The following is a 144,179-nucleotide window of genomic DNA, read 5'->3' as shown; positions in this document are numbered from 1 at the left end:
TTTGGCTATTCAGGGTCTTTTGTGTTTCCATATGAATTGTGAAATTTTTTGTTCTAGTTCTGTGAAAAATGCCGTTTCTTAATTTGATAGGGATCATATTGACTCTGTAGATTGCTTTTGGTAGTACAGTCTTTCTCACAATATTAACTCTTCGTACCCAGGAACATGGAATATCTGTTTTTGTCATCTTTGATTTCTTTCATTTAGTGTCTTATAATTTTCTGTGTACAGTTCTTTTGTTGCCTTAGGTAAGTTTATTCCTACATATTTTATTCTTTTTGTTGCAATGGTGAGTGAGATTGAGTCCTTAATTTCTCTTTCTGATTTTTCATTGTTCAGTTCAGTTCAGTTCAGTCACTCAGTCGTGTCTGACTCTTTGCGACCCCATGAATCGCAGCACACCAGGCCCTGTCCATCACCAACTCTCAGAGTTTCATTGTTAGTTTATAGAAATGCAAGTGATTTGTGTGTATTGATTTTGTATCCTGCAACTTTACTAAAGTTACTGATTAGCTCTAATTCTCCCAGCAATCTTGATTCCAGCTTGTGATTCATCCAGGCTGGCATTTCACATGATGTACTCTGCATGATCCAAGAAGGGGACATATACATATATTAACTTTTTTTTTTTTAGATTATTTTCCCATACAGGTCATTACAGAGTACTGAGTAGAGTTCCTTGTGCTGTACAGTAGGTCCTTATTATCCCCCTAGGATTATAACAAGGTTTATCCAGGAGTCATCCAACTGGCTTTCCCAAAATTGTAACCAAGGGTGTGCAGGACCAGCTCATACAGCTCAGAGTGTGTGCCCACAATTCTGCATTCTGTGATGCCATGCTGGTAGCTTGAAATCAGCCATGGTGGAAATACTTACATCACAGAAATTGGCAAGTGCTATAAGTCAAAACCCACCTACCCCCTGGTTGAGCTAGTGGTTAAATATTTACCAGACCACTAGTTGTACATAATTCAAAATATACCTATCATTCAGGCTGCCCTAATGGCAACCCACTCCAGTACTCTTGCCTGGAGAATCCCATGGACAGAGGAGCCTGGTAGGTAAGTCCATGGGGTCACTTAAGAGTCAAACACGACTGAGTGATTTCACTTTCACTTTTCACTTTCATGCATTGGAGAAGGAAATGGCAACCCACTCCAGTGTTCTTGCCTGGAGAATCCCAGGGACAGGGGAGCCTGTTGGGCTGCCATCTATGGGGTCGCAGAGTCGGACACGACTGAAGCGACTTAGCAGCAATAGCAGCAGTATATTCACTTGTTATAGGTAGAAGTTTGAAAACTCACCATCAATGGTCTTATTATTTTATTTCACATATCAAATAACAGACTGAAACTATAAAGATTTTTGTACAAACCTCAGTAACCTTCATCAACAACAAAGAAGACAGCTTGAAGTTGTCTATACGTAATCAGAATGTGCATATTTTAATAGTTAACTTCATTCTAGTACAGTATTGAAAATGCTGCTATGTAGTAGGCATAGAACATACCTATTTTCAGCTAGCATCAACAAGGATTTTATCATTCCAGTAATTACTGTATCTAATAACACTGTCTTAGGTACTGACTCATTCTGGAAGCTTCAGTATCTTTCAGGCTTTAGATATTATAAGACCAAAATATTTTCTTTTAAGTCTTGCTGAAAGAGTTAATTCAGCTTCCTGCTCCAGGTCACTGACTCATTCTCTCCCAGCCTTCACCCTCCACACACATACAAAGAAAAGCCATCAATAAGGTTCAAGCTTCTATTATGGAATATAAAGCAATAACATTTGAAATAGCACCTTGGAGGCCTGAAGGAGTTAACACATCTTTCAATAGTGCCTACTTTACAGCTCTGTAGTATTTTGGACCCTGAAAATCTGGATTATTATTCATTCAAAAAAAAAGAGTCCAGTTGGAGGAAAAACCTCATTCACTAAGCAATAAAGGATATGCTTGCAAATAACATTTGAAAATAAGATGACCAGAAACTTTTTGCTATAAACAGCAGGGATTTGAACTTAATCCACACCTAATTATGTGGCAAAATAAAAGATAAGATGGTTCCAGAATCAAGGACACAAGTCAACTTCAAAATGATGTTTCCTGGGCAGAACCCAGTGAGATCCCCTATGGAAAAATTCGATCTTTGCTAATCAGAACAGGAAGAAAAAGAAAGAAGTCTCACTGTATCTACCAACCAGTGTATTTTTCATCACAATCCTGAGAATTTTCTGGGAACTCTGAAACCTTTCTGAGTTTTAGAGGTTATTCCATGCGTTAATCAAGGTTCTTTTGATTACAGGTATGACTGATTTTGTTTTCTAAAGATGTCCACATTAATATACATTCTGGTCACATGTTATTCTCACAATGTGATGGTAACATTCCTTCATTGAGAGGCAGCAGCCTTCTGAGCCTGGGTGGATCTTTGTATTGATAACTTCCTCCACAAATATGAATATGATAAGGTGGAAATAACACCACATGACTTGGGAAACTAGGTTATAAAAAGTGATACAGCCTCCACCTGGCCCTCTCTCCTTGGGTCTGTGCCTTTGGAGCCCTAAGCCTCTAGGGGAAAGTCCACATACCTTGAAGCTACCATGATAAAGAGACCACAGATGGATAGAGAGATTTCCACATGGCTCCAACTCTTGCAGTCCCCAGCTGCTTGAGTCTTCCTAGGCCAGGGAGTGAAGAGTTCAGACAATTTTAGCCCCTGGCCTTCAAGCTGCGCTCACTGAAACCAAGCTGTAGCGGAAACAAGCTGGCCATGCTAAGCTCTGCTCAGAGTGCAGGTTTTTAGCAGAGTGCAGGTTTTTAGGCAAAATAAGTGTTCTTATTTTAAGCCACTAAATTTGGGAATGATTTTAAATCAGTTATTCATTCATTTGTGGCTGTGTTGGGTCTTCGTTCCTGCGTGGGCTTTCCTCTAGCCGTGGCGAGCGGGGGCTGCTCTTCGTTGCAGTGCATGCCCTTCCTATTGTGGTTTCTCTTGTTGCGGAGCACAGGCTCTAAAGTGCGAGGGCTTTGGCAGTTGCAGCATGTGGGCTCAGCAGTTGTGGCACACGGGCTTTGGTGCTCTGAGGCATGTGGGATCTTCCCAGGTTAGGGATCGAACTTGGCGTCTCCTACATTGACAGGTGGATTCTTTACCACTGAACCACATGGAAGCCCCTGGGGTGCTTTTTGTCATACAGCCATTGTAGCCAGAACAGCAAGTAAGAGAAGCCCCTCGAGTTAGCATTATCAAAATAGTGGAGCTTAGAGTATAAAGGTTCCAGAGCAGCCAATGGCTGCCCAGGAGAGGCATGGCAGGGTCTCTGGATGGGTTGAATAGGAACTCAATTAGAAAAGCAGCAGAAGTCAATCAGCTACTTTGCTCCAGCGTTGTCTCTCTTCTCCTTCTGTCTTCTTCTCTGGTCTCTTACTTTATGGCCCTCACCTGTTGCCCAGAACATCTGCTTCCCTCTCTCTGCAGTCAGGGTTCTGACTGCCTATGGTGCGATAACACAGCTCTTGAGTTGTATGTCCTTGATTTAAGAGACCAGCCCATGCTAACTAGCATCCTTTTATTCCAGTGGTAAATTCCTGGCAGAGAGGATCTAATTGGCTGGCCTTGAGTCACATGTCTACTTCTGGTGCCTTCTGTCAACATGGGGAAGAGCCACATCATACCAACGTGGCTGCTACTCCCAACCCCCAACCTCCTGGAGAAGGGAAGCTCAGAGGTTTCCACATATAACAATAGGCCTTTTTACATTCTTGAGTCTTAGAAGGCATTTTGGATGTTTTTTTGGTTGCTGCTGTTTAGTCACTATTTTTAGCTGTACATAAAACTCTACCATGGACTCCCTTTTAATTTGCCTGTTGTTTCTTTACAGACCTGCTTAAACAGCCTCCTCCCCATTCTCATCCCATCCTCATGGTGATCTGAAAGGGTCCTTCTGGATCTCTACAACAAAGAAAGTGGAGGAGGTTGATGTGACCTCAAGGAGATGGGATTCAATAATTAATCTTTTCTATTTCATTTTTATTGTTTGAGGCACAATTTCTAATGTGAACTTGACTCCTTGCTTTCCTACTTTTAGCTGTTAGGCCTCTGAGCAACTGGGCTTATTAGACATTACAGAGGCACTCAGGGAAACTGAGGATACTTGATGAACTTTAAAAACTTTCCTCCCATTAACAATTTCCCTTTGCCAACTATGGTGTTAAAAAGTCAGGATAGAGGTTATCCCCCAGGAAAGGAGAGACTCCTTGGAACAGAGCCTGGCCCATAGAAGGCAATGTTAATTATTATTGCTATCACTACCATTACTATAAGTGCTATTAGACTGTAACAAAGTAAAATGAAAAAGCATCTATATTCCTGCCTTTTACTATTCCATCCACTCCAGCTCAACAGCACCTACAACAATTCAGCAGGCGTTGGCTGACAGCCTCTATGAGTCAGATCCACACACAGAGACCCTGGAGGCATATTTCTGGCCATTCCGGGTCCTCCACTGCAGAGACTGACAGTGTCTGATGGCCGCATCCTTGGAAGATTCTGTGGTTCATTTCTTCCCTGGGTCACTGCTGGTACTGTTCAGAGTTTTACACATTCCAGTCCTGAGCCAAGGCGAACCTAGGGAACTCCCCTGGCTGGGTTTCCTTGGTGGAGCCTGGCCAGGGCGGGAGGTGAAGCAGGACTGATTTGCTCTGTGTTTGGGTTCTGCGGCAGTGGTTGTGTCGTGTTTTCCTTCACCGCGGCAGCAGTCAACTTTACCCGAATAGAAACACCCTGTGCGGTCCTTTGTAACACCAGTATTATTTTAAGGAAACATAAGGAGGTGGGACAAAAGAAAATGGCCATTAATCAAAACTCCAGTCCCACACAGCACTCTCCACAACAAGGTGCCTTTAGAACCATCCATGTTGAACAGTTGTCTGGGGGTCGTTTGTAACCAGGGCACTGAGCAGTGGACAGGACCAAAAATGATGAGTTACCTCTTTTGGGATTCATGGTCACCGCTGTCCCCAGTAACTCCTGTTCTGCAGCTTGCTTCTGGCGCTGCACCGACAGAGTCGGGAACTCACTGAAATGAAATTGGTGAAAAACGTAAGGGAAACATTGCTTCTATGTAGGCACGCCTAATGTTCTAATGATGGTCTAAGCCCACAATGAAAACAAAACAAAAACACCAAGACACTGAAGCAGTGTTTTTTCATTTATTTTCTCCCTCCCTTCCTGAAAAAGCAGCTTCCTGAGACCACCTTGATATATATTCCTCTTCCCTTTCAGATACACAATTGGGTGTTTCACAGCTTGGTTTCCTCCTGTCCTCACCTGGGCAGGTGCACAGCTGGGGAAAAGGACAAGGAGAGCTGGGAGAATGAGGGCTGCAATTTGGTAGGGAGCAGTAGGTCCCCCATCCCCTTCCCACTGCACTGCAGCCCTGGCATGTTGGGGGGAGGAATCTTCCCACTTGGTTACTTCCAGGCAGGGTCATCAAGTGTTTAAGGGCATGAACGCCCAGTCAAAATGCTTGGGTTTGAATCCTGGCTCAGTCACTTTTCTTGAAGTTTGACCCCTCTGTTGCCTCAACTTTCCCATCTATAAAATGGGAATAATAATACCACTATTACAAGTACTTCCTAGACTTGTGGTGAGATTAAATGAGTTAATATCTGTAAAACAAAACAGAGTCTTGCACACATTAACCACCCAATAAATGTGAGCTGTTACTATTATTATTACCTTGGAATATCTCCAAATCATGGCACAACATCATTATATTATATTATCTCCAAGCTGCATACCATAAAACCACCAATAAGCAATCATCAGCTTGTCCTTTTGCTAGTTTAGTTCCTAAACACTGTCATGTGATCCAAGGTGAGACACCTTGGGCTGACTTAAATCAGTGAAGACTAACGTGAAGTTCCAGGATTCTATTTTGCCAAGAATCCCAAGAATACTGCCATGGGAATTTTCAGATACACAAATGCAGACACTCACTGTAGCATTATTCATACGGTGGAAAACTGGACACAGGCTACATGAGGGATGATCTGAGGATGATTAGGTTAGGGACAGAAAATACTCCAAGTACCACCTAGCCATTAAGAGGGGTGCTTTTGCTGAATTTTTATGACAAGGAAATGCTCATGAAATAAGTATTAATTTAAAATGCAGCTTCAAAACTGTGTGCACAATAGGATCACATTTGGTAACTATATATGCACATTTGCAGAGAAAACAAATGTCTAGGGAAATGCATGAAGATGCTAACAGCGGGGTTTCCACAGGTGGAAGAACTCAGTATGTGGTTTTTATTCATATTTTTATATTTTTCGGTGTTCCATGTTTTACACACAAATACAAATTATTTTTATATTTGGGGAAAACAGTAAGTCATGAAACCAAAAAATTTAACAAAGACTCTTTCAGAAGACACACGGAGGAGTAACAGGAACTGAACCCTTGTTTCCTAAACTCCTACTCTATATTATTTTTGTAAGCCCCACACACCACCATATAAAGAGATAGATGTTGCTAACTCTTTAACTTAGTTTTGCTTTGAAAAGAAGGAAATCTCTCAGTTGAGAGAGAGAGAGAGGTGGGTAGGAGCAGTTAGGGAGGATAGCAAGGGCCTCTTAAGGTATAGGATACAACTTGGCATTGACTAATCATGACCACTTGTTATCACAACATTGGGTTGAAACATCGTTGGCCCAAAGCAAAATGAGAGAGAGCCATCTATCCTCTTTCGGAAGAAGTTAAAAAGAAAAGAAAGGAAAAAACACCAAACTTCTGTGGTTAAAAAGAAACAAAGAAAAGAAAACTAATGCAAATAGGACATCAAACGAATCCAAACAGACAAGTAACAGAATTCCCATGCCTCTTCAGGCAGAACCTTGCCAATAAACCACCCGTTTTGAACCCGACACCTAACAAAAGATTATTAAGACGAGCCTATTCTGCAAGCACTCAGAAATCATCAAGGAATGCCAGGGCATGGGTACTGCCCTCTGTCTGGGGACCAGGCCCCCGCAGCTGTATTCCCAGGAGAGAGTCTTGCAGGAGCTGTGCCTTGGCCTCAGGGGCAAGATTAATAAAATTAGGATTATTTATGATGCAGGAGTGATTTAATAATATTTTTCAAGAACCTGAAGGATTTATGTAGAGGAACTGCTGTTTTAGTAACTAAACCCTTTTGGATGGACTCCAAGATAAACCAGACTTGTCTGGCTTCCGCCCCGAGTCCCTCCACCTCTCCCAGTTGCTCTTGGCAAATAATCTCTTCTACTTCGCTGGAGGGTGATGGCCAAGGGGATGACCTTGTTGGCTGCTTTATCAACCCTCACCTCCACCTCAAAATCTCTCTTAGCTCCTCTCTTTTGTTCCTTCAAATCTCAGAGGAAGAATCAAGAGGGGAGGGGGTGCCTTCTGCATGCCAGGAGCTGGCAGACACATTACCTCACTTAATTCCCACAAACACTTTGTGAGGTAGTCATAATTATCCCTATTTTGCTTGTTAGTGGATAGAGGAAATTTATCCTCTTAGCAGCTGGTAGGAGAATTCCTCTTGGGGACAGAACCAGCTTTGTGAGAAAATGCCCTTGACTAGCCTCTTTTGGCTAAAGGGGGTATATAGGGAAATGGGTGGAGGATGTTGGTGGGCAGGGGCACTGTGGGCTCTTCACTCAGAAAAAAGGGAGGTAGATGAAAGGAAGAGGTTTAGAAAAATACTGTGGGGCACAGAATGACCCTATTCTCAAACGTATAGCTCTTCAAATCTCCAATACATTTCTTCAATTCATGAAGTGCTTGCTGAAAGAATTTTCTGAATGTGCTGGGTGGCGCAGCATGAAACAGGAGCCCGATGTGTTTCACCTGAGATGGTGACAGGTGGCTCCGTAAGGAAATGTTTCCTAAATCAAAGAGTAGGAAGGGCCCACTTGACATCTGAGTTACATAAAGGTTGGGGGAAAGGTGAGGGATGGGGGAACTGAGGCTCAGAGAAGTTAATCAACTTTCCTAGTATCACACAGCAGTAATGCATATATTAGCAGAGACAAAATTGAACTCAGCTGTTAATCTCCGATGTCTTTTTTGTTTTTTGACACTATTCTACAGGCTGCAACGACATGGTTTCCCCTCACCAAAGCCAACTCTTGCACTGATAAAGTCCACCCACATGTAGGAAGAGTGTTGTTGTCGTTTAGTTGCTCACTTGTGTTTGACTCTTTTCTGACCTCATGGACGGTAGCCCACCAGGCTCCTCTGTCCTTGGGATTTCCCAGGTAAGAATACTGGAGTAGGTAGTCATCCCCTCCTCTAGGAGATCTTCCTGACCCAGGGACTGAACCCACGTTTCCTGCATTGGCAAGCAGATGCTTTACCACTGAGTCACCAAGGAAGCTCACAGTAAGAGTTATTGTTGCTGTTCAGTCGCTCAGTCATGTCCAGCTCTTTGTGACCCCATGGACTGCAGCAGGCCAGGCTTCCCTGTCCTTCACCATCTCCCGGAGCTTGCTCAAACTCATGTCCATTGAGTCAGTGATGCCATCCAACCATTTCATCCTCTGTAGTCCCCTTCTCCTCCTGCCTTCAATCTTTCCCAGGATCAGGATGTTTTCTAATGAGTCAGCTCTTTGCATCAGGTGGCCAAAGTATTGGAGTTTCAGCTTCAGCATCAGTCCTTCCAATGAACATTCAGGATTGATTTCCTTTAAGATTGACTGGTTGGATCTCCTTGTAGTTCAAGGGACTCTCAAGAGTCTTCTCCAACACCACAGCTCAAAAGCATCCATTCCTTGGTGCTCAGCCTTCTTTATGGTCCAACTCTCACATCCATACATGACTACTGGAAAAAACATAACTTTGACTATACGGACCTTTGTTGGCGAAGTAATGTCTCTGCTTTTTAATACACTGTCTAGGTTGGTCATAGCTTTTCTTCCAAGGAGCAAGCATCTTTTAATATCATGGGAAGAAGTAGTGAGTATTTATTGAGTGTCTACTACATACCAGGCATTGTTGCAGGCATTAGCTCATTTGGTCTTCACCACATCACTGTGCATTTGAGAGTATAATTATTCACATTTTAAAATATGGAAACGGCTGCTTAGAGAAGGTAAGACACTGGCTCAAGCTCCTACTGTGCTATGTGGTGAAACCAGCCTTCGAACCAGACTGTTGTGTTCTCTCATCTCCCATCCCTTTCCATGTCCTTCAGGAATGATTTCTCTAATGAACCCATCTAATTAACCCATTCTCTCCCTGTCACACCCTGGGCTGTACCCTGGGCTGGGATCCAGTAGAGTTTGTAGAGGCTGTGCAACACTGAAGAGGCTTTGATGAGCTCAGGGTAAAATCACTGTCCACAGCTCAGGTTAATTTCTCTAAAGGGCCAGTCAGTAAACATCCTCGGCTTTACGGTCTCTGATGCCACCTCCTCTGCTGCTGTGATGTGAAAAATAGCCATAGACGTAAATAAAACACAGCACAGCTGTGTTCCAGTAAGAATTTATTTATGGACATTGAAATTTGAGTTTCATATACTTTTTATGCTTCATAAAATATTCTTTTGATTTTTTCCCCCCAACCATTTAAAAAGGCAAAACCCATTCTTCTTCTCACAGAAGAATGGGAGGCAGGCTGGATTTGGCTCATAGGTGACAGTTTGGTGACCCCCAGTTTTACCAGTCCTCCTCCTTTTTGGCTTGGTACCAGCTGGGTCTGTGTCGAGGCTGAACAGCCTCCAGGCTGGGCTTTGATCCCTCCTGCCTCAGAATCACACGGGTTCAGTTCCTGAGCCTCTGTTCATTGCTCTCATGAGGAGCTCTTCTCCAATCCTACAGCTTCTCCTGCCAAAGCAGAAGAGAAGTTGTCTGCTGTCCCTGAAGGAGGAAGCCACAAAATAAGATGAAACTGCCATCACATAGATGACCCTGGTGAAGCTAAGCCCTGGGGACAGATTAAAGGAGGGTCACCCTAAGGCTACAAGGTTTGAGAATAACATGCTTCAAAACGATAGCAGAAAAATTTCTAGGAAGAGTGAAGATATTCCTAAGAATCTGAGACCAAGGAAAGAATCCTGGAGCCAGAAATAGAAGTACATGAGGCAAAAGCCAGGGGGCAAGAGACAGTGGAACTGGTGAAGGACAGGAATGTAACTCAGCCCAGGGCCAGGGGGCAGCTTATATCTAGACCCCTAGAGAAGACCAACACGCGCTAAGGAAAGACTAAGAATTCATTAGCAATCTGGTATGTTTCAGGCACTATTGCTGGATTCTTTATATATATTATCCTATTTAACCCTTCCAACACTCTAGTAAAAAAGACATTAAAAAAAAATCTCCTTGCATTTATTACTATTGTTTTACTTTTTGTCTGTGCTAGGTCTTCATCACTGCACACGGGCTTTCTCTAGTTGTGGTGCTTCTCATTGTGGTGGCTTCTCTTGTTGCAGAGCACAGCCTCTAGCTGTGAAGGCTTCAGTAGTTGTGGCACACAGGCTAAGTTGCTTTATGGCAGGTAGAATCTTCTGCACCAGGGACTGAACCTGTGTTCCCCTGCATTGGCAGGCAGATTCTTAACCACTGGACTACCAGAGAAGTCTGCATTTATTATTATTGATTGATTGTGCATCTTTCATACAACAGACATTGGGCCAGATGCTGAAGATATGTAACTAAGCAAAAACTGGTCTTGTACCTGCTCTCATGGAGACTCTAGTCAAGTACAGGACTTGGTAAATTTTTTCTATGAAGGGCCAGAGTAATTAGGCATTTTGAGCCGTAAAGTCTGCTGCAACTCAACTCTGCTACTATAGTACAGAAGTGGCCACAGATAATATGTAAATAAGTGGGCATGATTGTGCTTCAATAAAACTTGAAAATGTATATATTTTTTATTTAGCTGTACTGGGTCTTAGTTGAGGCATGCAGGATCTTCACTCTTCATTGCAGCATGAGGGATATTTTTAGTTTGGGCATGCAAATTAATTGTGGCATGCAGGATCTAGGTCCCCCCACCAGGGATTGAACCTAGGCCCCCTGCCCTGGAAGCACAGAGTCTTAGCCACTGAACCACCAGGGAAGTCCCTCAATAAAACTTTATTTATAAAAACAGACTGCAGGCCAAAGGTGGAAATAGTTTGCTGACCCTTGGTTTAGGAGAAGAGAAACATTAAGCAAAGAGTGACACAAATAACAATATTAAGTGTTATCATAGAAGTTCCTCATAGTAAAAAAAAAAAAAAAAAACCCTATAAACAGGAGGGATTTTTACTTATTCAGAGAGATCAACGATTTCCTAGAGGGAGTGGACCTTACATCTAGATCTAGGAATTACTGAAGAGGCAGACGAAACTATTGCAGACAGAAGACAGAGTATGTGCAAAGGCCCTGTGGTAGAAGGGAGCATGAAAAACAAGACTGAAGCAGATTTATGCAGTTGGAGCAGAAAGAGTAAGATCAGTGGACATAAGATGAAGCTGAAAAAGGCAGGTAGGGGCCAGACTACTAAGATCTATGGATCTTGTCAGGGAATTAGTCTCTATTTAAACACAGAAACTATGGCACAAGAAGTTAAGCAACGTGCAGTACACTGTATAGCTAGTGAAAGACAAGCTAGAGGAGTCTGTTTATCTCTAGACCCCAATTCTGTATTCTATTCACTTTGGTTTTATGTTTGCCTAGTCTTTACAAATTTCCCTTTATGAAACTCCAAATGCTCTCAACTAAACTAAAAGGAAAGGGAATTTTGTTCACACATAGGCTAGAAAGTTAGCAAGGCCTCGACATCAGCTGCAAACCAGAGTAAGCCTCGTAGAGAAGTCCTAACTACAGAGAAAGAAGTACAAGGATTGGGGATAGCTGTGTTCTGTACTCTCTTCTCAAATCTGAGGTTCATGGAGCCTTATTAAATTGTTCTTTATATTCCATGACAAATAATGGTCTTGAGAATATCGCCAGACTCCTTACCAGCTCTGACGTTCCTTCTTCATCTAGCCCCTGCCTACCTCTGCGGTTGTCATCACCACCTCGTTGGCCTCTCTCCCCTCTGAGAAAATTGAATGACTTGAAAATTTCCATGAAAACGCCACAGCTCCTCTTTAGTTCTTTCTCCTGGAAAGCCCTCCCTTTGTCTGGATACCTGCCCTTTTTAAAGAGTCAACCCAGCAATTACTCCTCAGGCCTCCCTTTCTGCAGGAAGCCTTCCTAGCCTCTTCCCTAGCCAGAACACTGTGCTCCTGTTTGCTCCCGCAGGTCCCTGAGTTAATGGCTAACATCCTGAACTACTGCTCGTGGTCAGCCTTCCCCACTGGACTCTGCCTGACAGCAAAGAACTTATCTGATAGGCATTTAACATTTTCCATGTAGAGGTTGACTTGCTGTTACTCCACTTGTTTCTGCTTCTTAATTATCCCCATATTTCTCCTTTCGAGTTCCTAGAGCCAGCAGTTCTCAAAGTGGGATTCCTGGTCTGACAGCATCAGCGACACCTGGGAACCTGCTAGACATGCAAATTCTCCAGCTTTCCTCCTTCTCACAAATCAGAAACTCTGGAAGGCCAGCAATCTGAGCTTTTCAGAAGCCTGCAGGCAGGTCTGCTGTGCACTAACATTGGAGAATCACTGCCTTGGAGGAAGTTACTGTTCATTAAGCTGCTGCTGGTTCCCTGAGCATGGCACCCAGTTGTTTTCAATCTGGAAAAGAAAAAGCGGAACTAAGGAAATGACAATTAAAGCTTTTATTACGCTGGTGTTTTAGAGAAGGAACGTTCTGACAGAGCATTTCAAATATGCGACTGGTTGAACGAAGGCTCTCCTTTAAAACACGGCTGATTCTCCTCCAGTCTGGCTCAGTCCAGCTTCGGTGTAATCTTGCTGAAGGGCTGGGGTTTGGATGAGATAACCTCACCACCTACCTTCCAGCGCTCAGGTTCTCTGCTTCTAAGATATTCTATACACTATGAACGATAGACAAGTTAGGAAGCAGAGCATTATTGCCAGGGGACTTTAGGCTTTCAATCCACAAGGAAGTATCTGCTTATTTTTTCCCCCCTCATAAGGTGAGTCTGCCACTCTACACTCGTAAAAAGAGATGACCGGGACCTTTTGAGAAAGGTAATTGTTTGGGTTTAGGTCATAAAAATGAATCCTTGCTTTGTTTTCAAAGGAACACGCTCTTCATGCAACCTGTACAAACTGAATGACAAGTAGGTGAGGTCTAAGATTGGAAAGATAAAACTTCCTTTGTTGATTTTTGGCCTAGAGCTGAAACAATGGGACAAAGGAGCGGCTTGTTGGTATAAGCCCCATAAAACATAATAATATTAGTCATGTAAACAGAAGAAAACAGGAGAGGCTTAATGAGATAAATTACACCAGTCACCACAGTAGGGATTAAAATATTCTGATAAAGCAAACACTAAAAGGTCCAAAAGAAAGGATAAAGCGAAGAGTGATAACTTCAGATTGGCGAAACAATGGATCCTTCTATCTCTCACAAGAGGAGCTTTCAGAGGCTGCCTTGGCTGACTGGGAGTGCCCATTAAGATCCCACTTTTCATCCAAAAGAGAGAAAAAAAAAAAAAAACAAAAAACTCCCTCTACTCAAACCAACAGCAGACAAAGCCAACATCTTCTTTTCTTTTCTATTCTTTTTTTTACCTCTTCACAGTTGTGAAGCAATCCATTTTGTTCTGGAAGTCTGTGAATGGAATAAAGGAGCTCACAGGTTTGCAACTCTCTATTAGCATTCTCCAGATTTGCTGGTCTGACTTCCAAAGTGTTCCCCAGCCTAGGGGAAAACAGATAACTTATGGATGCTTAAGACTGCCCATGTACACAAATGAACAGCAAGTTTTTCAACCGGTTTCATAAGGATATTTGAACAACTGAAGTACAGTGCATGGATTTTTGCTGTTTAATAGGGCTTGGTGTAGACAGTATGAGTGAGTGAAGTCACTCAGTCGTGTCCGACTTTTTGTGACCCCATGGACGGTAGCCTACCAGGCTCCTCTTTCCATAGGATTTTCCAGGCAAGAGTACTGGAGTGGGTTGCCATTTCCTTCTCCAGGAGATCTTCCCAACCCAGGGATCGAACCCAGGTCTCCCACATTGTAGGCAGACGCTTTACCATCTGAGCCACCAGGGAAGAGCCCATAGACAGTATATATCTATCTATTCCTATATAGGTTTGGCATAGATAGTATATATTTGTATAGTTATCTTTTTAAAGTATACATCTCTATCTATGAAGAAACAGAAGTTTTTCAAAAGTTAGAACAAGTAAACTCTGACTGGCTCACACATCTGTAAATTTCTTGGCAATGGTAATGAACGAACACAAGGTTACCAAAACTCAGTGAACATTTTAAAAACAACAACAGCAACAACCAGGCTACCAGACCCAGTTTTAGGTCAAGAGCTGACAATACAACTGCTAGAGGAGGACTCCATCTGTGCTTTTCAGGAACATCCTTCCTGAGTGTCAAAAAACTGAACCTAGGTGTTTTCAAAATAAACTTTTGTGGGTATAGTTGTTTTTAAAAGTAACATGTACTCACTGAAAAAGATCCCGATGCTGGGAAAGACTGAAAGGAAAAGGAGAAAGGGGCAGCAGAGGATGAGATGGTTAGATAGCATCACCAACTCAATGGGCATAAATTTGAGCAAACTCCGGGAGATAGTGAAGGACACAGGAGTCTGGTGTGCTGCAGCCCATGGGGTCGCAAAGGGTCAGACACAACTGAGCAACTGCACAACAACAACATGTATGCATTTGTTATGGAAAATATTAAAAATGCAGAGATATTAAAAAAAAATTAAAGCAGTTTGTGATTATAAGACCTACATAAAGTCACATTTTGGCTCGTTTCCTTCTAGGCTTTACTCTGTGCATATATTAAGATGTACACACATACACATATACACCAATTATCTAACTCAATATCATACTATGATATACTACATTTACAATTACACATTTATCACTATATATTTACTACTACAGAACCTACTTTTTTCATGTAACAATTATAAACATTTTCTTGCCAACAAAAACTTGAAAGCAAAGGTTTTAAATTGCTGGCCAATACATACATCTGATGGGCTCATAGGGTGTTCAGACACGTGGAACCCTCCTGATCCTGTGTGAGAGGACTGTGCTTCCACTTTACCGCAGTTCTCACTGTGCCCTATGGTTCTCGAACTTAGACTGTCAGTTGCTGTTTATAATTTCACTTATACTCTTTAAAAAATTAGGAACATGAAATAGTTCTCTTCTCCATGTCTTCATTTTATATCCAGACTACTTTACTCCCTTTTATTACTGCCTGGCATCCAAATGTGGAATCCTTTTACTAAAGCATGCTTTGCAAAAGCTTTCAAAAACACTGCATTATAGGACTTCCATAATATATTGATCCAAAATTCTGTTGTTGAGCATCCAGTTTGTTGATATTACCAAAAATACTAAAAGGGACATCATTTTACATAATTTTGAAAAGATGAGTGCCTAGAAGCAGAATTGTTTTTGAAGGGTAAGAATATTTTCAAACTTTTGATCTATACTTCCAAATGACTTTCAGAAAAATTGCCCAAATACATTATACTAACAGTGGAAGACTTTTCTTATTTCCCTCTCTATACCAAATCATTACTTTTTTTTTTTTTTTTTTGCCAATTTGAGAAGTTAAAAATGGCATTTCAAGCAGTAAATTAAGTGAAACAGATCAGACAGAGAAAGACAAATGCTACATGATCTTACTTATACAGGGAATCTGAAAAGAAAAAGGCACTTCATTTTTGCTTAATATGTATTTCATATTCATTTTTTCATATATATTGATAATTGTATTTCCTTTGGGAATTGTCGTTCATGAGTTTGCTCATTTCTCTATTAAGATAGTCATAGTTTCCTGAATGGGTTATATAAAGTTTATATATTAATGATGTTACTTGATCATCTGTGCCACAGGATTACCCCATTTCTTTTCTTTTTAAGATTTTTTTTTGATGTGGATTATTTTTTAAAAGTCACCATTGAATTTGTTACAATATCTCTTCTGTTTTATGTTTTAGTGTTGTGGCCACGTGGCATATGGGATCTTAGCTCCCAGTTCAGGGGTCGAACCCTCACTCCCTGAATTGGAAGGCGAAGTCTTAACCACTGGACCATGAAGGAAGTCCCTCCACATTTCTTATATTAATGTTTTCTTATGATCTCTTTTACTTGCTGAAGTATATAACATTCAAACGTGGCAATACTTTGTTGTTTTCCTTTGCTTTTATGCTTACAAAGTCCTCTATCTTGTGATCAGGTACAATTTCACCTCTATTTTCTTCTGTTCTTATATGTCTTCTCGTTTTACATTTATGCTTGTAGTAACTCTCTTGCCCTCTCAGCAACATGACACAGGGGTCTGCAGTAAAACATTCTGTTTCTTGGTTCTGTGCATTGCATTATCCAGAGATACCTATTACTTCTCTATATTCTCAGTCTTATAATGGCTTCTAGCATTTTTGCAATCTTTTAAACAAATATTTCTTACACTGATATGTGCACAAAGGGTAATTTAGAGAATACCTTAACATGCAGTTGTCCTGCTCCCTGAGGTAGGTCCCAAAAATATGCATGTTCACCAAGCATCTGAAGGAATTTTTCCGCAAAGTGGTGTAGGAACTATTCAGCCCTATTATCCATTTGCACGTGTCTATATTTATACCTGTATGTCTACACAGATCTATCTCCCAGTTTCCCTGCCCCAAATCTGAATGAGATTTTTCCCAGAAGCTCTGGTACCTACCTGTGGATAATAGTATTTAGAAACTAAGACCTGGGCACTAGGTATACTTATAATTATCTTGTCTTACTTTTAACTCTTTCCTTGACCACCATCCCAGCAATGGGATTATTGGATTAGAGAAGAGGAAATATTTTATGGCACTTGATTCAATATTGACAAAGGTATAACCAGTCCATTTGTAGGCTCTGTTGGGATACATACCATTGCCTCTCTTCCCCCAAACAGTGTCAGTCGCTAATATTATAGCCTTAGCATTACCTAACAGTGTCCTCTTGATATTAGAACTTCAGGATGAGGTTCTGAGGTATAGCTCCTGTCACTGCCCTCTCTATTCCTCCAGGGATCTTTGCCATAAGGTAGAACAGACACACACTGAACAACAGTCAAATGGGGAAAAAGAACCAGCTGGGCAAGTGCCATATCCAGCTCCCACACCCACCCCCTTCCCAATCAGTGTGTCTCTGATTCATTTGGAGAGAAAGATGGGGCCAAGACCAGGACTCCTAAACAAATCTCCCTACTTTGCTTTGTTTCCTTAGTCTAAACATCCTCAGAAGGCACCGGGAAGGCCAGCCTGGCCCTTCACAATAGCAGGAAGCAAAAAAGAAAAAGGTTAAACAAAGTTTCTTGACTGCAATGAACAGTAACATAACCCTTCAATAAATGTATCCTAGATTATCATATTGGGGGGAATGGAAGACAGTAAGGGAGGTGGCCAAGAAAGGGGTAGGACGGGGGCAGAAGTACAAGGGTAAAAGGGAGTCCCCCAGAGTTACCATCTGTGATGAGACGGGCGGCTGGGGGCAATCCTGTCTCCAAGAAGTGCCACCAGGCACACTATCCAGCCATGTCTGTCCTCCCTTCCCTGTGGTGAAGGCCACATTTGCCGACTCAAACTAACTCTACAGGGGGCCAAGAAGCCCTGAGAAAGAACAAGTCTTGCTACAGGCTGTTTCAATTTCCTTAAGGACTAGAAGAAAAAAGATGCCAGGGAAGAATCAAAGCAGGTGTGGTTTGTCTTGACACTCTTACACCAGTTCAAAAACATGCCATTTCTGTGTTGTTGCTACTGTCTCTGAGTTCAAGAGAGCACTCTTCTTCTAAGACTTTTCTCATGCTTCGGGGTGACAGGAACTCTGACCATCTCCAAACTGGACTTCTCCAGGTTCAGCTCCTTCAGTTAAACCCAGAGGTTAGGCTTTGGCTCAAAGTGGTAGTCAGTAACCCACCTGAGGGGTAGCAGGCACCCAGGGTGAGGGATGCTGACTACAGAGTATCTCTGCCACCTACTAACTAGTGAGACTTGAGGAAAGCCAGCAACTCTCTGACAAGCATAGACAATGTATTAAAAAGCAGAGACATTACTTTGCTGACAAAGGTCCATCTAGTCAAAGCTATGGTTTTTCCTGTAGTCTTGCATGGATTTGAGAGTTGGACCACAAAGAAGGCTGAACACTGAAGAACTGACGCTTTTGAGCTGTGGTTCCGGAGAAGACTCTTGAGAGTCCCTTGGACTGAAAGGAGATCAAACCAGTCAATCCTAAAGGAAATCAATCCTGAATATTCATTAGAAGGACTGATGCTGAAGCTAGAACTCCAATACTTTGGCCACCTGATGTGAAGAGCTGACTCATTAGAAAAGACCCTGATGCTGGGAAAGATTGAAGGCAGGAGAAGAAGTGGATGACAGAGGATAAGATGGTTGAATGGCATTACTGGCTCAATGGACATGAGTTTGAGCAAGCTCCGGGAGATGGTGAAGGACAGGGAAGCCTGGCCTGCTGCAGTCCATGGGGTCACAAAGAGTCGGACATAACTGAGTGACTGAACAACATCAACAACAAAGCAACTTTCTGTGCCTCATATTCCATATGTGAAATAGAGATCCTCTAGTCAAAGTTCTCTAGAGATAAACAGAGCCAATAGGATGTGTATATATATGTGTGTGTGTGTGTATAGAGAGAAAGAGAGAGAGAGAGAGAGAGGAGAGGAGATTTATCAAAGGAACTGGTTCACATGACTGTGGAGGATGAGAAGCCACCTGTTCTGCAGTCTGCAAGCTAGAGAACCCATGAAGCCAGTGGGTAATTCAGTCCAAGTCCTAAGGCCTGAGAACCAGGAGCATGATGTTGGACAGCTTAAGATGTTTGTCTTAGCTCAAGCAAAGAGTAAATTTGCCCTTCCACGTTGTTCTATCCATTGGATGATGCCCACCCATATCGGTAAAGACTATTTTTACTTCATCTACTGATTCAAATGCTAACCTCTTGCAGAAACATCCTCAGATACAGCAGAGATAATGTTTTAACATCTATCTGAGCATCCCATAGCCTAGTCAAGATGACACACAAAATTAACCAGCACAGGAGGTGATAACATACTGACTTTAGAATCATTGTGAAGAATAGATGAATTCATACATAAAGTATTTAGACCAGTGAACTCATGAATGATGGCTAGAAAATGAAGATAATTATAAGTAGGACTATAAAGCTGCCAAAAGGCATCTTCCTTCAACCTGCCATGGAACCTGAAGATCCCCTTTTGATCACTCCTACAATTTTCAATGGTCCCTAAAGTATGCTTCAGGGGATGCAAGTATTTCAGGGTCTGGGCCAAAGTAACTCACCGCTAAAAGTGACAATGACAGCCTTCCCTGTACCCATTCTTCATCAGCTGCAGACCAAATTAAGCTAATGGATACAAATTTTAAACTTAAATCTTCATCCTACCTATAAGTTTTTATACCTTTGGTGCTATAAGTGTTTGAAAGGAATTAAGGGGTAGAAAATAAATATTATTGGCAAAACTCAAAGACAGTTGCCCAAGCCTAGCTCAATAGCCAGATGATTTTTCATGAAACTGTACTCAATGGTTTTTACTTTAGACTGAAGATCTGTGAGTCATTTTTTGCTAGTAATACTAGTTTTTATGTATATGAGAGAATGAAATATATCTGTATTTGGTTGTGCCCTAGCACGAAATAGAACCAAGGCTCAGTGCAACCTGAAAAAATGAGTCCCTCAGAAAAGTATTAAATGTCATCATGATACCATCTCCAGGTACATGGCCCCACTAATCCCTACAGGGCTCACCGAGTGTAACAATCATTTGACCCTTAGCATGCACTGTTTTAAAGTTGTTTTTTATTTATTTATTTTATTATTTGTTGTTGTTCAGTCGCTAAGTTGTGTCAGACTCTTTGTGACCCCATGGACTGCAGCACACCAGGCTTCCCTGTCCGTCACCATCTCCCAGACTTTGCTGAAACTCATTTCCTTGAGTCAGTGATGCTATCTAACCATTCATCCTCTGCTATTCTCTTCTCCTTCTGCCTTCAATACACAGTTTTAAAGCATCAATTCTTCAGTGCTCAGCGTTCTTTATGGTCCAACTCTCACATCCATACATGACTACTGGGAAAACCATAGGTTTGACTACATGGACCTTTCTCGGCAAAGTGTTGTCTCTGCTTTTTAATACACTGTCTAGATTTGTCAAAGCTTCCCTTCCAGGGAGCAAGAGTCATTTAATTTCATGGCTGCAGTCACCATATGCAGTCATCTTGGAGCCCAAGAAAAGAAAATCTATCAGTTTTCACTTTTTCCCCTTCTATATCTCATGAAGTGATGGGACCAGATGCCATGATCTTAGCTTTTTGAATGCTGAGTTTTAAGCAAGCTTTTTCACTCTCCCCTTTCACCCTCATCAAGAGGCTTTTTAGTTTCTCTTCACTTTCTGCCATTAGAGTGGTATCATCTGCATATCTGAGGTTGTTGATATTTCTCCCAGCAATCTTGATTGCAGCTTGTGATTCATCCAGGCCGGCATTTCGCATGATGTTCTCCATATAAGTTAAATAAACAGGCTGACAATATACAGCCTTGTTGTATTCCTTTCCCAATTTTGAACCAGTCCATTGTTCCATGTAAGTTTCTAACTGTTATTTCTTGACCTACATACAGGTTTCTCGGGAGACAAGTAAGGTAGTCTGGTATTCCTATCTCTCTAAGAATTTTCCACAGTTTGTTGTGCTCTACATAGTCAAAGGCTTTAGCAGAGTCAATAAAGCAAAAGTAGATGTTTTTCTGGAATTCCCTTGCTTTCTCAATGATCCAACGAAAGTTGGCAATTTGGCCTCTGGTCCTGTGCCTTTTCTAAACCCAGCATGTATATCTGGAATTTTTTGGTTAACGTAATACTGAAGCCTAGCTTGAAGGATTTGGAGCATAACTTTACTAGTATGTGAAATGAACCCAATTGTACGATAGTTTGAACATTCTTTGGCACTGTCCTTCTTCAGGATTGGAATGAAAAATGAACTTTTCCAGTCCTGTGGCCACTGCTGAGTTTTCCAAATTTGCTGACATACTGAGTGCAGCACACTTTCACAGCATCATCTTTTAGGATTTTAAATAGCTCAGCTGGAATTCCATCACATCCACTAGCTTTGTTTGCAGTAATGATTCCTAAGGCTCACTTGACTTCACACTCCAGATATCTGGTTCTAAGTGAGGACCACACTATCTTGGTTATCCTGGTCATTAAGACCTTTTCTGTATAGTTCTTCTTGTATTCTTGCTACCTCTTAATCTCTTCTGCTCCTGTTAGTTCCTTACCATTTCTATCCTTTATCACGGCCATCCTTGCATGAAATGTTCCCTTGATATTTCCAATTTTCTTGAAGAGATCTCTAGCCCTTTCCATTCTATTGTTTTCCTCTACTTCTTTGCATTGTTCACTTAAGAAGGCTTTCTTATTTCTTCTTGCTATTCAACTCTGCATTCAGTTGGGTATATCTTTTGCTTTTTTATTAGTACTCATCATTTAAAATATAAGTCTGTAAAAGCAGAGTTGCCATAAGATCCAACAATCCCATTCCTGGGCATATAGCCAGACAAAACTATAATTCAAAATGATACATGCACACCTATGTTCACAGCAGTGATATTCACAATAGCCAAGACATGGAAACAACATAAATGTCCATCAACAGGTAAATGAATAAAGAATATGTGATATATATTAATATCTACACATATATATATATATATGCATGTATCCTTGGAAGAAAAGTTATGACCAACCTAGGTAGCATATTCAAAAACAGAGACATTATTTTGCCAACTAAGGTCCGTCTAGTCATGTATGGATGTGAGAGTTGGACTGTGAAGAAGGCTGAGCGCCAAACAACTGATGCTTTTGAACTGTGGTGTTGGAGAAGACTCTTGAGATTTCCTTGGACTGCAAGGAGATCCAACCAGTCCATTCTGAAGGAGATCAGCCATGGGATTTCTTTGGAGGGAATGATGCTAAAGCTGAAACTCTAGTACTTTGGCCACCTCATGCAAAGAGTTAACTCATTGGAAAAGACTCAGATGCTGGGAGGGATTGGGGGCAGGAGGAGAAGGGGACGACCGAGGATGAGATGGCTGAATGGCATCATGACTTGATGGACGTGAGTCTGAGTGAACTCCGGGAGTTGGTGATGGACAGGGAGGCCTGGCATGCTGCGATTCATGGGGTCACAAAGAGTCAGACACGACTGAGCGACTGAACTGAACTGAACTGATTATATATATATATATATATTACTCAGCCATTAGTAAGAATGAAATAATGCCATTTGTAGCAACATGGATGGACCTAGAGATTATCTTGCTAAGTGAAGTTAAGTCAGAAAGAGAAAGACAAATACCATATATCATTTATATGTGGAGTATAAAATACGACACAAATGAACATACTAATAAAAGAGAAACCAACTCACAGACATAGAGAACAGATGTGTGATCGCCAAGGGGCAGGGGGAAAAAGGAAGGGAGAATTGGGATTAACCAATGCAAACTATTATACATAGGCTGGATAAACAACAAGGTATATGGTATAGGATGGGGAACTATATCCAATACCATACGATACATCATAAGAGAAAAGAAAATGAAAATAGAAGACATATATGTATAACTGAGTCAGTTTGCTGTATAGCAGAAATTAAATACAACATTGTAAATCAACTATACTTCAATAAAATTAAGACAAAGTATAAGCTAGATTTCCCAGCTATACTGCATGCTCTCTGAGAGAGGAATTAATGGTTATATAGCTCCGATGTCCTCAAAGCCTAGGACAGAAACTGTGTTTTTAGTATATCCAAATAAACATATTGGCTCATAACTTGTTACCTGGAATGAATTTTGCTTCACAACTTTTAATTTTCATTTAATCCCCCATTGGAATTGGAATTGGAACATTGGGTAGCTAAGCTAAGTCTTAATGGCTAAGACAGTAGAAAATGTCCACCTACTGAGGATCAACAGCCCAGTTGAACAGATCTAGATGGATCATGAAAAGGTCCATAACGGGAGCCTCATGAGTAGGGCATTAATCCTTATAAATGAGTTATGGCTGGAAAAAAAACCCACTTCACCAAAGAAATTCCATTCGCTTCAAAGGCTTGCTGGGTTGCAAAGGAATTGTACTTTTCTGGTTTCTAAAGCTAATATTTGAAGAAGCTGTTTCCCTACTGATTCCTTTTACATAGAGAAAAACTGTACAGACCACTGAGCTAAACCCAGTGAAACAAAATCCATGAGATTCCTCCTGGGTAGCTGATGAAATTGTAGAACTATGCAGAATCCTTTCAAAACACTTTTCAAGAATGTGAATGATAGGGTTCACAGAAGGAACATCTTAGGCTCTTTTTCACACTGGAAATAAAAAATTCCCATCATTAACGTCTTCTATCCACAACCAACACTCACACCCTGGCCTTTCCCCCAACCCATGTTTTTTTTCCACACTCAACCCAAAAGGATATTGGAAATGAGAATACTTCATTCATTCCTAGAAAAAATTTCCTAATTTTAGCCCAGTGTAACTGTGGATCTTCTAGTCCATGCTGGTCCTAATGTCTGCTAATCTATTATTATGTGAACATGCTTATTGAAAAAGAGGGCTGTTTCCAGGGATTTGTCTGAAGACATCAGATACAAGTTGACAGACTGCAAATTCTAGGTATGCCTCCCACTTGACACTGAAGGAATTCTTACTAAGTAAAATTTAAGAACTAAGTACCACCTTCTCCTTGTTCATTATCCCTTCCTCTTCTCCCCTCCCCCACAGCTGGCAACTCTGTACTGTTCACAGCGTAAAGATAGGCTTTGTTCTTTCTTTCTAAATAGAACTCCTCCTTAAATGGCTGCAGTGGGGGAAGGGAGCGGCAGTGATGTAAAAGCTGCGAGAACTGGTCTAGGTACACAGCAATGCTAAACATACTACCCTTTATAAATCATGAGGATTTTGTTTTCCTGTTTTGTTTTTTTTTTTAAAGCCTGATCTGGGTAGCCAAGCTTGTTTACCCCATGGTCTAATTGTTCCTTACTGTAAAAAGCGAAATCTAGAAAGAAAAATCCCTTCTCTTTTTCTTTTATTCTCCTCACAAGTGAATGTCTTGTATTTCAATTTTTTTTATCTTTCTAGAGTAGCCCTGATTTCAAACAAAAGATGTCAAATGAAGAAAGACACATAGAAGAGGTCCTAAAGAGTCCCTCGGTCGACAGAGAATTGTTGGATTTAAAGATATTTGAGACTGACTTCTACCACAGAACAGCAATTCACGGCCATTAGGATTCTTACTTAGCTAGGGCTCATCAATTCTCACTAAACTCTATTCACAGATTGAGAGACCTCAGCCATTGCTAATAAAATAGATGGTGTGAAAGGAAAGTGGAAGTTCCCAGTTCAAAAAGAATCCTAGGGCAGATCACATTCCTCAAAAGAACTCAGTTAATATCTAATTGACTTCCTAATCTCTATATGTGTTTCTCAAGGTCTTCTCAACACACAACTTCACATTCATAGGGTGAGATGCTATGACACTTGAGCATATTTGAGACATAATTGCATTAACCTCTTGCTGGTAAGCCACATTTTTCTTGTTATATTACCTAAATGAGGGAATTCAGGGGATTTAGCCATCCAAAATAACCACTGTATGTTGCTCATGATTTGTTTTCATCATACTACTCCCACACCAAATTGCATTTTCACTTCCAAAAAGATTTATTTACTTATTTAATCTTTTGACTGTGCTGGGTCTTTGTTGCTGTGAGGGCTTTCTCAGGTTGCAGTGAGAAGGGGCTCTTCTCCAGTTGCGGTGCACAGGCTTCTCATTGCAGTGGCTCCTCTGGTTGCCAAGCACAGGCTCTAGGCACAAGGGTCTCAGTAGCTGCGGTTCCTGGGCTCTAGAGTGCAGGCTCAGTAGCTGTGGTGCAGGGCCTTAGCTGCTCTGCAGCACGTGGGATCTTCCCAGACCAGGGATTAAACAGTATCCCATCTGGTGTCCCTGACATTGCAAGGCAGATTCTTAACCTCTGGGCCAGCAGGGAAGCCCCTTCACTTCCAGAAAGATATGTGTACCAGTAGCATTTTTTCTTGCGTATGAAACAGCCTATGAATGGGAGGGCATTCGTGATCTATGTATGGCACCTGCCTTTCACAAGATCCATTTATCCTGCCTCCAAGAAACCCATAGTGATGTATTTCTGGGCTGCAGAGTATTCTTGGGCCCCAGACATATTTCTTGGAGCCCCACACAGGCCATGGCTGGACTACAGTTCCCCAGATCACCCTTGTAGAATCTGTCCTGCTCTCTGATTTTCAAGGATGCATAATAGCTGGGGGGGTGGGGGTGGGGGATAATCCCCCAGCTCTTTAGTGACCTAGGGTAGGGCCCTTCTTTCCAGGCAAAAAAGGGAAAGGAACAAGGTTCTTAGGGCCAAGCACTGAGTGGAATAGGATACTGTGTTATCTCAGCTTATCTCTCTCAGTCCAGGCAACCACCTTGAGAGACCTGTGCTTTTATCCTGGTTTTAGGGGTGAGGAAACTGATGCTCAGAGAGGGGAGTAGTTTGCCCAGTGTCATACAGTAAGGGGCAGACAAGGATTCCATTTCAGGATGCTCTGTCTCTAAGCTTGGTACACTTTTTGTTAAACCTCTCTAGGTTTAGGGGTTGGGTGGGGCAGGGAGGAGAATGAGGGATGCCACAGGATGTGGATAGAGATCCTGAGAGGGGAGATGGAAACAAAAGGCAGGAAAGGGCCATCAGAGACGGGAATGACAAAAGAATTATGCAGGAAATTCTCTGAAGAGCTTCGAATCTTACTGATCTGGAACTTTGTACCTGCATGTAGGGCTTCTCAGTTGGCTCAGTGGTAAAGGATCTGCCTGTCAATGTAAGAGATGTGTTCCATCCCTGAGTTCATCCCTGAATTGGGAATTTCCCTTAGATAAGGACATGGCAACCCACTCCAGTATTCTTGCCTGGGAAATCCCATGGATAGAGGAGCCTGGCGGGCTACAGTACACGGGTTTGCAAAAAGAGTCGGACATGACGTAGTGACTAAACAAGAACAACTGCATTTAAGGCACGGATTACAATTTATCGTTGCCAAAAGGGTAAAGAAAGGTCCTAACGTTATTGAGCAGACTTGTTTCACCATTTTTCATGAATATGGTTTTGGGGTTAATGACTTTCCGTAAGCTGAAATTGTTAATAATCAAACTGAAAAATTATATAGCTGTGATGTTTCTCATTTCAGGTGTCAACTGGGCTAAGGAATGCTCAGATAGCTGATAAAGCATTTTGAGGTGTGTCTGTGAGAGTTCTTCTGGAGATAAGCATTTGACTCAATAGACTAAGTAAGTAAAGTTCACCATCACCAATGCCCAGTGCAGGTGGGCATCGTCCAATCCATGGGTGGGGCGGGGTGGGGAGCCCACAAAGGCCAAAAAGGAGGAAGGGTGAGCTCTCCTCTCTTCTTGAGCTGGGATGTCAAGCTCCTGGTTCTCACACAAGCAGCCCTTGGTTCTCAGGCCTGTGGACTCAAAATGAATTATACCACTGGCTTTTCTGATTCTCCGACTTACAGATGGCAGATTCACGGCTTCCATGACCTCAGGGGTCAATTCCTTTAATAAATCTCTTCTTTTTCTCTCCTATTGGTTCTGTTCCTCTGGAGAACCTTGGCTAGAACAGTAACATAATTTAAAGTAATGTTTTAAAATCATGTTGCAACCTGTTTATATGACCCCTGTGAATGTAAAAGAGAAAGAACCAGACAGAGAGTTTTTAAAATGTATTTCTTAGTGTGGTTCATGGTCAAAGATATTCAAAATCCGTTTATTTTAGGAGAGTTTGGAGGATAGAAACAATCCATTTACATTCAACAAGTCAAATGTTTCCAAACATATTACCAGGACCCAGACCATATGTCTACCATTACCAGGACACCCCAAACCATTATTAATTACAGAATTCTATATATCCCCCTGCCCTTTTTATTTTTTTTATTTCAATTTTATCTTTGTGACATTGTAAATCAGGACAGTTGCTTTGCTATCCTAGGTGAAATTAAGACTTGCTATCTTTGGAGTTCCTCTGCTTCATCTGGCTACTGAGCCCATCTTTTTTTTAACTGAAATGCAATTTAGGGCATGGATTGGGTGCTTCCAGAAAGCACACAACTGAAGGTAGCTGCCTTTCTCTGCCGGCAATGCACACAGTTCTAGAGCCCAGAGGCAACTCTGCAGAAATATAAGTTCTTAAAGTATCAACCTCACCTCCAAAATACTAACACAGCCTACCAAGCTCGTGAGCAAAATACATATAAATGTTTTCTATCAGGAGATCAATGAGGGATTTGATCAATGAAAGAGAAAGAAAGGGCACTCTGACCAATAACAGGTATTCACTGTGGCCAGTGGCTGCTAGTGAGTTCTCTGGAGTACCAGGCTCTCTTACAAGTGACTGAGAAAGTACTGGGCCTTGGGCTTCTGGTCAGTAAAATAGGGATAGTGATACAAATGCTTTGATGGTCAAATGAGGTAATATGAACAATAAAGCACTTAGAACAGTGCCTGACACACAGTAAGTGCTCAATAAACAATGGTATGCACATTCAGGAAATGAATAGGATGAGAATCCACTGTAAAACTGGTACACACCCAAAAAAGAAATCCTACTGACTTTAAACAAATAGCTGACAACATACACAAAATGTGTCGTAACCATTTTTAAACGCACAGTGTGGTGTTACTAAGCACATTCACACTGTTGTGCTGCCTTCACCACCATCCACAGAACTCTATGCCTCTTGCAAAACTAAAACTCTGTACCTGTTAAGCAATAACTTCCTCTCCCCAGCCCCAGACAACCTCCATTCACTTTTCTGTCTATAAATTTGCCCAGTCTAGGTACTTCATATAGGCAGGATCATAAAGTATTTGTCATTTTGTGTCTGGCTTATTTCACTAGCATAATGTCCTCCATATTATCGTATGTGTTAGAATTTCCTTTGCTTTTAAGGTCTATTGTTGTTACTGTTCAGTGGCTAAGTCATGTCCAACTCTTTTGTGACCCCATGGACTGTATCCCGCCAGACTCCTCTGTCCATGAGATTTCCCAGGCAAGAATACTGGAGTGAGCTGCCATTTCCTTCTCCAGGGGATCTTCCAGACCCAGGGATCAAACCCGTGTCTCCTGCATTGGCAAGCGGATTCTTTACCACTGTGTCACCAGGGAAGCCTAAGGTCCATTGATTATTTAATTTTTTATATCTTTTTAAAGGTTACACTCCATTTACAATCATTACAAAGCGCTGGCTGTATTCTGCGTGTTGTACAACCCAGCCTTGAGCCTATCTTATACCCAATGCTTTGTACCTCTCATTCCCCCACCCTTATATTGCCACTCTCCCCACCTCATCTCCTAGCTAATAACCACTACGTTGTTCTCTGTATCTGGAGTTTGCTTCTTTTTTGTTATATTCACTAGTTTGTTGTATTTTTTTATACTCTATATTAAGTGATAACATACAGTTTTTTCTCTTTCTCTTATTTATTTCACTTAGCATAATGTCCTCCAAGACCATCCAGGTAGCTGCAAATGGCAAAATTCGATCTTTTATATTGAAGCCCAATGACCTGTCAGACAGTAAAGAATCTGCTTGCAATGCAGGAGACCTGGGTTCGATCCCTGGGTCAGGAAGATTCCCTGGAGAAGGAAATGGCAACGCACTCCAGTATTCCTGCCTGGAGAATCCCATGGACAAAGGAGCCTTACAGGCTACAGTCCATGGGAGTGCAAAGAGTCAGACACGACTGAGTGACTAACACACGCACACACTGATCTTTTAACCTATCAATTTTTTTGAAGTTTTCAGAAATTAAAGATATAAATATGAAAATGCCTCCTTTCAGCAGCAAAGGCAAATAACTTCTTGAAACACTTCCTGGAGTTACCTAGAGGTACCCATCTCCATAGAAATGCTAATTAGAAATCCAGTTTTCTTGAGAAAGGTTATTATTCCTTGAGGCAGGCTGTTTACATTAATCAACAATTCTCTAATACTAGTCAGTGTTTTGTAACACTTTTTCAAGTGCCAATTGTAGCTGGCCAGTTCTTCTGAAGTGTGGAGAACGCCAAAGGGGGAAATTAGAATGGTAACTCTGTCCCCATGGGATTTTTTCTGTCATCGTGAAGGAGTTATTTTTATCATTTTCACTTTACATAAGCACTGCTTCTGTGGATGGTGGCTAGAAATATTGGACACTGTGTAGAAAGTCCTGGTTTTTCTGTATTTTCATACTTGCCTCCCTGTCAGGAACTCAAGTTTTTCACTGGAAATTGTGGATTTAATCTGTTCACACACAAACTGGAATCTGTTTACTAGTGTCACAGAAATGTTTCCTTTCAGTCAACATAACGGCAATGGGAAAAACAAAATTCATGCTAAATGGCCACAATTAAAGGGAAACAATTGATGGATGGGGCATTCCAATAGTCAATGCTTAGATTATGCTTTGTCAGTTTTCACAACTTTTTGGAAAACTATTTACTTGCACATCATAAATATGTGCCTCTGTGATTCTAGATGAACATAACATCAGCATCCAAGATTTAGTGCTATTTTCATTCCTTTTCAAGATTAATATTTAAAGCTTAATACAAAGAGCAATAATCGGTTTCAGTATTAAATTAAAAAATCTTCAGGAAATTTCCGAATCAAACTAACAATTTATACATTTCACTGCTGAGTTCAAGTGATGAAAAGGCCAGCAGAACACCTATTTATAATGGGAATTAAGAAACTGATATAAAATTTATTTGCCACAATCTTATTCTTAATATGTAAGTAGTTTTCTTCCTTATTTTATAGTAGATTTTCTGGTTATTCTGAGCCTGATGGTCCAAAAAACGATGCATTAGAGGATTGCTAAAGTAATGCCTTAATTTGTTTAAAGATTTTCATTTTATGTTAATTGATAACTAAGGGACATTTGAGACAGCGGGAAAAATAAAATAAAATACCATTAATAATAAAAGAACTAAAAGATCCAGAGAAAAACACTGAGTAATACTTTGGATATTAGTACAGGAGCTTTAACATGATGGGGGGGGCACTTTTTTTCATACTTTTAAAAACTGGAAACATCATAAGCCAATCTTTTAACTACGAAGGGAATTTCTATTACCATGTGAAGAAAAAGATGTAGACAATGAACCTAAAATGGCTTTCCCACTTTTTATCATGAAAAATTTCAAACAGAAACGTTGAAGGTTAGTAAAATGAAAAACGACAGACTCTGCTCCTAAACTCTAGTTTCTGTTTACAGATTTGCTTTTCCTTTCTTTTTCAGATTTGAAGATTTGCTTTCTCTTTCTCTACATATACATTTTCTCTGCAGTTGAAAACTTCATTTGAAGTTGCATGCATTAGCAAGCATCTTCTTAGAATATCCTTTGGCATGATCACAATTAAAAAAAAATTAACCATAACCCCATATTACCTAATAACCAGTCCATATTAAAACTTCTGAATAACATCTTTCACAGATACTTGACAGGTTTTTGTTCTTTGAACTAGGAGCCAGTATAGATTCATATATTCCATTCTCATCATGTGTCTTTGCTTTTATAGAATAATCCTTTTCATTTTTTTTTCCCTCTCATGACACAGAATTTTAGAGCAGAGGCCAGTTGTCTCATGAAATGTTCCAACATTCTGTAATTATGTTACTTGACTTGTTCATCTAGGTCTACACTTAGCATTCTAGAAGCCACGGAGGTATTTGAAATATTCACTTGCTATCTAGCCCATTTTTCATCTCCAGGGCTCACCTGCCTTCAACCAGTGAGGAACATCAAGAGATCAGAGATTAGCTGAACTCAGCTTTAACCCTTCAAAGAAACTGTCTAGCTCCAGGAAGAAAGTTATTTAAATGATACTCCCAAAGAAAAGGCAGAGGAAAGGTGCCCCCGTTTAATTTTTCCGAGTAAGTCCAAGGCCTGTGGTAAAGTGGGTCATTGAAGAGAATTATTAAATCAACAAAGTTTGCTCCCTTATGTGAATGCCTAGGAAGGAGCGTCAAAGGTACTTCCTTTAACTACTTTTTCTTTTGTCTATGAAATACCCTTTAGCTTCTCTTGAGCTAAATGCTAAACTGAAAAGATTTTTTTAAAAAAACTGTGTATTATTCCAACTAGTACCAGGCCACATTAACAAATTAACACGTGCTCCATACATGGGCGAGAGATGTAAACAGGCCTAGAAGGGGCAGTGAGATGGAGAAGAACATTTGTATCTGCACTTCTAGGATGACTTATAAACACAGGCTATTTTGGACCTCCACCTCTCTAGAAGTTCAGACTTAAATAAACAAAAGTTCGCCCTGGCTGAGGTGGTGTTCTTCTGCAGGCGAGTGTTTTTTAAAACATGATTGGCCAGCTAAGAAGTTTATCCGCCTGGTGCCTCAAATTCTCAAACAGTTTATTTGAATATCGTGTGAATGGCTAATCTCTGACAAGTTTTGGGGCTTTAACAAGGTAAACAAGTGGGTGGGCTCTGAAAGTAAACACTGCATTTCCTCCCAGTCTCATCCTCCTCTCCCAAATCCCGCTCCCTCATTCCCTTCATTAGCCCCAGCCTCCCCCTTCCAAAGCTTGGTCTCTTGTACCCTGTAAATGTACTGAAATTGCAAAGGAGACATTTTTAATTATAAGTACTACAGTAATGAATTCAAGTACACTCGTTTATCATAAAGGGCTTTTCCATCTGTCTCTAAAGTATACTTAAAAAGACTGTGTATTTGATAACATTAGCACTGAGCATCTTCCACATGTTGATGTTCAGCGTTTTAGATATTCGCTACCCCCACCTCAAAGACAGCACGGTGGTGGTTCCAGAAAGAGCACATTTATCTCTGTGTTTGGGAGTGCCTGTGTGGTCTCTTCCTAATTTATTTGCACTCCAATCCTCAGGGATAGCATCGCAATCCCCCTAGGCAAAAGATTAGGGACTGAGCTGTCTGCTTCTCCCCACCCTGACAGAGAAGGAAAAACAACTTCCCCAAGTCCCACAAGTTCTCTGGCCACTGTACAAATTGTTCTTGAGCATGGAGGGTTTCCAAAAGCCCTAATTAGCAACTCACAGCAAACATTTCTTTGCATTAGCTAATGATCCGGCTACACTTGTAAGCAAACAGAACCAACATATCTAATCAATGCTGAAAAACCAACCAAATGCCTATTAAACATCTGGATGTAATTTTCTAGTTAGAACAAAATGAAAACATATGCAGGTTCCTTTGATCTGTGTTTTAACAAAGAAATTGTTGATAAAAAAGCATACTGGTCAGTCAATGTGTCATTTTCATAAAGTCTGCTCGTTTCTCTTCAAATGCTCACAGTTTAATTTAGTTGGTTTCCTGCAATCTCTAATTTTACCATATTGTGTGAAACCGCAAGAGATTCTTTGGATGTGATTTTATTTGAGGTTTTACTGCTTCATGGATTTGCTACCGACTTTTTTTTTCCCTTTCCTTCTTTGCTTTCTCCCTTCCAACCCCATGCCATGTTCTTTTCTTGGGTAAAATGCTGAGGGAAAAAGGTTATAAAGCAATGCTGGGAAGATTTCTTCTGGACCCTACATTCTTAGGTTTAAGAAAACTTCCAGTTTAAAAAAAAAAGTCAAATGAGGAAATGTATAACAGCTGAAAGGAAGAGAAAAATGACAAAAGTGATCTTTTAAAAATGTGCATAATTAGTATTTATTTAAAATAAAAAAGTGACAGATTTAAAAGATGTATAATTTCCATGACCAGCATTCATAATTTTTCCTATTGTGTCTAGTACCTATACTACAGATAGCACCTAGTTTTTGTAATCACTTATACTATTAGTGAATTGAAAATTTGATAACTCAGCAACAAATGAATGGAAATATAAATGCATCAGTGATAAACAGCAATCTTTTTGTTTTCTTGCAGAGGATAAAGAGGGAACTTTTTTTCAGAGCCAATTTCCTATGAAAGCAGAGTACTTAATATTTCATGTAAAAACATCATCAACATATGAATATGTTAAAGGTAAAGAAGATTATGGTTAACAGACTTTAAACAGAAGACCAAAATTACAGATTTCGTGAGTAGAACTATTTTCCTTTAAATAGGCTGTAGGCAATCTGCACATATATTATTTATTTAAAACATAAGATTAAAGCTACTTGATTGTTTAAACACCATCATTTGTAATGCAGTTTGATGAGAGTTTTGTAGCATAATTATTACAGCATGACAATCACACAGAAAAAATGACCTTGAAAGGGGGCCCAGCCTCCTCTCTCAAGGAGGATGCGCTGTAAAAGAAAGAAGCCATCGAAAACCGACCATCTTTATGCACACAATTAAAGGCCTTTCAAGTTTCAAATCAGTATTCTTTCTTTTCTCCAAATACTACATCAGATGGAAATCAGAAGGCCTGGTGTATCAAACTCTACTGGTAAAGAAGCACGAGTTAAAAGAGAATTTCTTGCTGTTCACCTGAAACTGTCACAACATTGTTAATCAGCTATACCCCAATACAAAATAAGAAATTTAAATAAGCAAATAAAATAAAAGAAAATTTCTAATTTTCCCCTTTGGCAGACTAGGAAATATGGTGAGTAGACATGTTCGCTGTGAACAGTTATATTAGAGAACATTGGTCTGGCATGCTGCAGTCCATGGGGTTGCAAAGAGTCAGACACAATGGAGCGACTGAACTGACTGACTTACTGACTGACAATGTGTTAGGGATTTCCACAGTGGTCCAGGGGTAAGGCTCTGCGCTCCCAATACAAGGGGCCCAGGTTCCACCCTTGGTCTAGATCCCACATGCTGCAACTAAAGATCCTATGTACTGCAGCTAAGACCTGACACAGCCAAAACATATTAAAATTAAAACAAACAAACAAAAATGTGTTAGAACACATTTTGAAGGGGATGGGGAAGGGTGAGAAGTAGCAACACTTTTACTCCTGTTTTAACTTCTCTGAAAGTGAAATTGCTCAGTCGTGTCCAACTCTTTGCGACCCCATGGACTGTAGCCTACCAGGATCCTCTGTCCATGGGATTTTCCAGGCAAGAGTACTGGAGTGGGTTGCCATTTCCTTCTCCAGGGGATCTTCCCAACCCAGGGATTGAACCTGGCCTCCCACATTGTAGGCAGACGCTTTATCGTCTGAGTCACCGGAGAAATCTTAAACTTAACTACTAGCATGTGCCAGTCAATCAAAGTAAAGTTTGGGTAAAGCCATGGAGAAGTCTTAGTTGCCCTAGTTGTCCCTGCATGCAGAGGCATATTTGTAGAATCTAAGCACTTTCTACACAACCCTGGAGCTGATTAGGGGATGAAGCAACCATAGACTGGTACAGGTGACCCAATACTATGTGATTTCAAGGCACACAGGTTGCCAATCCCAACTCAAGGAAGCTATGAACCAAGCCGTGCAGGGCCACACAAGAAAGACAGATCATGGTGGAGAGTTCTGACAAAATGTAGTTCACTGGAGAAGGGAATGGCAAACCACTTCAGTATGTTTGCCTCAAGAACCTCACAAACTGTATGAAAAAGCAAAAAGATATGACACTGGAAGATGAGCCCCCCAGGTCAGTAGGTGTCCAGTATGTTTCTGGGGAAGAGTGGAAAAACAGCTCCAGAAAGAATGACTTAATGGAAATGAGTTTGAGCAAACTCTGGGAGACAGTGAAGGACAGGGAATCCTGGTGTGCTGCAGTTCATGGGGTTGCAAAGACTCGGACTCGACTGAACAACAGGTTGCCCACCCATGGTTGTATGATTCAAAAACTCCTGTATGTGGAGCAAGACTGCTCTCATCACTAAATATAACCAAGAAAAGGGGCAGTGCTTCCTTGCTATTCATTTCCAATGTCAGCAGAAATGAATAATAGAACCCACTCCTTTAACCCCACTTAATGAGCCACAATACTGAACTTGTTTGAGAATTACTATGGTGTTGTACAGACTGGCTAAAATCGTTCCTTTAATTTTTCATTTATAATTGATATTTGGGATTGATCCAATTATAGACGAATCAATATCATACATATTTAAGAACTCCACCAGTGAAATGTATTATCTAAAATGATTCTTTTAATATTTCAAGGAAAAGATCCCTGTAAAAGCAAATCTTCGAATAAACTGTATTTCTGTTTAAATAAATGCCTTTCCATAATTCTCTTGAAAGTAAAATAATGGGAACATGGGGGCCATTAACACCAAAAACTGGAGTATATTCCAACATTAGATGAATGCTTGTCAAAGATGTGTCTTTCTCATGGAAGAATTCAACCCTATTTGGCTAAAACAGCATTATTCACTTACCAATCATGTGGAAATAGCTCAACTGAACTGCTCTTTAATGTATAAAAACAGCAATACTGAAGGTTTTCTGTGGGATGTATTTTAGAAAAACTGACAAAAACTGGAGATTTACGCAGTATGCTCCGTTTATTTAAAATCTTAAAATCCTTTTCAAGTCAAGTTCCAGCTCATAAGAATTTTTTCGACGTTTTTTCCACAAAGCTTCCCATTTAGCTCCTTACATAGCTAAAGGGGGGGGTACCACCCGAACTGTGGGGGTGGGGTGGGCAGGACAGGTTTTTCAGGTCTCAATGCTGTTTATCCCATTGTCTCCCTTTGTTTCTAGAAATTGGAAACAGACTCGTGGTCGTGTTCCTGAGAGGCCCCTGGAACTCTCAGTAGCCCTCTTCTACCCAGTACAGCGAAATCTGGACTTTAAAAGAGAAGGACCCGAGATTTCGCGCGGCGGGCAAAACATCTCATCCGTGATCGAGACGCGCCAGCCTTACCCTGACAGCTCCTCCGGTATCCTTCCCGCCAACTCGGGTCGATCTTTTTGCAAAGTGGTTTGAAATACTCCAATAAAAACCAATTCCTACCACCTTGAGTGCAAAAGGGGGCGTGGGCATTAGAAGCCTAGTCCTAAGCCGCTGGTGTATCTACGCAGCCAATGAGTTGCCTATTTATGCAGTTTCCATGAAGTGCACAGTCCACTCCTCGGGCATTCGCGTAAAGACAGCTCAAGGGAAAACAATCTTCAAAGAAATTTTGAATGTGACCTCACTTTCAAGAGTAGCATCGAACAGGGGACTCCGAAAGACACTTTTGGATTGAACTACCAAAAAGCACCCACTCTCCCTCTTAAGAAACTACGCGGTTAGTCTCCCGGTTACTTTCACTGACATCTGAGGATTTTCATTAAAGGGAAAAGTGAACAAGTGGCAGGATTTCTGCAAACTCGAACCCCTGGCTTCCGCGGCTGCACGCTCGTGTGTCCCTCCTGCTCGCGCGCTCCCGCGCGCTCCCTCGCCGGCCCCACGTTACTTTGATTGACAGCCCGGCCCAGCCGCTCTCCTTCCCACCGACCTTCTCATCCACCGTGCCAATCTCCGCGTCTCGCTGCTTCCCATTGGCTGGTTTCGGCATCCCGCGGCTCCTCCAGGAACAGTTCCTCACCGAGCCCGGGAGGACGCGGCTGGCGGAGGAGTGGTGGGGGTGGATGGGAGGGGAGACGGGGGGGACGGCGGAGATAGAAGCAAGTAGGGTGGGAGAGGAGAGGGGGACCGGGTAAGACGGCCTGTCCGGTGCCGCGCTGCCATAGGCTCTGGGGAGGCTTCTCGTCAGCACCCCACGTTGGGCGCGCCGCACGCGATTGGCTGACGAGGGCCTTCCCCCCTCCTCTCTCCACCAGACAGGCTCACGTCCCCCGCCGGCTCCGCTCTCGCGCCCCCCGCCCGCGCGGTGCTGGGCGGGGCCGGCGCTGGTTAGCTCCGGAGTGTGAAACCGCGTGTTAATGTAACCGGCGCGAGAGGCGCGGGCGGCGGCAGCGGCTGGAGCGGCGGCTGCAGGAGCAGCGGCGGCGGCGGCGGCGGCGGCGGCGGGTACCCTGTGTCCTGCGTCCTCGAGGCAGCCGACTGCGCCACTCCCGCCTTCGCAGGACCGGGCGGGAACCGCGCCACCAACCGGGACCTCCGCCTGCCCTCGGCAACTTAACCGCCTCCGCGACTACTCCGGACTTGCCCGCGGAGTTTGCCGGCCCGGGAAGGAGGCCGAGCGGCGGAGCGCACTCTTGGGCTTTTCCTCACCGTCTCTTGGATGTCTTTCCCCGGGTCGTAAGAGAACTTTGAAGCGGGCTGGAGCGCCCTTTGAGGAGAGGCAGACGAAGAGAAGGAAAGAAAGGGGGTCGACGGAGAGGCTCTGAGAAAGGGTCCGGAGAGGTCTGGCTGGCGGTGCAGGACGAGTGCGCGCGGGCCGCGGTGCCCGGATGCGCCCAGGTCTGGAGGAGCAGCGGGCGGCTGCGGGACTGCCCTCGGCGGAGTAGACCCGTCGCCCCAGGAGGGTTTGTGCAACCTCGGAGAACACCCAGAGCCGCTGCACTGGGCGTGCCAGGCCGCCTCCCGGCGCGCCCTCCGCACTTTCCCCGCCTCGTCGTCATCCCGCGCTCCTCGGCTCGGGTTAAGGCTGCGGAGCGCCGGGCGGGGAGCCTCCGCTGCTACCGGGACCTCGCACCCCGCCGCCTCACGGGAGCCCGCGAGCTCCCGGTCGTGAGCGCTGCCTGGGCCCGAGGGGGTCACCCCTGAACACAGACAGGTTTGTTTGTGTGGGGTTAGCCGCGGGCGCCGCGCCACCTGCACCTCGCCGGCGGGCGCCTCGGGGAATACCCGAAGAAGAGGCGGATCGGGAGAAGAGCAAAGGAGAGCAGTCTTCCCCTGGATTTGTTGCCCGGGACCGCTGCGGCGCACGCGGATCGCCGAGGGGAGCACCGAGTCTCCGCGCTCGTCATCTCTCAGCCCGGGCCGCCGAGGCCCGCGGGTGGAAGCGCAGACCCCGCGCCCTCCTCGCGAGCACCAGCGGCGTCCCGCAGGTTCTTGGTGCGGCCGGGCCCGGGCTGCCCTCTGATGTGGCCCTGAGCGCGGGAGTCCGCACGGGCGGGAGCAGAGTGGTCTGTGCGTCCCGCCGAGCGCGCCTGCGTGCGTGGCCAGCGCGCTGCCCGCTTCTGCCTGGCTTCCCGGCTTAATTTTCTTCGGCGGGATTAAAGTTGGAAATTGAGCGGAGAATTGAGTTGCCCGGGAACAGAGCCGCGGCCGCCGCCAGAGCGATGTTCCCGCAGAGCCGGCACCCGGTGAGACGCGGTGGTGGCGGAGTGGGGGGCAGGGAGGTGGCGGAGTGGTAGTCGGTGCGGTGAGGAGAGGGGTGGCTGCTACAATCTGACCGAGCCCCCTGGCCGCCAAGGGTACAAGACTTGGGAGGTCCCGGGCCCTCTCCTCCTGTGTGGCAAGGGGGCTGAAACTCTCAATTCTACCCCCTTTGCTCTAGGCTCCCTCCTACTTGACGTCTAGACTGGGCGGGCGGGGCGCTTGAGGAGACGGGTTTCTCCCGCGGCCGCATCCTCTCCCTTCCCCAGGCGGGTAGTGCGCCCCCCGCTTTGTTTCTCGTCTCGCCTATTTACACGTCAATGAGGCCCCGGTTCCGGCGCGCCTGGAGGTGGCCCCGGCGACTCTGGGAACGGGGAACATCAGGGAGTTTCCTCCTCTGGTCCCCGGGGTCATTATCGCCCCGTGAGGGAGGGGGCGGCGTCGTCGACGACAATCTGGCCAGGTCCTCCACGGCCGCCGCCGGGGACCCTTGTCCCTTCAACCAGGTGACCCAGGCGCTCTTACCGCGTCCCGTCATGGAGGCTGGAAGAGGCTGCGAGCGTCATTTGAGGAGCTTCGGATCTGGGAAGGTCCACCTTCCCTCTCCCCAAGTGAAGCGCAAATTGGAGTTCTGGACTCCGTTTGGCGCCACTTCTAACTTTATTTTTTGTTTATGTCCCACCCACTCTTTGATACTCCGACTGCTTTATCCAACCGCCCGCATCCCCGTCGCTCGGTCCCCTTCGCTGGTCGCCCTTAGACGCCGCACCAGGCTGCAGGCCAGCCCTTCAAGTTCACTATCCCGGAGTCCCTGGACCGGATTAAAGAGGAATTTCAGTTCCTGCAGGCGCAGTATCACAGGTGCGTGTCGGGCCTCGCCCATGAGTGGTCGCCCGGGCAGCGCTGTGCCCCGGGGTCGCCCATCCTGGTGGCGGCCGCAGCTGTACTTAGTACTTGCGTCCAGGCGGTGGCGCGTGGAGTCGCAGTTAAGACCTGTCATTCACGCTACCCCTTTCCCCTGCTCTTCCCGGGCCGCCTCTTCTCTTGTCTCCTCCTCCTCCCATTGTTTCCCCTTTGCCCGTGTGCTGCTGTTCCAAGGAGCCTTTTTTCGTGTATTTAGGAGTTGCATGAGAACTGTCAATATTTGCACTTCATTTATTTATTTTGCAACAGGCTGAGCTTGGTTCAGTCGATGCCCCAGCTCAGGAGTGCAGGTTCAGAGAGGCAAAGCCAGTGTTGAAATCGCTGTTTGCCATACTAGAATGGGTTCTTTGAGGCAAAGTCCATTATGGGAGGGTAGATGCTTTTAGCTGTGCCCATCCTTAGTGGGGGTGCTGTGGATGTGTTTAGGGGACAGCTCACCTGCTTTGGCTTCACTCTGGGTTGGTTTGGGTAGGGCAAGGGATTGGAGTCACATTTGTAGTCATCTCACCTTTAGTCCCTTCATCGAATGAAAGCTGCTTCAGAAAATTTATAAAAGAAAGCTATTTGTAAAACACCCTGTCCATAGTAAATTTTCTAGAAATGTTAGTTTCGTCCCCTGTTTCTATGAAATCTTGGCTGATTAGAGCTAAAAAATAACTGTAATGACAGGTTTTGTTTTTATCATGCCCCTGAGAAAGCACACAGCTGCTTGGGTGTGAACTTTCTTATTTTTGTCAGAGGCTTTCTGATTATTGACCTTTGTCTACTTGAAGATAATAATCTCTAGAGCTTGAAGCATCCCTGCCCACACCATGTTTGCCAGGAAGGGAGGACGTCAGCCCACTTTAATTGCACAAGCTATATGACATATTTTGGCAGTGAATTAGAAAATAAAGGTATTAAAAGGGACCAACAATTGTAGAAGTAACTTTACAGGTACAGTTTTCAAACCAAGAGACTGTTTGAGTTGGCAGAGGTGACACAGCCTATGCCTGAGACTGAAGGTTATACAAAGGCCAGATTTTGGTTAAGTCCAGGGAAGCGAACTTTGATGCAGTGAAGCAAGTAGGAGTGAATAGATGACCATGAGGAGAATTCAGTCTTCTGAGTAGATCAGAGGTTTTGACAGATCTTTTGGTCTTGGCGTCAGACCAGGTGTGCACGAAGAAGGAAAAGCTTAGTTTTTAAGTGGATACCTTGCACTATTCCTCTTATTCCTTTTCCCCATTTAATGCAAGGACAAAGCTTTTGGGTGTTTACCTAGATAGTTTATGGCTTTTCCAAATTGGTCTGTGTTTTTACTTGAAGTGCAAATATGTGAGGCAGATGTTAAAACAAGTGACATAATGTTTACATTAAGTTGCCTGTTTTGTTTTCGTAGCCTTAAATTGGAATGTGAGAAACTGGCAAGTGAAAAGACAGAAATGCAGAGGCACTATGTGATGGTAGGTATCAAAGATTAGGTTTTTTCCCTTGTCATGTAATAGTAACAAATATGTGTTCTCGGCATTACAGAACATGAGTTAATGAAATACTTGGTTCTTTTTTCTTTTTACAGTATTATGAAATGTCATATGGATTAAACATAGAAATGCATAAACAGGTAAGCTTTAGTGAAGTCTCAAGTTGAAATGAGAAATAAAGTCATGATTCTGTAGTACTGGCTTTGTCCTCTGTAGTGGGAGGTATCTGCATGCCATATTTCAGCCTTGGTTTCCCTTCCTGCGAATTGGGGGTTAGTGTTCTGCAGCAAGAGCTGGTTCTTGACAGTTATAAAATGTTGTAAGTTACTAGGTGAGAGGTGCTTTGGAAGTGTAAACTAGCCTGTTTATAGGCAGATTGGAATCGAGGCTTTGACTTGACTTTACTGCCTGGATACATTTATTCTCTTGGAAGACCTGGATATCCTGTCAAGTTCTGAAGTTCAGAATAGCTAACGTTTTTGTGCTGATTTGGAAAGAAGTGTGGCCCTTTGGGGGAAAGACGGGTAATCAGGAGTTTCTTAGGTTAAACAAGGTATAAGACAAACTATGGAGTTTTGGGGGCTACATAAAGCGACACTCAGAATTAGCGGCATATTTGCAAACAACTTTTTAATAAATGTCTCAGTTGATACAAGTTTGGAGGTGAAAAAAGCATCCTTTTATGACCACAGCGTATGTTGTGAGTTGCTTCAGTCCTAGTGGTTTTAAAAGCATGAAAAGATTAGTGACTGGAAAGCTCAAGCTATGACTATGAGTTTGCAAGTTCCCATAAAATTCACACTTATGGCTACAATAATGGTGTATAAAAAGAGTATTGAGCTGGAACAAGGCACTAAGGACCTCATAAGAGAAGAAAAGCTAAATGATTGCTCAGCCCAAAGGACTCTCGATTGAGTAGTCATTGTCTGCCAAAGAAAGCATTAATGGCAGGGTGTAAGTATTCTGGAGATATGCTGACATTCACTTTTTCATCAAGACTCTGGTACAATAAGTCTTTTAGAAATCGATTGCCTCTTAAAAAATTATCATCAGATGAAGTTGCACAGTTGGACACATTTCAAAGTGCAACAATACAATTCTTACTTGATGTATATGTGCTATTTCATCTCAAACCCTTGTTTCATTAAATTAAAGAGCATGGCTGACCGGCTGGGGCACAGTGGAGAAATTGATTAGTTCAGCCTTCAGATCTTCCTTATATTCAAAGACTTTCATTAAGCAAGTGTGTTTCAGAGTTGAATTCTGCTTTTGTAACTCCGCACTCTTTGATTTTTAATTCATCATAGATTTCATAATGTTATGTTATCATCATGTACCTTAGATCTATTCTTAGATATGTGTTTGGAAGGAGATGGTTAAGTTCAAGGCTTTTCATTAGTAATGTAATGGGCCTTTAAAAATGCCAGTTCTATTCTGATTTGCAAAGTTGGTAGCCTAGTTTCTGTTGGGTTTGTGTCTTTGTTTCTGTGTGCTTAAAGGGGCCGGTGCCTGATTGAGGCAATTGTAACTTGTTGATAGTAATTATACTAAAAGGTATATGGTCATTTAAATGAATTATGCAAATAAACTTGGTGGAGGAGTTCTAATGTGCCGCTTTGTTTTTTTAAAGTTACCCTAAAGGCACATTTTTTTCCCCCAGCAAATTTTCTGGAAGGGTAAGGAGGAGATTGAGCTTTCTCTTAAACTCATAACTCAAAGGATGTAATAACCTCACTCACTCCGTACAGGGGAACGCCACCTCTGTATGATGTGTATTGGTGCTGGATTTGTTGGGGGAGCTACGGGAGGTGCGAAATTCTCCTGGGTTCCTGTAGGTTACTTGGTGGAGGACCTCTATCAAAAGGAAGAAGAGAGAAGGAGGATCAGGAGCCCCATGGTGTGAAAATAGTTTTCTAATGAGTTTCTTGACTTCATTGGGCATTTGTGGGTATTTACTGTCTGTTCATGAGCCAGTATGCGTTAATAATATGCTGTGTATAATTGGCTCAGTAATTTGAAAAATGTGAAAAGCTGAGAGATGTTGTGTTCTCCATAGTAGGATATTAAGCCCCCTGAAATTTGGTTTGTATTGTAAATGCTGACAGACCCTTAACTAGAGTAGTATGCAAAGCCGTGCTGTAATTCAGTTTAAAGTGGCCTTACATTTGAAAAACATCCTTCTGAATGTCACACATTAATAATAAGTTCTGAGGAGGCATTTGGTGCAGCTAGTAATCATAATTCTTATTAAAACTGGTGACGTCTGGCCCCCAGGGTGTAGCCAGGCTCAAATTGATGCTTTTTGCCGCCTGATCACCAGCATGGCCTAAGTGCTCATTATATTGTAGAGAGGGCCTTTGGAGCTCTCATTAGATTTGACAGGAATTCTCTCTAGGGGGAAACTGGGCATTAGCAAGACTCCTGACAGGCTGAAATTAGTCCTGCTTTATGGCTTATAACCAAATGCTAGCAAGGCATCATCAGGGGACACAAAAAATTGTCATTTCTGACAACATCTTTGTTACTGGAAAAAAAAAGGTAGCGATGGGGAAACTTTCCATGGAGAGTGCTTTAATGTTGTTAAGATTTGTCTCCAGTGTGACGACTGCTCTCCTCCCCACCTTTCAGCGGTTTTGTTGAGGGGTGAGTTTGAGAGATTTCAATGTCAAATCTCACCACCACCTTTTCCGTCTGGAAGTTTGAATGTGGAAGTACATCCAGATCAAGAATGGTGTAATTGTGGTTTCCTTAGCTGGTTTGATGCCTGCAGTCCGTGTTTATGTTGTGTCAACACTTCCTGATAAGCCTTCCCCTTACTTTCTCTGCTGCCATCTGTGGCCAGTTACCAAAAGTCAATGAAATCAGGGTGGTCATGGATATTTAAATCTCTAATTGTAGCATGAAGACAAAATTTTTTTCCTTTGTGCTTTTTATAGCTTCCCACCTGTCTGTCTCTTTTCAGGTAGGTCTTGTAAACTCTAGATATCTCTCTATACAGGAAGGTGGGGACTTTTCATGAAAGTTGGAGCAATTCTGATACCACCAGTGTTCGAGTACATGAAAAAATAGGTTAACGTGAGTCTAGCTGTTTTTGAGAATAGGACTGTGCCTAGTGTGTTTGGCAGCTTGATAAAGTTTTTTTTTGTTTTCCCTGTCATGTGGCATGATATTGTTTCATTTATATTTTGGGAAACAAGATGCACTGTAAATCCTTACTTAGGGCTTATTTATCCCACTTGTGTACCTGTTCAGCACACTGATAAAGCCATGCCATAAGTTGTCATTAGTGGCATGAATTTGTACAGCACTTAGTTTTCAAAAGCAAATTGGCTTTGTCCTGTGAAGCAGATTGGGTAGGTGTTAGATTGGGTAGGTGGTGTGCTCTGCCTTGTAATGTGGGGGCAAATGCTCAGAGTCTGCAACTTGTCAGGGCCAAGAATCTACTGAAACTTGAGTTTGGGTCACCTGGTTCCCCATTCGATGCTTCTTCCCTGTCTCCCCAACCCAGCTGCCTTTGGAGGATGAGGCCAGTAGTGGAATCACACTTGAGCCTGTGCTTAGCAACCTACGTCTACTCTTCTGCATGCCTTTGTTCTATCTTTATCTGTTTTGACCAATTTCATCATCTGCAAGACAGCTTGGGGCAAGGCGCATATTGTAGAAATTAGGAAAATCAGCAGTACTGACTGGTGGGTGGGGGCCACAGCTGTGGGCAAGTAGAAAGTTGTAACTAACTGAGCAATACTGTCCACAGGTTAAAATAGGCCTAAGAACCAAAAAAAAAAATGAAACGCGTTATCAGGATTCCTAGTTGAAACCCAGCAATGCAGTGAGTTTGATTGATTACTCTGCTTCTCTGTGCCTGTATTCTTTTGAAGAGCAGGCAGTGCTTAGGGCTCTCCAGGGTGGTGGAAAAATTTAAAAATAAATGAAAGGACTGGTAGGAAAGTTTTCTGCAGTCTTGATTGTCGGGTGGGGAAGGAGAGGAGAAGGAAGGGAAAAAAAAAAAAAGATGAGAGCCAAACATTTCAAAACTCTATGTGATAATTCAGCAAGCACAGTGTCTCAGACCATATAAATTTTGGAGTTAAAACTGCTTTCACAGTTTTGGTAAGTGCTTTAAAGTTCCTTTCTAGAAAGAAATGTTCTTCAGTAGTGTTTTAAAAGTGTTGTGGTGGAACTGTTAGGGGTTCACTCGTGGGTTAATTCCTTAGATGTGACCCTTATTATTTTGTCGGTACGCTTTATCTTTCTTCTGCTTTTAAACCATGTGGGTTTTCAGTCTACAGCTTCTCATTTTGACATCTTTTTTTTTTTTTTTCCTAAGTCAGCATCTCCGAATGGAACTGATCAGCTGGAGTATAGGCACTTGGAGTTAAAGCTCCATCTTGTAATACAAAGAAGATAGCTGTCATCAAGGTTGGAGTGGTCCCTCACTTCATTTCATTAGCCAGGCCTGTCCTTTACAAGTAGGAGTTAAGAGATAAAGCTCCCTGTGTGTAGAACCTAGATTCCGAGGTGCAAGATTAGCCTTTGTTTTTTTATTTGGTTGTTTTTATCCTTCGCTCCTTACATAGTACCCTCCTGACCCCTTCCACAGCTGGGCTCGTTGTGGGTTTCTTTCCAGGGCCATGCTGTGGGTTTCTTTCCAGGGCCATGACTAGGGTAGGCGAGTGAGGCATTTGCCTTGGGCACAGAGTTTAAGGGCGGTGTCAGAAAGCCTAATTGTTGTTCAGTCACTCAGTTGTGTCCCACTCTTTGCAGCCGTATGGACTGCAGCACGCCAGGCTTTCCTGTCCTTTACTGTCTCCCAGAGTTTGCTCAGACTCATGCTCCTTGAGTCGATGATGCCATCCAACCATCAAGCTTTTTAAATATTTTTAAAGTTCGAAATCAAAGCCAGAAAACCCATGAGGAACAAAATGCCAGCATTTTATGTAGGGGCAGAATCTAACAGGGTTGGGAATAGGGTGAGGTGAGGCCAGGGAGGCACATGTGGGGGCAGAGAGCCGCCCTCCCTTCACCTTTGCTCTGCATCTCCAGAGGGCAGGGCTAGGTGGAATGTCCCAGGGATGTGTGGGATCTATCTTGGTGTAAGATAGAGCTGACTGAAGTCACTTATTAGGGACCCTGTTGGTGATGGGGTGGATCATTAACAAGTTGCCTCGACCCTGATTTCCTGCTCTGAGAAGAGGGTGATGAGACTAGACAGACTCTGACATAGAGCTCTGCCCTGCAGAGGGGACTCACTCCTCCAGAGCAAGGAGCATCCTCCATCGGGCTTCAAACCCAGCTCCGCGTATATGTCAGCTGAGGAGAGTCTGTCCAGAGGCTTCAGAGGTCCCTTCGAATAGTGTTTATTAAGAAACACAGAAAGGAAAAGCTGTTCCTTTTTTAAATAAATATCTTGTGTGGTAGTTTCACTAAAGATATATTCAGTTACTGGCTCCTGGAACCATTTTGAGTTTCCCTAGATCTGAGTCTTTGACTTTTCTATTATTAAACTTTTGTGGTCTCCAGGCTTGGATTAAATTTGAGGAAACTAAGAAACTGACTGGGCTCTCATTAAGCCTTGATTGACTCAGTCATGTCCTATGCCCCCCGCCCCCCACCCTTCCCTTCCCTGGTACTTAGCTGTTGCTTCAGATTTTTAAAAATGGAAATTCTTAGGACTAGTACATTTAATGCGGAGTATTTGGTGTAATGGTCTTTAATTAAATTTTAGACAACTGTTTTGGGAGGTTGGCTGATTTGACAAGATTAAGCATTTATAGCTTCAAAAATAGTGTTCGATAATGGAACTGGTGAATGCTGTAGTAAGAAATGTGCCATAGGATTGTTCCATGAATATGGCTTGGTGCTTGAAGTAGAGAGAAAGAGAGAGAGAGAGAGAGTGTGTGTGTGTGTGTGTGTGTGTGTGTGTGTATGTGTGTGTAGGCATGAGCCCCTCAGGTATGGGAGAGATTTTCTAACTTTTTTCTGAGGCATGGTTTGATTGGAAAAATGAAAAAAGTTTACAGTGAAATTTTAACATAGATTAAGAGATTCCTGTATTACAATTCACTTGGCTAAAGGAAAAAAATGGTTTCTAAAATTGTTTGCAAGACCACAGTGATTACAGAACTGTTCGGTTTATATAGATCACCCAGTCACCATAACGCTTTTTGTGAAACTACAAGAAATGTTGTCACAAAGTTTTACGAACTAACCTGTGATTTCAAACAAGTCTGTATTTCATTATTTTACATTTCAATTTTTGGTACCTAGTACATTTTAAATTCTGCTTGCCTACTTTTAGGCAGCGAAACAGTCATAACCGTGAGAATATTGTTTACCTTCATCCCACCCGCCATGTTTTCATGCTAGATATAACAAACACATTTTTCTAGTTTTTCTAGTAGCATTATTTGCCTCTTGGTCATTCTTTGACCACAAAATATGTTTGCCGGAAAAGGGAAGGGTGAAGGCTATTTTGAGTATAAGGAAAATCAAACCAGAAGAATTCTGTTCATTGAATCAGCTTTTCCACTTGCCAAAGAGAGGAAAAATTGCTATTAAGTGTGGTGGGTGTGCATTGCTGTGCATGCTGAAAGGGGTAGTGTACCGATTTTCAGTAGATAGTGGAATCAGTTGTCTTTGAGAATATAGGTACATTTGAACTTGTATGTCCAAATCATGCTACTTGTTAAACCGCTGAAATAAATACACATGGTACTAGGCTGGGTTTGCTTTTTTCTTTTTTCCCCTCTGCTGCATGGCCTGAGGAATCTTAATACCCCAACCAGGGATTGAACCTGCACCTGCAGCAGTGAAAGCACGGAATCTTAACCATTGGACTTCCAGGAAATTCTCTAGGCTGGGTTTGATAGTACTGTCTTTAGTGATCTAACTAGCTTTGTACAGCCTGTCGGGAAAAAGTTTAAAAATATATCCCCAGACTTGTTTACTTATGAATTGGTAAGTTCTGTAAATATGTTACTATACTGATTGTTGTATACATGTATAATAAATGGGAATTTTAATTGGAGGGGTTAACATCGAACTTCTCACAGTCTTCGTGCTCTCTGTTGGCTTGTCCGGTGCGGCCTTTGGGGCACCCTGACTCCACGGTCAACATTAACCCACATTGTAAACAGTCTTGGAATGCTCATCCTGGAAGGGAGCATCTTTAAGGGAGTGAATGAGAGGCTTGGGTCTTTTCATCTCTTCAGTATGCCCGGTTTTTCTAATTTTGACTTCCCACTCTGGTGGTTGCCTTTTGCCCATCACTCACAGCCTCTGTGTCTGCCTCTGGTCACTGTCCCTGCCAGTCTTACCTGGTCACCTCCATCCTCTCCCCTCCAGGTCATTTAATCCAGCCAAATGGGTCCCTTCTTCATACCTAAAACATGCTCTGTGTTTTTCTGTTTTCTTAAATGTCCAGGCTTTTTTGTCGAAGTTCACATGGCCTTCTTCAGTATCCTTCAAGATCCAGTTCAAATACCAACACTACCTTTTTACTTCAAGGCCTTCCATGGCTGCTCCCAACAGGAGGCTGTCACATCACTTATTTTTGCTCTGATTTTTGTAGTAGTGTTTTCATGTGCCTTTTTGTGTTACTTCAACTATGCTGCAGTCTGCTTGAGGCTTGAGTTTGAGATTTGCATCTTTCCCAGTGAGTTTGAGTAGGCATTTAAAATTTAAAAAAAAAAAGTATTTATTTATGTATTTGGCTGTGCCAAGTCTTAGTTGTGGCACACAGGATCTTTTTTCTTTTTTTTTTTAATGCAGCGTGTGGGATCTTTAGTTGTGGCATGTGGGATTTGGTTCCTCAACCAAGAATTGAACACAGGCCCCCTGCATTAGGATTGTGGTGTCTTAGCCACTGGACCACCAGGAAAATCCCTGAGTAGCATTTAAGTAGCATTTATTGTGCCCCTCAGAGCAGGTAGAGCAACTATTTTGGATCTTGAACCCATATGAAAATCAGGTAAAACCTGCTTGGCAAAAAACCATATGCATTTTAATACACATGTAGCTTTGCCAGACAATTTTGGCTCTTTGTGGACATCTTAAGATCCATCAGCAAGTCCATGGAATCTAGATTAAAAACTTGACTCTAGAGTACCAGTATGAGTCCTTATGATAAAATTAAGAGTGAAATCTGTTTGGTTTCACTAGATGTTTTGTAGGATTACAGTTCTAATCTCATCCAACCACTTTTGCTCAGGTGTTTTTCTTTTGGAAAAATGATTTATAGTCAAATATCTACAGAGGCTATTTAGGGAAGTTTAATTAGAGTAATATATTTCAGTTTGTAGTAAAAAGATAAAAAGAGAGAAAACAGAAGTAGTATGTTTCTGAGGTCTGGGTTTCCATGTGAATTGAGTGTGTGCATGCATTACTGCCCTGGGAACCACCATTTATCTCCTAAGGATGACCACAGCCACTAACAGAGCTGCGGATAAGTTGCATTACAAGCTTCTCCCAGGGCATTAGACTTGATTTAGTCACCAGGTTTCTTAATAATTATACTATTGATTATTTACTTACAGAGGCTTCCCAGGTGGTTTCCCAGGTGGCTCAGTGGTAAAGAACCCACTTGCTAATGCAGGAGACACGGGTTTGATCCCTGAGTCGGGAAGATTCCCTGGAGAAGGAAATGACAGCCCACTCCAGTATTCTTGCCTGAAAAATTGCATGGATAGAGGAGCCTGGTGGGCTACAGTCCTTGGGGTTGCAGAGAGTCAGACCCGACTGAGCATGGGCATGATTTACCTGTCTTTACAGAGTTCATCCCCCTACCCCAAACATTTTACTATGAAGAGTTTCAAATATACAGAAAAGGAGAAAGAAATGTAAAGTGAACACCCTGTATTATACCCACCTGTTTGATCCCAGGAGTCTGTAAAGTAACATTTTTGTAATATCTCTGCCTGTCCCATATCTTGCATAGAGCGCTTGCCTTCTCACCTTGAAAGATAAATAGATAATTCAAGTCTGTCTTTAGCAACCTTTGAGGCTGATGCACATGGAAGGGGAGTTTCTCCAAGTTTACCCAGTTCTTAAGAATTCCATCTGAATAGGTGTTTGTCGCATTTTGTAACATTTTCCTTCTAGCTTGCCCTTTGTGTTTTTGGCGTGATTGTATTAGATGATCCATCATTATGTGGCGTTGGGGTGCTTGCTCTTATGCTCTCATCTGAAAGCAGAGGTTTGTACTTAAAAAAGCCAGATTCCCCTTCCCCTTTTGGTGCTTGATAATGCACCTTTCAGATGTGATCAGCAAATTCACCAGGGGAACAGCTTTAGTGTTGATAGGTAGGAAACTGGGAAAGGACTCTGATTAGGACTCTGATTTTGAACTTTGTGTGAATGGAAGCTCTCGTGATGGAGAATATAAGGTGGCCTCTCAGATGCTGTGGGTGGTATTAGGATGTGAATTGCCAGAGACCAAAACCTCTTTGAGGATCCTGGCATGAGGAGCAGGTTCTCCATCGCTGGGGCCTCTAGGAGCACAGCCTTTGTCCTCTGTGCCCTCTTGATGCCTTGAGCAAATAGCTGAGCAGAGCCTCTTACAAGTAAGGTGACTGGCCAGTGTATTGACACTCACAGACACGATAAAAAACTGCATTAGGAGGTGAGCCACTGGGATTTGCAGTAAATATATTACAGAACACAAGTGACTTGCCGATACTGCTTGTTTAGCAGTTTGCAAGGGCAATGGCAGTATGGATTTTTGAATTAGAAGGGAAGGGCTGTTCTTTCTCTGTGCAGGAACATCTAGCTGATGGCTGGGGAGAAAATTGATTTAGAGAACAAAATGCAGCTGCCTTTATTTGTGCCATTTGAAAGGCTTCTATGGATTAGTAAGTGTAAATAAAAAGGTTGCTTTTGGTTTAGGAAAGGGGGTCTTAAACATTGATCTGCATCTTGGTCTGGTATGGAGAGAAAAATGGTTGGGCCCCTGGGATGGAGGAAGGGCATCTGGTCCCCATGCAACCTGCAGCTACAGGTGCCCACTCAGTTCTCAAACACTTGTCTGTGTGAGCACTTAGGCTTTCAAAAGTCAGCTTCCTGGGTTTATTATTGTTGTTATTGTTTAGTTGCTAAGTCGTGTCAGACTCTTTGAAACCCCATGGACTGTATCCTTCCTGGCTCCTCTGTCTATGGGATTTCCCAGGCAAAATACTGGAGTGGGTTGCCATTTCCTTCTCCCAGGGATCTTCCCAACTCAGGGTTCGAACCCGTGTCTCTTGCACTGGCAGGCAGATTCTTTACTACTGGGCCACCAGAAGTAAGCTTATCTGGGACATGAGAGTATTCTTAGCTCCATGTATTGAGCTCCATGTTCCCTAGAAATTGTACAGTAGGTTGTTATTGAGTCACTAAGTCATGGCTGACTCCTTTTGCAACTCCATGGATTGTATACTGCCAGACTCCTCTGTTCATGAGATTTCCCAGGCAAGAGTACTGGAGTGGGTAGCCATTTCCTTCTCCAAGGGATCTTCCTGACCCGAGGATCAAACCGTTGTCTCCTGCATTACAGGCGAATTCTTTACCACTAAGGCACCTAGGAGCTCTCTGTAACGCTTCCAGCCTCCCTTGGATATTAATTATCCCTCCTTGCAAAGGAAAAAACCAGGTAAGAAGGTTAGGGGATGACAGTAGCACCTACCATATAGGGTAGTTATCAGGATTGAGCGAGTTTCTGTGTGCAGGAGCCTGTACTTGGGCAGTCTCAAGACAGCTGTTCTCAGAATCTGTTATTGACTCTATTATTGATTCCTTTTAAACTGTACACTGTATTTGGAATTCTATGCCATGCTCCCTATTGTTTTTCAAATCCAGTTTCCTTCCTTCCTGCATCTGAACTGTTTGGTTTCCAGTATTTCCCCTCAAAGTTTTTATTGTTTGTTTACTTTTAAGATCAGGAGCATTTATCTGTAGGTTCAAAAGGACATTTTTTTTTTCCTCTCTTTTTTTAATCTCCTGTTGGCAGCCTCCATGGTGGCTCACTGGTAAAAGAATCCACCTGGAGTCCAGGAGATGTAGGAGATGAGGGTTTGATCCTTGGGTCGGGAAGATCCCCTGGAGGAGGAAATGGCAACACACTCCAGTATTCTTGCCAGGAAAATCCCATGGACAGAGGAGCCTGGCAGGTTACAGTCTGTAGGGTTGAAAAGAGTAGGACACAACTGAGCATGCACATATGTACACACGCACACATATGTGGTCTAGAGGAATTAAGATGCCTTATTTAAGTCAAACAGCAAAATGTGCCCTTGGAAGGCAGCAGCGTTAAGTAGTTAATACAGCTACCAGTGAGAATAGTTTTGTGTTGAATTTTTTCATTTAAGGGGATAGGTGAACAACAGAGAACAGATTGGTTCATTTTTATTGAAGTGAGTTCTGGCAGAATAAAGGATGGGAGGTGTGTTTCCTATTTTATTTTATTTTTTCTATTTGATGTAACATTGAAAATCAGATTTTGAATTGGAAGAGAATTTTATTATCCTGGGAAAAAAAAAGGTGTGTGAATGAATTAAAGACAGTTGTTGCTTTGTTGGAGAAAGGGAGAAAAAAAAAGTATGTCTTGATGACGTATACACACATACAGGTTTTTGGTTTATTTTTTTATTGAAGGATAATTGCTTTACAATAGTGTGTTGGTTTCTGCCATGCTGCTGCTACTGCTAAGTCGCTTCAGTCTTGTCCGATTCTGTGCGACCCCATAGACGGCAGCCCACCCGGCTCTCCCGTCCCTGGGATTCTCCAGGCAAGAACACTGGAGTGGGTTGCCATTTCCTTCTCCAATGCATGAAAGTGAAAAGTGAAAGGGAAGTCGTGTCCGACTCCTAGCGATCCTGTGGACTGCAGCCTACCAGGCTCCCCCATCCATGGGACCTTCGCGACAAGAGTACTGGAGTGGGTTGTCATTGCCTTCTCCGTCCAGTTGCCAGCTCAGCCTGAATCAGCCACAGTTATACATATGTCCCCTCCCTCCTGAACCGCCCCCCCCCCCATCGCCCTCCCCACCCCACCCCTCTAGGCTGTCACAGAGCAGTGGGTTGGGCTCCCAGTGTCACACAGCAAACTCCCACTTGCTGTCTGTTTTACATATGGTGATATATATGCTTCTGTGCTGCTCTTTCCATTTGTCCCACCCTCTCCTTTCCTCACTGTGTCCACAGCCTGTTCTCTGTGTCTGTGTCTCCATTGCTGCCCTGCAAAATAGAATCATCAGTACCAGTCTTTCTAGATTGCATATGCATGCATTAATATGCAGTGTTTGTGTTTCTCTTTCTGACTTCACCCTGTGTAATAGGCTCTAGGTTCATCCACCTCATTTAAGACTAATTGTCAGTGAAACAACTGACAAAGGATTAATCTCCAAAATATATAAGGAACTCATGCAGTGCAATACCAGAAAAACACACAACCCAGTCAAAAAGTGGGCAAAGGACTTGAACAGACATTTCTCCAAAGAAGACATACAGAGGGCCAAAAATATGTAGCAGTTGACATCACTGACAAATATGTAGCAACAAACATCACTCATTGTTAGAGAGATGCAAATCAAAAAAGTGCAATGAGGTGTCATCTCACACCAGTCAGAATGGCCATCATTGAAAAATCTACAAACAAAATTGCTGGAGAGAAAGCGAAGAAAAGGGAACCTTCTTACACTGTTGGTGGGCATGTAAATTGATATGTATAGTTTTCTCTGGCTATGAAAATTCTGAAGTGCGTGCAAAAGTTTGAGTAGATGTGTTGCAGTGTTTTCCACGTACTCCATGGGCTTGAGGTTTTTGTAGACAGTCAGTTCACAATTGCTGCTTAAGTGCTAGTATTTGAGGAAGCAGGAAAACACACACACCCACAAAACCCACAGGAGGGAGAGAAAAGCAGGGCCACTGGGACTGAATGGACTGGAAGTTTAGACTGTTGACTCTTATTGCCAGGCATGAAGCAGTAGCAACTTTTTGTAAGTATTTGGGTTAGAAGAGGGCACACCTGGACGATTGTGCCAGTGCCTGCTCTCACGCTTGCTTAAAACCCCTGCTGCCACTGACTTCAGTGTGCTGAGATGCCCCACGCTGTGGCTCTGTGTTTAGCTCAAGTCCTAAAGTCCTCTGAGCGTCCGTAGGCAAAGCATGAAGTTCTTGACAACCCCTCGGCCTACCGGTTGGTCTGGGTTACGGAGCCTTTTCCTTTGGTAAGCTGGATGGCCCTCTTACAATGCCTGGGCCCTGAGCTCCCTCGGGGCCAGTGTCCTTGTACAGCTCCCGAGAAGACTGGAACTGGACCATTGAAATGTGTCCAACTCCTGTCCTTTTTAGCTCACCAAAGGCCAAAATCATACCACTAACTCAAGAGCGGCTGACTTTTGAATCTTACCAAAAAAACTCTATTTCATAATTGATTATTCTGAATGCTGTGACTGTTCTGAATTCATGAATTAAATGAAATTAAAGGGGTGTCGCATTTCGACTGGATTTCTCTAGGGATACAGAGATTTTTAAACTGGTTGCCAAATCTGTGTTCATTCTTACTTTTTATAATGTACAGTATCAGATGTGGCTTACCCGCCTGAAAGAGCCCCAGACAGATCAGTGGTGGTATACTGCCGTCATCTTGTGCAGCCATTGTTTCGGTCATGATTTTATCACAAGGTCAAGTACCCACCAAAAGTTGAGATTTTTATTTTATTATTACTTTTTCTGATAAACTCTTTGGTTTCCCTCAAAATCCTGAAATTGCTCAAGATTTATATGGAGTGGGTACCAACTGTTGCTTTGCAAATTAAAATAGTATAAAAGGGAAGGGGCTTTTGGGTAGACTTTGCACAGTGAGGATATTAGTATTGACATCACTTAGAGTTTGGAGTATAGTTTGAAGACCAGATTCTACTGTTTGTCGCATACTGGTTAATATGGCTGTAAAGAGGAGATGAATGTGGCTACTTTTCCAAGTCTATTACTCAGGAGGACTGTAAATTTGATTGGCTGTTACAATTCTAGCAGAATCATTCGATTTGAGAGCAATAGAAAGATAAGATATCCAATTACCCAAATGATTTGCAGGGTTAGCCAACGTTGTCATGGAGACACGAGTTGGAACAAATTAAATTTTAAGCAATAAAATAATCTTAAAGCCCGTCTGGGAACAAGAAAATTTGGCAGTGGCACTTACCTGAATTGAATCTTAGCTTGACACGATGTTGTTTGACATTGATATACTGTGGGGCCTAAACTTACATATGGACCAGCATTACCTTCACAGAGGAGCTTGACCAAACCAGGGAGGAGGAGCATTAACATAGAGTCGGGGTGTTCACATTTATTCCGTGGCTTAAGTGATACGTAGGCTCTGGGTTCCCAGGAATATTTTGTTTTTAATGATTGAAATGCTTTAATAATGATTAAGCAGCATTAATTGGACACTTGCAAGAAAAAAAGATTCCTCAGCAGCACACAGTGTTTGGAACTGCTGTTCTTCTTTGTGTTAGCAGATGCAATAGAAATCGTGTGGCTGTCTTTTGGTGGGGGGGGCGGAGGTGTGTGAGCATGCATATATTTGCATGTACAAATAAGGAGATTTTTGGCATGTGCGCCTGCACTGCAGACGATTCTCCATATTCGTTAGAATTTCTCCTTTGCAGTACTGCTCGCAGACTGGAAAATTGCTTTCCAAACTTGAGCTGGTGCCCTAAAACCTGAGTAAGTGTCAGTCTGGGGCTTAGAAGGTTATTTCCCCTTATTAACGTATTGTTTAACTGGTTCCTGGCTTGTGCGGTGGATTTGAAAACAGCAGAGTAGCCCAGAAGGAGGGAGGCTTTTTATCCACATGTCTATTAGACAGATGGAGATGGAAATTGGTCTGAGGTCAAGCCATTTGCAGCGTTCTCACAGCCTTCGATTTTCCTCTCATCCTCACCGCAGATCATCTCAAATGATTCAGTAATGACCAAAAGTGCAACATTGACCTTTATTCCCTGGTGGATTACTGTGTTTCACAGTCCAAATGGCAGGAAGTCTATTCTGTTCTTCCAGAAGAAGCTCGACATTATTGAGCCAGCCCAGCCCTGTGGGAACCATGCGAGTGCAGACCCATGTAACACAATATGTGGGTTAAATTTGGTTTCTTGTGCTCTGGGAAACAAGAATTGACATGTCTTGAACCCACATAATTAATGGAATAATATCTAGGATGCTTTCTAAAAACACACTAGCACAAAAATTGATTTGTCCACTTGTAAAATAACTGGTGAATGATAGGAGTGGTAACTTCTGGTGGCCCCTGGTTTATAAATTGCCCTCACTTGGATTATCCAGTATTCTTTCATCCCTTCTTGTTTAATTCTTCCCTGGTAAATGTTAGACAACACATAACATTGATGTGTCATTTTAAAATTACAAGGTGATATGACTGGGCATAAGGGGGCTTTTCTTTAAATACTTTTAATTATATATATATATTTGTGGTCAATCCATGTAGCCCTGACTAAATTATCTTCAGACAGCATACTTTTCCCCCCCTGAAAGTAGCTTGATTGTTATGTTGGAGAAGTGATAATTATTTTTTCTTACTGCTTAGATTTCTCTGTGGATCGTATTGTGATGATCAGGTGCTTTGTTTAAGAATTAATTTGTATTTATTTGTGTGTGCTGGGTCTTAGTTGTGGCATGTGGGATCTAGTTCCTCAACCAGGGATTGACCCAGGCCTCCTACATTGGGAGTCTGAACCTCTGGGCCACCATGGAAGTCCCTTAATTTGTGTTTAAAATGCTGTTTCTCTTTACATCCACCTGCATAGCCAAGTTAATATCCTGTGGCTCTTGAGTGTACTGATGAAGTCTGTCGTCTAGGATCCTTGTGCTTACCATCTTATAAATACTTAAAAGTTTTTCCAGAAGGTGATGCTTTGAACACAGTTTTCACCAGCCTATCAGATTTCATTTTTTGTAAGTTAATACTTTATTTCTGGCTGCTTTAGGTCTTTGTCGCTTTGAGTGGGCTTCCTTTAGTTGTGGTGAGCGGGGGCTCCTCTCTAGATGCCGTGCACAGCTTCTCTGTGGCCCACAGGCTCTACAGCACTGGCACATTAGTTGTGGTGCATGGACTTAGTTCCACAGCATGGGGAATCTTTCCAGATCAGGGCTCCAACCTGTGTCCCTTGCATTGGCAGGTGGATTCTTAACTATTGAACCACCAGGAAAGTCTCCAGATTTCATTTTAATTATGATCTAAGATGCTTTTGAGAAAGTAATTTTTTCCTTGACTTTTGATGTCACTGTGCACAATTTTTTTTTTTTTTTTCCACCTCAAACTTTGATGCTTTTCTGGCACTGCTAGGTTCAGCAGAGGACTGTCCTGAGGCAGAAGCCCAACCCCAGTCTGCAATAGAGCCCCCTCCCTTCAGATTCATCCTCTGGCCACTCTAGGGGGTAACTTGCATTCTGGAGTTTCTTGGCACTGATGTTGATGGAAAAGAGAGCCCCAGGTTTCAACTGGGAATGCCAGGAACCTTGTCTTCCTTCCCAAAGGACCACCTCTCCAGCAGTTCAACCTGTGAGGAGTCAGGCCCAGAGATGGGGCTTTCCACCTGAGACTTGAGTCTGGGACTTAAGGATGGCCTTACCAGTGGGTACACACACATGTGTCTCTCTAACTTGGGGCCATTCTCCTGCATGTCACATGGCTTTGATGGCGTAGACCTCTTGATGAAGTAGCTGTTTTTTCCCAGGAAGTTACTCTGGAACAAGGGTGGCAGCCGTCCTTCATGTGTATGGGTCATTCAGCTGCAGCAGGCTTATAAAATTAGGGAACCACTGTTCATGGTCCCTTCAGGCAGGAGATTCCTTTCCCACCATCTAGATTGGCTGAAGATTCCAACCTTTTAGGGAAACATTCATACCTATCCAGTGATCTCCAGATAAGATGTGGGGAGGGGGTATGATGAGAAATACTAAAGCTGATGATAAATTGTGCTTTATAGTTTTGTGCACTGGATGTTTGCTTTATCATGATGGAGGGCAGGGGCACAGTGATACAGACTGTTGGAAGCCAGTACCATCCAGAAACGGGTTTGTCGTTGTTTAGTCGCTAAGTCATGTCCAACTCTTTGTGACCCCGTGAACTGTAGCCTGCCAGGCTGTGCTGTCTATAGCATTTCCCAGGCAAGAATACTGGGACCCTTTCCTTCACCAAGGGATCTTCCCAACCGAGGGATAGAATCCTGGTCTCCTAAATGGGCAGGCGGATTCTTCACCACTGAGCCACAGGGATACAGGCCTAAAAAGTTGCTCTGATGAAAAAGAGAGGGTTTAAGTGTTATTGCAAAGAAAGAAACTTTCCAAGTTTTGAATCAAGACCATTCTCATAAACCCGGTTTTCAGAGGCTACTGGTTTTTGCATATTCTTGTGCAGTCTTTGTCTTTATGTAGGCATATTTTATTTTTGTAATTGTAATTTAAGCCTTCATGCCTTGATGGTATAGCCGGTTCTTCCTCCCACTGATCTTCCTGCTATTGTATGATGCTGTCTCATTTCTCATGAGCTCCCTAAAGGACTAAGCCCTGTGAAGAAGGTGAAAGGTGTAGGCTTGCTCTCTTTCCATTCCCAGAACAATGGGTGATTAATTCGTGGTAGTGTTCCGTGGTTCACCCCGTGGAGTTTGTCTTGAAACCCTTTTTGTGGCACAACAGAGCACATTTTCCTCTGACACCACCAAACGCTGTCTTTTTCCATCATGGAATGAGTCAGAACGATTTCTTGTGAGCTGCACTTTCTGAACTCCGCAACAAGGGTTTCTGAATAATGGAAATGTGCTGTTTAGGCACTGAAACAGCTGCGATGCTTTTGTCAAGGATGCATCTTTACCAAAATGACAAATTAAAGCCCAAATGCTCTGCTTGGCAACAGTTGGGTCAAAACATTTAAGTCATTAATTAGAAGGAACTGAAGGGGGAAGAATTTACACAAATACACAGCGTTGCAGACTCGACTTCATCTTGGAAAATGCAACTGAATTCCTTAAAAAAAAAAAAAAAACAGGGCAGCCCTCAAGTGGGGCCTGCCAAGCTTGTCATTTGCAAATAAATCAGAATACTGTCATTGCAGGAAGGAGGACCAATGAATAGAGTTGCTTTGTCCTTCTTTGATGGGCCCCACACTCAAGCCTGCTATTAAAAATGAATGCATTCAAGAGGCTCTGCATTAAGGACATAAACAATTAAGGGCACTTGAGTTGCTCTGCTGAGAGCTGCTGCGAAGATCCGAGAGCTTTCTCCGAAGATGCAGGCCCCTGCGATCTGCCTCACAAGGAGCCAGAGAATGGGAGCAATTAGTGTTGCTATCTCCGCCCAGGCAGCCTTCAGCAGGTTTTTCTTTCCCTTTATTTTAACCCCTCCTTGCTCTGAGAGAAACTGTGAGTGTGAAAGGTGAGCAGTGGAAGGAGAAAGTCGGGGCCCTGTTGGAAAGGGCTGGGGTCTAGAATGTGCTTGTAGAAGCTGCCAAATAAGGAGGCGGAACATGAAAGTTATGATCTGCCTGTAATTGGCGACTTTGTATTCTGATTAATTGAGCCACTGAAGGGGTTCTGTCATCTGGTCCTCTTTGTTTTGCTTTAATTATCGGGTTGAAGAAGGGACGAGATTGCATTGCCATGGGTGGACTCATTTAAATGAATATAGTTTGAAGTTTCCCACAGTAGGCAAATGGCTTGCTCCAGCCTCGGTTTGTGTTCTTGCCTTGGTCCGATTTTCTAAAAAGGCGTGGAGAAAGGCGATCGTCTCTCTCTGTGGCAAGGCTTTGGAGAGAGACAGATCTGACCTTCCTTCCTGCTTAATTCTGACCCTGGGCAAGTTATTTTAACCTTTCCGGTCCAGTCTCCAAGGGTAGCTACACTAACTGACATTTAGAGCCTGTATATAATTGCAGCTCAGGTGTGTTAAGCAGTAGACGCTGCCTCTGTCATGACTGTTCAATTTCCAAGATTCTCAAAGTGTGGTCCCTGGTCCAGAAATCTGCAGAGCACCTGGGACCTTGTTAGAAAGGCAGATGCTGGGGTCCCAGACCTCTTGGCTCAGAAATTCTAAGAGTGGGTTCAGCTGTCTGTTGTATCAAACCCTTCAAGTGAACCTGGGGCACTCTTAAACATGATAACTTCATGATTAGTATATCCTCAACTTGAAGAGATCTCAAGTCCTTTTCATTTGGATTTCCCCCAAATCGTGGCTAGTCATTTATCTCCGTCATTATATTTTAAACAGAAGAGCTACTCTGATGCATTAGAATTTCTGATAAAATTCCCTTTTCATGAGTGTGCTGGTGAAGCAAGGTGCTAGTCTGGTGCGTAGCCATTGTTCTGAAGGCGATCTGTAGCCCAAGAAGCCTTTTCCCTTCCTAAAGGGGTGGGCAGAGTATCGGAAGATTATTTGCAGAGTTTTGCATAGATGATTTTGGGTATGCACTATTAGGCAAACATCTTGAATTATCTTTAGGTACATCAGAGACCTTGTTCAGGAAATGGGAGATGTATTTGTGGCTTTGTTTTCATGGATTCTGCTTCATTGGTGGGCCAGGTTGTCTGAAGTTAGTGCTGAGGCACTAATTCTCTTTGCCTCTGAAGGGCAAGACAGAGGTATGCAGTTTGGCTGCTACTGTTTATTTAAGGTTTGCAGTTGAGGACTGAGGCTCCTTGTGAAATGCCTCCTTTGCCTTGCACTGTATTTCTGCCCAAGGCAGCAGGAGTCCAGTGACCCTGTCACTGACATACGGTGGCCATGTGTTGTGGTCCTGTCATTGGCTCAGAAGTGACATGGCCTTGTGCTGCTGTGGTCCTGTGTGGGCTCTATTGCTTTGCATATAAAGCTGAGTGTTTAAGCTTTGTTTCCGGTCTAGAGCATGTTCCAGTTTCCCACTTCCACTTCCCTGGAGAAAGAGCTAGGCAGTGAACGTGGCTTCTTATCTTTATGATCCTGGGCACATCATTTCATTTAGGCATTTGCTTCTCCATGTGTGATAGGATGATTGTGGGAGGGCTGGGCACCTAAAAGGTGTCAGGGTTTGTCAGCATCCTCATGACTCAGTGCCAGGGTCCATCACAGTAGTGGGGGCCCTGATCACTCTTCCCCATTGAATAATACATTCAAACAGTAAATCAAGGGCAGGCGACATCTGCAAGGTCACTCTAGGGGGAAATAAGGCATTGATAATGCTGCCATTGCAGGATAATCACTGGTTTTATTTGGGGTATCAAATTACAGTGCTTGGCCACATGCATATGTTGTTAAAAAAAAAAAAACAAAACACAAGCACATGAACACCACAGCTTTGTTCTTCTCCTGGTTCATCCAGTAAATATGTTGGCTATTTAAGCATCATTATCATAAATATGACTTTAAAATGGTTACCTGCCATGCCTTTGGGTTGATGTCATGTATTTAACCATTCTTATAGTACTAGACAACTGATTTATCAAGAGGGCAAATGTTAAGTTTTTCAAAAACTCTGCAGATGGTTGTGATGTGTCGAACTACTGTTATATCTTTACCTGACTTTTTCTCTTTTGCTTTGAAACTTATGCTGCAGTGAGCAGCTTCATGCATGGAATACTTTTCATTTGAACTATTTCCTTAGGATAAATTCTTAGCTGTGGGAAGCCTTACCAAAAGGTTTGAATAATTTCATGCTCTTGAAATGCATTGCCCAGTTGCTTTCCAAGATGACTGTACCAATTTACTCTGTCATCAGTAATGTATGATTGCTCCAGTTTCCCAGAAGACTCATCAGCTTTGGATTTCATTAATTTTTTAAAAAATAAGCTAACATAACTGGTGCAGAATGACCCACCTTACTTCAAACTCCATTTGCATTTTATTTGGTTGCTGCTGAGGCTGAACATTTTTTCTGGATTGAAGGCTGTCATTTTACAGACTCTGAACCTTCTAGTCAGAAGGGATTTAGAGATTATTTATTTCCTTTTGTGTGCTTTGTTTTCATGTTCTTGCCCGTTTATCTTTTGCCAGATACTTATGACCAGCTCTCCACTGTGTTTTTCTCTTGGCCTCCCGCTTGGTTCGAGGAAACCAAAAGATCAGTTTGCCAGCCCTCAGCATAAGCGGCATTTTTTATGATCCATCAATTTGCAATTTAATGGTGGTGGAGTTTCCCCTGCCTAAGCTGACTTTGGGCAGGGTGCCATTGGATTGCTTTGAGACCCATGGGCAATTTACTCTTAAGCAGCCCTCGCCCTGCTTTGAGCCTCCAACAACCCTCATTATATACTACTCAGTGTGTAGTGGAGAAGTGGGCAGCCGTTGGAAAGCAGGCTGGCTCTTCAGTCTGGTAATTAGATGAGGTGGAAGGAATATGAAAAGGTGGAGAGTTGAGCTTTTAGGAATCATGAAGTCCAAAAACGGAAGTTCAGATGCCCAGAAGATCATATCTTCAGTTGAAGAGCTCGGTTCATTGCTGGCCTTTGAGATATTTGACCTCTTTAACTCTGTTAAAATATACATGTATCTGAATCTTGCGGGCTTCCCAGATGGCTCAACGGTAAAGACTTCACCTGCAATGCAGGAGATGCATGTTCGATACCTGGATCAGGGAAATCCGCTGGAGAAGGAAATGACAATCCACTCCAGTATACTTTCCTGGAAAATCCCATGGATAGAGAGGAGCCTGGCAGGCTATAGTCCATGAGGGTTGCAAAGAGTCAGACACAACAGAGTGACTAAGCAACAACAGCAACCTGACTTTTGTACTGAGATGTGATTTCTTACAGTAAACAGAGCCTTTTCCTAACACGGTTAGGAATGGTTTATGTAGTTCAGTGTTGGTCATTGAGTTTGGGATGTATGGGGATTCTGTTTTGGTTCTGTAAGCCATTCCTTTGAAAGTTCCAAATGTGGAAAGGGTATCCTGTGGTCAGTTTTGATGGGGAGGGTTCAGCGAGGAGCTGTATCAGGAGTCTTCTCCTGCTTCCCTGTTAGGTTGAGTTGCATGATGCTGGCCTTAATGCTGGAAGCTGTAGGAAACTGTCCAGAAGCTTCATGTCAGATGTGATTTTCAACATTAAGTCTTAGTTTACTAAATAAAGTTAAATTGCTCTGGAGGATCTTGAAGGGCCTAGAATTTGTTTATTGGTGTTACAGGGGAAAGGCAGCTTCTATTTGGATTTGAGGTCGTCCTTAAAGGACTGGGATGAGAGCACAGCACTTTTTAAGTAGTTTACATATTAGCTTATGTGATTCTGATAAATCACTGAAGTAGATTGGTGATAAGAGACCTGGCACTCAGCTGTTGAACTGACTTAACTCAGGACACCTAGTACTACTTTGCTGAGATGCAAGTTCTTGGATTATGAAGGCTGACTCTTATCACCATAAGCAAATCAGTGAGAAAGGAGTTGGCACTGATGAGAATAAAAGTTGGTTTTGGGGACTTCCCCGGTGGTCCAGTGGTTAGGAATCTGCTTGCCAGTGCAGGAGAGATAGGTTTGATCCCTGCTCTGGGAAGATCCCACATGCTGCAGGGCAACTAAGCCGTGAGTTGCAGCTACCGAAGCATGAGCACAGCAATGAAGACTCAGTGTAGCCAAAAATAAAATAATACATAATGCACTTTAAAAAAGCTGGTTCTGAACAGACGGACTCCTGCTGCCTCGGTGGGGCCTGCCGTCCCTGAGGCAAGGCCTGATGCCAGGGCCTTTACCCAGCTGGGTAAGTTTTTGGGTGCAATGTTTCCATGCAAATCTGGTTTGGGGCTGGCTCTTGAAGGCTGACTTAGTGTTGTTGCCTTACATGGTGTCAGAAATACAGACACAGGGTAAGTTTACTTATAAACAATATGTCTGTTAGCAGGTACCAAATACATCTTCAGTTTTGGTCAGGAAAATGATTTATGGGTGGAAAACACTGTTAGCCTGCAGTTTTTTTGTTTTTGGTTTTTTTTTTTCCATTGGAGTTGTCTGGAAGAGGTAGAAAGAAGGCAGTCTGAAAAGGTTATGGGACTTTCTCAACACCTGCTTGAGCAAGGTCAAGTATCCAGTTTAACCTGCTTGTAAACTCTGTGGTCAGGAATAGAAGCACAGGTAGAGAACACTAGTACTCGTTAATTTGTGCTATGTTCTTGTCAGAATAGCCGTATGTTGAAGCAAGAGATGATGCTGGAGAATCACTGTCAGTTGTCATCCAGACTGTTTGAAGGGCGGCAGTGGTGGTGATGTTAGACTTCCCAGAGCACTGTCAGGGAGATCAGATGCGTCCTCATGCTGCCAGGAACAGGGACTCTACAGCTAGCTTGGAGAATTTCAAGGTAAACCAGAGGTGAGGTTGGCAGCTAGATTTCCTGGCTCAAGGTCAAGCTCACTTGTCAGAGGATGGTTTTAAGATTAGGGATTAGAGACCTGGCAGAGGAAGGAGACAGCTGGGACAAGATCCTTCTCTCTTGTTCTTGTTTCTGTTTCTTTCCCAAACCGTTTATTGAGAATTCCCAGGACAAATGGTATGGCTTTTGATGTCTCTGCATCAGTTTGAGCTTTGATCTTTAACACTCGTCCTCCTGTTTCAGTCTTAGCTGTGCTAACCCAATTTATGTGGTCTGTGCTTTTAATCTGTACTTCTTTTATTTTCCTCTTAATATTAAAGGATTAATATTAAAGGTTTATGAGTTCATTTCATTCAGACCAGGTCTTAACTGTCCCCTGACAGTGAAGTTCACTTCTACCTTGAAGCCACTCTGTGTAATAACATATATAATTATTAATTAAAGAGAAGATCATCTTTCCTTCTTAAACTAAAATAAATTCCATGTAGGTCAAGTAATTAAATGTAGAAAGTACAGCCATAGCAGCGCTAGAGGAAAATTAAGAATGGCTTCTTTAATTTGGGAGGGTTCTAATCCTGACCCACAGGCCAGGAACACAGGAAGGCTATTCTTTAGTCCGACCATGTGAAAACGCCGTTATGTATAGCAAAAACCCATACTAAGCAAGGTTGAAAGACAGGTGACAAGGTGGAAAACCGTGGAAAAGTCAGTGTTTATCTTATGGAAGGAACTACTACAAAAAGACAAGGGTGAATAAATACCAAAGGAAAAATAAAGTGGACCAATCAATATATGAAAAGATGTTTGACTTCAGGAAGAATCGGAGTAATGCAAATAAAAATGAGATCATTTTTTAATTTATTAGATGGATAAAGATTTTAAAAAGGTCAGTGAAACGCAGTATTGACGCTGGGCGGGGGGGGTGCGGAGCAAGCACCATCATAGACTGATAATATAAATTGGTAAGCTTCTCTGCTAGGCAGTTTATCAGCATGCATTACAGTGTAAAATATGCAGACACTTTGACCTAGCAATTTCACTTCTAGAGATTCCTTTTAGAGACCTAGGGAAAGGGTTATTTGACGTAGAGCATGTAATTGTGGAATATTAGGTGAAAAATAAATACCCCCGATGTTGGGAGTGTTCAGACACCTGACTGCTTGTGTAGTGGGATATATTGATGATGTTCTTACTCGTATCTGTTTTTATGGAGTGAAAGGGTGTCCGTGACACATTTGAATGGAAGGAACAAATTGCAGAAGAGCAGTATACTCATGGGACCTGTTGATATCAAGGCGTCTCTCTCACTCTGGGCTTGTGCACACACAGATAATGAGAGCCTAGGGGGTTGCTTCCCAGCATCACCACAGAATTATTGTGGTTGTCTCTGGATGGCAGACTTAGTTCTTGTGTATTTCTGTGTAGTATACATCTGCATATATTACTCGGAGTGAGCAGATTGTCATTTTTAACATTGGAAAACATGAAGAGAATTTTGGAGGCCGGGTAAGAACAGAATGCTGTTGGAATGTATGGCAGGTGGAAAGTGGAGAGCAAGGACCTCAGACCCCTCAAAGGGCATCTCTGCCTCTTTATGTCTATCCAAACATACAGGGTAGAACCTTGTTGCAAAGGCAAGGGTAGCTGGCCCATGCTTTCCAGGAGAGCCGTGACCTTGTGTTCGCTTGAGTGGGTGGCTGTGATCAAAAGAGCTAGGTGGGGCTGACCCAGTTTTGTGATTGCACCTGGTACAGCTGTGCCCTTTTTGCATATACGTATCTGTTAGCTCCACTTGTTCAAGCAAGGTCATGGGATTGTTCTCTATACCAGTGATTTCCCTTTCCAGTACATTTCTTCCAAGGCACGGTCTGTAACCCTGTCTCAGTGGTGGTCAGGGAGAATTGAGTTGGATTGGCGTAAATCCAATCCCATAAAAGGAAAGGCTTGTTGCTCAGTTAACTGGAATCATCGCAGAGGACAAAAGGCAGCTCTTTTTTATGTGCTTGATTATACAGTTCCTGAGGTTTCTACTTTATCTCACTTATTCCATTCTCTCTCTTTCAAGGGCATGGGCTGTGCTCTTATTTTTTTTCTCCCCATAGTCCTTTTCATTGCCTAATTCAGTAATAGAGGTGGCATCAGTAAGCATTGACAGAAATGATGAAATATATACATAAGGTCAACCTAGGACTCTTCAGATGTCTTCCCACCACCACCTCCTTGCAAAACAGAACTGTCCTCCAGAGTTAGAGGAAGGCAGGGCTCCTTTGCATTGCTGCAGGGTGTTGGAGGAGGAGGGTGGGCAGGGGGAGCCTTCCTAGTGTGGGAGCAGAGCACACTGTATTCCCTCCTTTGCCAATTTGTCCCTCTTGCAGAGGGACTCCTGTGCCTTTGGAGCTGAGCCGGGACTATTCCTCCTTGCTCTAGAATAGCCTGTGCCACAGACACTCAGGACACATTTTCTTAAACTCAGTGGAACCGTGGGCCCTGTCACTTTGCTCCTGGCATTTGATGCTGAGTTGTGGTAAAACTTTACAGATATCCAGAACCCCTTGTCTTGACTGTCCGGATTTGAGTCTGTTTCAGCAGTGTTTTCTAGGCTTGTTTGAAATTTTGAAACTTGGTGAAGGCTTACTAACATTAAAGTTCAATTTCAGTTGTGCAGGAGTTGAAACAAGTGGAAGGAGGTCTTCCACTCTCTCACTGTGGACCTCAATTTGAGAGCTAGGTCTGCTTTGGCAGTGCTTCTGCTCTCCAGGGTTCTGACTTTGGTTTGAATGAACTTGCTTCATAAAAGTGCTCTGGTATGCCATAATTAAATAAGTGTACAGAAGGGTTTGGAATCACCAGGTTAAATGATTATATAGCCTCAAACTGCATAGATTTTCTGACTCAATTAAACTACCCATTATCTCTTATTTAAGTGACCAATAAAACGTGCGATTATGTCTTTCTTTGCAAGTGGGATTAATATCTATTGTTTATCTCAAGATAAATATTGCTAACATAGCCTGGGAAAGCAATTTTATGCCCTTAAGAGTGAGGCAGTTAGAGGACTCCACTGTTGGGTATGAAGTTTTATCTTCTGAACTGATTATGAAATACGCTAACCATTTATATGACTTTGTCTTTATAGACTGAAATCGCCAAGAGATTGAATACGATTTGTGCACAAGTCATCCCGTTTCTGTCTCAGGAAGTAAGTAAAACTGTTCAGCTGTTAAAGTGCAATTATGTTGCATCTCTGTTTGCAAATTAGCTAGTTTTAAGATGTTAATTTTATCACGAGGAACAAGTGTGAAGAACATCTGTTACAGCTGAAGTGTGTAAACCCCCTGCTATTCCATCTCATAGATCTAAGGGCACACTGTGGAAGCAGTGACGATAGCTCAACCTTAAATTAATTCTTTTCTGTGGAAAACTGCAAAATGACTATCAAGCGTAAAGCTTTCCTTTTCTTCAAGGAGGAGTATAAGCTTGATAGCTTCTGATGATTAATGTGTCCTTTTACTGTTTCTTTTACTGCGTTTTAAAAATGGTTCCATTAGGGTTGCCTTGATCATGGGAGCAGGTATTTCGTTTGTCCTTGTACCTCAAGGCAGATTGATTTAATGCTGTCTGTGCAGGGAGTGGATGCCAATACTCTTAAGGTTAAGAGCGTTCATGTTACATGTTCATGTTACCTTGGCTTACAGAGTTATATCCATATATGAGCCATTTTATTAAGTTATGAAGTCATAGATAGTTTAACCTTAATATTTTGAGAGGGGAAAGCTCTTTGTGTGAGTAAACCTATGAAATTGACTCAAAACCAGTATGTTTTAGTTTTGCCTTAAAGTTTACTTTTGGATACAAGCTAATAAATGTAAAACTGTGTTTTAAGTGTGTACAGGATGCGCATATCTTGAGACAGAGTGAAAAGCTTATGGGCCTTGGAGCTGGAATTCTGAGTGTCTGTTCTTGTTGGCATCTACTGCTCCATGCTGGGTAGCACCATCCCTGCTATTTCTATGGCAGCCTTTTGTTTATGTGATGTTACCGTTTAGATTTGTTGGCCTTTTGAAGCCTGTTGTTAGTTAGACTTTAGTAATTCAGGGTCTCTGCTATATATAGTCTCCTTTCTCCCAAAGAGACGTGCAACTTTGTTTTTATTTGTGAGTGGACCTGGGAGGTGTTCAGGCTATTTCCAGCCTGTGATCTCAGAGTGTGTGTTTGTGTGTGTGTGTGTTTGTGTGTGTATGTTTGTGTTTTTGTGTGTCTTTGCTTTCTCCTGTGGCGGGTGAAACATCTCAGGACTAAAGGAGGAAAGGAATTCCCAGAGTCCAGAACCAACTGGTGGGTTGAGATTTGTTGACCAGAGAAGAGATTGCAGGTTTAATGTTTAAAATTTAAGTATCCAAAGGGGTGTTTTAAATGGCTGTAAATTTCTCCTGCTCGAATTTACCATAGCAAACCCTTTCTGAGAATCAGGATGATCTTCCCAATCCCATACTATTGATTTCTAAGGCTTCACATGACCATTTTTGATGTCTTTTTTTGCCTTTCTACCATTCTGAACCCTAAATGCCCATCAGAAGTTAACTGGTGCTATTTAGAAAGATGGGCAGCACCACTGTTTTCCTTTCCCTGGTTGTCTGTGTTCTGTGAAATAATATGTGCTCCAGCAAGTTCACATTTAAACTCATGTTACACCTCAGTCTGCACCACATGCAGTGTTTGTCTTGTTGTTGGAAGGTACAGTGAAGTTACTGGCTGCCTCACTAATACCTTTTCTTCTTGTTTTCAAAGCATCAGCAGCAGGTGGCCCAGGCTGTCGAACGTGCCAAACAGGTGACCATGGCAGAGCTGAATGCCATCATCGGGGTACGTGGCCTACCAGGTCTACCTCCTACTGTGTGTACAGCCAGCTTTCATCTCTTCTAAATCTGTTGGCTTAATCTATGTCTAATCTGTATATAATATGAAGGTAACCTTGACCTTTTTAATAAGTGGGGGAGGGGGAGGCAGTTTCAGGTACGGGGAAGTGGTTTCAGGTACACTGAGGTGTATAAGGGAAGACCACTTGGCATAAGGGAGGTAATAGCAACCTTTTTCAGGATGGGAACAAAATAAATCTTCTTTTCAATGAGAAAATAAATATGGTTTATCCTGCTCCCTTAGGTTAAAACTTTAGGTAAAGATTGTAAATACCTACTTTCCTTACTTCTGTCATATAACTTTAGATCCCAGTTGGGGTCAAGACATCACTTGGAATTATTTAATTTTGTTATCTTTTGCTTCTTTTGCCTTTTGCTTTCCCAGGGTATTAGAACCTATGTATAACTGTTTTGATTTTCTTGTGGCTCTTTCATGAATTTTTAAGTGGCACCTCAATGAAAAAAAAGTCCTCCTGCCGTTGAAGAAGTGATAATTGTCTGCCCTGGTGCCCTCTAGCCTTTCACGAGGTTTCTGCTCTTCTGGGTTGAGTTCAGTTAGTGCTCCTTGCTGGCAACTGGTTGTCAATCACAAGTCATTTGCTCTGCATTAATGAGCCTGGTGAACCGTGGGGTCCATCTCCTGCATGAGTTCATTCCCCACCCCCTGACCACGCCCCCTTCCTTCCCCTCAACTGCAGGATCCAGGACGGTTCTCATGTTTTCTGCCCTTCCAGACTAAGCGAAAGAAGTGGCTGAAACAAGGGACCGTCCTTTCTGATTTTATTCATACGTGAGTGCCTTGAGCGGATTCAAATCACTCATTTATCAATTTATGTTAATTGCTTGTGAGAAGATGCCCTGCTGGTCTTTATAGTTCCCTCAGACACTTTGTAATGATAATTAGACATGCTGCTGTACGGATTAAGAGTGCCATAGTGCAGTGACGGCCACAGACAATGGAACCAGTTAATCCATCAGGGTTTAAAATTACATCCCAACTGGAGATGGAGAAAAACATAAGAGCCAAGGAGGATTAAAGAATGAGCCTCAGCTTGAAAACTCTCCTTTCATCAGTTTCTCAATTGCAGATCTGCAGTCGGGTTGCCTGTGGTAAGCTATTGGCAGTCAATTAGGTGAAATAAACTGGGAGGGTGACCTTCATTTCCTTTTAATAGCTTTTTCCTCCCTGAAATGGGGAGCTTCAGTGGATTTTCAGCTTAAATTTTATTCAAGCTGCTTTATTGCACTTGACAGCTTAGCTCTGCATAAACAATTCTCCCTCCTCCCCTTCACCCCAGATCCGGGCTCTGCATCTCTCCCCCTTCGTATCACATTTTTGACTGTTACTTAGTGGGCTCTCTAATCACATTCAACAAAAAACACAATTACATCTGCATTTGTCTGCTGCCTTCTGTACCCTTTTCTTGTGTAATGAATTGCTTTATTTCAGAGATCAAATCAAATATTCACTGGTACTTTTGCATGTACTGTGTTTGATTAGCAAAGACTAATAGCAAATTGTACTTGTAGCTGGAGCGCAGAATTTTTTAACCCAAATGAATGAGGATGGAAAAGCCTGTTTTGATTAAAGGAAAACATATGCAAAGCAGTTCTCAAGTACCCAGTTCAACTTTGTGGAACATGTTTGTTTTCTGATAGGCTCTAAATTTTTACATATCATTTCCTGATGGTAAAACTTGGTACTCTTTACATCCTCAAAGCCACTGCCCAATTGTACCCATTAGAAAGGAGGAAATTGGGTTAACCAGATGTTTATAGGTAATACTCATTTCAAGTTGAATCTGAAAATAAAAATAACAGGTTGTTTTGCAAGGGCAGATGAATCGCTAATTTTATGAGTGGCTTTAGTCCAGGAAACATGTTGTTGAGATTATAAAGGCAGATTAGCTCTGATAGCTAGCAACAATAACCCAAATCAGTGAATTGGGCCCAGCACAAGACTTAACGCCAATTGTGAGTCTTCAGCATATTGGCATGTGCGGCTTTTATAATTGTAATGTTTGGATCAGTATATTAATTTATGTCGGCAGGCTCTTTTAAAGTTTGTAGTGATCAATAATTATCCTGCACCATAAGTTTCATGCTCTGGCATATGCTTGATTTTTGCTTGAAAGGAATTGTGCGCGTCCTGGAAAATCGAAGTAGCATAAAATTGGGTTGACAATTGAGTGGACCTTTGCACCCCTTCATTGAACATGCAGTGTGTCAACCTGTCTCCCCAGAGGGGAGGAGGCTCTGGGAGGCTGTCTGTTCCTACAAACAGCAGCTGCGCGCAGAGTAAATGCAGCCTGGTTTGATAGCAGCTGTCAGTATTGTTCAGGGACCGACTTAGGGTAAAGAACAATGGGAGAGGCCACGGTCTTCGTCTGCATCGACTTTAAGGCTAAGAAAAGAAATAGTAATTTAACGGTTAGACATCTATTACAAGTGTGAAAGATCACGAAAGAGTACCCTTTAAAATGTAGATGAACCGAAAATTTCTCATCCCCTTTAAGGTACAATCAAGGAGCTTACTGCTTGCTTAACAGGGCTAAAGATTTCTCTTTAGCAAACCTGGAAAAAGTTATATTTTCCTAAGGACACCAGGCTTTTAGCTGAGGTTAGCTGTGTCCTGGGACTGTGGATGCTCTTTTAGTAGGAAGAGAAAGGTTCTATTTTTTTTTCCATTTTTGTGGAGTGAATTAATGGTACCCATTTTGCCCTGGAGGGCTTCTGCACTCACATAGAACACTTAGTTCTCATATCTGATGGGAAATACTGAATTTTAAATCTTTTCCACTGCAGCACCTGCCTTCAACTTACATAGATTACTGGTATTTAAGAAAGATAAGCTTCTTAGGTACTTGAGATATTTTTGGTTATACTTTTTAAAAATAGCTTTGATGGTAAATTTGATAATTGGCAGAATAATAACTGCAACCCCATATTTTGAAATTTTTTTAAGCTCTCTCGCTATTAAACATATGTTCTTGTAACAATAAAAAGTAATAATGCAGAGATCCTAATAGGCACAGGGTTTATTCAGCTTGACACTTGTACTTTAGAAAACAAGTTCATTGTGGGAAGGGAACTTACTTATATGAACCTTGATTTTTTTTTTTCCCCCGAACATTGTGATAAACAGCACAATTTAATCAGCATTCCTCAAATATTTTTTAAAATTTGGAATGCTATTAAAAATGCTCAAAATGAAATAGTTTATTGACTTAATGTAACATTTTATTTGTGGAATAGCTAATGGCTACCTGAAGGAAAAGAAAATTGACCAAAGGACTGTTTAAGTTCATTACTCCCCATTGTAGTATTTGGGTAGTTGGAAACTTAGAACTTTCTTCTCCCTGCTCTGACACTAAGTATTTGATTGTAAACTGAGATTAGGATTCCAAATAATTAGTGTTGTCTTTTAACTGGATTTATTATATCACATATAATTGATTCTATATCATATAAAATTAATGTCATACAAATATAGATATGGCTACGTACGTACCTGTACACACATGGATTTATACAATTTGATGTGTAATTCACATGTGAAATGTACAGTGTACAGGCTGACCACTGGCACAGGCACACACCCTTTGGGCCACACTCTCTCTCGGGGACAGATTGTCCCCAGCACCATAGGAAGTCCCCTTGTGCTTCTTGTCAGTCAAGTCTTCCCACTCCCTGAACAAACATGGTTTCTTTTGGCTTAAAAAGTGAAAGAATAATTAGCAGAGTGCAATTTCTTTTTTAAAGAAAACAGTTGCATAGTTTACCTATTTTTAACCAAATACCTGCTGCCTAACTTCTCAGTGTTTCATTTATGCTCATCTTTCTAAGACCATTTACGTCATGTTCTAGAACTAACACCCTGAAAAGATGTCCTTTTCATTATAGGGGACTGGAATGCAAAAGTAGGAAGTGAAGAAACACCTAGAGTAACAGGTAAATTTGGCCTTGGAGTACAGAATGAAGCAGGGCAAAGGCTAATAGAGTTTTGCCAAGAGAATGCACTGGTCGTAGCAAACACCCTCTTTCAGCAACACAGGAGAAGCCTCTACACATGGACATTACCATATGGTCAACACCAAAATCAGATTGATTATATTCTTTGCAGCCGAAGACAGAGAAGTCCTGTATGGTTAGCAAAAACAAGACTGGGAGCTGACTATGGCTCAGATCATGAACTCCTTATTGCCAAATTCAGACTTAAACTGAAGAAATTCAGGAAAACCACTAGACCATTGAGGTATGGTCTAAATCAAATCCGTTATGACTATACAGTGGAAGTGAAAAATAGATTTAAGGGATTAGATCTTATAGATAGAGTGCCTGATTAACTATGGATGGAGGTTCGTGACTTTGTACAGGAGACAGGAATCAAGACCATCCCCATGGAAAAGAAATACAAAAAAGCAAAATGGCTGTCTAAGGAGGCCTTACAATTAGCTGTGAAAAGAAGAGAAGCGAAAAGCAAAGGAGAAAAGGAAACATATACCCATTTGAATACCGAGTTCCAAAGAATAGTAAGGAGAGATAAGAAAGCCTTCCTCAGTGATTAACGCAAAGAAATAGAAATAGATCAACGCAAAGAAATAGAAATAAAGAAAATAGAAATCTCTCAAGAAAATTAGAGATACCAAGGGAACATTTCATGCAAAGATGGGCTCAGTAAAGGACAGAAACGGTGTGGACCTAACAAGCAGAAGATATTAAGAAGAGGTGGCAAGAATACACAGAAGAACTGTACAAAAAAGATCTTCATGACCCAGATAATCATGATGGTGTGATCACTCACACTCACCTAGAGCCAGATATCTTAGAATGTGAAGTCAAGTGGGCCTTAGGAAGCATCACTACGAACAAAGCTAGTGGAGGTGATGGAATTCCAGTTGAGCTGTTTCAAATCCTGAAAGATGATGCTATGAAAGTGCTGCACTCAATATGCCAGCCAATTTGGAAAACTCAGCAGTGGCCACAGGACTGGAAAAGGTCAGTTTTCATTCCAATCCCAAAGAAAGGCAATGCCAAAGAATGCTCAAGCTACCACACAATTGCACTCATCTCACCACTAGTAAAGTAATGCTCAAAGTTCTCCAAGCCAGGCTTCAGCAATACGTGATCCGTGAACTTCCAGATATTCAAGCTGGTTTTAGAAAAGGCAGAGGAACCAGAGATCAAATTGCCAACATCTGCTGGATCATGGAAAAAGCAAGAGAGTTCCAGAAAAACATCTATTTCTGCTTTATTGACTATGCCAAAGCTTTTGACTGTGTGGACCACAATAAACTGGAAAATTCTGAAGGAGATGGGAATACCAGACCACCTGACCTGCCTCTTGAGAAATCTATATGCAGATCAGGAAGCACCAGTTAGAACTGGACATGGAACAACAGACTGGTTCCAATAGGAAAAGGAGGACATCAAGGCTGTATATTGTCACCCTGCTTATTTAACTTAAATGCAAAGTACATCATGAGAAATGCTGGGCTGGAGGAAGCACAAGCTTGAATCAAGATTGCTGGGAGAAATATCAATAACCTCAGATATACAGATGACACCACCCTTATGGCAGAAAGTGAAGAAGAAATAAAGAGCCTCTTGATGAAAGTGAAAGAGGAGAGTGAAAAAGTTGGCTTAAAGCTCAACATTCAGAAAACAAAGATCATGGCAGCCCGTCCCATCACTTCATGGCAAATAGATGGGAAGACAGTGGAAACAGTGATAGACTTTATTTTGGGGGGGCTCCAGAATCACTGCAGATGGTGATTACAGCCATGAAATTAAAAGACACTTACTCCTTGGAAGGAAAGTTATGACCAACCTAGACAGCATATTAAAAAGCAGAGACATTGGTTTGTCAACAAAGGTCCGTCTAGTCAAGGCTATGGTTTTTCCAGTAGTCATGTACGGATGTGAGAGTTGGACTGTAAAGACAGCTGAGCACCGAAGAATTGATGCTTTTGAACTGTGGTGTTGGAGAAGACTCTTGAGAGTCCCTTGGACTGCAAGGAGATCCAACCAGTCCATTCTGAAGATCAATCCTGGGTATCCATTGGAAGGACTAATGCTAAAGCTAAAACTCCAGTACTTTGGCCAGCTGATGTGAAGAGCTGACTCATTTGAAAAGACCCAGATGCTGGGAAAGATTGAGGGCAGGAGGAGAAGGGGGCGACAGAGGTTGGATGGCATCACCAACTCAATGGACATGGATTTGGGTGGACTCCGGGAGTGGGTGATGGACAGGGAGGCCTGGCGTGCTGCAGTTCATGGAGTCGCAAAGAGTCGGACACGACTGAGCGACTGAACTGAACCTTGCATAACATTGTGCCCGTGTTGGTACCCATGTTACCTGGGCCTAGGATAAGACTGGACTTTATTGCAACACTTGGCACTATTATGCTTTGTGACCTTGTACAGCCAGTTAACCTCCATCAGCGTCCATCTTCATGTGGACAATACCATTAACCCTGTATTGCTTTTGTTGAGGGTAAGGTTGACTGGCAGCCTTTGCCTGACATGTGGGTGAACTGACTCCCCTGAACTGCAGTTTTGCCTGCCTGGTTTCTCTTGGTGCCTGTAGCACATCTCTGAGTCCAGTTGACCAAGCTTCTTCAAGGGGTTTACTCCAGGCAGTGGGTCACCTCCTCTTTTGTCTTTTCTGCTGGTTGCATGGATGTTGGTATTTGAGATTAGACCCAGCCTGATGTTCTGCTTCTGCCATTAAGTCGTGTGCTTGAATGAGTTTTAATAAGGACACAGCAGTGCAGAAGCATTGCTATCTAACTTTTGGTGAACAAACTTAAAATTCAGAACCGATGGGAAAAGTTAACTTTGGGGAACAGATGGAGAGAAGTTTGAGAAGCAAAAATGTGAGGATCAGGCACTTTTGGCTTCCTTACTCAGCATAAAGGGGGAAGGGACCAGTTCTTTTGTTGGCACTGAGAAGTGGCAGGGATCCTTGAGATGGAATTAGAAGGAGGGCAGAATTAGAAGAGATGCCCAGATGACCAATTCCCCTACCACAAAATGCCAGATTTCTGATAGCTGCCTCCATGCTGATTGTTGGATATAAGAAAATGTAAACGATTTTCCATAGCAGTATATGAAGGTCAAGAACTCAGAGAAATTTGGAGTTAATATAAGCAACCTTGTTTATCCTTTCTCATGTATTTGGATGTGATCTAACTTACTTTCCCCAAATATAACTTCTGTCAAGGTCTGTGGGGCTCTGGTTTGGGGCTCCAGTTTTGGTCAGGTGTGTATATTCTTGTTTCATAGGCAAATTTATAATTCTCTACAGTTTAAAACAACTTAGTATGAAATAAAAGAAGCCTAGGGTGGCTTGTGGTATCTGACTATGTGTGTTTGTGTATGATGGCTGTGAATACAAACTCCTGATGTGTCAGTAGAAGGAGCCTTTCTGTCCTGAAGAGATTGAGTTGTAGACCTAAAGGACTCCCCATTGTTGCATGAGATGATTGGTTTAAGGATTAGCAAAAGTGTTGGATTATTTTTCTCCTCCGTCTGTAGCTGTCAGCCATCTATAGGATTGTAGTGTGTGAAGTTTAAGAGGATGAGGTTAGCCTCTTATTCTTATGAGTATGCAGTTAATCCCTGGAAAGCCCATCAATAACCCAGCTGTAAGTTTCTTTATAAAACAAAATCACCCTAGGAGAATAATGCATAGCCTGCTACCACAGGAAGTAAGTAAAATGACAACAAACATGGATCTTCCTGCTCTACCAGCTTCTATTTAGTGACTTACCTGCCACTTAAATTCCAGTAGTTCAGCCCTTTTATTAATTTTCCAAAGGGATGGAGCAATACAGCCGAGAAGTCTTCTCTGCATCTGCCTTTTTTTTTTTTTTTTTTTTTAACCGAGAGTACAGCTAGGTATCGCTAACAAATGCAGGGCTTGGCTTCAGTGTCTGAATTTCTCTGAATAGGCAGTGTGCTTTTAATTTATTAGGAATCTTGCTGAAGCGTTGTTTACTTGTTCATGTCCCCATATATTTTCATATGATTTTTATTGGGATTTATTAGAAGGCATTGTAATATTTTCCCTCTTTTCAGGGGAAGAAGTCTTCAGAATAGAAAGTAGAGCATCTCATTTTAATTATTAGATCTGTGCAGGTTTTTTTTAATTGATGGGTGATTTATGTACCATATCATTCACCCTGCTTTTTTTTCCAAAGAGTTTTTTAAAATGTGGGCCATTTTAAAAGTCTCTATGGAATTGTTCATAATATTGATTCTATTTTATGTTTCTTGGTTTTCTGGCTCTGACACATGTGGACTTCCAGCTCCCCAACTAGGGTTTGAGCCTGCACCCCTCTGCATTGGAAGGCAAAGTCTTACTCACCGGATCCCCAGGAAGTCCCTCACTCACCCTTTTAAAAGCACAGTGCTCAGTGTTTTTAATATATTTACAAACGTGTATAACTATCACTAATATGTAATTCTTGAACATTTTCATCACTCCAAAAATAAACCCATATTCATTAGCAGTCAAGACCCCCTTCTCCATCTCTTCAACTCCCTGGCAACGCCTAATCTTTCTCTCATGGATTTTTCCGTTCTGAATATTTTCTATAAATGGAATCACATAATATGTGGCCCTTTGTGTCTGGCTTATTTCACTTGGCATAATGTTTTCAAGGTTTTTACGTGTTGTAGAAGGTATTTCGGTCCTTTTTTGGATGAAAAATATTCTATTACATCAATATACTGCATTTGTTTATCCATTTAGTCACTTGCTGGGCATTTAATTGTTTCTACATTTTGGCTATTATAAATAATGCTGCTGTAAATATTTGTATGAGGATGAGATGGTTGGATGGCATCACTGACTCAATGGACATGAGTTTGAGTAAATTCTGGGAGTTGGTGATGGACAGGGAGGCCTGGCGTGCTGCAGTCCATGGGGTTGCAAAGAGTCAGACACAACTCAGCGACTGAACTGAAACATTTGCATAAAAATTTTTCTGTGGACATGTTTTCTTTTATCTGTTGTTTATATCTAGGAATGGAGTCTCTGGGTCATACGGTAATTCCATCAAACTTTTTAAACAACCCAGTGGCAGTACCATTTTACATTCCCCCCTAGCAGTGGGTGAGAATTTCAGTTTCTCTGCTTCTTCTCCAACACTTGTTACTGTCCATTGTTTGATTCTAGTCCTCCTAGTGGGTGTGACATGCTGTCTCATTTGTGGTTTTGATTTATATTTCTCTGATGGCTGGTGGTGGTGAGCATCTTTTTATTGAAACCTTATCTGGTTTTAGAAGTGGATCTACTTAAGTAAACATGACTTGTAAAGACTTACTCTAGTTTAGGTCTTTAAGTCATGATGGAAACAGGCACTCAGGGCAGGTAGAATGAATAAGTCAGGGTGATGATGCAGAACAGGTTGGCCTGTGAAGATTAGCTGAAAAGCAGAAACAGAAGAGATGAGTTTAGATCCTTTTCAGAATTTTAGGCCTTCATCTGGGTGCCTGCCTACTCCTGCATCAAAATGGGGCCTTTCAGTGGATTTATTTATTTACTTACTTTTTATTGTCTTCAAGTGGCTTGTGAATTCTTGGCCCCAGCAAGCAGTTCCTGTCTGTTTATCACCCCTGCCCCTCTTCACACGAGAGGCCATCCACATAATGGGAGGTTTTCAGATAACTCCCAGAGTAGTGTCCTTGATGTTTCTGCTGCCACACAGTTCTTCCCCACTTCTCCCACTTATTTATCATAGCATACAAATTTTGTTTTTCTGCACTCTCCCAAGATAAGAACTGAGCGTTTTAAAGAACAGAGTAATAGCAGAAAATTAAGGAAGAGTGATTTGGAGAAAACTGTCAATAAATGCTACTTTTCACTCCCCTCCCCCCACCTTTAAAAGTGTTTAAATACCAAGTGCTATAAATGCCACTTACTGTCACACTTTTAGCATTGGAGATGCTATTTTGGGGCATGGTTTTAGTTCTGGTTGGGTTCAGTTTGTGGTCTGTGTGACATAATTTTCCCAAAGGTTGTAAAGTGGGTTTAATTTCAGAAATTCAAATTGATTCAGTGGTTGGTAATGAGGAACTTATTAACATCTAGTGGGGATGAGGGGAATATTGGTCTTCATTTTTCTGGTTTTCTTTCTACTTGTATAGGCAGCTTTGTGGTGACAAATCCTGTGCTATACCGGTTTTAGAAACAAAAATGTAAAAACCACCTCACTATATTACATTAAAGCTCTGAATGTAAACAGCAAAGTCAGTTTCATTATAGCAACATAATTGACCTGGGCTGCACTAGGTAAAATGTGAATTAAAATTCTAAATGCATGGCTGTTGTTTGACATGGATGAGGTTATTTTATTCCTTGTGGGTTTTCAGTATCATTAACTCAGGGTTTGGTGTTTGTTTTCCTCATCTCATTCCCAGCCTATTCAAATTGTTTGGGTAAGAATGAGTGCATTCATCTCCTCATGCCCTAAACTAAACCTTTCCCTAATCATCTCTGCGGCACCAGAACAGTCCGTAAAAGTTCCCAGTGTAGCTCTTTCTCCAAATTGTTTTGTAAAATGTGAAGTTTCTGTTTGTTTTGAATTGTTACTGGAGTCAGCATAAGCAGCTGCTCATTTTGGGGGGTTGTAACAAGGTACTTGATGGAGAAAGCACAGTGAAGAGTTGAATGCTGAAAAGTACTTTTGGGTTTTAAACAATTTGGCAAATCCTTTGGCATATAAGAACATGGATTCTAACATAATGGTACAGAATTCTAGCTTAGATCTAGACCAGAATTTCTCAGTTTCAGTGTTACGGACATTTTAGGCTTGTGAATTCTCTGTGATGAGGGCTGTTCTGTGCATTGTACAGCACTGAACAGCATCCCTGGCCTCTACCTTACTGGACGCCAGTAGCACCTCTCCTCCTCTCTCCCTCCCAGCTGTGACAACCTTAAATGTCTCTGCTGCTGCTGCTAAGTCACTTCAGTCGTGTCTGACTCTGTGCGACCCCATAGATGGCAGCCCACCAGGCTCCCCCATCCCTGGGATTCTCCAAGCAAGAACACTGGAGTGGGTTGTCATTTCCTTCTCCAGTGCATGAAAGTGAAAAGTGAAAGTGAAGTCGCTCAGTCATATCCGACTCTTAGCTACCCCATGGACTGCAGCCTATCAGGCTCCTCCATCCATGGGATTTTCCAGGCAAGAGTACTGGTGTGGGATGCCATTGTCTTCTCCGCTTAAATGTCTCTAGATGTTGCCAAATGTCCCTGGAGTAGGGGAAAAGGGTGTCAAAACTGCTTTGTTTGAGAACCACCTATTTAGATTGATACATATTGCCTCAAACCACCACTGTTCATCAAAAATGCCTTTTCTGATAGCTTTGTAAACTGTTTTGCTTGTGTGTTCTGTGGTTATAAATCTATAGCCAATAACTTTTAAAAAAAATTTACTAATTAGTGCAAGCTAATGAATGGGTAGAAGGTTGAATTTTCCCAGCCTTGCTGTCATGTTGAGAAACATTTTACTTTCCCCATTGATTTGGGCAGGTTTGGGTCTATGGAGGACTGATGCATGTAAATTCCCTTAATTGGCAGAGCCATTGGGTTTTTTGAGGTGTTGCTGGCTGTATAGCAGTGTCTTTTATTTTAACATGTATTTTTGAGTAGCATTCATGTTTTTTTTTTCCTTTTAGTGAAGGTGATGGGTATTAGGCTGTCTCAGGTAAACTGTGGGGAGAAAATAAAAAACACAAAACAACATGTTCTTTCAATAACACATGGGACAGGTCAGCTGCTCTTTTGGAGTCAGCTGTTTTAATCTCCTGGATGTGGGCCCTCTATTCATTTCAATGAATATTTTATCTTATAGACAACACTTCTTATTTATTAAGCGCCTTCTGAGAGAAGCTGGAACTATCTCTGTTTCAGCTTGATTCTTCCCTTATCAGCTTCCTTGGAAGAGAGCTAGAGTGAAAGATGTTTTCATTTCTCATATGTAGGGTGTTGGGAAGTGGAGACTGGAGAGATGGCTCTTGTGAGTTGTAAATCTCAGAACAAATTCCCATCTGTCACTGCTGCCGAGGCTGCATTGTGGAGATCGTTTTATTTCCCAGTAAACATCTGACAGTGAAGTGGATTGTCTCTGGGTGTGCAGTGTTGCGTAGCCTCAGGAGTATCTCCTTACCTGGGAAGGGAGAAAGGTGAAGTCATCAGTGGAGAAAGAGCTTGCCTTCTTCCTTCCGCTGCTTGGGAACCCTGGGTCTGTCACTGATTCCTTAGGAACATGCCTGGGCTGCTGGGGTCACAGGAGAGATGCTATTGAAGGGAATGAAAGGTTTTCAATCATCATTCTGGCTGAGAACCCATGGCAAGCCACTCTTTCATCTGTGAAATGGGAGCCATGATTCCCGCCCTCCCTCCCTCTGGTGTGTTCTAAGCTGAGGCCAGATACAGAAGCTGGAATTATGATCTAGGAGCTCTGCATGGCAGGATAAGGAAGTAGAATGTGAGGCAGCAGTGTTCATGTCTCCTGGGTCTGCAGCATCTTCAGTAGCTGTGATTCATCCTGTTGCTATCTGCTTAAGTATTCCTTTCATTTTGTGAGAGAGTTATGCTTTTTTAAAAAAGGTGGAAGAAGGCACTTTCAAGATGGCCAAGCTCAGGATGGAAGAACCTCATTGCCTCTAATAATAGACTGTATTCATGGGCCTGAAACTCTAGAGCAGGGTAGAGGTGGGGTTACCTGTGGCCAGTGTAAGGTGTTGGACAGTTTTGTTGAGAGCCATTTGCCTAAATGTTGGGTTTAACCTTTCGGGTCTGCTTCACAGCTGAGGCAAAGCCCCTTTATTTTGTAAGCTTAGTCTTCTTTTTAGTAATGAGAATGCTTTCCAATTCATCTTTCTAAAAACCATCTTGGCTTTGGCAGAAAATTCCCTTCCTTCTAGCGTCTTCAAATTTCACCTGAGACTGCCTTTACTCTGACATAAAATCCCACGTCTGGAGTCATTTTTTGGTGACTCCATTTGGGGGGGAATTTTAGGGGGGGGTAACTGGGAGGGGTGGGGTGCAGGGAAGGGTGATAGGGTTGTATCCTGTAGTTAAAGTCCTTCCCCTCTGCTTAGCCTCGCTCATCTTCTTTTAATCAGTGCTGCTCTTAATTACCCCACTGCACCCACTTCTGTATGCATCGCTGCCTTCTCCCCGCAGCAGCCGGACATAGCTCTCAGTCTCCGAGTAATGATAGTAATCGCTGGTAGGGCAGACCTGTTCCTCATCCTTCTCTGAGCACATTTCTTATGGCAGGTGTCTAGTTCCTAATTAAGTGCTAATGAGCATGCCTAGTGGACCGTGATGCCTCTGCCAGCTTCTTCAGTTTTATGTCCTGCTATTGCTGAGCTCTTAAAAGGTGACAGAGCAGGAATTAGTGTCTTCGGGATGACGGGAAGGTGATTTTATGCATAAAGAAATTGTTATTATGATCTCAAATGGTGAATGAGTAGTTTATAAATACTTTCCAAGAATACTGTTAATGTTGCTCTCTCTGACCTCGCTCCCGTTTCCAATTTCCTTCTCATTAGAACTGTGCTCTCTTTGGAAGGAATGGAAGTTTAAAGAGGTTGGCTTCTAAAGATTTTTAAAAAGATACTAGGAGTGGTTGAAAATTCACTGTAAGATAACTGTAGACACTGATTTCTGCCTTTTAGCTGCTACTTGCTCTTGAGGGCTGGAAACCTGTTTAGTATTCAATCAAATATCAGTAGTTGGGGTAGAAATTACTGAAGATCTGGCATAGAGATCTAATATATTCAGTACACGCAAGGGGGTAATAAATAAAACGAGTAATTGAGTCCCAGGGAAGTGAGCACAAATCAGAATCTTAGGAATTTCCTAACATTACACCTTAGAAATTGAGCTTTAATCGTTTTTACTATCTCATCAAAAATGAGTTTTATGTTGGACAGCTGAAATGCAGCCAGATTTATGGTGGAGGGGCCATTTCTGATACTTTTTCATTTCCTGTAGTGTGTCTTAAATATAATATATGAGAGCAATGGTACTTTTTAATATGAACCGATTTACAACTTCTGGAATGGGTTAAGCGATAGAGGCAAAGGCATTTAGGAATGAGGACTTGGTCATCAGAGTGTTTTCCTCTGCAGGCTTCTTAGCCTCACTGTAGGCCGGTGTCTTCGACATGGAGAGGGGCTGGTTTGGGGCATGAAGCTCAGGAGAAAGGAAGGGATAATCAAAGTTCTGCCTCTGTGGTTTCTTTCAGTTGTCACAGGCATGTCTCCCTGAGGCCTCCCTCTGTGTGTGGTGGTACCATGATGGCCCTTCCTGCGTTGACTTCACTCCCCTCCCACCTGGTGGGAGAAACTCAGTGCCTTGAGCCTGGCCACCTGTGAAATGGGAATATCAGTACTTCCTCATTTCTGTGAGGGTTTGATGAAGTAAGGGCACACAAGTGCATAAGAGTTGCTAGTTCTTCCTTCTTTCTGGGTTTGTTAACTAAAGTGAACATTTGGTTTTGTCTCATCCTACCATTGTGTTAAGTTAATACAAGAATGCTGGGGTAGAATGGAATCGCCTAGTAACCTGTGACTCATTGAGAATATAGATACTATATTGTAGGATGTATATCTGTGCCTCCCCTGTTTCGACCTTTCTGAAGTCAGAATGAACCCAAAATCTGTGGCATCTTAGATTCAGTGACAGCACTGGATTTCAACCCTGGAGCTGCCTAGAGATGGGACTAACTAATATGCGAGGGCTTACTTAGTTAGCTAACCAAGCTTGCACAGCTACGCTCTCAGGGTGTGAGTTAGGCCAGAAAGTGACGATGTTAGTCTGAGGATTATGTTTTGGGAAGATTAAACTAAGCAGGTGCAGGCTTTTGATGGACTGAACGTACTAACCACATTTTTTTTCTCCCTTTCCTCCCTCACTCTCTCTCTCTCTCTCTCTATGTGTGTGTGTGTGTGTAACCTGATCTGTCTCCTCCATCCTCTCATGTCATGTCTGGTTTCTACCCGGATGCCGCCGCCGCCGCCGCCACCACCACCACCACCACCACCACCTTTTCTTTCTCTCTCCCTCTTCCTCTCAACCACCACCTCCAACAGCAGCAGCAGTTGCAAGCTCAGCATCTTTCTCACGGCCACGGACCTCCAGTGCCCCTCACCCCTCACCCTTCGGGACTTCAGCCTCCTGGAATCCCGCCCCTCGGCGGCAGTGCCGGCCTCCTGGCGCTGTCTAGTGCTCTGAGTGGCCAGTCTCACTTGGCAATTAAAGATGACAAGAAGCACCACGATGCAGAGCACCACAGAGGTGAGAGGCCGGGCAAGCCAGATTAGGACCTTGTCCTAACACTCTTACAGTGCTGCAAAGTTTGTGCACCGCTAAAGAAAGCCCCAACCCATACAGAGCGCAAACAATGAGCTAAGAGGAACTGTCTGTCGCAAAGCTTGGCCACTGAAACACAGTTCACCCTGGAGGTTTTCAGGGTTTAACGTGGGCATCTGTAGATTTCTCCATCTCTTTAGATGGCAGGCATCTTGACATCTTGGCAACTGCCTCGTTAATGCCAGTGGCCTGTACCATATTATGGAAAACTGTTAACTGCTTAATTGGGTAATTTTCAAAGAAAGTAATGTTGTTAAATGGGGCGAAATAAGAAGTTAAATTTGAAAGTGAATGTGTTCAAATGAAAGGTTTGATAATTGCATCTGTTACTACTTAGTTTCATAGGCTTTAATTCTAGTATGCATTAAATATTGGGCAAAATTGCACTTGACTAATTTTTTGAAAAAAAAAAGAGTAATTTATTCTGTCAAGAAATTTTTAAAAAATAGGCTTTTGTGTATGGTTAAACTGTAAATCTTATGTTTACAATATACTGTAATTTTCAGGAAATCACTGTATTAGGAATGTGCAATGACTTATATAAATAAAAGCCATTTTTAAAACTGTTTGGGGCTTGTGTTCTAATTATTCCCCCCTTTTTTTTATTTCTGTTCTTGCCTCTGTGTCTGAACGGGCATGTCTGTGCGTTTCTTGGTAACCTCGGGAGCAGACAGAGAACCAGGCACAGTAAGTACCCTGACTTTATGTGCCTGCTGCACATAAAAACACGTTCCTCCTCCTACCCCCACGGTGCACCCCAGCCGCCTTTCTGTACATATAGGCACAGACACGTGTATTCTACCCTATCGCTCTCAGCAACTTGTTTTTTTAATTTTTTTTCTTTTAATATGTCTATTCTCTCCCCCACCCCCATCTTTTGTATAAAACTTTTATCGGATGAGAGGGAGGCAAAGCTAAGATTACTCACTTGAAAATACACTTTGATCCTTGCGTGCCCCATTTTAAAAATATGTTTATCATTGCACTTCGAGTCCAGGTTTACTTCTAATGTAAGAGCATATTCATTATTTTCTTAAGTCAGTTCTGCAGGCAGGAGGTCATAATCCATATGTGAAATTGGTTAGTGTTGTGTTATTTCTACCTAAACCATTATCCTCTGCAGATGCATCTTAGTTGCTAGGTTTCTATATCTGGTTTTCTTTTCATAATCGTCCTTGGAGTGTGAACTTGAACTTTATTTTAGTCCAAAGAACTGAGTCTTTGAGTAATCTCTCAAAACCAAGAAAATTGAGTTCACGGAGCTCTGTGCTTATTGAGTTCATTTTTTCACCAGCCTAAATCTCAGTATATATACTGAGTTTCCTGCATAATTATTGTAGAAAACTCATGGTAACGGTTATATAAAATGGAGAAGCCCACTTTATGTTTGATCTGTTCACTTATCTGCCAGTTACTTGTGGGGTTGCTTGTCTCTCGAATGCACCTCTCACATGTTGTGGAGCAAACAGTGAGAAACTGGCCCCTTTTCAGCTAAGATAACCTATAGTTTTTGCCCCTTTCCTGCTTCCTTTTTTCTTTCTGAACATGGCAGTATTTTGATGATCTTCAATCTAAATATGGTTTAAAAATGGGACACAACTCTTGAATCACTCTGATACTTTCTTATGAGTTTGAGGGGAAGATATGTAGTTTTTTTCAGTTTGAAAAGTTTAGATCCCCCCTCCCTCCACCTTCTGTGTAGAATAGTAACTGTTTTCAAAATTTTCTTTTGGACTGAGCTTGGTATACTTATGTGTCAGAGTATATTAGGGGAATAGATAATGGTGAAGGGATGAGGTAGCTGGTTATGAAATTCTTGTTCAAAATATTAGGAGGAAAAAAGAGGGGAGAAAAAATTAGAGCTAGGGAATAAAATCCCCTACTCCCAAAGTACAGACCTAAGTAAACTGATTTATGGAGGAACTAACTTTTGATTTATGGGAAAGTTGTACCCTTAAAGAAGTACAAAATAGTTCTTCAGTTTCAGGCAGCTGTGGATTGTTTTTAAGTCCAGCTAGTTTAGTTATTAGTAAGTCCATATTGAGTTAGCAGTCAGTGAACTTTCAAGTCCAAATGTGGTAGATACATTGCATAAACCAATCTATAAAATAATATAAAATACATGGTTACTTAATGTGTTATTTGCATGTCTCTTTTTTTACACCAAACTTTTGTCAAGTCTAAAGTATAATTTCAACATTTTCAGAAGTATATATACTGAGTTTCCTGCATAATTATTATAGAAAACTCATGGTAATGATTGTATAAGATGGAGAAACTAGACTAATTTGTAACCTAAACATTTAATTCAGTCTGTAGAGAGGAATTAAATTGTTCACTGCCTATATATGTGGGATTTTGCTGCAGTTATGTAAAATTAACTAACTCTCTTCAAACTTTATGTAAAGTTAAATATGAGACTCAGAATGAGATGATGTGTACTATTAACACCTAAAATATTATAATACTTAACTATTTAATAAAGTGGTTTGAATTATGAAGTTGAATTTTATTTGGCAGATAAACTCAATTGATTATACAGGTGTTTTGTTTTGTTTTTTTCACTCAGTGAGGGTTTAAGAGCAGTGGCTATCTAGGGCAATGATTTTCACACCTTGTGGTCTCAGAACCTTCATATACTTAAAGTAATTGATGGCCCCAGAGAACTTTTGTTTATGTATGTCATATATTTTGAAAAGTCTCTGGGTTAGAAATAAAGCAGATTTTTAAACAGATAAAGAGTTACTTAATTGTGTTAAATAATATTTTTAGTGAAAAATAACTAATTTCCAAAATTAAAAATCAGAGTGGAAAGAGTGGCTTTGTTTTTTTGCACATTTGCAAATGTGTTTAATGCCTGGGGTAGCTGAGTTCTTGTCAGTTTTTTGCCTTCTGTTTGTTGCCATATATTGTTTTGGTTTAAGTATTAAAATCTGCCCGCAAAGAGACACCCTTGAGGTCCGTGGACCAAACTCTTGAGAACCTCTGCTGTAAATAAGACCAAGGAGTTCTGAGAAATTCTAGGCTGGCATATAGTTTTATTTTTTTCCTACTCTTCTTTCTATGTTGAACAGATATTTCTTATATCCAGTGAAAAAATCAAGGACTTCAATAGATCCAGAGGGAACTATTGAGTGTGTATGTATTGTTATCTCTGAGTCTAAACTATTCCATTCACTAGTTGAAGGTTTTATGGTGGGAAAACAAATGACCTATAATGTAACCTGTTTTATGTAAAACCCAGGAAAGGCAAGAGCTAAGAGCAGAGAGGACACGATTTTTAAGTTTCTCTTTTCTGAAAGGGATGAGTGGTAAAGCTAGTAACTTAAGAGAGGTATAATTTGCTGTTTGGCTATTGATTTTAAATTAAGATTTAACTACTGTTTTTCTAATTCACAAACCTTTTTTTTTTATTTTAACGTAAGCCTATTTATCAGAGTGCTACTGAGCAAAGAAATGACCTAACAAAAGCCTTTATTTCTTCAAGAGTAATAAAATTTAGATACTCAAGTTAATTTAAAGATGAATTGCACCAAATTCATTTTGGCTGAAGAAAATCTTCTTTAAATTAAGTCTGTTTGAAAGACCTAGAGTTAGAGAATTGACAAGGAGCTGTATGGCTTTAAAAAAAAAATGTGATAGGATGTTTATTTAAGTACTCATTCATTTAACAAATATTTACTGACCATTTACTATGTGCCAAGCACTGGCTGAGAGCACTGCGTATACTTGCTGCCATTTTACAGTGATGTCTTGTGATGTCAGAGTCAAATTATATGTTGAATGAAAAGCATTGAAATACCTCACTCGTGTGATCATTATTTGGAACATCTAGAAAAGGGAGGAGACTTGAGCAGGCTGTCTGGGAGAGACTCCAGAATGGGACGGTTTGTAAACTTAGGCAGGTTCCTGAGTGGACTTCAGAAGGCCCTTGAATACCCCTAAGATTGTATGTAGAGTACTGTGAGTGAGTGCTCTTATGTAATGCTGGGAAAAGATCGTAACTCCCATTAAATTCTCCAAGGGGGTTCCTGGCTCTGAAAAGTCTTAAGTACTTTTCACCTTCTTTAGGTCAGAATAGTGCATCACTATCATTTTCTTCCTAGGTGGTACTAGTGGTAAAGAACCCACTTGCAGGAAACATAAGAGATCCAGTCCAGTCCCTGGGTCCGGAAGATCTCCTGGAGGAGGGCATGGCAACCCACTCCAGTATTCTAGCCTGAAGAATCCCATGGACAGAGGAACCTGGCAGGCTACAGTCCGTGGGGTCACAAAGAGTTGAACATGACAGAATGTACTTAGCACACATCATTTTCTCAGACGCAAAGCACAGGGAGGTTGGGTGCTTCTGTTCATATGGATCGTCTTTCTGAGGGACTCCATTACCACTCCTGCAACTGACTTCTACAGTTATCACGTTCACATTTAGAACTTCTAAAGAAGTGGTTATGACAGCCATCACTGGACGTTAAGAAGGTGTCTTTATTTTTCTCTTCTCTAGCTGTTGTACATGACTAGTTAATTGGCAGAGGCAGGACCAGATCCTAGTTCTGGACCACCCACCCCTTCCCTTTTTCTGAAATGACACTGTGCAGAATAGAGGGCAAAGAGGGAATAAACTGAGGCTTGCTTTGGGAAGTACTTCACTCTTGGCCTGTTTCTGAAATTTTATTTTTGTGAATGTCACATTGTCTTCTTGTGGCTTTTTATGGCCATGGCAGTGTGGGGGTGTGTGGGAGGGAAAGGAGCAGTGATAGAAAGAAGGTAGGTTTTAGACTAAGGCAGACCCAGTGGAATTCTGGCTGCACAGGCAGTATTCCTCATCCTTTTGGACCTTCTTATCTCATCTGTAAAATGGCAATGGTGGCTGCCTGCAGGGTGAGGGTTTAGGACCCACAAATGGGAAGTCATCAGACATGCCATTGCAGGCCTTTAGGAAGGTCCTCCCTGCATCTACCTGCAGGGGAGCCAGACAACAGGAAACGTCGTTGGTCACCTTCAGCATAGTTACTTGTGGTTTCCTTTCCTTTTCACACATTGTGTGAGGCTTCTGTGGCAATGAGGGCCCACTTGACTGAGCGGCTGGTCCTGATGTTTTTCTGTGTGTCAGCATCACGAAACACACCCCAGTCTCTTAGGAACTTGATCAGCTGAATGATGCTGGAATTCATCAAAGGTAAATGGGGGCTCAGAGGAGGTGTTTTCACCTAAACATTGATGCCTTTATCTTGGCCTATGCCAAGGAATTGTGTGGAGATAAAGGATAAAACTAAGATGAATTACCTGAAATCTCTATATTTAAGGCACAGTAGGAAACAAATTTTCTGAAGCAGTGGCCTCAGTAGATTTTTCTTTTGGTAGAACTTAAAACTCTGTACTTAAAAAAATACAATAGATCCTCTGGGAAACCCAGCATCACTGCTGTGAGAAGGGTGAACCCCCAAGGGAAGGAGGACCCTGGCGATTTCTTGCTTGTTGGGAATGGTGTGTTCCTGTGCCAGGTGAGGTATCTGCTCATCATTTTCAACATCCCCTCCTAACATAGTACAGCAAACTGTCTGCATCTTTCCAATGAGGAGAGATGGGTGTAAGTGCCATCAGATATCAGATACCATGGTCCAGTCCTGACCCATTGCTTTCTAGTTTCAGGACCTTTTTCTTTGCAGTAGAAGCTTCTCACCAGGGGCTGGCAAATGAAGAGGGGCAGTAGCACCTAAGAGCGCTTTACAAACATGCTTCTAGAAAAGGTTTGAAATAGAGCTTGATTTTTGCTGTGACCAAGGTCCTGATGAAGGGAATAAAGGTGTTATGAGGTCATTTAAAGATTATTCTTAAGGAGTTATGTTTCTTTTCAGCTCCATAGTTTTTATTGAAAACGTTTTGTTTTACCTGGAGAAGGAGGTGGAAAAGCAAACTGTGGACATAGAGAGTGATGCTGAAGGCATTCGTGGTTTAGCACTTCTTCCAGCCCAGATGTCACTGGGTGTGTGTCTATAGCTCTTTTATCTTGGACATCCTCTCGAGTCACCCATCTGCATCCAACAGTGCTGAGTTCCCAAATGTAGGTGCAGGAACATGTTTTGTTTTGTTTTTATTGTTCTCCCCATATTTTGCCTTCAAACCATGTGAAAAATAGATGTTTACCCTTCAGACCTGATTCACAGCCAATCTTCTGAGACATGTTTTCTACGTTTCCACACATCTCCGTTTGCTTCCACTTTTTGCCATTGACAAGTTTTACAGGTTAAAAGTGCACTTGTCACAGAAGGCGTGAATGACCAACTGGACCGCAGCACAAAGTACGCACAGAGTGATGGCTTAATTGGTGCCAGGTGTGGATGAGGCAGCGCACAGATGTGATGGGGTGTGTCGTTACCTAATTGTTTTAATGTTCACTGAGAAGTTAATTGTCAGCGTAGAGTATGCTAGCAAATTAGGTTCCCACTGCCTTAGTGTAACTGAGGATAAATGAGGTGTCATGAGTTTCCAATCTGTACCTCTGACACAAACACTTTTCCTGTGAGGAGGAGACTGTTCCCAAGGGGAATCAGCATGGCAGCTAAAGAAATCCATTTGAATAATGTGCATTATTTTCACATTAGGGAAACCTGTCTAGCTTTTGCTGTCTCCATGAGCGGGTTTTCCTTTCACATTTGCTGCTGGTGGCTTCAAGCTTTAGATTTGGTTGGCAAAAGAATTGCTTTGAGGTCTCAGAGTAGATGAAGGAGACGTGAATGCTCTTATAAAGTGTTCTGGCAACACTAACAGTGTAAACCAGCTCTCTTTCATATATCTGGAGTTTACCTTCCAAAATACCTCAGTATACATGCACAGCCATTCTTGTTAAATTGCTCAAGAAAAGTAAAATTCTTGGAATACGACTATAAAGACTGTTTATTATTGATATTAAAGTAGCTAAGTCTCTCTATGTTGGTCTTGAGTAGGTGGGTGTTCAGAGCATGAAATAGAAACATTATTTTCCAGAATGGTCAGAATAAAGGTAACACAAAGTCCAAATCTTGACATTTTTTTCTGAGTCGACCTAATGCTCTGAAATTCAAAAGATTCTTCTATTTAAATTGTAAGTAGGAAGGTACAGTTTGTTACTTACATGTCTGGATTTTATTTTTACTCTAAGAGATTACATTGTCCACTTCTGCCCACTAGTTCAAATACCACCAACTCTCTAGTTAACCTGGGCCCACTCTTCTTGAGCAGGGAATGATTCTGGTGTGTTTTTATGCAACATGTTTCCCCTATTTGGGAAATTGTGCTCTGAATCTGACCACAGGTTATAACATTCGAAGGCTTCCTATGCTTTCTGGGTAGCTTTTTTGCTCACTCTCGTTTCTGTTCTTAACCATCACATCACTGTTAGTGCAAGAAAGGACTCTCAGGAAGCACAGGGTAACCATAGTGAACAATTCACCTGTTATCAGTTCACATGCCCAGTCAGGTTTTAGGCTCTCAAATATTCCAGATTAGAAGAGATGGGTCCCTTGTTGTGGTTCACACCTTTTCTCTGTTCTTAGACCTCATCTAATCATTTCATGAATACTCTTTATATAGATGGAGAGAAAAGCATGCCAGTTGGGATAACGGGTCTTTTAGACACTGTCTCTGGGCTGAACATTCCAGGGGTATCTTGTTTTCTTTAGAGACTTGTTTCATCTGCCTGTCCCTTTATGGTTTTACTTGGCTCTGTTCCCACCAGTGTGTGTAACTTGAAAGGTGCAGAAAATCATCACGGCTTTCAAATTTTAGCTTATTTTGAAAACAGCATGTTTTTAGATCTTGATTTGCTCAGATTTGTAATATCCCCCATGAGCTGTATGAAACTTCTATTTTTGAGTTCTTGTAGGGAAGACATAAGGTAAATAAGATGATTTTGTTTGGTTTTTAAGAAAATTTTTAAACAAACGAAAACTTATATAAAGTCTGGAAATCCCAGCTCTCGGAACATTTGTAGTAGAAGTCTGCTCAGTAATTACAGTGTTTGAAAAATTCTGGCAGATAATTAAATTTTACCAGCTGCAAGGTGAAATAAAACATCAAGTTTCTTGGCTAGAATTAGAGTCTATCATTCAGTGTTGTAACACTAGTTTTCATGTTGATTAAAAAACTCTAATTCACAATATTTATTTGGCAAATAAATATTTGAAAAGTGAATTTTACTTGATGAACGCTCTTTGGAAGATAAATACCTTTCAAAATACAGACTCTAGAGGGAGAAGCAGTAAATAGGTATATGGAACCACTGTTGGCAATAATTGATGGGGCATGAAACTGGGGCTGTGGATACCTGGGCTATTTTGTTGCTCTCTGCTGGGGTGTTTTTTTAGTGTGATTCTTGGGTTATAAATGGCAGGAATCATGAGTGGAAAGCCAGGAATTTGGGATTGTTTTCAGGTCATTTAAAAGTAAGCTGTAAAATGTTTTCCATGTTTGATATGTTCACAGTTTTGTTACGGTGGGCATGTACCAAGTAAGGCAAGATGTATCTGTGTTTAGGAGGTGGGGGAAATCCAAGAAAGCATGCATTAGTAGTTATTATATCACATTAGAATTTTAGGCTCACTAGGTTAAAGAGCCAATATGACTTAAGTGAGAGGTATTTGTGGGGGGTCAAGTATTTGGGTACAAGTATTCAGTGTACATAAACTGAGTTTAAAAATCACTCTTTTGGGAGTGCAGCACTTTGACTTAATGGACAGAAGCTTCTTGACTTCAGGAAAATCACCTCGCCTTCTGGACATCCTCTAGATAAAACAAGGGGGATAAAGACAATGAATATGTTTTAAGGTTGCTTTAGCCTCATCAGAGGTTTGGTCCTGTCTTCTGTGTTTAGAATGCATGACTTTCTCAGTAACTTGAAGCAACCTCAGGTTTATTCTTTTACAAACAGGCTCTTCTTAAATGTTGATTGAATATTAAATTTTTATGTTAAATATGATTCTGTCTTGTCCTCTTTCAAATCTAACAAATCAAAATGGAACCGTAAATTTTGCAGGACCCCAAAGGTCAGCACCCAGGTATAGTCTCTTCATTCTTAAAATGTGTGTAAAATGTCTCAGAACAGCCATCAGAATGACTATTCTGCTGCTGAGCCCTGAGGAACATAAGACCATGTGTGAGAACAAAACATAGCCCAAGGGAAGAAGACTTAGGGTATCAGGAGACATCCAGCACTACCCATGTGGTCACTTGTGGGTTCTGAGGATCAAATGAGGGAATTGTGAAAGATGAAGGTCTCCTAGGCAGTAGTTAAGCAAAACTGTTGCTGCCAACGGTGAATTGAAGTTCATTAGGCTGGAACTATTTGCTTAAGTCAAGAACAACAATGAAAGCAGTGTCAGGGCTGGAAGATGCTGGGGACAATCACAGCAAACAGGGCACATGGGAACCACAAGAAAGTGGTTTGTCACAGGTGGGGCTGCAGCATGGGCCAGGCACCCGCTGGCTCCAGACTGTGGCTGTCCCCGGCCTCTCCAACCCACTCTCCTTGCTGCCGTGTTTTGAATCAATTTTATACCATCAAAGGTATGATGAGACATTTCATTTCGTAACTTGTCTCAATCTTCCATCTGAATGGAGCCAATTTTCAGATAAGCAGGAGTGCTAATTACCAACCCCATCTAAATTTAGAAGTACTCTCAGAGCTTTGCAGAACTCATTCAGATTATAGGCCTCACTTAAGCTGCTCAAACAGGAATGAGAATTTCACTTCTGACATGGAGATGCAGAAGCCTTACAGCTCGCCAGGGTCCAGCCAGAGGAATGTTATTGTTTCTAGCAAAAATTGCGTTGTTCCTAGAAGGCACGTCGTTTACTTTTGTGATCACAGTCCCATTTGACGTTAGAAAAAAATCAGATTATTGGAAAGCTGTCTTTGAGTAGCTGAGTGGTTTGGATGCCCAGTGCTAGTTATAGCAGGAGAGCTGCTCAGGAGACCCTGGAGAGAGAGACTTTAAAATTGCCAGTGGACACCAACACTGCTGTGTTCTGCTGGGCGCATGGGTAGATGTCAGGTTGAGAATGATGCAGCCTGGCCCTCACTGCTTCTGGTCTGAGTCTGGAGGAAGAGACTTGGGGGCTGATATAATCTAGAACACAGACAAGCGTGTTTGGACACTTTTTCCACTGAGCACAAGCTGCTGCTCCCCTCCCCAGTGTGTGTGTTAGCACTTCACAGGAGTTTTGTTAAGTCTCCTGCGTCCTGTCAGGCAGTGGGTCTGGGTCAGAGGGGTTAGTTTTTAGCAGACGTTTGCCAAGGTAATTAGTTCAGGGATCCAGCCAGCTCACCTTTCAGCCCCACACTGTGCTCGAGACATTATTCTGAGCTTCTCTATATTGAATTGTGTTGGTTCCTACCACTGCTTTTATGTAAGCCTCCCGGCATTTGTGAAGCTTGAACGGTCATGAATGAAAGCTCAGCTGCTTCAGAGGCAGCTTCTGAAGTGGGCAGAGGGGCTTCAGCATGCCTTTTGATTTCCTCCTGAGTGTGGTTGAGCTGAGAATATTCCCATGGTGGGGTCCCCAGTTTTCACAGGGCACGGAAGGAGGGTGGTTTGAGAGCAAGCCACCTGGCTAATTTCCTTGGGCTGGTTAGGACAGAAGACCCATCCAGAGCCTCTAAAAATGGACCTTTATTTAAAGATTTGCTCCTGGTACTTATTGCATTAGAGGTGGTCTTACTTCAAGGTTTTCCCAAGCTCCTTTGTATTTTAAATTGCAGCCTAGAAAGGTAGCATCACTGTTTGTTGGCCGCAGACTGAGTTCTCCAGCATCTTTCAGAAACTGGGGTTATCTGGGCTTTGAGAAAGGAAGTTTTTGCAGGGCCAGTTCCGCATTGTTCAAGGCAGTAACACATCACTGAACAAATTGCCCTCTTGCATATGCTAATCCCACACTTAAAAGAACTCATTGTAACATGTTCTGATGCTTTAGCCCAAGGGGAGATGGGAATTGAAAGGATGTCAGATAGTGTCATGTGACCCTCAGATATCTAAAATGCCTGTTTTCTTTGGGTCAGCAGTTCATACTCAGCACATGTGAAGGAAAGTATCCTGTGTGGTTTGTGGAAAAGATTAGTCCTTGTTCCTGCTTTTGTGTGTGGGAGCTGGCCTTGCTGTTGAAGATTCACTGGCTGCAATTCCTGCTTTGGGTCTTAAATTTCAGTGCTCTTGGCAAGGAACACCAAATCTTATTTTCAACAATAAATTAAAAGAATTCAAAAGAGTTCCTTCATTGTGACTGTGGAAAATGTGATTTGCCTTTTAGGAAAGCATGCTGTTAATCCCACCCGCTTTCTTTGTGTCTTTTTAGAAAGGCCCACTTTGACTCTTAACAGTGACAGAATACGTCTAATAGAGTGATCTCAGGTTTTGCTCATAGACCATTCGTATTCCAGACCAGGGAGTCTCAGTGGGAAAGAATAAAAACACATCCACGTATAAACAGCAGGCTCCCATTTCTCTTAAGAACAAACAGAACAGAGGAGCATTTTAAGTGAGTAGGGCCAGAAGGATCCACGAGGCTTTGGATGGCTTGATTGCACAATCAGGGTCTCCCTTTTAAGTGCTTAAATCTCTATAAATGTTTGCCATCTACGTCTTCTGATGAGACGAATTAAATGGAATGAAAGGCTGTGTAGGTATCACCTTTCCAAATCGGCTGTCACATCCAGGTTGGGTTTTCATGTGTGCAGAGAGACTTGGGAAGAAATCTTGGATTGATTCGGTTTTTTTTTTTTTGGTCTTTCAGAGTAATTCCCTCTTGGTCCCAGACAGTTTAAGAGCCACAGATAAACGCAGAAATGGGCCCGAGTTTTCTAATGACATCAAAAAAAGAAAGGTGGACGATAAGGACTCCAGCCACTATGTAAGTAAATAAAGGGCTTGAAATAATATTTTGTTTGTCTTCTTGCTCACCTTTTAAGTGAGTCTATAAAAGATCTGATAATTTCACATATTTTAAAATAATGTATCAAGAGGATAGATTCTTACATTGTAGGATATTATTTCCCTCTCGAGCTGTAAATTGTGTATCTTCTAGGCTCAGTATTAAATTTGGGGCTTTCTACTGCAGTTATTCGTAAGAGGGGATACAGAAATGTAGGACTAGCTTCATGGTGTGTGGTCTGAGCCAGCTGCACTGGCCCTGCTCTTAAAAGGAATCTGTCTCACCCTTAGTTTCATCCTCTGCTCTCCACCATCTTTAAATGCTCAATTTTTGAGCCAGGGCCTGTGTTTTCATTTTGTCCCAGGCCTTGCAAAATTTGGTACCCTGTCGTGCTGAAATAATGAGGATAAGAATTTGGTGTCATCAGCTGCCTTTTTGGATGCCATTGTGGTAATAGATTCACGTCCAAATTAGGTCTTGAGTCAGAGTCTGTCCTCTGCTACAGCAAGCGGTGCAGTGATAAAAGTCCGTGGTAAACATGGAAGAAACACTGGGGGCATCTTGTTCAAACCCTGCAGATGAGACCACACAGCTCGATGTGAGGACTCTTGATTCAGATCTGGCTAAAACCACATTCGTGAGGAGAGCAAACCAAGCCAAATGGCCATTGACTGTGGTCTCAGGGTCATAAACATTGCATCTGACAGATGCCTTGTCATTTCCTTGTGTGTCCGTGAGTTTCTGTTTCAGGATGGACACATTCTCAGAAGCAGTGAGAGTAGAGGGTGAATTAAGCCTTTCCCGGTTGCCCCTGGAGGAGAACGTGTCCACCTCCAGCTGGCTGCTGTGCAGAGGTTTCCCCGCTGGACCTCTGTCTCCAGCTAGCTGGCACAAGCTGAGGGCTAGTATAGTATTTAGAAATGGGTAACAGTTCTTGAGGAGCACCTCAAGGTAGTGCCAGGTACTGTATCCTTCTATGTGGCTTGTTTCACTTACCTCTCAAAACCACCCTGTATATTTGGTACCATCCCTCCATTTCATAGATAAAGGAATGGCAGCACAGAGCTTTTAAGTGATTGGCCCAAGGTCGGAATTAGTAGCAGAGCCTGGAGACAGTCTGACTCTAGAATCCATGCTCTTGATAACCATGCCAGGATTCCCAAAGCAAGAGCCTAGGATTGGATGTTTTGCCACAGAATATTGGTACCTACTTTGTTCCATAATAATACTCTAAGAACCCAAATTGTTGATCTCCCCACCCCAGCCCGAGCCTTTTTAGTATGTATTTGCCCCTTATCTTTTGCCCAGAACTTGTGTTGCACACAGATACTTTTATATATGACATTGATTGTTCATCAGCCATGACATACCGAAATTTGCACACTTGCCAGTGATACAGTTCCAAGTTGCTCTGTGCAAGGCTCGTGTGGATGAATTATTTAGTAGTGAGTGATGTAGACTCCATGGCTTTACATGACTTTTTCGTAAACTGCTGCTATTAGCTGTATCTAGTTGTATTGGTAGTTGAGGGCAATGTATGGAGATGATGATGGAGAATGTGGAGCAAAGGACTCAGACCTTAGATGTTTGATGGCAGATATGTACTACACTGTGAAGGTTTATATTTGGGGGATGATCCGATACAAAGCTAACATTTACATTTCAGATTACTTAGGCACTCACTTCACAGTTCCGTTTTAAATAAATGAGTTGTTTGCTACTTCTTACCAGTTGGTCTGTACATTACATTAACCTTTTTTTTTCTACATTTTTTTCCTAAAGGGAAACCCCTTCAGCTTATATTTTGTCACTGTCACCCTGGGTTTCTTTCTTCCTTTCTTTTAATCAGTGTTTTTCGTTGTTGTTGTTGTTTAGTTTGGCTGCGCTGTGCAGCATGCAGATCTGGATCTTAGTTCCCTGACGAGGGATCAAATCCGCGCCCCCTGCAGTGAAAGGGTGGAGTACTAACTGCTGGACCACCAGCGAATTCCCATACCTTGGGTTTCTTAGTACCTGAAAACGTTTGTGATTTTCTGTGGGCTTTGTTAAGAGAAAGCAAATGTTTTTTAGTATGAAGTTTTTCTTTTATTGCATGAAAAAATACTTCTTTCAACAGACTTATTTGAAATTACCCAGGTTTCCTCATTGGTTGTAATTTCTTGTTATTGCTAGTGAATTGCATGGGACCTTTATAACTATGACTAAAGCATATCTAGTCACACATTATTAAAGAAAGTCAATTGGGTCTCCCTCATATAACACTTTAGGTATGACTAGATAAAACATTTAAGACATGAATTTAGAGTTGGGGGTATCTTTCTAGCTGGACTTGGGGTCCACAGAAAGTTAGTGAGTTTGCACTTATACTGATATTTCTCAGACATTATTAGTGTATTCTTATTTGACAGTGACATCAGTATAAGAACTGTGTAGATCATAAACACCGGGGCCTGCTCCTTTTTGAAAATTTGGGCCTATTTGCAATAACCTGTTTTTTTGTATGTCCATTGTATGACTCTGCACTAAAGAGCATAGGCCTTTTGGCTAAGAAAGCTTCTTAACCGTAGTTCAGGGCTTCTTCAGCCTGCCCTGAACTTGATGTAGGGGTGATCACGTTATTAAATTGAACAGCTTTTTTTCCTGAAGCTTTTTCAAATTCAGTGCAACCATGGAGTTTCCTCTGATGAGCCAATTTTATGGCTTCATGTCAAGACCTTAAAAGCCCTACTGTAGGATGCCAGTGCCCTCCAGATACTGCTATCCTATCTTCCTTCGATCTCAAGAATATTCCAAGTTGATTGCTAAAGAGCCAACGTGAAGTTAGATTAGATCTTGGTAGTTATTTCAGCCAGTACTTAGCTTTGTTGTTTGTACTTTTTTTTTTTTTTTGCTTTATTTATTTTTTTGCTTTATGTAACTTTTTTTGCAGTAATTAGTAACCCCATGGGAACAAGGTCCAAATTTGTCTTTGTAATTATGAATTGCCCATGAACACTAGAATTCTTGACAGCCTTCAAAGTGATACATGTAAAAGCAATGGTATGAAATTGTGTTCTTAGTTTGAAATCCGTTGGGGAAAGATCTCTTAAAGAAGGACATGTAGTTTTCGGATTATAAGAGATTCAGCTGTTGCAAACATTTATTGAGTCTTTACTGTGTGCCGGGTTTTACAAGTTGCCATCACCTGTATCCGCACTGTGACTGTATGGCTGGTGTGCTATTGCAGCAGAGTTCCTGCCTGGGGCTCTGCACCTCCCTGGGTCAGATGAGAAGGGAAGAAGGTGATCTTAATTACCAGGGCTGGCATTCTGTAAGGGAACCCATAGACATGTCCCAGGTCATTTTCTAGTCTGTCTGCTACCAAGAACTATAGGTATTTCATTGAGCCTCAATCCCTTTAGTAAATGGCATTAAAATCTCTCCCTTTTTTTTTTTTTTTTTTTAGGATAGCGATGGTGACAAAAGTGATGACAACTTAGTTGTGGATGTTTCTAATGAGGTAACCATTCTCTTCATCAAACTTTATTTTTAGAGCAACTTGTGAGAGAAAGGATGTGGAGCCACCATATGTTGGTCTTTTGCAACTTTACACATTAAGAATTTACTGAGTGTTCATAAAGCAGTAATGGTCTGAAAACAACACAAACTTGTTTCTTTAAAAAAATAATCTGTCTCCCTAACCATTTTGGATTCCTAAGTTGGTGTCTGGTGCTCCTTTCTGTCCTGTGCCCTCTGGGCAAAGCATGTGAGCATGAGGGGAGACACAATTGTTTCTAGATTTTTTTCTTTATGGTGTTTCCACCGGTGTGCTTGCAGACACCATCCTGTTCGTTGTAACAACAACATTAGGTGCATGTGCTCAAATCGCCCAAATCTCAAGGACTTTGAGCACTCTCCTTTAATTTGGAGAATTGGTATGGAAACAGAGTGTGTAAAGGGAAAGATCCATCTGTTGTGAGTGAAATCATGAGACCTTTGCTTGTGCTTCTGGAGGACCCCTCATCTCCCCGTGCAAGCCCCGCCCATTCACCCAGGGAAAATGGGATTGACAAAACCCGCCTGCTGAAGAAAGACGCCTCCAGCAGCCCGGCGTCCACTGCCTCCTCGGGAAGTTCCACTTCTTTGAAATCCAAAGAAATGAGCTTGGTAGGTCATAAGAACTGTCACTTGCCTATTTAGCAGTTCGGTTTTCTTGGGGAACCAGAGGTTCCCTAATATATTTGAAATATGGGGTTTTTAATGACTGAGTTATAGATTTTTAAGGGTTTTAAAGTGAAACTCATGGTTCTTCTCTCTGTCCCTGGGTGATTCGTTTTTCCCTCTGAGTCGTCTCTTCTGGGCCATAATTAGAGCAAGATAAGCTTCCCTGCCTGTTGCCTGCTTTCTTGGGGGATGTGTCTGTGGCACAGACTCTCTGAAACGTCTTACTTGACAAATGGTTTGAACACCGTAGGTCGTATGAAGTCCTTCACTTTCTTAAGGGGTGCATTTCCCCTGGTTTTAGACTGACCCGTCCTGTTGGGTCATGTTGTGATTGGGTTACCAGGCAGATGGTGATGTACTCAAGGTGGCACCAGAGGTAACCTGGAACTGGGGGAGGGATGAGGGTGGTACCAGGCCTATTCATGCTCTCAGTCATTCACCAGACATTGTGGAGTGTCTCATCTCTCCACTCACCGTAACTATACCATAATAACTAATCCCTGTGTGGTCCCTCAAGGCATTATCCCATTTTACTGATGGGGAGGCAGGCCTCAAGTTGACAAGCTTGAGGAGCTTGCCAAGTTTACACAGCACATGGACTCCCAGGCCAGAAAGAGCTGGGGTCTCTCTAGCCTGTGTTCTTTGCTATCTCAGAGCACTTCTCAGACTGGCTCAAAGGACACGAAAGGTTGAGATGCAGAAGAAGGTGCCCTGTGACCCTGTTACCATCTTGACTCCCGAAGGCCTCTTACACTAGTGGGTCCACACTGTTTATGTAGGCAAATGGGTGCTGCCGCTGAATGCCAAAGAGTAATTTTCTTTAGTTACATCTCTTAAAATGATAGGGCTACTTCTAGGGCTTTTGCCTCTGAAATGCTAGTTTGCTTCTCATCAAGTTGATGGCTCAGCTATCTCTCACTGTCAGTCTCAATCCCACTGCCACTAAAAGGCAAGGGTGGAAAGGTTGGTAAGGGGGTTCCTCCCTCTGATATTCTCGGTGATGGAGGCATTTGTTTCTGAGTGACCAAGAACTTTCCTCTGGGTGGTCATCATTCTTACTTGGACTAGATCCAAAGTCCACAAGCCTGATGGAAAAATACTTTTTAAAATAAAATCTACGGAGGAAGGCGTGTGATCATGTTCTGTGTCTCTAGCTAGAGTTTTAATTCTGGCAGGAAGAGGAAAGGTCAACATTTCTCACTCACAAGTTAATGCTGTCAACATTGTGTGGATTTATGAAAATTGGCTGAGGGAGTAGCTAGAAGGTGCCCAGTGTTCCAGCTGCTGTTGTGATAAATTGTGTAATATGGCTTGGATTAAAAATAATACTCATTTAATTTGTTTAATGATACCAGCATGAAAAAGCCAGCACGCCTGTGCTGAAATCCAGCACACCGACGCCTCGGAGTGACATGCCAACGCCGGGCACCAGCGCCACTCCAGGACTCCGTCCAGGCCTCGGCAAGCCTCCAGCCATGGACCCCCTCGTCAACCAAGCGGGTAAGGCATTGCCCCTCGTGGACTGTGTTTTGTTTTTCTCTTTCCCAACTTGATTTGTCTATTCATCTCATTGGGCATTTCCCCATGAATATGAGAGGTGCCTTTTGCCTGCCTCCCTCCTTCTTATCTCTGAAAGCTATGATAAGAAACAGATGTTTGTCCTTGGGTTTCAGCAGCTGTACCCTGTTCAGTCTCTGACTGTTTACATTTGGCTTTTCTTTTATTTCCAAATAATCCAAATCCCAAGGACTTCAATAAAGTTTCTGATAATTATTCTGCACGTAAGCTCCTTACCAAACTATCATTGTGTGTCTGAGATTGCTAATGTTGACTGAAACAGCCGGTCTGGCTGGCCCCAGTGTGTTTCTTGTGTGCTTCAGTTGGCCAGTGCTCTGCTGGTACATCCCTTAGGAATCAGTGGTTTCTCTTCCAGGAGAAATTGGGAGGGTTTCACTGAGACTCTAGCCCCTGAACAAACTCATAACTTTTAACTGTATCTTCCTCCCTGGGAGAGGGAAAATGTAATACCCTGGACCAGGCAGTAAAGAGGCCCCAGAATATTCCTCCTAAACCTGTGCTCTTGTTTACATAAATCCAGGATCAGGTTTTTATTTGAAATTGGTACCAGAAATGGAAAGTTCAAGCTGAAGGAGAAATCATGGATTTTTATCAGGAGAACCTTCTGAGTTTAAGTCAGAAGGTGGTGCATTCTGCCAGTTAGGTACAATAATGCTGCTTAATTCCCCTGGTTTCCCAGTGTTGTCAAGTGGATGTACAAGGGGGAAATGTATGGCCAGTGCTCCCCTTGGAGTCCATTCTTTCCTGGAGAGGAGTTCAGCTGTAGGGAAGAAGGGACCGGGACCCTGTGTAGGAATTGGAGGTGATACCCTCCCCCCACAACACCCCCCCGGACCCCCACACCCCACCCCTCACCCCCCACACCACCAGCCTTCCCTCCTTCTCTATAATAGGAGGCACTGAAGAGGGCCCTGAAATTGATGATCAGGCTGACCTGAGTGGCCAGGTGAGTCACTGTGGCCTGTGCTTCCTTGCAGCAGCTGGCCTGAGGACGCCCCTGGCGGTGCCTGGCCCATACCCCGCACCATTTGGGATGGTGCCCCACGCGGGCATGAATGGTGAGCTGACCAGCCCCAGCGCCGCCTACGCCAGTCTCCACAACATGTCACCGCAGATGAGTGCAGCTGCGGCTGCTGCCGCCGTGGTGGCTTATGGGCGCTCCCCGATGGTGAGGATGGCAGGGACTGAGGATGGATGCGGGTGGGGACCTGCGGAGGGCCCGCGCCTGGCAGCCCCCACACCTTCAGACAAAGACCCAGTGTCTCCACTGCTCCTTCTTGTCCACCTTCACCAACGTGCCGCTTCATTAAGTTAAGGCCAAACACTTTTTGTTTTACTGTTTTTGTGGATGAAAAAAGGCAGTGTTTAGGAGCTCCTTCCGTGGTTTAGGGGACATCTGGTTTTCTCCCACCAAAGTAGGTTTTTTTTCCTCTGGAAGGCGATGAAATGACTCAAGTAGCTCACAGAAGCCTTTTCATTCGTTTCTTGACAATTTTTTTTCTCCTCTTTAATTCTTAGGAAAAAATATTTGAGAAGCCGTTATTTTCTCTTTCCGTGCTTATATTATTCTTTAAAACCAATTGCATAACTTTGGTGTAAGCAGTTATCTCAGCTCAACAGGGAGAAACACAGAGGGACTGAAGTTGTGGGGCAGGGTCTCCTCTTTGTCTGCCTTCTCCCACACTGTAAATGACCTCATGTTTGACCAGGAAGAGATAGAACTTCGAGTAAAGGGGAAAGTTGACCGTGTGGTCCTTGATTGCATCAGGAAAAGGGACTAGATTATAACTCATAGCAAATGAAAGTCCCCAAATCATTTCTGTTGACTGTTTCAAATATGGGATGTGCATTTCTCTCCTCTCCCTTCTTCATTACCTCCAATAACTGGAGATGATATTAAAGTGCATCATTTTTCCCTTCCTTTTCACTCCTAGGAAAGGCTATGCAGTGGAGGGCAAGATCATTTAAAGCAAAGGGGGCAGCCGAGGGACTAGGTGTACAAAAAAGAGAGTCCATGTGTGAATTTCTAAGCATTGACTTAGACCAGTGGCATGAAACTGGGGGTGATTTTGCCCCCCTTGGGACATTCGGTCATATCCAGAGACACTTTTGTTCATCAGAACTGGGGGGTTGCTGTGGGCGCTTAGAGGGTAGAGGCCAGTGATGCTGCTAATTATCCTGCCATTCCAGGCCAGCCCCCAGCCAAGAATTATCTGGCCCAAAACGTCAATAGTGCTGAAGTTGATAGTCACGTTGTCCTGGCTCAGACAGCGTATGTTCTTTGTACTTGTTTGAACAGGCAGAACATCCTAAGTCCACAGGATGTATTGACCATGGGAAGCTGGTTCTCAATGCACAGATGGATCATGTGCCATCCTACCTCCCAAAAGAGAAGTGTGTCTTGTGGTATTTAGTGGAGGCTGTATTATTTCTTGCATTATAATTTTTCTTTTGGGAAATGTTAACATGTGTCCCTGTTTCTGTTGCTTTGGGGATTTCTGAGTTTCTAGTAAAAAGTTTTTAGAGGTGTCACAAAGTGCCTACCCTGCATAAACTGAGTCTTTGATGCCTTATTCTGTTTCCAGGTTGGGTTTGATCCTCCCCCTCACATGCGTGTACCTACGATCCCTCCAAACCTGGCAGGAATCCCTGGGGGGAAGCCGTAAGTACCTCTAACTCTTGGGTTCTGTTTTAAAGGCGGTTATTTAGTCACAGGTATCAGTGCACTAGAATTCCAAAGGGAGCACAGGCTTGGGTGTTTCCAAGGAGATTTCCAGTGTCTTTTCCTGAGGAGTGTTAACACTTTCTATAAATAGACACTGGGTAGGTGTCATGCCTTTCTCTTCTCACTGTGGGTGATCTCATGCATTTAGTTATTTCTGGAGAGAAGCTGTTGGAGACAGGGCCAAGGAGGGAGGTGAGAACCAGGGATGGTCGGTCCCCCTCACTTGACCCTTCCTCAGAAAGCTGCTCTGCCTTGCCCCTGGGTTAGAGGGTGCCTGTTGGAGGTTTTCCACAGGACTGTGTCGTGGGCAGTAAGCCCACAGACTTGAAGTCTCAGAAAAATGAAATGTACTATTTCTTTACCTAGCTCAGTGCCACCTCTTCCTTATTTTGGTGGAAGCAAGAGTTGTGTGAAATGTGGGGTAGTTCCCCCCGCACCCCCCAGTAAAGTTTTGCTGGGTGCCTTCCTCTGAGAGAGCCAGGATTATAAAGTATAATATGGCATGATGAGAAGCAGTGAGAGGTAGGTTAAAGGGCCAAAGAGCATTCAGAATTTGAAAAGCCCTGTGGATTATTCTTCTAGGGTCACTGAAAACCACCTATTTTCCATAATATGTTAGTAATTAGAAATGTGATTTCAAATAATTCATAAAATTCTTCATTTTTGTACAAAGCAAGCTTGAAGTACGAGAGTCTGTCTGTCTTCTCAGCAAACACTCTTGTTTCCCTAGGTAGATGGCAGAAAGCTGGTTCCAATTCACTGGTTTTTTTTTTTTTCCTCCCAAAAGAGGTGCATATCACAGGCCTTCAGTTTTTTTTGTTTTTTGCTTATACCCTTTACTTTCAAACGGTTGCATTCAGCTATTACTTACATGTCTGTTGCATACTGCATTATTTTGAGTAGTCCGTTCGACTACTTGGTCATCCTTGTATGGTTTTTATTGCAGCCTTGCTTCAGAAGACAGAAATCCTTACTCTGTCACCTGCTTTTAGAAGGCAGATTTCCACTGCTCCTCTTTTCTTGCATTTTGATATCTTTTTCATGATAATTTGACTCACGATGAACTGAAGCTTTGGTTTGTACTAGGACCTAGTAGAGATGTTAAGAATTTACAGTGACATCTTGGCCCAGGGAAGAGCAGGACTGGGAAGTGGGGCAGTATTGCAAATACTTTCTTGGCCGGTAGATCTCTTCTGACTGAAAGGTTTCAGTGAACTACTGAACCTGTGAACTACTGTGTTGTACTTTGTTAGGAGGCCTTAGGTGCTTATTGGTATTTCTTACCTGCGGTTGCTGGCAAAATAGCTAGCTGTCGTATGTCCTTCTGTCTGGTGAGTGGATTAAGGGCAGGTGAGTACTATTGAGCTAAGAGACAGTCATTAATAGTAACTGATAAATCTTCAGGGAAATATTAGGCAACGAAGGCCAAGTTCAACTAACCTTTAGGGAAAGCCAGTTTCTGCAGTCAGAGCTGTGGGGGGTGTGTCCAAGACCCCACCCTGGATGTGAAATGTGGGAAAGGAGGGGTGGGGTGGGCAGAGCTGAGAGCCATAGAGTTGGTCCTGAAGGCTGGTATGAGAGATGGTTAACTCAGACTCAGTTCCTAACAATTGTGTGTGCAGTTAAACACCAAGTTTACACCTTCAGTGAACATGCTTCTTAGAGCCAAAATAGTCATGTTCTTGACTTGCCAGCACCTTGGACTTCCCCATGTTCACGGCTCAGACCGCAACAGTGAACTGAGAGGCAAGGCTGGGAGACTCATGTGTAACGGTGGTTTTCTCCCATTGATCAAAAAGGGCACTGGTCTGTGGATCAGACGCATCACTGCTTTCTAAAACAGTTAAGATATTTTTGGATTCTCTTTTAAGATGAAGGTATTTTCTTTTACGATATTATGGGAGGAAGATCCAATTAATTGGTAGCAGAGGGAAAAAAAGGACTTGCCCACTGTCCAGGATCTGGGCTGTGCAGTCTTAGTCCATGTATTAATCCATTAATTAGTTTGAGAAAACATACTGTTCTCATTGTTTAGTAAAGTCATACTGCCCAAGGCAGTGCTGTTCAAACCAGCTATGATGACAGACCAGTTTTTCCCTGAAATGACAAAGATTGAGACTCCTGTAAAAGATAGATAAAGATGAGTAAGGGGGATAAGATACAAAATACCAGTCCCAGTGTTTTATTACAAGAGACAGCAGTTGTGAGTTGACTTGAGTTGCTGTGTAAAAGTCTCTGGGAGAGTGGGCACCTCACCAGGGGCAGCAGTGAATGTTTGCCAGCCACACTGAGCAGTGCCATCTGAGGACCATGAGAAATGGTGACAAGCCACCATGACAAGTTCACCTTTGGTAGGGTGAACAAAGTGGTAAAAATTTTCCAGTGTCTTTCTCTGAGAAATTCCAATGGAAATAATAATTGGAAAGGGCAAATGGAAGCTCTTTGTACAAAGTTTGAAAGAGAGCTGTGTGTTAGGTACCCAGCAGGCTCCAGGAAAGACAGTGCTGGTCTTCCCATCTCTGGGGGGGCTACTGATGTTGGGCAGACCTTAAAGAAACAGTAAATACTTGAGTTACATTTGTGACAAGTGCTGAGTGCCGTGAAGGCAGAACAATGGTGATAGACAGCTAAAGAGTGACACAGTTGGTAATGGCTTCCTTGGGGTAGGGTGGATACGCAGAAAGCTGAAGTTCATGCAAGAGGATAGGGCAGAGCTGGGCAGAGGGGCCTGGGAGGGTGGGCTGTTGCAGGTATAGGGGACAGCAGGCTCCCAGCACAGAGAAGGAGCTTGAGAGTTCACGGGCAGATGGATAAGTGGCTGAGAAGTGTGGTACAGCCGGGAGAGTTCATTTAGGGCTGGAGGGGCCTTAGAAGTGCCTCTAGTGTGAATGCTCATCTGTGGTTTAAGTTTCCTATAATGGCCTCACCAAGTGTCTGAGCATCTCTGACCCAGCTTCTCTAGTGATGTCAGCTCATTTTCCCTGGCCCTTTGAAAACTCTTTGAGCCCTTGAGTTGAACTCTGTCTCCCTGGAACTTTTACCTGTCAATCCTGTTCTTACCCACTCCCTGGACCACACAGTGCTCCACTAATCCAGCCTGCTCAAGACAGACAGCTCTTGAGATCTTTGGAGACCACCATCTCTCCACCAGGTGTTTCTTCCGGCTGAATATATCTGCTGCTTCAGCCCTGACTTACGGGATATGATTTCAGGTTCCTAGGCCATCTGTCAGTCACTCCACTTCCTTTCCTGTCTTCTACAGATGTCATCCAAATTTGCTGAATAGGCTAGAGGACCCTATTGGGAGCTCAAGCCTGATGATGGGGAGATGGTTTTAATCAAGTAATCACAAAAATAAAGGTGTAATTAAATTGAGGTAGCTGTGATCATACCATACCAGCCAGGTATGACTTAAGTCAAATCCCTTATGATTATACAGTGGAGGTTACAAATAGTTTCAAGGGATTAGATCTGGTAGATGGAGTGCCTAAAGAACTATGGACAGAGGTTCATGCCATTGTACAGAAATCAGTGACCAAAATCATCCAAAAGAAAAAGAAATGCAAGAAGGCAAAGTGGTTGTCTGAGGAGGCTTTACAAATAGCCAAGAAAAGAAGAGATGTGAAAGGCAAGGGAGACAGGGAAAGATATACCAGCTGAATGCAGAGTTCCACAGAATAGCAGGGAGAGATAAGAAAGGCTTCTTAAATGAACAGTGCAAAGAAATAGAGGAAAACAATAGAATGGGAAAGGCTAGATATCTCTTCAAGAAAATTGGAAATATCAAGGGAACATTTTATGCAAAGATGGGCACAGTAAAGGACAGGAATGGCAAGAATCGAACAGAAGCAGAAGAGATTATGAAGAAGTAGGAAGAATACACAGAAAAAAACTACACAAAAAAGGTCTTAATGACCTGAATAATCACAATGGTGTGGTCACTCACCTAGAGCCACATACCCTGGAGTGTGAAGTCAAGTACGCCTTAGGAAACATTACTATGAACAAAGCTAGTGAAAGTGATGAAATTCCATCTGAGCTATTTAAAATCCTAAAAGATGATGCTGCGAAAGTGCTGCACTCAATATTTGTGCAGCAAATTTGGAAAACTCAACAGTGGCCACAGGACTGGAAAAGGTCAGTTTTCATTCCAGTCCCAAAGAAAGACAGTGCCAAAGAATATTCAAACTACCATACAGTTATGCTCATTTCATGCTATCAAGGTTATACTCAAAATCCTTCAAGCTGGACTTCAGCAGTACTTGAACCAAGCACTTCCAGTTCTAGTAGCTGAGTTTAAAAAAGGCAGAGGAACCATAGAGCAAATTGCCAACATTCATTGGGTCATAGAAAAAGCAAGGGAATTCCAGAAAAATATCTACTTCTGCTTCATTGACTACACTAAATCCTTTGACTGTGTGGATCACAACAAACTGGAAAATTCTTAAAGGGACAGGAGTACCAGACTGTCTTACCTATCTCTTGAGAAACCTGTATGCATGTCAAGTAGCAACAGTTAGATCCTTACATGGAAGAACTGGCTGGTTCAAAATTGGGAAAGGAGTACAACAAGGCTGTATATTGTCACCCTGCTTATTTAACTTCTATGCAGAGTACATCATGCGAAATGTCGGGCAGGATGAATCACAAGCTGGGATCAAGATTGCTGGGAGAAATATCAACAACCTCAGATATGCAGATGATACCACTCTAATGGCAGAAAGTGAAGAGGAACTAAATTGCCTCTTGCTGAAGAGGCTTGAAACTCAACATTCAAAAAACTAAGATCATGGCATCCTGTCCCATTACTTCATGACAAATAGAAGGGGGAAAAAGTTGAAACAGTGACAGATTTTATTTTCTTGGGCTCCAAAATCACTGTGGATGGTGACCACAGCCATGAAATTAAAAGATGCTTGCTTCTTGGAAGGAAAGCTATGATAAACCTAGAGTGCATTTGAAAAAGCAGGGACATTACTTTGCCAACAAACGTCCATATAGTCAAAGCTATAGTTTTTCCAGTAGTCATGTATGAATGTGAGAGTTGGAACATAAAGAAAGCTGAGTGCTAAAGAATTGATACTTTTGGATTGTGGTGCTGGAGAGGACTCTTGAGAGTCACTTGGACTGCAAGGAGATCAAACCAGTCAATCCTAAGGAAATCAACCCTGAATATTCATTGGAAGGACTGATGCTGAAGCTGAAGCTCCAGTACTTTGGCCACCTGGTGCTACGGGCTGACTCATTGGAAAAGACTCTGATGCTAGGAAAGATGGAATGCAAAATGAAAAGGGGGTGGCAGAGGATAAGATTAGATAGTGTCACCAACTCAATGGACATGAATCTGAGCAAACTCAGGGAGATAGTGAAGGACTGAGGAGCCTGTTGTGCGATAGTCCATAGTCCATGGGGTCTCAAAGAGTCAGACATAACTTAGCAACTGAACAACAATAATAAGAACTGTGACAGAGGAGTATTGTTTTCTGAAATTCTGAAAGGCTGATCTCATTTGGAGGGTTAAGGGAAAATTCTCGAAGAGTTTGAAGGCGAAAGGCATAAGCCTCTAGGTAGAGAAACCAGCATATGCAAAGGCCCTGTGGGCTTTCATTGTTTCTTATCAAAGAGCATGACATTGCCACTATTCTGTACTTGTTTTGGTATTACCGTGATCTAAGATCTAAGTAGGCTTTCCCAACCAACCTGGACATTTTTCTCTCTCCTACTTCTAACTTCTCTTGACTTCTTTTTGTTGAAGGCATCATCCCAATTCTTACATCTGTACTCAGACTTTAGGTTTGATACTTTCCATTTTACCCAGTCTTCTTATTTCTTAAAATCCTCACCAAGATTGTAGGCGAGAGTTTTCCTTAATGAAATATTTATCTGATCTTGTCTATTTCTTGCTCAGAAATCTGCAAAAGGTTCATATAATCTGATGTAATCCCTCTGATAGAGTCACCTCAGTTTGTTTTTACAGCCTCATGTCCTTATATGCATTGCATCTCATGCTCTGGCTGAACGGGATAACCTTGTATTCCGTGAATGGCTCGCCTCCTACCTGGAGCAACTTCCTTTCTAACTTGTCTCTACCTGTTCCTGCAGAAATATTTTCTTTCCTTTAAAGACCTCTTCAGGCTGCTGCCACCTCCCAGAAGCCTTTGCTGATGCCTTTCCCACATATGATCTCTCTCCACCAGCCCCTTGTAAGTCTTGTGACACTTTCCACACTTTGGCCTTGAATTATAATCATGTGTACAAATCCTATCTCTATTTGCTTCTTCCCCACTAGAATTAAAGCTTCTGAAGTCCTCTTGTCCCCTTGAGCCTTGATAGCCAGTAAACAAATGCTTGCCGCTTTGACAAGGTGGGGGATGAGCCCAGGATTGTGTAAGGCCCTATGATTCATCCTTTTCCAAGGGAGAATGCAGTTTGCATTTTAGAGACATGCAATGCTGATTTATAAGCGGTTGCTCTCACTGTGTTTCCAAACCCTCAAGGCGAAATTTAATTGTTGCGTTTTGTCGGCTTAATTTGAACTTCCTTTGAGTTTTAGGAAACTTATTCCCTGAACTCTGTGGAGCTCACTGATAAAAAAGAAACCTGAAGTTTAGACAGATTGACATCTTTGTTATACTTTGTGCCTCCCTCCCCTCAAGATGTTTTTTTCCTGGCCCAAGGGCACCGCTTTCCTCCCCACAAATACTTGGGGCCGAGGCCCACTTGCCTCGTACATTAACATCTAGAGGTCAGTTGTAGCTCACACTAATAATAGTTTGACTCAAGATTTCCAGCTAAGTTCCAAGTTCCCTCACCCTGTGTTTTAATGCTAGACGTGTAATTGAGAAATCTTCCACCCACTTGTTTAGTGTTTAAATAAACCTTTTAAACTACCTTTTTGGAGTTGGAGCCTAATGGGAAGAGAAAATCTAAACTGCATTTGGGGTAAAATTGCCTCTTAAGAAAATATGTTTTGCAGCATTGAAAAAGGCCATCCAGCTTCTAGCTGAGAAAACGTTTTTGTGTCCAGTCCCCTCTCCCTCCTCTCCATTCCTGATCTTGCTTCTGATCCCTATGCTGACCGTGTCTAGATTCCACACTTGGTTTATTTAGTGGATTTGGAAATCAATTCAGCACCCCCCCTTTTACTTATGATATTTGGGGTTTGTTTTTTTTGGTCTGTTAAGTGCATAAAGGAACAAGCTTATTTTGTGCTATATCGTCACCATGTGTGTTTAACTCCTGTTTTTCTACCTTTGAATGGTCTAGGACTGTGTCCCTAATTTCTTAGGTTTATATTGAAGTGTGAGTCCTTTCCTTTCAATCTGAGTTATGTTTAGCTGCTGGACAATCGTCCCTTCCTTTTCTCTCCCTTTTTACCTCTTCAGAAATGGCTTTCAGCTTACTAGACATAGCTTGTCTTATCTCTTAAGTGAATACTGCTATTTACCTGCAGTGGTTGGTTCCTTTGCTAGGACTTTTGATTGGAGCTTTGAAGTGGCTGTATTTTAAACTTCTCTTTGTCTTACTTTTCGTCCACGTGTCTCTTGGTTTGCATCTTGTCCTGCATAGGAGCCCTTTTGCTGCCCCAGCACATTTACAGTTTGGAAAAATTTAATTGATGGAGGAAGTAGGGCCTTAGAATCATAAATACAGACTTTGATCAGAGAACTTCTAGTGTATCAGCTAGACCATCTCTTCTTTACTTTGTCTAGTAATTTTTTTTATATCCATTTTAAGAAGTTCTGCATTCCCCTTTTTAAAATATGAGGATAGCTATGTATCCAGCTAAATAAGGGGAAAAAGTCTCCCATCTATCTTAATAGTTTAACGTCCTCTCTTTGTATTTTGTTACTAAAGCCCTCCATTGATGTAGAAATGCTGTCTTCAAGTGGGGTGAGGACTGCGCCTTCATCTGCGTGTTTGCTGTTTGGGGGGATGCTCAGAGGCCAAACTGAGAAAATCCTGTGAAAGAAGTAAAGGATTTAACAGATGTTATAAGTTAGGCATCAGTTCAGTTCAGTTTAGTTCAGTCGCTCAGTCGTGTCCGACTCTTTGTGACCCCAAGAATCGCAGCACGCCAGGCCTCCCTGTCCATCACCAACTCCCGGAGTTCACTCAGACTCGCGTCCATCAGGTCAGTGATGCCATCCAGCCATCTCATCCTCTGTCATCCCCTTCTTCTCCTGCCCTTAATCCCTCCCAGCATCAAAGTCTTTTCCAATGAGTCAACTCTTCGCATGAGGTGGCCAAAGTACTGGAGTTTCAGCTTTAGCATCATTCCTTCCAAAGAAATCCCAGGGTTATCTCCTTCAGAATGGACTGGTTGGATCTCCTTGCAGTCCAAGTGACTCTACAGACCCTAAAAAAATTATTAAAGGTAGAGCTTTTTAGATTGGCAAAGAAAGATTTTTATCATTAGTAGATGAATTATATACCTGAGGACTTTCCCTCCCCCGCTGAATCTTAGAATAATATGGCTCTGATTTTCTTGTGAGTCCACATCCCAACAGTCCCAGCTGCCACCTTCACTCTACTAGTTCTTAAGGCTGAGAGCATCATCCAAAATCATAACTTAACATTATTCTCATCTGTCTTAGAATGAGCTAGATGCCACAGCCCTCAGCCCTCAGGCCTCCTTCATGAAGCACATGGATTATGCCTGGTGTTCCCTTTTTGTGTAGGGAAGGTGTCTCCATCCTGGTGGGCCCCATAATCCCTCTTGAGGAGAGAGTGTCAAAGGCAGTAGTGACTTGGAAGCGAAGGCAGAGGTTAGAGCCCCACTTCTGTGATTGGCTGACTCCTCCTTTGTATGAGCTGAGTTGGACCTGTTATGCATGCTCTCTTGTCCTGCTTTCCCTCCTCAGTAAATAATTAAGGGATGGCGAGCTGCCTCCTGTGACATGGGAACCGAAAGTTGAATCTATATTCTGCTTCCTACTTTCCTGCGAGTGCTTTCCCACATGACATCATTTCCCCCACACCTCGGCAGTCACATTTACAGGGAATGTTTGTCACAGCACGCTGTAAAAATAGGGAAATGCAACCCAGATAACTTCTTTATGGTCTCCACATCTCACCAGTGACTAAACCGAAACTCTGGCCTGGGTCCCCTCACTTCCTAAGCTTCACTGTATGCTCTTCAGCACCCAGACTCAGGAACCAGCTTGTAGCACGTGGCCCACGGCAACTTCTGCCGCAGCTGATGTCTGAGGGGATCTCACATCCACCAGGTTGTGCTGATGGGGTGGCCTGTGGATTTCACAGTTACTGTTCTCATTGCTTCTTGTTCTGCTCTATCAGCTCTGTGTCTCTGGGACTGCCTCTCCCCTTAGAGAAACCACCTCCTAGGCACATTTGGTATAAGTTTTTTGGGAAGGTTGGCTGGCAGAGCCCAAGTGGACTACCCACCTTTTTGTAGCCCACTTTCCTTACTGGAGCAGTCTTTCATGCCTCGATTCGTAAGTGATTAGGTAACAATTAATGAGTTGAGACATTCGGTTTCTTTTACTGAGCACCAGCTGTATGCTCGCTGGTGCAGTCATCCCACCTGTCCCCAGGGGACTCGGGAATGAGACAGATATAACTGTGGGCAGTCGTCCTCAGCATGGTACTGATTTATGTTGAATCAGGGCACTGGGAAAGGACTCATGGCACCTGGGGAGTCGAGGCAAGCTGTGAGAGTAGGGAGGAGACGTGCACTGAAGGGGAGGCAGTGCTATTCTAGGCAGGAGGGAAGAGTTTGTGCACTACGTGGAAATGTGACAGTGTGCGATATTTTAGGGGAATGGCCTGATGTGCCACACGGCTAGGAATTTAAGCTACAAGATGGTCACATGAACTGAGGCTCATAGGCACTCAATTGTGAAGGCTTGGTGAGCCATAAAAAGTGAGTGAAGGTTTTGATCTGATCAGATTTTTTTTTTTGATATCTATTAATACAGCAAGAAATTCTCACTCAGGAGGGCCAAGTCCACAGGTAGCAGGGTCTTGGCCACAGCCTTCATTGCTGGGGTCCCTGGTTCCTCATTACTGCGTGCTTGATCCTGCCTACTTCCAGCAAACCCACAACTCTAACACTGACCACGGAACACAGTGTAGTTTTATGAACAGGGCCAGTCTGCTAGGGAAAGAACCTGCTTCCTGGAAACGTGGTGCCATTTCCTAGTTTGCAGCACCTACAGGGACTCGGCATGCCTCCATCTCTGCTGTGTGCCCCAGGAGTAAAGAGTCCCTGGTTCCAAAAAAGTTCAGTTTCATTCAGGTTTTAAATCTGTGACGTCCAGTGGGCTTTATTCTGTTCAGTTGTGCCATCAGATTTTAGAATTAGATCCTGATCTGCAAGTGCTTGATTCAGACAGCCAGGTCTGGGGACTCAGCTCTCCGAGGCTCTGGGGTGTAGGTAGATGGCTCCTAACCAGGCCCCATCACTCAAGCCTCCTCCTTTCTACCCCACATTTGGCCACAATGCTTTCTCTAAACATCCTCCACTTGTCTTTGTCTGTGCTGTCTCCCCACCTAGCCTTTTAGGATTTATGGGTATCCTGGTTTTCCTGGCCTCGCCATCACCACATGCTTTCCTGGCTCCCACCCCACGCCTTCCTCCCTTTCTGCATTCCTGGCTGTCACACTTGTCCTCTGGTCAAGATAAGAGCCCTGGATTCAACATCGCCTCACTTTCCTCTTTTTAAGTCACGGGTATTTAGTATCGATGCTGTCATTTCCCGAAGGCCCCTGCAGGTGTCAAGCACAGTGTTAAGTGTTTTGCACTTTTGCAGCTGCTGGCCCTTTTTTTCCTTACTACCACCCCTGCGGCTCTTATGTTTCATTATTATTTCTATCTTGTCTATCAGGAAACAGGTAGTTAAGCCCCTTAGGAAGTTAAGCCCCTTAGGAAGACCATTGTCAGTGAGGCTGTGAACTGGGGCCCCTGAAGCTCACGTCCCTTTAAATCCAGGGTCTGGGCTCTCAACCTGGCTGTGGACCCAGCCTACAGTGGTCAGGAGTCCTCCTCTTCCCTTTTTCTTTCTTTTTAAAGATGTATTTGTTTGTTGTTGGCTGTGCTAGATTATCGTTGGTGTGTGTGGGCCTTCTTCAGTTGTGGCGAGTGGGGGCCACTGTCTAGTTTCCTTGTCCAGGCTTCTCATTGCAGTGGTTTTTCTTGTTGCTGAGCACAGCCTCGAGGTGTCTGTGCTCAGGTAGTTCGGGCTCATGGGCTTGGTTGTGCTGTGGCATATAGGTTCTTCCTGTGTCCCCTGCATCAGCAAGTGGATTCTTTGCCACCGAGCCACCAGGAAAGCCCCTCCCCTTTTTCTTGAATAAACAAATCCAAGTTTTTTTTTTTTAATTTTCTTTTTAATTGGAGGGTAATTACAATATTGTGTTGGTTTCTGCCATCAGTTCAGTTTAGTTCAGTTCAGTCGTTCAGTTGTGTCCAACTCTTTGCGACCCCATGAATCGCAGCATGCCAGGCCTCCCTGTCCATCACCAACTCCCGGAGTTCACTCAGATTGACGTTTCTGCCCTAGGTCCCCTCCATTTTGAGCCTCCCTCCCATGAATCCAAGCATTAAAAATAGAGGCACATGTATAGGAAAGTACACAAATCATGTGTGTATAGCCCAGTGACTTTGCACAAAGAACACCCGAGAAACCTTATCTATGCCTCTTCCAGTCTCAAGGGGAGCCACCACCCCAACTTCTAATACCAGAGGTAAATCTTGCCTGTGTGTGAACTTCTGTAAATGCCCTCATGCCATATGCATTCTTTTGTGGCTGGTCTCTTTCTAAATTCAGGCATGAGAAGTATTTATAAATGTACACTATCCATTTATAAATACCCCCTCCTAGTTGATCTTACTTTTCCTAGTTTCTCAGTCAGTAAAGAGGCAAAGTTTACTTCTGGGACCTCGTCAACATTGTTAGGATGTGCCATTGAAGTGGGCTTTCTCAAAGACACTCATGTTCTTCCTGGAGGTGAATAACAGATTCCAAGCTATTTCATTTGCTTCCCTGGTTTTTCCTTTCCATCGTTCCTTCTGTGACCCACACCTGCCCTGTGCCTCGTTGGGATCTGTTCATTTGATTAAGCTCTCCAGCACAGCGGGCAGCGCCAGCTTCCTCTGAGGCCCCCTGTGACTGATGTATTAACATCCGTATGGGTTTCCCCTGGGATGGACGAATGTTCACAGCTTCTGGCAGCAGTTCTCTGCACTGTGAATCAATTTTAAAACTGCCTAAGTATGATGATCACAGACCTCCTGTGTGGTTTAAAGAAGAAGACACCTGGGAGAGAGGTGGGCGTCTTCCAAAGACAAGCATACAGCTCTCCGTCTGTACTCCGTGCATCTGTTTTAATCTGGAACATTTAACTCTATAATGAGCAGAGTTCCAGGGGAAGCAGATAAAATTTCCTTCCCCTAAAAATCCAGAATTGCTAAAATGGCACCTGATAGAAACTGCCTACCTGGAAGTGCCCACCTTGATTTATGGCAAAAAGAAAAGCTAACCTTCACATCTGCTGTAATTCTTTAGAAATTACAGAAAGCTCTAAGAAGCAAGTTTTCTCCCCATGTTGACCATCGTTCATTTGTTATCTTCAGACCTAGATTGTGGTGCCTGGTATCTGGGTCACATAAGTTGGAATGTGGATAGACTTCAACCCCAGTTCTTGTGGTCTTATCTTCAAGGGCAGTAATACAATGCTTTTTGATTCCAACTCCAAATACCATGTAATAAATGGCATGCTGCTGCTAAGTCACTTCAGTCGTGTCCGACTCTGTGCGACCCCATAGACAGCAGCCCACCAGGCTCCCCTGTCCCAGGGGAGAGGGGTTCTCCCGGCAAGAACACTGGAGTGGGTTGCCATTTCCTTCTCCAGTGCGCGAAAGTGAAAAGTGAAAGTGAAGTTGCTCAGTCCTGTCCGACTCTTAGCAACCACATAGACTGCAACCTACCAGGCTCCTCCATCAATGGGGTTTTCCAGGCAAGAGTACTGGAGTGGGGTGCCATTGCCTTCTCCAGAATAAATGGCATAGATTCAGTTAATTCTAATGTGCATGTATCGAAACATCATGTGGACTTGATAAGGACTAACAACACCAAAGGATACTATGGGCTAAAAAATAGAAGATTTAATAATAAAAAAGAAACAGACTAACTGATGTAGAGAACAAGCTAGTGGTTACCAGTGGGGAGAGGAAAGCGGGGAGGGACAAATGGGGTAGGGAATTAAGAGACACAAACTATTATGTGTAAATAAGCTACGAGGATATATTGTACAACACAGGGAATGTAGCCAATATTTTACAATAACTATAAATGGAGTATAACCTTTAAAAGTTGTGAATCAATATGTTATATGCCTGTAACTTACATAATGCTGTACATCAATTATGTTTCAATTAAAAAATACAGATTTAGTGGTCTAGTGACAAGTGCCTTGATCTATAATTGTTTTATTTGCATATTTATTTCCTATGACATTCTGCATAGTTCCCATCATGTGTATTCTGTCTTTCAAATTAAGGGTAACGTTAAGGATTTGGGCCAAATAGCCATTTAATATTAGTTATTGGAACCAGTTTGCCAGGAGATAATGTATCTAAGATTCCTTTTGCCTTTTCGTACTCTAAGATTCTTAGAGCCTAAGGAGAAATTCTTTTAAAAATCTTTTCATATATTTGATATTTTGTTTTTATGGAAGAAAAATAAGGACAGATATTTTATTTTCAAGCTAAGGAAGTTAATGTGGGTTTTATGTGCAAGCAGGTAGAAACCTGATATCTTGTATCAGTTTTCAGTTTTGTGCATGCTTAGTTATTTTTCAAACTTTGAGTTAGCATTAAAATGAAATTTTAAGTTCTATATTTAATACCCATAGTCTTTAGAATCTGTTAAGGGACTTCAAGGTGCCAATGATAAGTTCCAGAAGGAGCCCAGACTTACCCTAGAGGGTTATGGGAAGGAGAAAACCCTACATACTTCATTTGTTGTTTATGTGTGCAGACTTAGAGAGGTTTAATGTTGCACTTCCAGATTACCAAGTGATGCTTTGAATAAGAAGAAAGTGAAAGCAGTGGGCTTCAAAGTGCCTAGTTCAGATGTGGGTGGGAAATATTATCACTCCTATTTCTTCCATCCCCTACAGGGTCTTTTCTTTGTAGAGATTTTATAGTATCTGTAATATATTAGTGCTTGGAGTTTAAGTAATTAAATTGTTAAAGAAAAAATAAGCTTTAAGATTTTGGTTTAGAAACAAGTGTACACTGGGATTAGGTTTGTCTGTATTTAACAGGGAAGAAAATAGCCAAAAGAACATAGAAGTTCGTTTCTCTCTCCCATAAAAGATACTGGCTGTCAGCCCAGGGCAGGTATCACAGCCCCATAGTATCCCCAGGGTTTGTGCATCCTATCATTTTGTGTTGTGCCCCTCAGCAATTGATTTCCATCTTCAAAGTCATGTTGTGACACAAAAAGGCTACGGAAGCTCCAGTCATCATGCTCATAGTTCAGTTAGCAGAAAAGAGGGAAAGAAGAGAGAAGACACACTCCCTTCCCTCTTTTTAAATTCTTTTTCTTTCTTTTTTTTTATTAATAAACATTTTTTTAGAACAATTTTAGGCTAACAGCAAAATTGTATGGAAAGTACAGACAGTTTCCATATCCCCCAGATTCCCTTTCTTTTAGGTTATGAACTAAGTGCCACCCAGCAGCTTCTGCCTACATCTCATCAGACAGAACATGGGCATACCTGGCCAGAGCAAAGCTGAGAGGAGTCATCTTTTACTGGGAGCTTTGCTACCTTTGATAAACTGTGCTTTGTGGCCAAAGTAGACAGGAAGGTAGTTGAGGAGGAAACTTGAAGTCTTTATCACAGAATCATTTAACTTAAGACATTCTCTTTTATTATTTTATGTCAGTTTTGCAGAAGAGAGTTTTAAGTCCAAACATTAAACTGGTACATTTAGAAAGCTATTTTTGTTTGTTGATTTTGAAGTATACTGTACCATGTGTAATTATTATGAGCTTGTAAGGGCTTCATCTTAAGCATCAAAAATAATTATTTTAAATTGTACTAAGAAATCATGCAATTATGCTAGGTACATAGAAGGAGGAATTTATGGTAATTTGCAAGTACATTTAGTGTTCTTTTGAAGGAATTTTTTTATGAAATAAAGCAGTACAATTTAAAAATCTTTATAAAAATTTTAAATATTATTCAATATATATATATATTTTAATACCCTAGACTTTGGCTGTTATTTATTTCATTTGTTCCATCAATAAACACTTAAACTTCTATTGCTTTCAAAAGGAAAGCAGAGCAAGAATCTTTCTTTTGTCTTCCTCATAGAAGTATACTGTGGTAATGATTAATTGCGTTATGATAAATATTTCTTCTGTCTTCTCTCATGTTCTTCTCCCTAATCATCCCATCTCCAAAAGAGCATACTCCTTCCACGTTACCGCAGATGGTCAGATGCAGCCCGTCCCCTTCCCCCCAGATGCCCTCATCGGCCCTGGCATCCCCCGACACGCTCGCCAGATCAACACCCTGAGCCATGGGGAGGTGGTGTGCGCAGTGACCATCAGCAACCCCACGCGACACGTATACACGGGTGGGAAGGGCTGCGTCAAGGTCTGGGACATTAGCCACCCCGGCAACAAGAGCCCCGTCTCTCAGCTCGACTGTCTGGTGAGTGAGAAGGAACCGGTGCACCAGGGTAATTTCCCCCTGGAGACTCAATAAGGAAATCGCTGTCGGGGCCTGGGTTTTATTCCCATTATGAGGAAATGGAAGCCCATTCTGTTTCCTGTGTTAGCCATTTAGCTCTCCCCACCCTCTCCCCTCAGCGTGAAGGTTTCATTTGTTGCTGTTTCAGTGGTTAAATCCCAGAGTTGATGGATTTCTCTTAAAAAAATATTTCAACGGTAGTTTACAGAAGCTGTTCTTGTTTGAATGTGTGTTCAGAAGGGGGTGTCCCGTTTAATGGATGGAGCGCAGCTAGGCCTGGACTCTGAGCTCTGGACTCTACTCCACTTTTAATTTCCCTGCAGCCTTTGGATAAATATTGAAGAGTAAACATTTGATAACGTGACATAGAACCATTCTGAACAGGGGCTGTGTTTTCAGGGGGATCTGACTGAGTTTTATGACCTTAACTTCAAGAAAGAGTTAATAGATCACGCTGGACGAAATCTGGGCAGCCATCAGCAGAATGGGGGCAGTGGGGTGGGAGGGAGTGCTCCCTTCAAGCACCTATGCCACCTCCCCACCCCCACTCCCACAGTACGAGAATACCATGTTGCATTTTTAGGGATCATAGAACATGTTGGGACATGTCCTTTACAGAGTACCCATGTACAGTACCCATTCACAGACCATGTACCATTGGCCTTGAGCAGACTATAGGCTACCTGTGGTCCTTGACCCACAGCCTGCCTGGCACACAGCAAGGATTCTGGAGAGGGTGTTTTCAAAAAGAAGACAGACTGTGGTTTTGAGATGACAAGGATCTTTGGGATAGTCCTTGATTTATTTTTGTAATCAAATAACTTAAACATATATCTGTTAATGAAACTTAAACATGAGGAAACATACTTAAACATGAGGAAACATACTTAAACACAACTTAACATTCTATGGTAGTGAGAGAGTTTTGTAACACTCATTTTTTTGAAATCACACTGGTTACAGTTTCTCTCCTCTGAACAATAGGCCATGGTTAAAGCACAGTAAACACTTTGGCTGTTTCTGGTGGGGATGCGGTTACTTCTTTGTTGGTGGTGGTGGAGGCGGCAGGATCATTTTAGGTTTCACCTTCCTTTCTAATGTGTTGGTTTTGATGGGTAGATGCCTTCTTTTGTTAATTTCTTTGGCCTCTGGATTGAGAGGCTTAAATATGACAGCAGCCAGGTTACAACTGGAGAAAGCAGCTGTGTTAAATTCCCAGACAAGAATCCATCTGGCTAATGAAGACACGGTACAAGCCTTAGGCAGAGAGACTTAAGAGTAATGAAAACCAAAACCCAGGCAGCAAGTCTGCATTTTCCAAATAGTAAATAACAGGGTAATGAGGTCAAAGATTTCTAAACTAGCTTTGAAAAGTGGTCTTTTTCATAGAGAAGTACATGTACACCCACCTTCCATGTACTGATGGTCTGAGTTTCGTCTCTTCAGCAGGAAACTAGGCAGCAGTGAGAGTTATGTGTGAGCCTTCACATGCACTGAGCAGTCCTCTGACGTTGCTTTGTTTACCACTCCAAAGGAGCCAGTGGCCATCAGACCCGGATCTTTACTATAGAATGCTTGCTTTGCTAGTGTCCGTGAAATACCACTTTTTAAGTCAACAACCGGGGTAGCCGTTAGAGAACATGGCATTGTTACTGCTTGGTCATGCATTATAACAATTGAATTATGTTTATTTCACAGAACAGGGATAACTACATCCGTTCCTGCAAATTGCTCCCTGATGGCTGCACTCTCATAGTAGGAGGGGAAGCTAGTACCCTGTCCATCTGGGACCTGGCGGCTCCCACCCCGCGCATCAAGGCAGAGCTGACGTCCTCGGCCCCTGCCTGCTACGCCCTGGCCATCAGCCCGGACTCCAAGGTCTGCTTCTCCTGCTGCAGCGACGGCAACATCGCTGTGTGGGACCTGCACAACCAGACGCTGGTGAGGTGAGCGGGGGTGGTTTCCTAAGTTGGGGTTCCTTGGGTCAGAAAGGCCCCTCCCCCCATTTCTCCTACTTCTCTGCCTGTCCCCAGGTTCTCAGCCCACACAGGCCAGGCTTGGAACTGGGTGTCAGGACCGTGTCGCTGCCCTCGGGGCTTACACTCTTGCTGCCGTGCTTGGGTGTCACCCAGACTTTATATTTACCTCCATAATGTTCCTATTCTTCATGCCAGATTTGTTTAAAAAACATCCCTGGCCTTTGCCAAGGGGCAGAATACCATGGATTAGATGGAGGTACAAAAGGTCCTCAACGCTAGATGTTTTTGGCTTTGCCTGGAACTCATACGTGCAAACAGGAACCAACTGATACAGGATAACAGAAAATCAACAAAAGAACATTAGAAGAGATTCCACGAATTTAACCCACAAAATGGTTTTAAAGTAGCAGTGTTTCTCAATAACTAAATAAGCCGTGTCCAGGGGTCATTTCCCCCAGGAACAAGCCTAGCTGCCTGGAATCTGCCACCTTTGTGTCCCTCGTCGGCTCTGGCCAGCTCCCTCCCTCTGGCCAAGTTGATGCTCGTGTCTGGGATGTTAGAGAAAAGCCTTTTGAAAAGGAAGCCCTGGACTTCCCTGGTGGTCTAGTGGTTGAGAGTCTGACTGCCATTGCAGGGAACATGGGTCTGATCCCTGGTCTGGGAAGATCCCACACGCCATGGGGCAGCTAATACGCCCATGCACCACAACTGCCGATCCTTTGCTCCGCAACAAGAGAAGCCACCACAGTGAGACGCCCATGCACCACAGCTAGGGAGTAGCCCCCCACTCACCCCAAAAAAATGAATAAATAAATAAAGGAAGCACTGATTAAACATCTAAGGCAGATTGGGCCTGTGTTTTGCCCTCTCATGTTACAGTTCATCTTCACTTAGAAACACTGCGTGTGGTACATTTTTAGACTCATAGGTTACTTAGCAGAACTCCCTCCATGCTTCCAGGCCAAGGGCTGGAGGGAAGGAAGAGAGCATGGAACTCTTTAGGGCGGCTCACTCTTCAGCCTTTTCTGTAGAAATCTACCAAGTCTTACCACACCAGGCTCTGTCCCTGCATGTGGGACAGTCTGCAGTTATTTTATTTTATTTTTGTCACTCTCTCGGCAACTCAGAATGAGCAAAGTGAACAACTGGAGCCAGAGCCAATAGCCACTTCAAACTTCTAGCCTAGTGATTGTTGGTTATTTTTTCTTTGTTTTCTGTCATTTTTTTTTTTTTACTTAATAAATACACTTTCAACATATTCATTTGAAGCTCTTTTCAAGTATTCATCTGTTTAACCCCTGTCACTCGTGCACTGCTTTATCCTGATGTTATCATGGAGGCGCTGCAAAGGGGTTTGGTCACCCTGCCTTCTCGTGTGCTCTGAACTCCTGCTCTGTGCCAGCCCCTGGGGAGTAAGTACCTGTTGGACATGATGGGGTCATGCCTCACACGTCTCTCTGTTTGGACTGGCCACACGCAGCTAGTGGCCACCCTGTGTGACAGGGCAGTGCAGAGTCTGTTGAATATCTGTGTATCTCTGTGACCCAGCATGTTCTGAACAGCCCTAAAAGCTGCTTTCTAGGAGCCTTAGTGCAGAGCTGAGATAGGTAGATGGAGGGATGGAGAAATGAGCACCCACTACGTGCTTGGGTCCCCAGAGAAACAGTTGTTCTCAAGGAGTCCAGGTATTTCATGAGTTTCAGAGGTAAGAAAAATTCAGAGGCTGAAAAGAAAAGGAGGTCCTTGGGTTTCACAAGCTTTTTGAAGATGGAAAAGCAGCACTTTGGAAAGGTGGGGTAGGACTGCTATAGCCTAGAGGACCAGCGGGGACAAAGACGCAGGCTGGGACTTTGAGGGACAGAGTTGGGGTGCATGGGGGAGAAGACCATGGTGGAAGTTCTGAGTAGTTTTCAGAAGAGAGACTTTGGAAGTCCTGCTTTGTATCTTGTCTCAGGATTCAGGGCAGCAGTGGAGCTCACATCCTCTCCTCCATGCCCTTTACATTCCAAGCACAGCTTTAAAGTGTGAAGCTCTGTGGGAATAGTAAGTTAACAGGAAGAAGAGGCAGTGGAAACTTTGCTCTGAGTGTTGAGTTCCCAAGCAGTTCTCTCATGGATTCTGCCTGGTTTGCCATTGTGATCGAGCCTTGGAACACCTCTCTCCTATTCCAGTCACTCCCCTGCCTGCTCCCTCTTGGTCTGCAAAACCAGGCCCATGACCCCCCACACCATCAGCCCTGTGGTGGGTTACATCACCCTCCCTTCAGCAAGCCGCACCTGAGGCCTGGCAGAGCATCTGTGCTCAGCAAACCCCTGTTGGTTGGTCATTCTTGGTGGTGATTCATTGTGTGTGTGTGTGTGTATGTGTTTTAAGTATAGTTGATTTATACTGTTGTGCTAATTTCTGCTGTACAGAAATACATATATACATTCTTTTTTTATATTCTTTTCCATTATGGTTTATCTCAGAAGATTGGATGAAGTTCCCTGTGCTGCAGAGTATGACCTTGTTGTTTATTCGCTCTAAATGTAACATTTTCATCTACTAACCCCAAACTCCCAGTACATCCCTCTCCCTCCACCCCATCCTATCCTTGGCAACCACAAGTGTGTTCTCTGGGTCTTTGGTGGTGGTTATTACTGAGGCACGGGATTCCCCTTCAAAAGAACAAAGGCCCTGTGCTGGGATTCCAGGCAGGACCATGCCCAGGGGTCAGTCAGCAATCAGCTCCCTCTGCCCCGTGCATCTGAGTCAGGAGGCTGGCATGCCCCTTTGTCTCCAGGAGTCCAGATTTCCTAACGCAGGGCTTTTTCTAATAGAGAACGCGAGGTTGAGTCAATACATGAGCTCATGCTTTGCTGGCACGAAGGGCATCTCGGTGTTACTCACTCATGGAAATGGGTGTGCTCCTGGGCCCCGAGTCCGTGATGTGGTGATACAGGCCTTTGCGGTTATAGGCAAGGCCTGCCTCTTTCTGTAAGGAATACACTTGGGATTCTGTGTTTGTCTTTTTTTTTCCCCTTTTCACACTTAAACACTTTTCCAGACCTGGGAGGAATTTCACCTTCCAGCAGATTTGTAAGAATAGCTCTTGGAGCGTATTTAACTTCTCCTGTGTGGTGACCTAAAACAGCATTCCATTTCTTCAGCACTTGGATCATGAAAAAAGGAAAAGAAAATCTGCAGGTGCCGTTTCCTCTCCTCCTCGAGGGAAGAAGGTTGGTTTGATCTTGCACATCAGCAGACACTGAGGAGATGACACACGCCCGGCGAGTCCAAAACTAACAACACAACAGTGTTTACCTTGAGCTCTGGCAGGAAATCATTATTCAATCTGGTTTGTTTTATCAGGCAATTCCAGGGCCACACGGACGGGGCCAGCTGTATTGACATTTCTAACGATGGCACCAAGCTCTGGACGGGCGGCTTGGACAACACAGTCCGGTCCTGGGACCTGCGCGAGGGGCGGCAGCTGCAGCAACACGACTTCACCTCCCAGGTGCGCGCTCGGCCCTCCCCGGGACCCACACGGTGCTCGGTGTGTGGCGCCCTCCCCAACCCTCGCCCCCAGGAGAGTGGGAGCTAGACAAACAGACCGGACTTTTCATCTGAGACACACACACACACACAGACACACACACACACACCCAAATTACCCTGAAACACTTAGGCTGGCTTTTAAAATGCTGTAGGTTAAGACTTGTTAGTTGTTTTGTTTATCGGTGAATTCATTGCAGGAATTTGTGCCGTGAAGAACGTACAGGGTCTGATGTGTTGTCCATCTCCTCACCATCTGATGTAAGGGTGAGAGATGATTTGATTCTCGTATAAATAGACCTTTAAAAATATGCAGGGATGTCACAAGTAGTAGAGAAAAATCACAACAGCTCTACAAGTTAATTCATTTCACTTACATCAGGGAGCTTAAAAAATACAATGATATCTCAGTGGATGCCTGTTTTATTAGTCATCCCTTAGAAATTGGAGTCATGGCTGACTAGATTTATGGAGTTTTGAGATGATAGGAAAATGGCAACTTTGATCGTGCATTGTGGAGATTATTTAGATGTCAAGTGTCTGAATCTAGGCCTGTTTGGGGAAAGACAGTGTGTGCCATGTTAAGTGTTTTCTGATGGTGGAATTGTTTTATTTTATCATGACTTATTTACTTTTTATTTTGGTAATAAAAATAATTCGACTCAGAAAAATAGGACAGAAATGGAAAGCAACTATACATTCAACCAAATTTCATGTCCCTGTCAAAATTTTGTTGAGTTCCTTACAGTCTTCCCTGTTCCTTTCCAGCCCTGTTTCCATTATGGTTAGGATTCTATTTTGTGGTCTGCCTTCTTTTATTAAAAAGAAAACTTCTTATGAAAAATTTCAAAGATATGAGAACAGAGAATGTTCAAGCATATATGAAAGCACAGAGAATTATATGATAAACTCCATATGCCCATCACCCAACTTCAGTTCCTAACACATAATCCTCTCATCTGTCATCCCTGCCCCCAAACACTGGATTATGTTTATTAAAGTAAATCCCAGACATTGTATCATTTCATCCATAAGTATTTCAGTTAGTATCTATAAAAGACAGGCTTTCAAGAATCCACGTGCAATACAGGAGATGTGGAGTTCGATCCCTGGGTCATTAAGATCCCCTGGAGGAGGAAATGGCAACCCACTCCACTATTCTTCCCTGAAAAATCTCATGAATAGAGAAACCTGGAGGGCTGTTGTCCATGGGGTCGCAAGACTTGGTTATGACTTAGTGACTAAACCACCACCACTAACTGTAAAAGACAACCTTTTTAGACAACACACATGAATACCTTTATTAGTTCCTGAGAATTTCTTTCTTGATTTTTATCACCCATGGAATAAGTGTTGTTTTTCTTTCTCTCAGTTTGTTTCTTAAAGGTCTTTAACACTTGACTTATCTGAGTTGGGTTGCTTGTCCTGTAGATTTGCCACAGCCTGCGCTTTACTTATTACGTCCTCCTGTTCTTGCTAGTTTTCCCCTTTGTTGTCTGTTCACTTCCCAGGTCTCTATGGGCAAACTACTCAGTGAGCCTCTCTGCTTCTTGTAGATATTCTCCCTTGGGTATTGCCCAACTGGAGAGTGGCTGGCCGTGGGCATGGAGAGCAGCAACGTGGAAGTCCTCCACGTGAACAAACCTGACAAGTACCAGCTGCATCTCCACGAGAGCTGTGTGCTGTCCCTAAAATTCGCTTATTGTGGTGAGTTCCACTGAAAGGAAACCGGAGGACGCCGGTGGCCGAAATGGAAAATACTTCCAAAAAAATACAGTGGAGATCATATCTGGAAAAAATGTTGTTCTCTGAGCAGCTGGATGCAATCATTCTATTGTCTTAAAATTGTCTCTCAGAGCATACTGATGTCTGTTTCGGTCTGTTTCCCTAATTTGAGAAAAGTCAGCAGGCGATAAAATTGCCTAATACAAGGTTTTGATGCATGTTTGTTTTTAGTGAAGAGAATCAGAAGTGTGGGTGGAGGGCAGTTAGGTACCCCTCTGAGGGGGATGGGTGGGAGTTTGTAGGAGAATAGGGCAGGAGTAGAGGAGGTCGTTGTGGACTGACCAGGATGAGGAGCCCATGGTGAGAGAAGGGAGCATTTCGGGGCACCCAGACCATTACACTCTGCAGTGAGGAAAATGAGAGAAGTTCATGGGGAATACTTATTTATGAGATGAAGGATGGATTAATAGCTATCACATTACTGACCACATTCTATGTGCCATATATCCTATATCTGCCATTTAACTTAAATTCCTCATTCAGTCCTTTCGAGTCCCATTTATCATAAGGAGACTAACAGAAAATAGCTTCATTGATTGACAGAGGACCCACTGTGTGCTGAGTGTGAAGCTACTTGTCATGTATCCAGTGGCTCATGGGACTGACATGGTCCCTGCCACCACTTTGATTAAACCCAAGATCACAGATGGTTCACAATGGAGCCCATATTTAAAACCTGCCCTCTCTACTTATGTCACACCCTTGGGCATGATAGCTTATAATTAAACAATGCTCTGAGTTTGATTAAGTTCAGGTAGCTAATATATACCAGGAATTTTGATCTTATTACCTGTTCCTTTGCTAATTCTAGGTAAATGGTTTGTGAGTACTGGAAAAGATAACCTCCTCAATGCTTGGAGGACCCCCTATGGAGCTAGTATATTCCAGGTAAGTCAGTGCTCCTCGCCTAGAATGGCAACAGTTGGACTACAGTGTTCCTGATGATGCTGGAAGTGAAGGTGCCTTGGAGGGACAGGGCCTGGAGCATCTCTATTCCACACCAAACACACGTCCATTGTTTTCTCTTCCAGTCCAAAGAGTCCTCATCTGTGCTCAGCTGTGACATCTCTGTGGATGACAAATACATTGTCACTGGCTCAGGGGACAAGAAGGCTACAGTCTATGAAGTCATCTACTGAAAACATGTGGTTTAATGTTTATAGTTGAATTGGGCCAAAATGTTTTGAATTTGTAGAAATAGAAAAGTCGTAACTTTAAAAACACAAAAACCTGTTTCCAAACCTTGACACAAAACTACTTTGCGTCTACAAAGAGGAGGCAACAAGCACATCAAGAGAAGGTCACCTATCTACCTAGACCAAATGGAGCACCGAGGCAACGTGGACAGAGGGGTGAGGGTTGCAGGCTCTAGGAACGGAGCCTGCCAGCCCAGGCAGAGTTCGTCTTTTTCTTTCTGTGAGGTCTGCCGAGATTACCTTTCTGTTCCTTGTGGTTTCCCTCCTATCTGTCCTTGGTAGATCAGTGGTGTCTCCAATGAACTTGTTTCCTGGTTTTGCATCTTGTGAAATGTTTTTTTTGTATTTTTGTTGAAGGTTAAACATTTGTATAAATTGTAAATATATTTGGTTTATTACAGTAAAGGCTTTAGTACCAATAAGTGGTTTTTCCTTCTCCTCCATTATTGTTTTTAATCATTGGTGTGGGTTCTATAAGCGAAGTTCAGAAATTTGTAGAGGAAGTTTTAAAATGTGCTTCTCGTTTTATAAATATATTTGGTCACAGACTCCTGGTGCACTAGGACCTAATTACCTCTCCTGAGTTAATCAGGAAGTCAAGAGGAAGAATAATAAGTAACCACAGGTTTATTAATGATTTTATTTGGAAAACTAACATAACATGACTTAAGCCAAGATTCATTCTTTTGTTTGGATACTCTTGTGATTCGAGGTTGTCAATTAAAGCTTTACTTTTTCTTGGAGATTCACTGGGAGACAGAATACTCTGTTTTTCTAGGAAAGCTTGGCGCTTTCAAATCTATAGTCCCCCTTTACAGGCTTTACATTTCAAGAAATGGAGGGGACATGGGTTTAGTGCTAAGACTGATGATATCCACAAAGTTATGGAGTTCATTAAACTGTAGAAGAAAGGTGCCTGCTGGTTTTATCTCATTAATACTTATTTGATCTATTATATTAATTGACTTAAGCCAACCACACCCAGCACTTTGCTCCATCTTTCTCATTAAGGCTTTCCCTACAGCTGCAGCCCTTGCTGCCTATCATTAGTCTGGTCTTTATCTTCGTGGACAAGCTTCTACTAATTTGATTAGATGGAACCTGTAACCCTGGGCTTTTAATAAGTTGCCAGGCATGATTCCTCCTGAAAAGGCCACATGGCTCATTCTTTATATACCTGTTATTTACTGCTATATTTTCAAAAATCATGGTTAATAATTTCAAGCCAGGTTTTCTGGCTGTTTAAAAATAGCACCTAAGGAATTTTATAATATCCTTGTTTTCTTAGGATCCAGCAAGTTGTTGTCAGTTTGTCTTAATATTTTTATTTGTTATCCAGACCATCTTGTTTTTATACACTTAACATTATTTTGTTTTCTTTTTGTCAAAATAATGTTTATGTACAGTTTGTTAAATATTTTCTCTTCTCATTAAGTGGATGGCAAAGGCCTAATTACTGAAGCTGATTTCTCTCTCATCCCTTCCCTGTATAATGAAGCAGGTTTTTAATACTACAGACTCTGATGGGTTCATAACATACTGTTTACCTTTTCTGGTCTCTTTCCTTCCTGCCTCACCTTCCCTGTTTTCTGTAATAGTAGAGTAGAAGTTAAGTTGCTATAACAGCACCCAACAATACAGTGGCTCTGAGACCACAAAGGGTTTGTGTCTTATCCACGTGTGACCCAGAGACCCAGGCCATTGGTGCAGCTCTGGGCATCCACAGTTACTCCCATGGTTTCTAGTCCCAGCCTCCAGAGGGACTGGAGTCCTCCTTCCCAGAGGGAAAGAGTGGGAGTCCAGGAGAAGGGTGTCCTCCCAGACAGGTGACTAGGAGTTTCTCTATCATTACCAGTCCATTGGCGGAGACCTAAACATGGGGGAGTCTGGGGGTTGTGGTCTCTTCCTGTGAAGTGGGTACCCATGGAGAAGGGAGAATATATTTGCAGGGATTCTGGATTAAGGAAATAGTCCCATTTTCTGTTAGTGCATTTTTTCCCTTCATGCTTTATGGTTTCCCAAGCTCCCAATATTCTTTCTCTCATGGGATTTTCTGAGGGTCTAGAGCTTTATCAGTTCATCAGTTATCTTCAATTTGATGAAACCACTTCCATTTGCTTTTGGTTGAGACTCTGGTCTGATCCCAGAAAAGGTGTTCTGTAGAGCTCATCCCTCTGTTCAAGGTTTGGAATCTTGGGGGACTGCTCAGTTGATTGTTTCTCCACTCGAAAAATGAGAATGATAAAATAGTCATGCCTACATCTCAGGGTCTTGAAGATCAGAATCTGGTGTGTGAAGCATGACTGGGAGCACCGTCTATGAGTGGGAGATTTCCTCCTCAACCGTAAAGTTAGGAGGCCCCACCCCTTTTCTCCAGGAAACTGGAATCATGTGATTGTTGAAATCTGGGTAAGCCAAATGTTTATGTACCTCTTGCTTTGAAAAATGGATTGTAAATTAGGATTCAACAGATTTCAAATCTATCTAGAGAGCCCTGCAAGGCAGGTTTGCATATAAAAATATCAAGAGATGATTGTCATTATCCCTATAGAAGTAACCAAGGTTCAAGGGAGCTGTGTCCTCCCAACTTCATGGGAGATAGAACCAAATTCAGGTTTATTCTTTTGAGTTTCATAAAGTGACCTGTGATTTTTCCAAGCTCTCTACATTTCCTTTTCATTTCATTTGAAATATTTACAACTTGCACATTTCTCTGGTATATATAGGTGTATGAAAGTGAAAGTGTTAGTCGCTCACTCGTGTCTGACTCCTTGCAACCCCATGGACTGTAGCCCACCAGGCTGCTCAGCCTATGAAATTCTCCGGGCAAGAATACTGGAGTGAGTAGCCATTTCCTTCTCTAGGGGATCTTCCCGACCAAGGGATCAAACCCAGGTCTCCCACACTGCACGCAGATTCTTTACTGTCTGAGCCACCAGGATTTATGACTGAATTTAAGCAAATGATTGTTTTCCCTATTCTTTTTAATCGGTTTTATTAATATTTATTTAATCTTTTTTTTCTATCACTCACAGTCCTAACCTTGAATATAAGTTTCTGTCATGTTTTCTTTCATGGCATTGAAGTTTGCTGGATAATAATTGAAGGCCTAGTAAGACCGGTTTTGTAATACCTTTTTCATTACTAGATGTTTCTAGTACTACTTATTTCATAATAACAAAATATTTCATCAATATGATAATTAAAATTTTTAAAGTTTCTGTTATTTGACAGATGATAGGGAACTGTTTTATAAATTATAAAAATCCTCACAGTGGCCTGAGAGATGGGACTTTCTTTTTTTCTTGGCTGCATGGCATGTGGAACTTCCCTGGCCAGGGATCAAAAGCATGACCCCTGCGTTGGAAGCATGGAGTCTTAGCCACTGGATCACCAGGGAAGTCCTGAGAGATTTTTCCATCTTTGAAGATTCTTTGAAGATTTCATGACTGGTAAGTAGCAGCTGGCTCCAAAGCATTCATACAGGGATTTTAAAAATTGCACTTTTGCTAATGGCACAATGAGGTAGTGACTTTCCCAAAAGTTTTCCAGCAAATCAGACAGAGGGGATCAAATTCTTAATTTCAGCATACTGTTTACTTCCATCAAGGGACTGTTGCTTCTGCCATCAGCTTGAACATGAGGAAGGATATTTCATACTTTCCACTGCTGTAGATCATGGCTTGTTTGTTTCTCAAGGATGTCTTCTCTTTACTCTTCCTTTGGCAGTGAAATCATCAAACCACCAGTTTCAGGCTTCCCTGAGCAAGATGAAGCTTGTGTGAGGCGCATTTTCTGCCCCAGCAAACTTACTCTCCAGATAGCCAAGGCTTCTCTGGCTATACAGTTGTCCTAGTACTGAAACAGTTATATGGTTTGGTGTTAGTTGGATTCCTGTTTTTAGAGACATTGTTTTCAAACTTCAGTCTGCATCAGAATCACCAGAGGACTAGTTAAAATTCAGATTTCTGGGCCCCAGTCTCAGAGTTTTTGATTCACTAGGCCAGGCTGGGACCAGAGAATCTGCATTTCTCACAAGTTCTAGTTGATCCTGAGGCTGCTGGTCTAGAGACCACACTTTGAGCACAGCTAATCTAGAATAGTTACACATAACTGACAGAATGTGGTCCACTGGAGAAGGGAATGGCAAACCACTTCAGTATTCTTGCCTTGAGAATCCCATGAACCGTATGAAAAGGCAAAATGATAGGATACTGAAAGAGGAACTCCCCAGGTCAGTAGGTGCCCAATATGCTACTGGAGATGAGTGGAGAAATAACTCCAGAAAGAATGAAAGGATGGAGCCAAAGCAAAAACAATAACCAGTTGTGGATGTGACTGGTGATAGAAGCAAGATCCGATGCTGTAAAGCAATATTGCATAGGAACCTGGAATCTCATGTCCATGAATCAAGGCAAATTGGAAGTGGTCAAACAGGAGATGGCAAGAGTGAACGTTGACATTCTAGGAATCAGCGAACTAAAATGGACTGGAATGGGTGAATTTAACTCAGATGACCATTATATTTACTATTGTGGGCAGGAATCCCTTAGAAGAAATGGAGTAGCCATCATGGTCAACAACAGAGTCCAAAATGCAGTACTTGGATGCAATCTCAAAAATGACAGAATGTTCATTTCCAAGGCAAACCATTCAATATCACGGTAATCCAAGCCTATGCCCCAATCAGTAATGCTGCAGAAACTGAATTTGAATGGTTCTATGAAGACCTACAAGACCTTTTAGAACTAACACCCCAAAAAGATGCCATTTTCATTCTAGGGAACTGGAATGCAAAAGTAGGAGGTCAAGAAACACCTGGATTAACAGGCAAATTTGGCCTTGAAGTACATAATGAAGCAGGACAAAGACTAATAGAGTTTTGCCAAGAAAATGCACTGGTCACAGCAAACACCCTCTTCCAACAACACAAGAGAAGACTCTACACATGGACATCAGCAGATGGTCAACACCGAAATCAGATTGATTATATTCTTTGCAGCCAAAGATGGAGAAGCTCTATAGAGTCAGCAAAAACAAGACTGGGAGCTGACTGTGGCTCAGATCATGGACTGCTTATTGCCAAATTCAGACTTAAATTGAAGAAAGTAGGTAAAACCACTAGATCATTCAGGTATGACCTTAATCAAATCCCTAATGATTATACAATGGAAGTGAGAAATAGATTTAAGGGACTAGATCTGATAGAGTGCCTGATAAACTATATAATGAGGTTCATGACATTGTACAGGAGACAGGGATCATGACCATCCCCATGGAAAAGCAAAAAAGCAAAATGGCTGTCTGGGGAGGCCTTACAAATAGCTGTGAAAAGAGAGGCGAAAAGCAAAGGAGAAAAGGAAAGATATAAGCATCTGAATGCAGAGTTCCAAAGAATAACAAGGACAGATAAGAAAGCCTTCCTCAGTGATCAATGCAAAGAAATAGAGGCAAACAACAGAATGGGAAAGACTGGAGATCTCTTCAGGAAAATTAGAGATACCAAGGAAACAGTTCATGCAAAGATGGGCTCGATAAAGGACAGAAATCATATGGACCTAACAGAAGCAGAAGATATTAAGAAGACAGCAAGAATACACAGAAAAACTACACAAAGAAGATCTTCACAACCAAGATAATCACAATGGTGTGATCACTCACCTAGAGCCAGACATCCTGGAATGCAAAGTCACGTGGGCCTTAGGAAGCATCACTACGAACAAAGCTAGTGGAGGTGATGGAATTCCAGTGGAACTATTTCAAATCCTGAAAGATGATGCTGTGAAAGTGCTGCACTTAATATGCCAGCAAATTTGGAAACCTCAGCAGTGGCCACAGGGCTGGAAAAGGTCAGTTTTCATTCCAATCCCAAAGAAAGACAATGCCAAAGAATGCTCAAACTACCACACAATTGCACTCATCTCACACGCTAGTAAAGTCTTGCTCAAAATTTTCCAAGCCAGGCTTCAGCAATACGTGAACCATAAACTTCCAGATGTTCAAGCTGGTTTTAGAAAAGGCAGAGGAACCAGAGACCAAATTGCCAACATCTGCTGGATCATGGAAAAAGCAGAGAGTTCCAAAAAAACCTATTTCTGCTTTATGTGCCAAAACCTTTGACTGTGTGGATCACAATAAACTGTAAAATTCTTTAAGAGGTGGGAATATCAGACCACCTGACCTGCCTCTTGAGAAACCCATATGCAGGTCAGGAAGCAACAGTTAGAACCGGACATGGAGCAACAGACTGGTTCCAAATAGGAAAAGAAGTACGTCAAGGCTGTATATTGTCACCCTGCTTATTTAACTTCTATTCAGAGTACATCATGAGAAACGCTGGGCTGGAGGAAGCACAAGCTGGAATCAAGATTGCTGGGAGAAATATCAATGACCTCAGATATGCAAATGACACTACCCTTATGGCAGAAAGTGAAGAGGAACTAGAAAACCTCTTGATGAAAGTGAAAGAGGAGAGTGAAAAAGCTGGCTTTAAGGTCAACATTCAAAAAACGAAGATCATGGCATCTGGTCCCATCACTTCATGGGAAATAGATGGGGAAATAGTGTCAGGCTTTATTTTGGGTGGCTCCAAAATCACTGTAGTTGGTGATTGCAACCATGAAATTAGAAGATGCTTACTCCTTGGAAGGAAAGTTATGACCAACCTAGATAGCATATTGAAAAGCAGAGACATTAGTTTGCCAACAAAGATCTGTCTAGTCAAGGCTGTGGTTTTTCCAGTGGTCATGTATGGATGTGAGAGTTGGACTGTGAAGAAAGCTGAGTGCTGAAGAATTGATGCCTTTGAATTGTGGTGTTGGAGAAGACGCTTGAGAGTCCCTTGGACTGCAAGGAGATCCAACCAGTCCATTCTAAAGGAGATCAGTCCTTAGTGTTCTTTGGAAGGACTGATGCTAAAGCTGAAACTCCAATACTTGGCCTCCTCATGCAAAGTGTTGACTCATTGGAAAAGACTCTGATGCTGGGAGGGATTGAGGGCAGGAGGAGAAGGGGACAACAGAGGATGAGATGGCTGGATGGCATCGCCGACTTGATGCACGTGAGTTTGAGTGAACTCTGGGAGCTGGTGATGGACAGGGAGGCCTGGCGTGCTGCAATTCATCTGGTCGCAAAGAGTCGGACATGACTGAGTGACTAAACTGAACTGAACTGAATCTAGAATAGTAATCTATACAATAGAGCTGTCAGTGCTTATCTAGAGAGCTATCTCATAATGCTGTATTTTTAGCTTTGGGCTGAGGATTAAAAGCAAAATGGCAATAAAATGTAGACGTACTTTGGTGAGGTTGCCCTTTCATTAGTCTCTGTTCCCAAAACTAAATTTTGAAATTGACTATTATAATAGGTCTAAACCAAAATTGAGACCTTAAAGTTGTTTTTTTTTTTTTTTAAACAACTTACCCATTACTCATTGTGAATTGTGTGAGTGTTATAAGGCTTGGAAAACCTACCATGATGACCTCATATAGTAGAAGAAGCCTTGAGAATGTACACAGTGTTTGATGGAAGTGGTGATGCATAATTAAGAGTTAGAAATCATTCTTTGAAAACTGGAATACTTAACTATAGACTTAACTACTTTAACTACTTAACTACTTTAAGTAGAACAATAAGCTGCTGACTTTATCAAGTGTCTTCATTCATCAAATTGTCATATTAGATTCAGTCAGTCAGCCAGTATTTATTGAATAGGTGACCTGAGCATGTGGCAAGGTGGTCACTGGGCTGACTGAGCTAAAATTATTCCATCGGGGGCGCTGGGGAAGAATCTACTGGTGGTAATGGAGCAGGATGTGGGAGAGGCTCTGCCCTAAGGAGACCCACAGTAGGATGGGCAGGCAGCTTGCGACAGTCTTGGATGTGAATTACTCATTTGACATTAGGTGGCGAGGGCAGCCAGTGAGTACCATTCCAGCAAGCACTTGGAAGAACGTCCATGTGCCAGGCACTGGGCCAAAGGCTTCCAGATGTTTTCTCAGAAAAATTTTTTTTTTATTCATGAGAGTATCCTACATCTCTGACTTAGAAAATGGGGCAAGGTACAAAGAAGAAAATAAAAACCTGTCATTGTACCACCTACAAATAATACATTATTGTTTTTATGCCAATTATGTCATCTATAATATAGATGATTAATAATGGTGAGCAATTTGTTGCGTGTTTTCTATGTGCCAAGGACAGTTGAATATTTTATATTATCTCACTGAATTTTCACAAAAGCCCAATGAACTAGTTACTGGTTTCATACTCATTTAACCAGTGAAGAAACTAAGATTCAATAACCAACTTGAGGTCATACATCTAATTGTTGGCAGAGTGAGATTTAACCCAGGCAGTCAGATTCCAAAGCCCATTGTCTTAATTCTACAGTTTAACCTCCTTGCCCAAGTGGTTTTGGAACCTGCTGCTCACTTTTTCATTTTCAGCTTGAGGTATAATTGACAAGTAAAACAGTAGGTTTTTTTGTTTTTTTTTTTTAAATCTTTAATTCTTACATGTGTTCCCAAACATGAAACCCCCTCCCACCTCCCTCCCCATAACATCTCTGTGGGTCATCCCCATGCATCAGCCCCAAGCATGCTGTATCCTGCGTCAGACATAGACTGGCGATTCAATTCTTACATGATAGTATACATTATAGAATGCCATTCTCCCAAATCATCCCGCCCTCTCCCTCTCTCTCTGAGTCCAAAAGTCCATTATACACAGCTGTGTCCTTTTTCCTGTCTTGCATACAGGGTCGTCATTGCCATCTTTCTAAATTCCATATATATGTGTTAGTATACTGTATTGGTGTTTTTCTTTCTGGCTTACTTCACTCTGTATAATCGGCTCCAGTTTCATCCATCTCATCAGAACTGATTCAAATGAATTCTTTTTAACGGCTGAGTAATACTCCATTGTGTACATGTACCAAAGCTTTTTTAAAGTGTCCAACATATACATTTGATATATGTATATACTGTGAGAGGATTCTCCCCATCCAATTAATTAACCTGGACTCTTTTTTTTCCCACATACTTATCTTTCTTTTTTTTTGGTGAGAACACAAGTTTTATCTTCCTAACGAATTTCAGTAATATGATACATTATTTGTTGTTCATCTTATATCTGTAGATCTGTACCTTTTACCAACCTCTCCCTATTTCTCTAACCCCGTTCAGCCCCTGGCAACTATCCTTCAACTCTGAGTGACTTTTTTTTTTTTTTTTTTAAGATTTCACATTTTAATGATACCATGCAATATTTGTCTTTCTCTGTCTGGATTATTTCACTGCACTTAATGCCCTCTAAGTTATTCTATGTTATCACAAATGCCAAGGTTTCCTTTATAAAGGCTGAATAATATTCTGTTTTTTATATATGTATGTATGTGTATATATACCCATATACATACATATGTCACATTTCCTTTATCCATCTGTTGATGAACACAAGGTAGAATGTTGTTATTATACCTTGGCTATTGTGGATGATGCTGCAGTGGGGGGGTGCACATATTTCTTTAAGATGATTTCATTTCCTTTGGATGTCTACAAAGAAGTGGGGTTGCTAGATCACACCATAGTTTTATTTTTAATATCTTGAGAAACCTCTATAGTATTTTCTTTAGTGGCTGAGCCAGTTTACATTCCCACCAAGAGTTCCCTTTCTTCATGTTCTGGCCAGTGTTTGTCAGCTCTTGTCTTTTTGGTTATTCTAACAGATTTGAGGTGATACCTCCCTGTGGTTTTGATTTGCATATTCTGATGATCAGTGATGTTGAAAACTTTTTCATATATTTGTTGGCCTTTTGTATGTCTTTTGGGAAAATGGCTATTCAGGTCTTTTGCTCATTTTTAAAAATTAGGTTATTTGAAGATTTTTTGTATTCAGTTAACTTTATTATTAAAATTTATTCACAAACAACTTACAGTGCTGAATTTACTACAACTTGCCCTATCATTTATTAGGCATATAAGCTATTCCAAACACTAAGATACAATTCTTATAAAACAAATGTTTGTATATCATATTCTCACCTTATTTCTGTTCCTTTCCACTGCATCAAAAGATAGATGTTTCAAACCTTTGATATTATTCACTGCCAAATTGTCTTCCAGAAATATTACTACTCCCAGCAAAGCATCGCAGTGGTAACTTGTTTCATGGCAAATAGATGGGGGAAAGTGGAAACTAGACTTTATTTCCGTGGGCTTAACTTCACTGTGGACAGTGACTGCAGCCATCAAAAGATGCTTGCTCCTTGGAAGAAAAGCTATGGCAAACTTAGTGTTTTTAAAAGCAGAGACATCACTTTGATGACAAAGGTGCATCTAGTCAAAGGTATGGTTTTTCCAGTAGTCATGTATGGATGTGAGAGTTGGACTATAAAGAAAGCTGAGTGCCGAAGAATTGATGCTTTTGAACTGTGGTGTTGGAGAAGGCTCTTGTGCTTTGGACTACAAGAAGATCAAACTAGTCATTCCTAAAGGAAATCAACTCTGAATATTCATTGGAAGGAGTGATGTTGAAGCTCCAATACTTTGGTCACCTTGAAGAGCTGACTCATCTGAAAAGACCCTGATGCTGGGAAAGATTGAGGGCAGGAGAAGAACGAGGCAGCAGAGGATGAGATGGTTGGATGGCATCATCGACTCAATGGAAATGAGTTTGAGCAAACTTGGGGAGATGGTGAAGGACAGGGAAGCCTGTCATGCTGCAGTCCATGGGGTAGCAGAGAGTTGGACATGACTGAGTGACTGAACAACAATATTGTTCTTATTCTAAAAGATATTTGCTAATAATAGGCCATAAATGACATCTCGTTTTCCCATTTAGTTTTGTTCTAACTTAGATTCATTCTTTTAAAGGATCCCAAAGAGCTTCAGTCAGTTCAGTTCAGTTCAGTTCAGTCACTCAGTCGTGTCTTTGATCATCCTATCCCCATACCTAAGATGTCTGTTCTGTTAACGATTCCTAGAAAAACTTTCATAGACTGGAGAGTTTCTTTTGGCCATTTAAAGTGGATGTCCAGCTTTTTCAAGGTAGCTTTCTCTTGTATAAACTTGTAGGTTTTAGTTTTGATATTAAGGATCAATAGTTTTTAATAATTTACTGTGTTAATATTTTCCATCATTATTCTTTGCTGGCCTCAAGTGATCATTTAGAAACCACAGTGATGGTAAACCTTAGTAATGAATTAAAAGCAGGGGACTAGGATGTACTTCTGTACCATTTTTGTTGTTTAAAATAAGAGGCTTTTCTGTAGTTGCATGAGTAATATCCCACCTGTAATGAGGACATAAACCTGGCACTGTTACCAGAACACCGCATTTGGAATCGGCTCCCATCAGGTAAGGATCCCAGGGGTGATTTATACAACCTTGGGCAAGCTTCTCAGTCCCTCGGGGTTTTTCTTCAACTATCAAGTTGGAATAAAAATGCCTATCTCATAGGACTGTTGAAGAAATTAAATAAGTTGCCCTTTTTTTTTTTAAGAATTCAACAATTGAACAATTTTAAGAAATTTGAGATTTTTAAAACAAAGTTTAAGAATTTTTATCAATTTTTGAGACTTTATGTTGAGAATTTAATATGATGCTGGTCACATTTTCTTTGAGAAACTGCTATTTGAATCTGAGTTGTGCTAACCACTGAAGTCACCTGCTGGTTATTACTGTGACTACCTTGGGCAATGAAGAGATGGTTTCAGAGTGAACTAAAGCTTACACATCAGTGACTGGCATGGTCAGCAACTCCAGTTTAATCTGATCAAGTGCATCTGTAGATCTTGTAAAGTCAGGCCTTTGTGTCCAGGATGCTCCAAACTGGCATCTTTCCATAGAAATAACCAGACTGAAGTGTCAACTTTTGAAAAGGCAATTTCTTTTTTTTTCTTTTTAACTTTAAAAAAAAAAATAATTTATTTTGGAGGCTAATTACTTTACAGTATTGTAGTGGTTTTTGCCATACATTGACATGAATCAGCCATGGATGTACATGTGTCCCCCATCCTGAACCCCGCCTCCCACCTCCCTCCCCATCCCATCCCTCAGGGTTCTCCCAGTGCATTGGCTTTGAGTGCCCTGTTTGATGCATTGAACTTGGACTGGTCATCTAGTTCACATATGGTAATATACATGTTTCAATGCTATTCTCTCAAATCATCCCACCCTTGCCTTCTCCCACAAAGTCCAAAAGTCTGTTCTTTGTGTCTTTTTTGCTGTCTTGCATATAGGGTCATTGTTACCATCTTTCTAAATTCCATATATGTGTGTTAATATACTGTATTGGTGTTTTTCTTTCTGACTTACTTCACTCTGTATAATAGGCTCCAGTTTCATCCACCTCATTAGAATTGATTCAAATGCACTCTTTTTAATAGCTGAGTAATATTCCATTGTGTGTATATACCACAGCTTTTTTATCCATTCATCTGCCAATGGACATCTAGGTTGCTTCCATCTCCCGGCTATTATAAACAGTGCTGCAATGAACATTGGGTACACGTGTCTCTCAATTCTGGTTTCCTCTGTGTGTGTGCCCAGCGGTGGGATTGCTGGATCATATGGCAGTTCTGTTTCCAGTTTTTTGAGGAATCTCCACACTGTTCTCCATAGTGGCTGTACTAGTTTGCATTCCCACCAACAGTGTGAGAGGGTTCCCTTTTCTCCACACCCTCTCCAGCATTTATTGCTTGTAGACTTTTTGATAGCAGCCATTCTGACTGGCATGAGATGGTACCTCATTGTGGTTTTGATTTGCATTTCCCTGATAATGAGTGATGTTGAGCATCTTTTCATGTGTTTGTTAGCCATCTGTATGTCTTCTTTGGAGAAATGTCCATTTAGTTCTTTGGCCCATTTTTTAATTGGGTCATTTATTTTTATGGTATTGAGCTGCATGAGCTGTTTGTATATTTTTGAGATTAATTTGTCAGATGCTTCATTTGCTATTATTTTCTCCCATTCTGAAGGTTATCTTTTCACCTTGCTTGTAGTTTCCTTCATTGTACAAAAGCTTTTAAGTTTAATTAGGTCCCATTTGTTTATTTTTGCTTTTATTTCGATTACTCTGGAAGGTAGGTCATAGAAGATCCTGCTGTGATTTATGTCAGAGAGTTTTTTGCCTATGTTTTCCTCTAGGAGTTTTATAGTTTCTGGTCTTATGTTTAGATCTTTAATCCATTTTGAGTTTATTTTTGTGTATAGTGTTAGAAAGTGTTCAGAAGTGAAGTCACTCAATCATGTCTGACTCTTTGCAACCCCATGGACTGTAGCCTACCATGCTCCTCCATCCATGGGATTTTCCAGGCAAGAGTACTGGAGTGGGTTGCCATTTCCTTCTCTCGAGGATCTTCCAGACCCAGGGATTGAACCCAGGTTTCCCACATTGCAGGCAGACACTTTACCATCTGAGCCACCAGGGATGTCCTGAAACAAACAATGAAACAAGAAAGTGTTCTAGTTTCATTCTTTTACAGGTGGTTGACCAGTTTTCCCAGCACCACTTGTTAAAGAGATTGTCTTTTCTCCATTGTATATTCTTGGCTCCTTTGTCAAAGATAAGGTGTTCATAGGTGTGTGGATTTATCTCTGGGCTTTCTATTTTGTTCCATTTATCTATATTTTTGTCTTTTTGCCAATATCATACTGTCTTGATGATTGTGGCTTTGTAGTATAGACTGGTCAGGCAGGTTGATTCCTCCAGTTCCATTCCTTCTCAAGATTGCTTCGGCTATTCAATGTTTTTTTTCTTTTTAAATTTCCATACAAATTTTGAAATTATTTGTTCTAGTTCTGTGAAAAATACCGCTGGTAGCCTGATAAGGATTGCATTGAATCTATAGATTGCTTTGGGTAGTATACTCATTTTCACTATATTGATTCTTCCAATCCATGGACATGGTATATTTATCTATCTATTTGTGCCATCTTTGATTTCTTTCATCACTGTTTTATAGTTTTCTATATATAGGTCTTTTATTTCTTTAGGTAGATTTATTCCTAGGTATTTTATTCTTTTCATTGCAATGGTGAATGGAATTGTTTCCTTAATTTCTCTTTCTGTTTTCTCATTGTTAGTGTATAGAAATGCAAGAGGTTTCTGTGTATTAATTTTATATCCTGCAACTTTACTGTATTCATTGATTAGCTCTAGTAATTTTCTGGTGGAGTCTTTAGGGTTTTCTATGTAGAGGATCATGTCATCTGCAAACACGGAGAGTTTTACTTCTTCTTTTCCAATTTGGATTCCTTTTATTTCTTTTTCTGCTCTGATTGCTGTGGCTAAAACTTCCAAAACTATGTTGAATAGTAGTGGTGACAGTGGGCACCATTGTCTTGTTCCTGACTTTAGGGGAAATGCTTTCAATTTTTCACCATTGAGGATAATGTTTGCTGTGGGTTTATCATATATGGCTTTTATTATGTTGAGGTATGTTCCTTCAATGCCTGCTTTCTGGAGGGTTTTTATCATAAATGGATGTTGAATTTTGTCAAAAGCTTTCTCTGCAAATTGAGATAATCATATGGTTTTTATCTTTCAATTTGTTAATGTGGTGTATCACATTGATTAAGTTGGAAATATTGAAGAGTCCTTGCATCCCTGGGATAAAGCCCACTTGGCCATGATATATGATATTTTTAATGTTGTTGGATTCTGTTTGCTAGAATTTTGTTGAGGAATTTTGAAATGGTAATTTCTAAAGAGACTTGGAATTGCTTAGCAATTCTCGTAGGGGTGCTGCAGACTTGTTTCAGTCCTGACACCATCTGCTAGCAACTGGCATACATCTACTCTACATAGCATCTCTCAGCTCTGGACAAAAGATGCTGACAGTGTCAATAAGTGGATTTCACCTTAACAGGTTAGATTGGGAGGATACTGTTCATCTCTTACAACAACCAACCTCTGGGATCTAATACCTGATGATCTGAGGTGGAGCTGATGTAATAATAATAGAAATAAAGTGCACAATAAATGTGCTTAAATTGTCCTGAAACCATCCTCTCCCCCGTCACCTCCCCAGTCTGTGGAAAAATTGTCTTCCATGAAACCAGTCCCTGGTGCCAAAAAGTTTGGGGATCGGTGTAACACTGATTATTCAGACTGTTCTCTCTAGGAAGAAAATGTGTATTTCAGTATCCCTTC

At 42.3% G+C, this 144,179-nt stretch overlaps 1 protein-coding gene across 6 annotated transcripts; it reads left to right on the top strand.

Moving 5' to 3' along the window:
* The first annotated feature begins 37,101 nt into the window (after positions 1–37,101).
* TLE1 (TLE family member 1, transcriptional corepressor) lies at positions 37,102–129,414 on the top strand. 6 transcript variants are annotated; one of them, XM_068974321.1, is made up of 20 exons: positions 37,102–38,361; positions 39,135–39,235; positions 40,680–40,743; positions 40,857–40,901; positions 67,214–67,276; positions 68,866–68,940; positions 84,111–84,312; positions 85,058–85,074; positions 96,151–96,267; positions 99,734–99,787; positions 100,282–100,434; positions 101,847–101,991; positions 103,047–103,237; positions 104,655–104,731; positions 120,238–120,487; positions 122,225–122,472; positions 125,857–126,004; positions 127,599–127,749; positions 128,639–128,715; positions 128,859–129,414. In XM_068974321.1, exons 1-20 carry the CDS (start codon positions 38,338–38,340, stop codon positions 128,964–128,966), a joined length of 2,310 nt encoding a protein of 769 aa, XP_068830422.1. In that variant the 5' UTR covers positions 37,102–38,337; the 3' UTR covers positions 128,967–129,414. The 6 variants fall into 6 exon arrangements, with proteins under 6 accessions (XP_068830422.1, XP_068830424.1, XP_068830421.1 ...); XM_068974323.1 differs by having other exon boundaries at positions 84,108–84,312; positions 101,847–101,946; XM_068974320.1 differs by having other exon boundaries at positions 84,108–84,312.
* The last annotated feature ends 14,765 nt before the right edge of the window (positions 129,415–144,179 follow it).

The sequence above is a fragment of the Capricornis sumatraensis genome, chromosome 6, assembly GCF_032405125.1.
Source record: "Capricornis sumatraensis isolate serow.1 chromosome 6, serow.2, whole genome shotgun sequence".
Classification (NCBI taxonomy): Eukaryota; Metazoa; Chordata; class Mammalia; order Artiodactyla; family Bovidae; genus Capricornis; species Capricornis sumatraensis.
Note: the sequence above shows the minus strand (reverse complement) of the source record. Positions and strands in the feature narration are given on the sequence as shown.

Bases quoted from the DNA above. Each gene is read 5' to 3' on its own strand.
- TLE1 (XM_068974318.1), top strand. From the start codon at position 38,338: ATGTTCCCGCAGAGCCGGCACCCG. The intron at 100,435-101,846 runs GTAGGTCATAAG...TAATGATACCAG, and splicing joins AATCCAAAGAAATGAGCTTG to CATGAAAAAGCCAGCACGCC. The intron at 122,473-125,856 runs GTGAGCGGGGGT...TTGTTTTATCAG, and splicing joins CACAACCAGACGCTGGTGAG to GCAATTCCAGGGCCACACGG.